General features: G+C 50.7%; 5 protein-coding genes across 8 annotated transcripts; all 5 read left to right on the forward strand.

The window, feature by feature from the left end:
- Nucleotides 1-11,140: 11,140 nt before the first annotated feature.
- On the forward strand, nt 11,141-18,062 carry LOC123331524 (mucin-3B-like). The gene is made up of 9 exons (XM_044935702.1): nt 11,141-12,497; nt 12,602-12,703; nt 13,640-13,755; nt 13,860-13,918; nt 14,528-14,676; nt 15,059-15,124; nt 15,482-15,644; nt 15,858-16,540; nt 16,708-18,062. The coding sequence occupies exons 1-8, from the start codon at nt 11,258-11,260 to the stop codon at nt 16,036-16,038; spliced, it is 2,076 nt and encodes a 691-aa protein (XP_044791637.1). The 5' UTR covers nt 11,141-11,257; the 3' UTR covers nt 16,039-16,540; nt 16,708-18,062.
- Nucleotides 18,063-28,100: 10,038 nt separating this feature from the next.
- On the forward strand, nt 28,101-34,066 carry LOC123331572 (mucin-3B). Its single transcript, XM_044935829.2, has 12 exons — nt 28,101-28,295; nt 28,352-28,527; nt 28,651-28,730; nt 29,662-29,777; nt 29,894-29,952; nt 30,561-30,709; nt 31,093-31,158; nt 31,516-31,678; nt 31,850-32,026; nt 32,113-32,201; nt 32,501-32,553; nt 32,721-34,066. Exons 1-12 carry the CDS (start codon nt 28,101-28,103, stop codon nt 32,760-32,762), a joined length of 1,365 nt encoding a protein of 454 aa, XP_044791764.1. The 3' UTR covers nt 32,763-34,066.
- A 9,558-nt stretch (nt 34,067-43,624) lies between these two features.
- LOC102408548 (mucin-3A-like) lies at nt 43,625-63,186 on the forward strand. The gene is made up of 12 exons (XM_025275396.2): nt 43,625-43,828; nt 46,676-57,652; nt 57,757-57,858; nt 58,799-58,914; nt 59,019-59,077; nt 59,687-59,835; nt 60,219-60,284; nt 60,642-60,804; nt 60,990-61,166; nt 61,253-61,335; nt 61,611-61,663; nt 61,831-63,186. The coding sequence occupies exons 1-12, from the start codon at nt 43,768-43,770 to the stop codon at nt 61,870-61,872; spliced, it is 12,048 nt and encodes a 4,015-aa protein (XP_025131181.2). The 5' UTR covers nt 43,625-43,767; the 3' UTR covers nt 61,873-63,186.
- A 1,114-nt stretch (nt 63,187-64,300) lies between these two features.
- LOC102393438 (mucin-12) lies at nt 64,301-93,661 on the forward strand. 3 transcript variants are annotated; one of them, XM_044935701.1, is made up of 12 exons: nt 64,301-64,474; nt 75,978-84,701; nt 85,108-85,209; nt 85,668-85,795; nt 86,125-86,189; nt 88,974-89,125; nt 89,486-89,557; nt 89,662-89,791; nt 90,554-90,715; nt 91,336-91,415; nt 93,039-93,127; nt 93,317-93,661. In XM_044935701.1, the coding sequence occupies exons 1-12, from the start codon at nt 64,372-64,374 to the stop codon at nt 93,356-93,358; spliced, it is 9,849 nt and encodes a 3,282-aa protein (XP_044791636.1). In that variant the 5' UTR covers nt 64,301-64,371; the 3' UTR covers nt 93,359-93,661. The 3 variants fall into 3 exon arrangements, with proteins under 3 accessions (XP_044791636.1, XP_044791635.1, XP_025131192.2); XM_044935700.1 differs by having other exon boundaries at nt 64,302-64,474; nt 89,662-89,824; XM_025275407.2 differs by having other exon boundaries at nt 64,303-64,474; nt 89,662-89,824; nt 91,339-91,415.
- Nucleotides 93,662-120,431: 26,770 nt separating this feature from the next.
- Nucleotides 120,432-129,418, forward strand: TRIM56 (tripartite motif containing 56). 2 transcript variants are annotated; one of them, XM_044936415.2, is made up of 4 exons: nt 120,432-120,565; nt 120,678-120,758; nt 121,638-121,749; nt 121,858-129,418. In XM_044936415.2, the coding sequence occupies exon 4, from the start codon at nt 121,859-121,861 to the stop codon at nt 124,124-124,126; it is 2,268 nt and encodes a 755-aa protein (XP_044792350.1). In that variant the 5' UTR covers nt 120,432-120,565; nt 120,678-120,758; nt 121,638-121,749; nt 121,858; the 3' UTR covers nt 124,127-129,418. The 2 variants fall into 2 exon arrangements, with proteins under 2 accessions (XP_044792350.1, XP_006047358.1); XM_006047296.4 differs by lacking the exon at nt 120,432-120,565 and having other exon boundaries at nt 120,599-120,758.
- The last annotated feature ends 12,429 nt before the right edge of the window (nt 129,419-141,847 follow it).

The following is a 141,847-nucleotide window of genomic DNA, read 5'->3' on the forward strand; positions in this document are numbered from 1 at the left end:
TTTTTAAATTTTACATAATTGTATTAGTTTTGCCAAATATCAAAATGAATGCTCCACAGGTATACATGTGTTCCCCATCCTGAACCCTCCTCCCTCCTCCCTCCCCATACCATCTGTCTGGGTCGTCCCAGTGCACCAGCCCCAAGCATCCAGTATCGTGCATCGAACCTGGACTGGCAACTCATTTCATACATGATATTTTACATGTTTCAATGCCATTCTCCCAAATCTTCCCACCCTCTCCCTCTCCCACAGAGTCCATAAGACTGTTCTATACATCAGTGTCTCTTTTGCTGTCTCGTACACAGGATTATTGTTACCATCTTTCTAAATTCCATATATATGCGTTAGTATACTGTATTGGTGTTTTTCTTTCTGGCTTACTTCACTCTGTATAATAGGCTCCAGTTTCATCCACCTCATTAGAACTGATTCAAATGTATTCTTTTTAATGGCTGAGTAATACTCCATTGTGTATATGTACCACAGCTTTCTTATCCATTCATCTGCTGATGGACATCTAGGTTGCTTCCATGTCCTGGCTATTATAAACAGTGCTGCGATGAACATTGGGGTACACGTGTCTCTTTCCCTTCTGGTTTCCTCAGTGTGTATGCCCAGCAGTGGGATTGCTGGATCATAAGGCAGGTCTATTTCCAGTTTTTTAAGGAATCTCCACACTGTTCTCCATAGTGGCTGTACTAGTTTGCATTCCCACCAACAGTGTAAGAGGGTTCCCTTTTCTCCACACCCTCTCCAGCATTTATTACTTGTAGACTTTTGGATCGCAGCCATTCTGACTGGTGTGAAATGGTACCTCATAGTGGTTTTGATGTGCATTTCTCTGATAATGAGTGATGTTGAGCATCTTTTCATGTGTTTGTTAGCCATCTGTATGTCTTCTTTGGAGAAATGTCTACTTAGTTCTTTGGCCCATTTTTTGATTGGGTCATTTATTTTTCTGGAGTTGAGCTGTAGGAGTTGCTTGTATATTCTCGAGATTAGTTGTTTGTCAGTTGCTTCATTTGCTATTATCTTCTCCCATTCTGAAGGCTGTCTTTTCACCTTGCTAATAGTTTCCTTTGATGTGCAGAAGCTTTTAAGGTTAATTAGGTCCCATTTGTTTATTTTTGCTTTTATTTCCAATATTCTGGGAGGTGGGTCATAGAGGATCCTGCTGTGATGTATGTCAGAGAGTGTTTTGCCTATGTTCTCCTCTAGGAGTTTTATAGTTTCTGGTCTTACATTGAGATCTTTAATCCATTTTGAGTTTATTTTTGTGTATGGTGTTAGAAAGTGTTCTAGTTTCATTCTTTTACAAGTGGTTGACCAGATTTCCCAGCACCACTTGTTATGCAAACAGATTCTTTACCATCTGAGCCACTGGGGAAGCCCTACCCAGGTTCAGTTCCTGGGCAGGGAATTGATCTTGCTTCAGGCCACCACTCACTGCTGCCCCACCAAGATCAATATGGCAGGAAATATTCCATTTCTCACAAGTAAATTAAATATGCACTAACCATATAACCCCCATCAATCCATCTCCTGGGTGTTTGCACTAGAGAAGTAAAATCTTCAGTTCTCAAAGAAATGCCACACACTGGAAACAATTCATATGTCCATCCAGCTGTGAATGAATGAACTGTGGTATATCCATATTGTAGACTACAACAGCGATAAAATGAGAGATCTAATATTGACACAGCTTTCCAGGTGCTCAGTGGTAAAAAATCTGCCCGCCAAGCAAGAGATGAGGGTTCAATCCCTGGGTCAGGAAGATCCCCTGGAGAAGGAAATGGCAATCCATTCCAGTATTCTTGCCTGGGAAATTCCATGGACAGAGGAGCCTGGCAGGGTACAGTCCATGGGATCACAGAGTCAGACTTGATTAGTGATTAAACAACGAAATTTTAATATAAGAATTATAACCAGGATACACTTCAGTCCTTGGATTTTTTTCCTCTTTTCCTTTGTACTGCAACTATATCTGTGATCAACATACTGGATCTTTGCTCCTTTCAAAATATTGTGCTCTAAGCATATTCAAGAGCAGAGACATTACTTTGCCTACAAAGGTCCATCTAGTCAAGGCTACGGTTTTTCCAGAGGTCATGTATGGACGTGAGAGTTGGACTGTGAAGAAGGCTGAGCGCCGAAGAATTGATGCTTTTGAACTGTGGTGTTGGAGAAGACTCTTGAGAGTCCTTGGACTGCAAGGAGATCCAACCAGTCCATTCTGAAGGAGATCAGCCCTGGGATTTCTTTGGAAGGAATGATGCTAAAGCTGAAACTCCAGTACTTTGGCCACCTCATGCGGAGAGTTAACTCATTGGAAAAGACTCTGATGCTGGGAGGGATTGGGGGCAGGAGGAGAAGGAGACAACAGAGGATGAGATGGTTGGATGGCATCACTGACTCGATGGACGTGAGTCTGGGTGAACTCTGGGAGTTGGTGATGGACAGGGAGGCCTGGCGTGCTGCGATTCATGGGGTCGCAAAGAGTCGGACACGACTGAGTGACTGAACTGAACTGAACTGCTCACACTCAGATTGCCAAAACTGTTAGCCTTGGATGCCCTGGCAGATGTTCCAGAGAAAAATAATAAAAATTTATAAAAAGAAATGAAAGAATAAAAGAAGAAGAAGAAATCAGTTAATATTATGACTGTTGCTTTCTTGTTTGCGTTTGTCTAGGATATGTTTGGCCATCAAAAGTTTCTGAATCTAAAAAAACAATGGTGTATGTATATGTGTAACTGAATCACTTTGCTGTACACCTGACACTACACAGCATTGTAAATTGACTATACTCCAATCAAATTAAAGTACTTTTTAAAAAGTTTCTGAATCACTTTGTCTGAGTTGTTTCTTTGGTATACAATAGAGTTGAATTTTCCTTTGTGTGCCAATATTAAAGTCTTTTAAAAAAGTGTGTGAACGTGTAGTCACTCAGTAATGTCTGACTGCGACCCCACAGACTGTAGCCTGCCAGGCAAGAATACAGGAGTGGGTAGCCATTTCCCTTCTTCCTGACCCAGGGATCGAACCTGGGTCTCCTACATTGCAGGTGGATTTTTTTTACCATCTGAGCCACCAGGGAAGCACCTAATCTAAATTCATTTTCTTTTATTTATGGGACAGCTGTTTTGTTTCCTCGCATTTTTCCCCCCTATGCTTTATAACTTAAAAACACGTTTATTGTTTGGATTCTGCTTTCTTTTCTGTATGTTTCTTCTGACAATTTGGAATATCAGGCAATGTTACTATGGTCACTATTATAGGATATGGAACTTATATGTAATTCTGTTTCTTTAGGATTTAATTCCCCACCATGAGCAATAATGACATCAATATATTGATCTCATTCTTCTGGCCTCCCATCCTTCACTTCCTTTGCTTGTATATATTATATTCTCACTTTCTAATTTTTTAGTTCTTTTAGTATAGTTGATTTACAATGTTGGTTTAGATTCTAGTGTACTGGAAAATGATTCAGTTATACATATATATATATATATATATATATATATATATATTCTTTCTCACATTCTCTTTCATTATAGGCTATTACAAGGTACTGAATATAGCTCCCTGTGCCATACACTAGGCCCGAACTGTTTATCTTATTACCTTTCTTAATATTTACCTTTGTATTGTTAGAGACTTTTGTAAGTTTATTACTCATTAGTTTTAAATGATGTGTATAAATCTCTGGCTGTAAAAGGTAAGGAAGTCATGCCTCCTCTTCCCCTCCCAATTAACAAAACATTATTTCTATGCCCTTTGGTTTTATAATAGAAGCACTGTCTTTTAACCATAGCCCTCACATTGATTTTAGTTTTACTTCATCAATTAGAGTGATTCAGTGATCAGAGTTAGTCGTTTATCCACTCATCTCTTGGCTGACTTTCAGTTGACTGATTTTTTTCTTTAAGTATTTTCAAAAAAGGCTCATGAAAACAGTATTTTCTAATATTTTCCTCACTCCCATCCCCATCCAATATTTACTAGTTTTTAAAAACATTTATTTATTGAGCTGGACTATATAATTCAGCTTTTTAATGTGTACAATTCAGTGGGTTTTAGTATATTCACATAGCTGTGCAACTGTTGAAAGCTTTAATTGCTCAGTCATGGCCAGCTCTTTGCAACCCCATGGAATGTAGCTCACCAGGGTCCTCTGTCCATGGGAATTTTCAAGGCAAGAATACTACAGTGGGTATCCATTTCCTTCTTCAGGGGATCGTCTCTACCCAGGGACAGAACCCAGGTCTCCTGTACTGCAGGCAGATTCTTTACTGTCTGAGCCACCAGGGAAGCCCCGTGCAACTATTACCCCAGTCAAATACAAAGAAATGCAAAAGCATAGCTACAGCACCACCAGACAGGGTTGCAGGGTGGGGGAGATGCCCCCAATTCAGGAAACTTTCATGCTGACAGAATACACACCTGCTGAGCTTATGGATATAGGTGCTAAATTCTAGCCAAAGACTAGGGAAAGCTAGCAGAGTTAGCAGGCATGGGATCTGAGGAGCAATGGTTTCACTGATCCAAAGGAGGCAGAGACAAAGTACAGAATCAATCAATATCATCTGACAAACACGCAAGCTGCTGACAGTGAGGTTCAAGGTCCTCACTTCCTATAGATCAGATTATTCTACCCCGAAGGGAGGCTTGCCCAATAACAGGGACTTTCCTGGGCATGTGGGACCCTGGAAATCTATAGAAGAGGTACAACAAATTCATAAAGAGTTGGGAATGGGACAGGCAGCCTATGCCCCTGTCTTCAAAGGCCCTGATTGGGCCACCTTCACTGCAGGAATGAGAGCTAAGATGCTCCCGTCCACCCTCTACCTGGTGTGGGAAGGGTTAGCCATGCTGAGCCCAGTTGTGACTCACGATATTTATGATGTTGGGCCACCCTTTGCTGATCTGGGGGAAACTGACAAATCCCAGGAATGGGTGCAGGCTGGGGGAAAGACCAGAGATGGAGAAGTGGCTCAGAAAGCCAAAGGGGCTATCCTAATGGGCTCTAAAGGGTCAGGGGAAAGTGACCTGGAAGCACATGTGGTTTGACCTCATAGATGCGGGGACCCCACCTGAACAGCTGGACCAACAACATATTGCTGGGTGGGTCAACCTGTGGAAAGTCTTAAAACCCAAACAGCAGCTGAGATCTGCCCCCTCTGCTCCAACCGTCCCTCCCCCATGGACTGAGAAGGGAAAGAGCGAGGGTGGAGGGAGTGAAGAACAAGTTTCCATATCGGTACCCCTCCCCGCTGCAGCTGGAAATGAAACTGAGGCCAGGCCCCAGACTCCAAAGTCCAAGGTCTTGGCCAAGTGAGTTCTCTGTCCAGTCTTGCAAGTTCTTGGTGGGGGGCTGGCAGAGGGAAGGGCAATGTCCTAGGAACTGCTCTGAGTGGCCCAGGCAGCCCAGGGTTGGAGCTTTTCCCTGCTGACTCCTCCTGGGCTTGTCTTATCTTCTAGGTAGTCCACCCTCCCTGCAGCAACATCAGATCCAGAGAGGGGGTGGGGGGAAAGGGGGAAGGTGGAGCCCTGCAAAGGTGAAGTTATGCTTAGCTACCATGCCCAGCAGGGCAGATAACTTCATCTGGTGCCGCCTCCCCGCTGCAGTCCCCCGTCCTGGTGCTGGCCCTGCTCCCAGCCTCCGCGGCGCCTCCAGACCCATGCAGCTGTTCAGGGTGCTGCATCTCCTCTGGATGCTCAGGGCCTTCCTGGGGTCCACAGGTGAGGAGGCACGGTGGGGGAGGGCTGCGGAGACTGTCCTGATGTCCCAGGGCAGTGTGTGTGTGTGTTTGCGGGGTGGAGTCGGGTGGGGGGGCACTCTGAAGTCTAAAGAGCCTGAGGAGGGGTCCCTCAGAGCTCTCTGTGCAGGCAGAACCGAGGCGGGGGAAGGGAGGGAAGCTGGGTCCCAGGGGTGCTGCTCTTTCCCCTGGGACCAAGCAGGTTTGCAGGAGTCCACGTGCATCAGTTGGAGGGGATAACCTCTTTCTGGAAGAGTGCTCTTCCCACCTGGACTCAGTTTTCGGAGCCCCCTAGTCCTGTTGCTCCTGCTCCCCCAGCTCTGATGCTTCCTCCAGCCTGGATTCTCTCTCTCTCTTTGTGCGTGCCTGCTCAGTCGCTTGTGTCGTCTGCCTCTTGGCGACCCCATGGACTGTAGCCCGTTAGGCTCCTCTGTCCATGGGATTTCGCAGGCAAGAATACTGGAGTGGGTTGCCATTTCCTTCTCCAGGGGATCTTCCCAGCAGGGATTGAACCCACACCTCCTGCGTCTCCTGCATTGCAGGCAGATTCTTTACCACTGAGTCCCTGGGGAAGCCCCATCCCTCCCTTTACTTCCGTCCATTCACCCCTCCTGAGGGACCTGAATGAGAACCTGAGGTTCCCTGTCTGCCTTGGGAACCCCTCTTTTCTCTGGGGCATCCCAACTTTTGGTCACAGTGGCCCCTCCTCGAGCTCTGCCCCTGATTCTCCCATCCCAACCCAGCCCATGTTTCTGGACACAGATGTCCTGGCAGGGTGGTGGGGAGAGATCCTGATGGCTCCCAAAGGGTGCTTCTGAGACCACCTGGTATGGGGTCTCTCCCTCTCCTTAGGAACCTTGGAATTCCTTTGCACTTCCCTTCCCTCTGCTCCTGCCCCAGGGTCTACTCCTGAGCCCCAATCCTAGACCTTCCCAACACAGAGGTCCTCCCAGTCCACCCTCTCACTCATCTCCAGAGTTGGCTCTTGGTGACAAGGGGTCTGGGCCAGGAATCTTCAGAATGCCCTGCCTTACCTCTGTGACACCCCAGCAAAGCTGAGAAGTGAAATCAGCTCTCAGAGCAAAGACGTGATGAGTCTAGTGGAGGACACTAACCCCGAGAGGGCAGGAGGTCTGGGTGTTTCCTGCTTGTAACTGCTGTGTCTTCTGGTCGTCCTCAGCATTATGAGATCTTTGACCCTCACTCTTAGCACCTACAGGGTGGGGTTCACAATATCTGTAGGGAGGGACTAATTAATCCCTTGGCTTACATGGAATAAATGATAGAAAGTGTATCTGTGTTTATTATCAACACTCAAGGCTGCACCTTAAAGTCTCGAGGACTCATGCCTGCCTGCTGAGGGGTCTCTTTCTGGAAGTTTCCTTTCTGTCCTGACCCTCAGCAGCATGTGGTCCAGTCTCCTTGCCCCTCAAACTCAATGAAGTCTGAGCTTCAGTCTGTTTTCCCCTTTGGTATTCTCTTTGAGATCGCTGCTCTCTGACCCCTCGTCTCTTGAATTCCATGATGTGTCCCCACCCCCGGTTTGGCTGGGTTCTCTGTCTCTCCCTCTCCAAAGAGGAGAGTCAGCGTAGACAGCAGTGGGTCACAGGGAGAGGGGCAGAGGTGGGCCAGAGGGTGGGGCACAGAACCAGAAGGGACGAAGACTTTGGGCAGCAGGAGAAGGTGGGAGGAGGGAGCAGAGTAAGGGGAACAAGGGTGTGTGAGGAGGAAGGGATGGGAGAGGCGATGGGACGAGGTAGCACGCTGAACCTGCGTGCTCATCACTGCCATCCTGATACTGACCAGGGTTCTTGGGTTTCTCCAATCCATAGAAATTGACAAGAGGCCAGACCAAAATTTCAGGCAAGACTTTGCTGGGGCCTCTGCTGCAGAAGGGGGAAGCGAGAATAAATAGCAGGTTCCCTTGCTTGCTATTAATAACTCCCTGAGGAGGGGGAGGCGAGCTTGCACCTTATGTGGGGTGATGGTACATGTGTGTCCAGGGGATGGGCCAGAGGGGTGGTTTAGGTGTTTTGCCCACCGTGTAAGTGGCGTTGTGTGAAGGTGGCACGCACAGTACCCTGCTCTTTGCTCCTGACTCCCTGCTTTGACTTCTTTGTTCTGGGCTCTTTAAAAATGGCGCTTGAGTTTTTGGTCTCTTTGTATCTTTTGCCCATAATATTGCCCCAACTGCCAATGCAAGCAGTTATTTTAGTTCCATATAATAGTCCCATGTGGGCTTCCCTGGTAGCTCAGACAGTAAAGAATCCACCTGCAAGGTGGGAGACCTGGATATGATCCCTGGGTCAGGAAGATCCCCTGGAGGAGGACATGGCAACCCACTCCAGTATTCCCGCCTGGAGAATCCCATGGACGGAGGAGCCTGGAAGGCTATAGTCCATGGGGTCCACAAAGAGTCAGACCCGACTGAGTGACTAAGCACAGCATAGCACGGTAGTCCCATATACTTTCTCCATATTTTGTTGCCCAGGGAGAGGTGTGTCTAGGTGAAGTCATTGCAGCACTGCACTGAAGGGTCCCCGGTCCCTGTCTGTCTCAATCCCAAGGCTGGAAGACAAGTGGGCAAAGGATTAAGGTTTCCTTCCCATCCCAATTCCCCTTGGTGAGGCTGCCCCGGGGAGCAGACAGATGTTGGCCTTTGAACCTGGAAGGACCCCGGCCTCAAAGTGCTCTGATGGGGGAATAACTGGTGGCACTTCCTACCTTCTGTGACACGTACCTGGAACATGGGGAAGTGAGTAAATATGTGGTGTTAAGGTGATGGGCCGACCTACCACTGAGTTCCTCTGTTCTACCGCCAATACAGGAACTTCAGCCATGGCCACATCCACCTCTAATGAGCTTTGGCACACTGCTCTGAGGAATTCCCCACACTCCAAAGGCACAGCAAAGTGGCCACTGAACACCCCCCAAACTTCTCCCAGTCCTGATGCTAGGGAAAACATACCCAAGACTATCAGCACCTCCCCCCACTCGAAATCCCTGTCTGAAACATTGCTCAAATCACCCATCAATTCCAACCCCCCACCAAGCCCCACGTCCAAGTTTGTCTTCAAGGTTGAAACCACCCCACCTACCATGATCGTCTATACGGGCTCGACAGAGTGCACCAATCCAACGAGCCTCATAGTCACCACCACTTACCCCACCACCACCTGCGTGAGCCAGACCCAGGTGTCCTTCCCCAGCTCTCACACCACCACACCTGGGACAGAGACACCACGGACAACCATCACCAGTACTTATCCCATGTCAACAACCAAGAGAGTCACCTCCGCCGTGACCAGTCCCCCCACAGTCACCACTGCAGGGAAAACTCCCACAACCACGGCCCCACCCTCCACCACTGTAGCCACTGAAGAAATAGGCGAGACAAGGGACCCAACATCTCATGCTTCTTCCACCAGGAAAACCACCTTTATTACTACGACTGTTGTTTCTAAAGAATCTGTAACGACAGAGATTACTTCTACTCCCCCAATTACATCATCAGACACACCTACAAATACAATTATCCGACAACCATTACTTCCACTTCAGTGACTACCAATACCTTGACATCACTCATCAGTAAGCCTCAGTCTTCACCTGCTCTGACCACAGAACCAGTCCTAACTACATCCTCAAACACTTCCCCTCTATCCACTTTGATAATAACGACTACCCAGGCTACGTCCACCCCTCCATTTCCCACTACTACTCTGACCACGACCCCAAAAGAAATCACCACTCCCACCTATATTTCAAACCCAGTCACCTCAATTACAGCAACATTGCCAACCACTTCAATTACAGAAATAGACAAGACTGGGACTACAAACATAGTAACACCCACATCAATAGCAACACAAAGAACACCAGGTATCACATCTTCAACCAGCTTCTCCACAGGAAGGAAAACCACGCTAGCCACAACCGAGTCCACATCCAGGAGTACCACTGTCTCACTGACCTCTACCACCAACCTCAGCTCCACACTGACTTTCTCTAGCACCTCACCTACAAGCGGAGACACAAATGTCATTTCATCTTTTGCCACTACCCCAAAAAATGACACAACCTTCAGTGTCGAAGCCACTTCAGCCACCAGGCCGAGTACAACATCCATGTTCATGAGTGTGCACAGCACAGCGACTCCCTTCCTCACGACCAGCATTCCAGCTACATCTCCAGGCACTTCTTCCACGTCTACCAGCACTACCAGGATGGATCAGGGAACAAGTACCACCTCACCTGCCACAGGCACCAGTGCACTGCACACAACCACAGCAACTCCTCCCAGTGACACCTCCAGCCAGCCTGTCACCACGGAGGTGTCCTCTCCTCCGTCAGTCACATCCTCTGCCACTCCCACCAGCACACTCCATTCTCCGGCATCCACCACCTCGACTCCCATTGACACCAGTACCCTGACATTGTCCACGAGTGTGCCTTCATCCACTCCTACCTCAAGCACAGAGCCAGCCTCCACTTCCACCAGAATCATGAGCCCTGCATCCAGTATCCCCACTCCCTACCCTATTTCCATCCCGTCACCTCCCACCACTACTTCCACTAGGCCCACGACAGAAATCACCACTCCCACGGACACTGCAGCCCCCACCTCGACCACAGCCCCTCTGCCCTGGCTCTCCACTACAGAAACCACCCAGGCTGCCAGCACACACGTGGTGACCACACTCACCCCCACAACAGTCCATACCACTGCGATCCTCTCCTCTTCAGTCACCGACTCCACCGGAAGCACGGCCACATCTGCATTCACTGCATCCCTCCCTGGCTCCACCATCGTGCAGACATCCACGACTGTACCTCCCTCCTCTGTCAGTACCGAAGCCCGTATTGTAACACCAGCCACCACCCCGTCCATATCCATGAATCCCGTTGGATCCTCAACCTTCAAGCCTGACCTCAGCTCCACACTTGCACCGTCTAGCCCCTCCCCCACTAGCACAAATATCATCCCTTCTTCCCCCACCACCCATAATACACACACAGTCTCTAATATTGTCACAACCTTGGCCACTAGGCCTAGTGACACATCCGTGTTCCCTTCCACCCAAAGTACAGCAAGTGCCTTCCTCTCTACCAGCATTCCAGCTACATCTTTAGGCCCTTCTCTCGTGCCTACCAGCAGTACCGGGACCTCTCAGGCAGACAGTACCACCTCATCTGCCTTGAGCACGTCTAATTCAATGCAGGAAACAGCTGAAACCACTTTGGCACCCACCACCACTGATACAGACACGTATCAGTCTAGTTCCATGGGACTGTCCTCCACTACAGCTTCTACACAAACAGCCAAGACGAGGGACACAACCCTGCTTGCTTCATCTGCTTTGAGAACCACAGTTACTCCTATTGGTACCGTTTCTGTAGAGTCTCTGACAACAGATATTACTTCTATTTCTCCCATCACATCCTTAGCCACTCAAACAAGTACAGTCCATTTTCAGACATCTCCAGTCTCTATGCCAGTGACCAGTATTCACTGGTCAACTGTATACTTGACAGCATCCAGTTCGCCTGTATCATTTCCATCTTTCCCAACCACAGAACCAGTACCCACTGAACCCACAGCCTCCACCCCTCCGTTTACCCTACCCACGATCCCTGCCACCCAGTCCACGTCCACCCCTTCATCTCCGACTGGGACATTTACCACAACCAGAACTGAGGTCACCACTCCCACACATACGTCTCCCCTTGCCACCTTGATCACAGCATCCTCGAGCACTCCCTCGACCACAGAAGTTGCCAAGACTGGGACCACAAACATGGCAACAACACCCACCTCCATAACAGCTCTCAGGACTTCAGGTGTTTCTCCCTCTTCAGCTTTCCCTATATTGAGTACTTCTACTAATGCGATAAGTACCCCTTTTGGTACCATCATCTCCTCTTCAATACCTGCAATAACAATATCATCCCTATCTTCTACTAGCCCAAGTTCAGGGGTCTCCATGACAAGTAGCTCTTTTTCTACCTCCTCTCATATGTCCAGTGCAGAGAACACAGGCCCTTCCTCTCTCACTGCTTTTCCCAACTTTTCATCAACTGAAATGACAAAAACTTCTTCCACCATGACTTCCCTAATGACATCTCCTACCCAGACAACCACCATGCTGACTCTGTCTTCCACCACCCCGTGTCCAGAATCCATATCAGTTACAATAGTGTCTGCTTCTCCCACTACACCATGTATTGAAGTGGGTTCAAATGCTGAAGTTACCTCTACACCCACCGTCCCATTGTCTGTTTTTACCTCTACTACTGAGATGGCCACCTCTCCCAGTTCCACAACCATGACAACTCTGTTCCCTGTAAAACCGGACAGTTCTACTTCCATTCTGGAAACTCACCCCACCAACCAGACTGCTGCTCCTAGTTCTATCAGCACTGGGATCACTCCCACTAGCACGGTTTTCCCAAGCACACAAAGATCCACCACTGGGACCTGGATCAGCACCAACTTTGTAACTACCCCACGTGTAACAGGCTTCACTAGCCTCCCACTGACCACGAAATCAAGTAGCAGCTCTTCATCTTCCATGGTGACTACAAGTGAGTTGACAACTCCCAGCCCACCCAGAAGAAGTTCCTCAGAGACACCAGCGGACACCACCAAGACTCTCTCCACCGTTACGTCATCCAGGACAACTTCAACCACAACCCAGATGACCACACAGTCCAGGGAGACCACCACCCCAGGTTTGGATCACCTGCTTCCTTGTTGCCTCTCCTCCTTCTCCTGCTAAATTCCCATGACTAAGGAGAGTTGTGGCCTGAACTTCCCCTTTTTGCTTGCTACCCAGGCACTTGTGATAATGGTGGCACCTGGACGCAGGACCGCTGCTCCTGCCTTAGCACTTTCAATGGCCCCCAATGCGAGTTCGCTGTGGAAGAGATAAGTATGGGTGAGTTGGTCTCTGCTCTTTCTCTCAGGAGGTGCCACCGCCTCAAACGGGCCCAATCATTTTGCCAAATCTCTTCTGCTTTCTCCCTCGTGCTCTCCTCAACTCCAGACCATGACTACTCTCCACTCTTACCTCCAGGAGGTCGCTGGGGTCACTCTCTTTTCTGACATCTCCTCCCAGTTTGTGTTGCTTGGAGTTGTATTAGGTTCTAATTTCTCCTGTACCAAATTACCACAAACTTAGCAGATGAACAATACAAGTTTATTATTTTGCAATTCTGTTGATTAGAAGCCCGACATGAGTCTTGAAGGGCTAAAATTAAGGTGTTGCTAGGACGGTTCTTTCTGGTGGCCTTGGGGAGAATCCATTCCTTTGCCCTTTCCCAGACTTGAGAGCTGCCCATCTTCTTTGTCACAAGGCCCCCTGGCTCCCTTTGATGCCAGAAGCATTGCATGTCTGTTCCTTATTTCCATACTTACATCATTCTTTGAGTGATTCTGACTTTTCTGCCTCCCTCCTCCTCTCTCTATGGACCTGATGATTATACTAGGTGCACCAGATAGTCCTTGTTAATTTTCCAATATTAAATCAGCAGAGTAGTACGTTTAGTTCTATCTGCCACTTTGATTGCTCCCTGTCATGTAGCGTAAACATATTCCCAGGCTTTGGGATTAGACATAGGCACCTTTGTTATTCTGCTTCACACTGGGAGAGCTGAGAGACTACAGAACTGACTGCTGGACACCCCCACTTCCAGTGTTTCTCACATCTTGGAACAACACCTTCCAGAATTCCTACCTCTCTCTCTCCTGCTATTCAGTCAGTCCTCAGGGAACATGGAGAGGGTCCATGGGAGCAGCTTCTGGGTTAGGGTGCTGGCAGTGATGTTAGACAGGAAGGGATCGTGAAATGACCAGAGCAAGGCATGTTGTGCAGACAAAGTGGACGCCGAAGTGGGCATGGAGGTGTCTGTCAACCAGGAGTTCTCCCCGGACCTCAATGACAACAGTTCTCAGGTCTACAAGGATTTCACGAAAGCCTTCCAGGATCAGGTGAGGAGGAAGGGGGCAAAATTCAGGGGTATGCCCTTGGAGTGTAGCTTGGGCCCCGGGGTGCCCTCTGGTTGGAGGTTAAGACGGGATCCTTGGCATTTCAGATAAAGAAGATTTACCAGAATGTGCAGGGGTTCAAGGAGGTGCAGATCCTTTCTCTGAGGTAGGACCCCTTTCCGGGGCTGTGGAGGCAAGTGTCAAGTGTGTGTGGTGGTGGGTGGGGAGCACAAAGAAGGGCCAAAGAAGCCATCCCTTGCTTTCAGAATCATTCGATGTCATAAAGAGAGGGATGGACGGAGGAGGCAAGAAAACTACTCCATGGAGGGTGTTTGGGGATCACTTTCAGGATTCATTCCTCTGTAGGAGGGATGGCTCCCCTCTCCTTGAAGCATGCTGGATGCAGAATGATTGGGATCTACAGGGAGGTGGTGCCTGAGGCTTGGTGCCTGGTGTCTGAACCATAGCTGGTCTCTCTGGTTGGCAACTGGTCTAGTGGATGGGTCAGCAAGAGGGAGGCAGAGAGCCCAGAAGGGCCTGGTTTGATTATGGCTTGAGGGAACACAAAGCGAATGTTAATCATTCCTTGTCCCGCCTACCCAGGCTAGCAGCCCCTTCTGGACATAATCAGTCTGGAATCCCATCTCATTGCCTCTGCCCCTTCCTGCCAACACCTGCATAGCTGTGGCTGGTCCGGAAATGCCCTTCTACAGTTGTATGGTGGCTTGGGCCTGGGCCCCTTTTAAGTCTTTCTGCACCCCACCCCTGCCCCTAGGAAAGGCAGCATCGTGGTGGAATATCTAGTCCTGCTGGAGTTACCCTTCAGCCTCCAGCTGGAGGAGGAGTATGAGAAGGTGAAGGTGGCCTTGAAGGAGGAGCTCCAGAATGTCAGCCAGGATGGGAACAGCTGCCAGAATGACCAAGGTGAACAGAGGCGGGGGCCTGGGGCTGGAAGGAGGGGTCAGGGTCACAGCCACCATCCCAGCCTGCTTCAACTCACACAGGGGCCTTCGGGGGGCAGGTGTCAGCCCTGTGGTACCTCAGGCAGGATAGGAGAAGAGAGACAGGTCCACAGAAAACCGGGTCAAGGGTGAGCCTAAGGAAGGGTTGTCAGAACCTAGGAGCTGCAGAAGAGAGAGTTGCTCAAGGTCTCCCGGGTGGCTGAGGACCCCTGGCTATTCAGGGGACATGAGGGAGGCCCAAGGAGCCTTCCTTCATGGCCCATCCAAACCTCCCCCATACTGACAGAGCGCTCTCTGTCCCTTCCTGTGCCTCCCCCGATTCCACCTGTGCCTGTGCCCCCCAGTCCTGTGTTTTAAGCCTGACTCCATCAAGGTGAACAACACCACCAGGACGGAGCTGTCACCTGAAGGTGAGAGGTGGGGCAAAGGGCTGAGTGGCCCCAGGTGGCCGGGACCCGTCCCACAAGGGACATCTGTCCATTGAAATTCCCAAGGAGGAGGGGGAGACCTTTTGGGGATGCAAGTGGTACCGACCTGGCAGGGCTGCCTCTCAGGTCCTTGTTGGTAGCTTCCGCGTGGGCAAGGATCAACAGGGAAGGTGAGGAGAGGGTGACGAGCCTACCCTGCACTCATAATCCCACGGTCTACCCGCTGACACGCCACCCGCGGAAATGCAGTCCTCTATCGATTTTCAGAATTACCATAGCCAGGCCCCAGAGTAGAATGGATGAGGTCTTTACGTCTGCAACCCCCTACCTACCCCCCAGCCATCTGTCGCCGCGCTGCTGCCGAAGGTTTTGAGGATTTCTACTTCCCTTTCCTGGAGGAGAACCAGCTCCGCTGTGTCACCAAATGCACGGCAGGCGTGAAAGGCGCCATTGACTGCCATCAGGGCCAATGCGTTCTGCAGAGGAGTGGTCCTTCTTGCCGGTGAGGCCCCGCCCACAGCCAGCTAGGCCAATCCTCGACCCCTAACCGCCGACCCCGCCAGAGGCCCCACCCACTTGCTCCAGGATGGAGTCCCACCCACTGGCTCCAGGATGGAGTCCCGCCCACCTGCCAGGACCAGGATGGTCCAGCAGCGCGATGGAATAGACCCAGGAGGTGGTGAGGTGGTGTTGACCTGGGACCCCTCTCCTCCAGCTGCTTCTCCACGGACACGCACTGGTTCTCGGGCCCGCGCTGCGAGGTGGCCATTTCCTGGAAGGCGCTGGTCGGGGGCCTGGCGGGAGCCGGGGCCCTGCTTCTGCTGCTGCTGGTGGTGACGCTGAGCGTGTTCGTTGTGCGCTCCCGGAGGAGGGATAGGCAAGGCCGAGGCCGGTGAGTGAGCTGGGGGTGGATGGGTGAGGGGAAAGGCGTCCCGGACCAGGTTACCCTACCCTGATGACGTGGCGGCCTTCTGGAAGGTCCAGGGATGACAGGAAGTGGTTCGAGACCTGGAATGAGAACTCTACGGGGACTTTTTCTAACTAAAGCTTCGTAGATGACAGTGAGTCTTGACTCCTGGCAAAGGTGGGGGGTGCTTCCCTGGGCATCATTTCCTCCCCGGGAGACTAGAGGACTTCTCTTGTCCAAGATAGGCATTTACCTCCTGCCCTTGCTGCTTCCATGCGCCCCCCTCTAAGGCCCAAGTCCTGCACAGGCCATCCCTGCAGGGCAGGCCCAGGGGCCCAGGAATGCCCTGAGGCCCTGCCTTCCTCACTTTCCTTCCCTCCCCCTTTTACTCCCCACCTCTTCCTCTTCCTCCCCCTGTTCTCTTTTCTCTCTCTCTAGTTAACGAAGAAAACTTCCCTGTGGCCTTGGACACCGTGGACACCAATGCCAGGGTGAGGGGTCGGGATGGGTTGATGGGAAGGAGCTGTCACAGGTCCAGCTCCTGATGACCCTCTCCCAGGGCAGGGGGCTGGCTGGGACAAGAGGCAGTGACCTCCTAGCCAGGCCCCTGCAGGATGGTTCCTTATTCTCACTGCCCGTCTTGTGAATTCTATGGCAGGTGCATATTCACAGACCTGAGGTGGTCTCGTCCTCACTGTGAGCCCACACAGCCCTCTCCACCTGCCCGGACAGCGGAGAGAACCATCTGCACTGCCTTTGGAGAGATGGCCACGGGCTCGTGCGGCTCAGTCTCCTGGTTTCCTAGGGCATAACAGACCTCCGCCTACCCTCATCCTTCCCCCAACTTGGGTGAAACCCACCTGGAGACCCAGTTCAAATCCACGCTCTTCCACTGTGGGACCTTGGGCAAGTCAGTAACTTCTCCGAACTTCGGTTTTGTCACCTGCAAAATGCAAGTGGCCACTCCTCCTGGTACTTCCTGTTGGTTATAGTGAAACCAGATGTCTTGGGTCCGACCTCTGTCCCGATGCACCTTCCTGTGTCGGCCTTCGTGCTCATATGGCTTCACTCACATCCCCAGTCCCCGTGTCCTTCCCCGAGGCTCAGGCCTCTGCCTCTCTTTTTCCTGTGTGCATCCCTACTGCCAGCCAGGTCCCCCCCAGTACCTGTAAGCAGCCTGCAGCCTGTCCCAGCCTCCTACCCTGTCCTTCTGTAACTCCCTGCTGCGCCCCTCCACCACTTCTTAACCCTCTCCCCTCTGAAGCTGCTGCCTCTGCTGCTAAGTCGCTTCAGTCATGCCCGACTCTGTGCGACCCCATAGAGAGCAGCCAACCAGGCTCCTCCGTCCCTGGGATTCTCCAGGCAAGAATCCTGGAGTGGGTTTCCATTTCCCTCTGAACCCACTTCTTCTTAAGTCCCTCCTCCCCCACACTCCCGCCCTGTGTCTCCCTGTTTCCATACTTTCCCCTTCCTCATCTTTTTACCCTCAACCCTAAATCCCCCCTGCTCCCCACATCTCCATGCCCCACTCCTAAATCCTCCCTTCTCCCCACTCCCTCTCCCTAGGTAGGTACAGATGCCCTCTGCATCTTAGGACCCCCAACTGGGGCTCCCTAGGCCAGGTCCCCCATTCTGAGTCCCCATCCTTCCTGTCACCCCTAAGGGCCCTGGATCCAGGTGGGTGGGGGGTGGCAGGTAGGTTCCCGGGCCCCTGAAGATGAGGGGAAGAGGGGACCTGAGGTGGGAAAGCTCCCTCAGCACTCCCTCCCCATTCCCCTAACTCTCCCTCCTCTCCCTTTGTGGCCCCCACTTCCTACCCCTCCCCCACCTCTCCTCACCCTTCCTCTCCCTGGCTCACCCCCATCTCTGCTGTAACCTGTGAAGCCAGGAGCCCAGCCTCCTTTGCAGGAAGACCTCACCTGGGGACAGGAAGTCTGCAAGTCTCCAGTTCAACCAGCTGTACATAATGTAATATTTGTTGTAAACAAAACAAAACAAAACAGAAAACCTGCTCTGTGCCTTTTTTTCCCTCGTGCTCCCATCGGTTGAGGAGCAAGTACATTGGAAGAGATGCTGTGGGGGGCGCCTGGGAGTGCTGGTTTTTCCCATGAGGAAGGAAGGGTTCTTTGGCCAGCTCTCAAGGGCCACGATTTCAAAGGGAATGTAAAGACTGGAGGACCCATGTTTTCAGGGAGTGGGTGGGAGCAGGGGGCGGGAGCCTGTGGAGTTTGTCATCTGTGCCCCTTAATGTTAAGAGCTCAGAGCTGGCTTTGGGTGGTGGGTGACTCCGGCGGGGTCACCCACTAGAGTGGTGACTGCCGCCACTGGCCATAATGGTCAGAGCCACCTTTGGCTCTGATGGGTAAAGCCAAGCATTTCGGAACATACAGGTTCCGAAAGAAGTGAAATGTGTAATTTAATTCACAGTAAATACATTTAGCCCCAGGTTATCATTTATCTGCTCTGTCAGAATCCTGAAGGAACTCAGGATCTAGGAGCGTGACTCAGCACTCATCTGATGGATCCTGGAGCACTGACCTGTTGCCTTCTCAGGTCCTGGTTTCAAACAGGCTCCAGCCAACCCTGATGATGGCTTTGGTTTAAATGTTAGCAGCGCATCTTAGCTGACTCCTTGGGAACAACTGGCGAGGTTGAACGAGGTACCATCTATGTCTGACACCCAGGGAGCTCCTGTAAGTGTTCCCAGCCGCCTCTGGCTGCCTGCAGGTATTAGCCAGCCAGTGAGAGTCAGCCCAAAGCAGAGGTTTCTTGAATGAACCTGGCTATGGCCCACCGACACTGAGCATTGGACCCAGGAGTGGTGCAAAGGACAGCAGGGCCTGCTGGGGCTGACTGCAGAGTTAGCCGCATGGCCAGTGGTCCTTCGGACAGCTGGAGTCCCAAGTTGAACGTCCACAACATCGGGGACACCAGAGTGGGGTTGGTGAGTAGCCCAAACTCAGCATTACTTCCACATCAGCATTTACTGGGGGCTTGTTTGCTAGCCACTGGCCTGACCGCTTGGCAAAACACCATCGTATTTAATTCTTGCTCACAACATCCCAAAGGGATACATCCTGTAATCCTTACAAGGTAACAGACAGGAAACTGAAATTGACAGACAGAGAGGTTAAGTGCCGGGAGCCGGCGAGAGACATTCCACTCGTGACAAAGGTCATGAGGAAGGGGGCTCGGCATACACAAAGGCGGGATCGAGCCTCGGGAGTGCCCCCGGATATTCTCGAGCATCTACCCCCCAAAAAACCAGAGTCTGCCTACTTTATTGCTTTGTGCTCTCACCTCTGACTTTACTGGGGGCTGTCCCCCACCACCATCTCACTCTCTCTGTCAAAGAGTTAACTTACAGCTCCAATTAATAAAGTTCCTGGGCAATTAGGAGTGTTTAAATCCAAACCCCTCAGATGGCTCTCTAACTCGCCTGACAAGTTTACCCGGACACCTACAGCTATGCATACGATTGTTTACAGTCTCCCAGCCTCCAGAGGCACGGGAAGCTTAAGATATTCAAATAGCTTAGAGCCTCTCAGAGAATTAGAAACTGTCAGAATAAAACTAGTAAAAGATTTCATTGATGAGCCAATGTTTGTTGCCAAGTTTTCACATCCCCTGAATTGTATCCTTGAATGTGCATTAATTAATATAGTTGGTATGTAGAAAAAATAAGTAGTGGCCTTGGTGTTAGTAACTTTAGACCCTTAAGGTAGTAAATTCTTTACTTTGTAAACCCATTACACATCCACCCTATAGGAACGTAATCTTATCTTCGGAAGATGGCGCCAAACCTTAAAATAATTACTCTTAGAGAAAATAAGTCTTTGTTGATAAGTCCTTGTCAAGAGTCATAAAATGTTAATAGGCCTCTGGCCAGAAGATGATGTAAATCACCTAAACCATTTGTATACGATAAATCTGCAGGAAAGAAACCCTGGTTTTTGATAAGCATCAAAGACTGCTGATTTTGCATCCCCTATTATCCTCTATGTGTAACTTAGGGTATAAAAGCCCCTGTTGAAAATAAAGCTATGGGCCTTGCTCACCAACGCTTGGTCTCCCCATGTCATTCTTCCCTTTAACTTCCAGCTGAGTGTCCATCTGGAGCGTGGATATCCTCTGAGACCATTTATTTGCCTGGGCTTCTAAGACCCACTCGAGAAGGTGTCTAAGGTGGGGCACCTTCCGCTATTCGAGAGGGCGCCTGCGGCCTCCGTGGTCAGAGCTAACCTGGTGTCACGGGTTATATTGATTTTCCGAGTAAACCAAGCCACTCAGCTTCTTTTCTCCACTGAATTTTCCTACTGAGCTATCCTCATTCTATTACTCTTTATTATCTCTAATTAACATTTGAATAGGTCGCCTAGCCGTCTCTCCTTCGAATACCCTGGATCAGCCGGGGCTGGACCCCGGCAGTTAAGCGTTTGCTTCCTTTCATCAGCTGGTAAGGGGAGGCCCTGGGTTTTGGGTGGGAACTCTGGCCTGTGATGGAGTTGGCATGCTTTGGAGCCGGTCTCCTCTTCTGTGACTTACCGTATGACACATCGATCCCTCTCCTGGGTGTTGGCATTAGAAAAGTGAAATTTTCTGTTCTCATAGAAATGCCACACATTGAAAATGATCCAAATGTTCATCCAGCAGTGAATGACTAAATAAACTGTGTAGCTACACCACAGAATAAGTCCGCAATAAAATGAAAGAACTATTGTGCCCAGTCAGTCATGTCTGACTCTTTGCGACCCCAGGGACTGTAGCCTGCCAGGCTCCTCTGTCCATGGGATCTCCCAGGCAAGAATACCCGAGTGAGTTGCCATTTCCTACTCCAGGGGATCTTCCCCACCCAGGGATCGAGCCCGTGTCTCTTGCATCTCCTGCACTGGCAGGCGGATTCTTTACCACTAGTGCCACCTGGAAAGCCCGAATTGATACACCAATAACTTGGGTGACTCCGAAAGGCATTATGCGGAATGAAAGAAGCCAAACTCAAACGCTTCATTTATATGACTTCTCACAAAGACAAAGCTGCGGGAATAGCGGGCAGATTAGTAGTTTTCAGAAGCTCCGGGTGGGAAGAGGTTGTGACACAAGGAGTGCTGGAGGGAGGTCTTTGTTTGAGTTTTTTCGCCATGTGCCATGTGGCATCCTAGTCCCCCATCAGGGATTGAACCTGCAACTCCTCTCACCATAATTTTAATGTAAGAGTTGTAACCAGGATACTCTTTGGTTCTTAGATTCTTCCTCTTTTCCTCTGTATTGCAACTGTGTCTGTGAATCCACACACTGGATCTTTGCTGTTTTCAAAACATTGTGCTCTAACTGCTGGCGCACAGATTGTCAAAACTCTTAGCCTTGGATACCCTGGCAGATATTCCAAAGGAAAAAAATATATAGAAAGGAAATAAGGAATAAGAGGATTATAATAAACGAGAATAATATTATGACCTTCACTTTCTCATTTGCATTTGCCTATGGATGGAGGAGCCTGGTAGGCTGCAGTCCATGGGGTCCCGAAGAGTCGGACACGACTGAGCAACTTCATTTTCACTTTTCACTTTCATGCATTGGAGAAGGAAATGGCAACCCACTCCAGTGCTCTTGCCTGGAAAATCCCAGGGACGGAGGAGCCTGGTGGGCTGCCGTCTATGGGGTCGCACAGAGTCGGACACGACTGAAGCGACTTAGCAGCAGCAGCAGCAGCAGGAAACTTTTGGCCATCAAAAGTTTCTGAATCGAGAAAAGAATTTCAAAATAGTGAGCATATGTATTTACGTAACTGAATCGCGTTGCTGTACACTTGAAACTAACACAACATTGCAAATCAACTGTACTCCAATAAAATTAAAATATTCAAAAAAGTTTCTGAATCACTTTGAGATGTATCTTTTATAAATAGCAGAGTTGGGTTTTTCTTTGTGTGCCAGTGTTAAACTCTTTGAAATATAGGTGAACTCAATTCATTTTCTTTTATTATTTGACAGCTTTTTTGTCTTACATTTTCTCCCCTATTTTTTATAACTTAAAAACACTTTTATTGTTTGGACTATGCTTTATTTTGTGTATGTTTCTTCTGATAATTTGGAATATTAAGTTATTTAACAATGGTTAGTGTTATAGAATATGTAACTTATAGCTGTAATTCTGTTTCTTTAGGAATTAATTCCCTACTGTGAGCAATAATCTTGATACTTTTCTTCTTCTGCCTTCCCGCCCTTCCTTTGTTTCTATTTATTATCTTTTTATCTTATAATTTTTTAGTTTTTCTTTAGTATAGTGGTTTTACAGTGTTGTGTTAGATTCTCGTGTACAGCAAAGTGATTCACACACACACACACATATATATATATACACACACACATATATTTTCATATTCTTTTTCATTATAGGCTATTACAAGATACTGAATATAGTTCCTTGTGCCTTATAGTAGGACCTTATTGTTTATCTTCTTACCTGTTTTAACATTTTCCTTTGAACTGTTATGTAGTTTTATAAGTTTAGTACTTGTTAATTAGTTTTAAATGACATGTATCCAGGAAATGTTCGTGGTGAAAGAATACACACCCACTGCGCTTTGGATATAGGTGCCAAATTTCAGCTAAAGGCCAGGGAAAGTTAGCAGGCATGGTTGGTGTGGCCATGGGATATGAGAGGTGATGGTTTCCCTGACCTGGTGGAGGCAGAAAAAAAGTACAGCACCAGACACTGTAGCCTCCGACAAGCCTGCAGGAGGTTCAGGGTCCTCACTCCCTTAGAGACTGGATTATTCTATCTGGCAGGGAGGCTTGCTCAATGACAGGGACCTTCCTGGGCCTGTGGGACCCCGGAAATCTATAGAGGAGGTGCAACAAATTCATAGGAAGTTGGGAACGAGGCAGGAAATCTATGTGCCCCCGCCCTTTTAAAATGTGTTTTTTATTTGCCTGTACCGGGTCTTAGTTGCAGCATGCATGATCTTCAGTTGCAGCACATGGGGGTCTAGTTCCCTGACCAGGGAGTGAGCCCAGGGCCCCTGCATTGGGAGTATGGAGTCTTAACCACTGGACCACCTGGGACATCCATTATTTATTTGGCTGCACTGGGTCTTAGTTGCACATTGCCCCTGTCTTCAAAGGCCCTGATTTGGCCACCTTCACTGCAGGAATGAGAGCTAGGATGCTCCCGTCCACCCTCTACCTGGTGTGGGAAGGGTTGGCCATGCTGAGCTCAGTTGTGACTCACGATATTTATGACTTGGGCCACCCTTTGCTGATCTGGGGGAAACTGACAAATCCCAGGAATGGGTGCAGGCTGGGGGAAAGACCAGAGATGGAGAAGCGGCTCAGAAAGCCAAAGGGGCTATCCTAATGGGCTCTAAAGGGTCAGGGGAAAATGACCTGGAAGCACATGTGGTTTGACCTCATGGCTGCGGGGACCCCACCTGAACAGCTGGACCAACAACACATTGTTGAGTGGGTCAACCTGTGGAAAGTCTTAAAACTCGAACAACAGGAACTTCCCTGAAGGTCCAGTGGATAAGACTCCATGTTCCCAGTGCAGAGGGTCTGGGTTCGATCACTGGTCAGGAAACTAGATCCCACATGCCACGACTAAAGATCTGTGTGCCCCAACTGAGACCTGGTGCAGCCAAATAAACAACAAAACCCGAACAACAGATCAGACCTGCCCTCTCCTCCCCCACCATCCCCCACCATCCCTGAGGCCCCGCCTACTCCAGCAGAGCCTTCAGGGGTACAGTCTTGTTCTTTTCTCCTAATGCACAGAACATGGTAGCTCAGCTGGTAAAGAATCCGCCTGCAGTGCAGGAGACCTGGGTTCGATCCCAGGGTTGGGAAGATCATCTGGAGGAGGGCGTAGCAACCCACTCCAGTATTCTTGCCTGGAGAATCACCATGGACAGAGGAGCCTGGCAGGCTGCAGCCCATGGGGTCTCAAATAGACACAACCGAGCAACACAACACACAATACAAAGAACATATCCTTTGGCATCCTTCAAGGTCAGACTCTGCCACCTCTATCAGTGAATTCTGCCTCTGGGTTTATCAAACCAGAGCTGAAGGAAAATAGCAACTGGGAGCTGGTAGGCTTGTCCCTCCTTGTGCTGCCAGGTAAAGAAAGGTACATATGGAACTGGGGATCAGAGCAGAGAACCACTTTTGAGAAGGCAAAATACTAGTGAAATAGCTCAGGGTATCTCTCTAGCAGGGCTGCCGTTTGCATTAGATGGGTCTGCGACTCCGGAAGGTATGGCTCAGACATTGTGGCACAGACAGCAGGAGGGGAGGAGTCCCCTAGGATTTTGGTCCCAGCTCTGGAAGGGGACAGAACCCCATCCACTCCCGCAGTCACACTCCTAGCAGTGCACACGTGCTTCTTCAGGTGGAGCTCTCAGAAGGGAGTAAACCAGCCACCAACAGGCTGACCTCAGAGTGGTCTGGCTGGTGATGGCTCATGAACCCTGGTTGTTAGCTCTTTGAGCTGGTCTGTTCTAAAGAGACTAACCCTATGGCTTGGACAATGGGAAGCCAAGAGGTGGATGATTCGTGAGTGGGCACTTGTTGGGGTCAGGGTGTGTGGTGGGAAAGTGAAACGGAGCAGGACTCTGTGGTCCTTGCCATGTCTTCTGCCTGCCTTTTGCTTGTGGAAAACTTTAGTCAAAAAATAAGTTTAATCAGAGAAGTGAAAAATGATGAAATAAAGGAAAACAGTCCAAGGAGACTCAGTTCAGTTCAGTTCAGTCACTCAGTCGTGTCTGACTCTTTGAGACCCCATGAACCACAGCACGCCAGGCCTCCCTGTCCATCACCAACTCCCGGAGTCTACCCAAACCCATGTCCGCTGAGTCGGTGATGCCATCTAACCATCTCATCCTCTGTTGTCCCCTTCTCCTCCTGCCCTCAATCCCTCCCAGCATCAGGGTCTTTTCAAATGAGTCAGCTCTTTGCATCAGGTGGCCAAAGTATTGGAGTTTCAGCTTCAACATCAGTGCTTCCAATGAATTTCCAGGACTGACCTCCTTCAGGATGGACTGGTTGGATCTCCTTGCAGTCCAAGGGACTCTCAAGAGTCTTCTGCAACACCACAGTTCAAAAGCATCACCCACACCACTGCCGGCGCCTTGACTCCCGCCAGCACGCCCACCGGCTCCACCACACAGGTCGCCACTCCCAGGGACACCGCAGCCCCGGCCACCTCCCTCACGGCCACTCTGCCCTCTGCCGCCGCCGCACACACCACCGGGGCTGCTAGCACCCTCCTGGTGACCACGCCCAGGCCCACCGCACGGCCCAGCGCTCCGGCCCTCACCTCTTCCACCATCTACTCCAGCGGGGGCACCCTCACTTCCGCATTCACCTCACCCCTCCCGGCCTCCGCCACGCTGCACACATCCACGACTCTCCCTCCCTCCTCCGTCAGGACGGGAGCCCCAAACTCCACGCCCGCCACCACCGAGGCCGCATCCACCGGCCCCGCGGCTCCATCCACCACCGCCCCCTCCGCCGTGGCCCTCGGCTCCACACTCGCTCTGGCCAGCACCTCAGCCACCCCCACCCCCACCCCCGCGGCCACGGCCATGGCCTAGGCCACGCCCACGGCCACCCCCACCACCGGGATCATCTCCTCCGGCCCCACCACCCACCGCACACACAGCACCTTCCCTGTCCAGGCAACCTCGGCCAGCACGCCGGCCGCCGCCTCCATCTTCACCACTCCCCGCAGCACGGCGACTCCCTTCCGCTCCAGCGCCATTCCCGCCACATCGCTAGGCGCCTCCTCCCCGGCCTCCGGCCGTACCAGGGCCGGTACCACTCTGGCCGAGGGTGCCAGCCCACCTGCCCCGAGCGCCAGTGTGCCGCCCCTGCACCCCACCACCACGGGGACTCCTCCCAGTGACACCTCTAGCCAGCCTGTCGCCACGGGGGTTCCCTCGCCGCCGCCAGTCACATCTTCCACCACGTCCAGCAGCACACTCTATGCTCCCGCGTCCACCACCTCCACTCCCGTGGCCACCAATAGCCCGACCGCGTCCACGGGGGTGCCTCGCTCCCCTCCACCTGCCCCCAGCACAGAGCCCGCCTCCGCCTCCACCCCGAACACCAGCCCTCTGCCCACTGACAGGACCAGACTCCCCACCACCCACACCACTGCCAGCCTTTCACTTCCCACCAGATATACCTTGTTATTGTCCACTAGGCTACCTTCCTTCACTCCTACCGCAACCACAGATCCAGTCTCCAGTTCCACCAGCAATAGAAATCACCTGTCCACGTTGACATCCAATATCCTCTCACCCTACACCACTTCTCTTTGTTCACCTCCTATCCGTTCTGTCCTCACTTCCTCGACAGCAATCACCAGTCTGACAGACTGCAAATTTAACCACCTCAATCACAGCCCCTCTGCCCTTGCTCTCCACTGCAGAAACCACCCAGTCTGATAGCACACACTTGGTGACCACACTCATCCCCACAAAACACCAAAGTGCTCTGCACATCACCTCTTCAACCACCTCGTCTCCTGGGAACATTTCCAGGTCGGCTTTCACTGCATCTGTGTGTAGCTCCACTATTGTGCAGACATCCACGACTGTACCTGCCTCCTCTGACAGTATAGAAGTGTCTACCCTGTCACCAGCCTCCACCCAGTCCACATTCATGAATTCTGCTGGTTCCTCCACCTCCAAGGCCGACCTCAGCTGGACACTTTCCCTGTCTGGCACCTCCCCCCTCCACCACAGATAATATCCCATCTTCTCCCACTACCCATAATACAGGAACCTCTAATATCGTGACAACCTTGGCCACCAGGCCCAGTGAGACATCTGTGTTCCCTAACATGCAAAGTACAGCAACTCCCTTCCTCTCTACCAGCATTCCAGGTCCATCTTTAGGTCGTTCTCTCATGCCTAGCAGCAGTACCTGGACCACTCAGGCAGACAATACCACCTCATATGCAATTAACATGTCTAATTCAATGCAGGAAACCGCTGAAAGCACTTTGGCACCCACCAGCACTGATCTATACCTGTATCAGTCCAGTTCCATGGGACTGTCCTCCACTGCAGCTTCTGTAGAAACAGCCACAATGAGGGACACAGCCCTGCTTGCTTCATCCACTTTGAGAACCACAGTTACTCCTATCAGTACCCTTTCTGTAGAGTCTCTGACAACAGACATTACTTCTGTTTCTCCCATCACATCCTCAGCCACTCAAACAAGTACAGTCCATTTTCAGACATCTCCAGTCTCTATGCCAGTGACCAGTAGTACCTTGACAGCATCCAGTTCGCCTGTATCATTTCCATCTTTCCCAACCACAGAACTAGTACCCACTGAACCCACAGCCTCCACCCCTCCGTTTACCCTATCCACAATCCCTGCCACCCAGTCCATGTCCACCTCTTCATCTCCGACTGGGACGTTTACCATAACCAGAACTGAGGTCACCATTCCCATGCATACGTCTCCCCCTGCCACCTTGATCACAGCATCCTCGAGCACTCCCTCGACCACAGAAGTTGCCAAGACTGGGACCACAAACATGGCAACAACACCCACCTCCATAACAGCTCTCAGGACTTCAGGTGTTTCTCCCTCTTCAGCTTTCCCTATATTGAGTACTTCTACTAATGCGATAAGTACCCCTTTTGGTACCATCATCTCCTCTTCAATACCTGCAATAACAATATCATCCCTATCTTCTACTAGCTCAAGTTCAGGGGTCTCCATGACAAGTAGCTCTTTTTCTACCTCCTCTCATATGTCCAGTGCAGAGAACACAGGCCCTTCCTCTCTCACTGCTTTTCCCACCTTTTCATCAACTGAAACGACAAAAACTTCTTCCACCATGACTTCCATAATGACATCTCCTACCCAGACGACCACCATGCTGACTCTGTCTTCCACCACCCTGTGTCCAGAATCCATATCAGTTACAATAGTGTCTGCTTCTCCCACTACACCATGTATCGAAGTGGGTCCAAATGCTGAAGTTACCTCTATGCCCACTGTCCCATTATCAGTTTTTACCTCTACTACTGAGATGGTCACCTCTCCCAATTCCACAAGTATGACAACTCTGTTCCCTGATAAACTGGGTACTTCTCCCAAGCTGGACACTAACCCCTCCAACAAGACTGCTGCTCCTAGTTCTATCAACACTGGAAGAATTCCCATCAACACGGTTTTCCCGAGCAAACTAAGGCCTAATAGTGGGACCTGGATCAACTCCAACTTTGTAAATACTCGGCCTGTGCCTGGCCTCATTACCTCCCCACGCATCGTGAAACGCAGAAGGAGATCTTCATCTTCCATGATGGCTACACGCAAGTTGACACCTCAAAGCCTACCAATCACCAGAGTTCCACGGATACTGGTGGACACCAGGACTCTCTCTACGCATACATCTCGCTGGACAACTTTGACCACTACTCAGATGACCACACAGTCCAGGTTTACCAGCAGCCCAGGTTGGAGCTCCTGCCTCCTTTTTACCCCTTCTCATTCCCTTGCTGAATCCCATGACCATGGTCAGTCCTGGCCTGAACTTCCCTTTTCACTCGCCACCCAGGCGCTTGTGACAATGGTGGCAGCTGGATGCAGGGCCAGTGCTTCTGTCCCCGAACTTTCTATGGCTCCCACTGCGAGTTGGCTGCCAGAGAGATATATCTGGGTGAGTTGCTTTTTGCACTTTCTCTTGGGAGGTGTCACTTTAATGAGACCAACCATTTTGCCAAATCTCTTTATCCCTGTTTTCTCCCTCATGCTCTCTTCTACCCCATACCATACCTATCCTCCACTCTTACCTCCAGGAGGTCACTGGGGCCACTCTCTTTCCTAGGACCTCCTCCCAGTCTGTGTTGCTAATTTCTGCTGTATCAAATTACCACAAACTCAGCAGATGAACCATGCAAATGTATTACTGTAGAATTTTGTAGAAGTCCAACCTGAGTCTTTCAGGGCTAAAATCAAGGTGTTGGCTAGGGCTGGGTTCTTTTTGGTAGCCCTAGGGGAGAATCCATTTCTTTGCCCTTTCCACATTCTCCAGCCTCCTACATTTCTTCCTCAAGGCCCCCTGGCTACATCTTTGATGCCAGCCACATTGCATGTCTGTTCCTTTTTTCCATACTTAACATCATCCCCTGAGTGGTTCTCATTTCTTCTGAGTCCCTCTTCCCCTGCTAAGGACTCTTGTGATTACACTGGGCTCAATCATATATTCCACGTTAATTTTCCCATATTAAAGTCAGCTGATTAGTACCCTTAATTCTTTCTGCCACTTTAGCTCCTCCTTGTCATGTAGCATAATATATTTCCAGGTTCTGGGGATTATACATAGACATCTTTGGGGCCACTATTCTTCTTCCCACTGGGGCAGACTAGAGAGGGACTACAGAACTGACTGTGGGACATCCCACTTCCAGTATTTCTCACATCTCAGGACAACACATCCCAGAAATCCTACCTCCTTCCTTCTGCTATTCATTCAGTCCTCAGGGAACATGGAGAGGGGCAGTGGGAGCAGCTTCTGGGTTAGGGTGGTGGTGGTGACGTCAGACAGGAATGGACGTTGAAGTGACCAGAGCAGGGCATGTTGTGTACAGATATGGTGGACAGTGAAGTGGGCATGGAGGTGTCTGTCAACCAGGAGTTTTCCCTGGACCTCAATGACAACAGTTCCAAGGTCTACAGGGATTTCACGAACACCTTCCGGGATCAGGTGAGGAGGAAGGGGTGGGGGAATTCAAAACTCAAATGACCTTGGAGTGGAGCTTGGGCCTGGGGGTGCCCTCTGATTGGAGGTTCAGATGTGAGCCAGGATCCTTCACATTTCAGATAAAGAAGATTTACCAAAATGTGCAGGGGTTCAAGGAGGTGCAGATCCTTTCTCTGAGGTAGGACCCCTTTCCAGGGCTGTGGAAGCAGTGTCAAGTGTGTGTGGTGGTGGGTGGAGAGCACAAAGAAAGGCCAAAGAAGCCATCCCTTGCTTTTGGAATCATTCAATGTCATAAAGAGAGGGATGGACGGAGGAGGCAAGGAAACTACTCCATGGAGGGTGTTTGGGGATCACTTTCAGGATTCATTCCTCTGTAGGAGGGATGGCTCCCCTCTCCTTGAAGCATGCTGGATGCAGAATGATTGGGATCTACAGGGAGGTGGTGCCTGAGGCTTGGTGCCTGGTGTCTGAACCATAGCTGGTCTCTCTGGTTGGCAACTGGTCTAGTGGATGGGTCAGCAAGAGGGAGGCAGAGAGCCCAGAAGGGCCTGGTTTGATTATGGCTTGAGGGAACACAAAGCGAATGTTAATCATTCCTTGTCCTGCCTACCCAGGCTAGCAGCCCCTTCTGGACATAATCAGTCTGGAATCCCATCTCATTGCCTCTGCCCCTTCCTGCCAACACCTGCATAGCTGTGGCTGGTCCGGATATGCCCTTCTACAGTTGTATGGTGGCTTGGGCCTGGGCCCCTTTTAAGGCTCTCTGCACCCCACCCCTGCCCTCAGGAATGGCAGCATCGTGGTGGAATATCTAGTCCTGCTGGAGTTACCCTTCAGCCTCCAGCTGGAGGAGGAGTATGAGAAGGTGAAGGTGGCCTTGAAGGAGGAGCTCCAGAATGTTAGCCAGGATGGGAACAGCTGCCAAAATGACCAAGGTGAACAGAGGCTGTGGGCCTGGGGCTGGAGGGAGGGGTCAGGGTCACAGCCACCATCCCAGCCTGCTCCAACTCACACAGGGGTCTTTGGGGGGCAGGTGTCCGCCCTGTGGTACCTCAGGCAGGATAGGAGAAGAGAGACAGGTCCACAGAAAACCGGGTCAAGGGTGAGCCTAAGGAAGGGTTGTCAGAACCCAGGAGCTGCAGAAGAGAGAGTTGCTCAAGGTCTCCCGGGTGGCTGAGGACCCCTGGCTATTCAGGGGACATGAGGGAGGCCCAAGGAGCCTTCCTTCATGGCCCATCCAAACCTCCCCCATACTGACAGAGCGCTCTCTGTCCCTTCCTGTGCCTCCCCCGATTCCACCTGTGCCTGTGCCCCCCAGTCCTGTGTTTTAAGCCTGACTCCATCAAGGTGAACACCACCACCAGGACGGAGCTGTCACCTGAAGGTGAGAGGTGGGGCAAAGGGCTGAGTGGCCCCAGGTGGCCGGGACCCGTCCCACAAGGGACATCTGTCCATTGAAATTCCCAAGGAGGAGGGGGAGACCTTTTGGGGACGCAAGTGGTACCGACCTGGCAGGGCTGCCTCTCAGGTCCTTGTTGGTAGCTTCCGCGTGGGCAAGGATCAACAGGGAAGGTGAGGAGAGGGTGACGAGCCTACCCTGCACTCATAATCCCACGGTCTACCCGCTGACACGCCACCCGCGGAAATGCAGTCCTCTATCGATTTTCAGAATTACCATAGCCAGGCCCCAGAGTAGAATGGATGAGGTCTTTACGTCTGCAACCCCCTACCTACCCCCCAGCCATCTGTCGCCGCGCTGCTGCCGAAGGTTTTAAGGATTTCTACTTCCCTTTCCTGGAGGAGAACCAGCTCCGCTGTGTCACCAAATGCACGGCAGGCGTGAAAGGCGCCATTGACTGCCATCAGGGCCAATGCGTTCTGCAGAGGAGTGGTCCTTCTTGCCGGTGAGGCCCCGCCCACAGCCAGCTGGGCCAATCATCTGGCCCCTCCGGCACCGCCCCCTCGTCTCCTGGTGGAGCCGCTCCCACTTGCCAGGACCTGGGTTGTCTAGGGGCACTTATTGTCCTGGCGCGGGAGGTGGTGAGGTGGTGTTGACCTGTGACCCCGTCCTCCAGCTGCTTCTCCACGGACACGCACTGGTTCTTGGGCCCGCGCTGCGAGGTGGCCATCTCCTGGAAGGCGCTGGTCGGGGGCCTGGCGGGAGCTGGGGCCCTGCTTCTGCTGCTGCTGGTGGTGGCGCTGAGCGTGTTCGTTGTGCGCTCCCAGAGGAGGGACAGGCAAGGCCGAGGCAGGTGAGTGAGCTGGGGGTGGATGGGTGAGGGGAAAGGCGTCCCAGACCAGGTTACCCTGCTCTGACAACGCGGCGCCCTTCTGGCAGGTCCAGGGACGACAGGAAGTGGTTCGAGACCTGGGATGAGAGTGCAAAACCGGCTTTTTCTAACTTTGCCTTCCAGGATGACAAAAGAGGTGAGTCTTGTCTCCTGGAGAAGGTGGGGGCTGGAGGGTGCTTCCCTGGGCACCATTTTGGTCTGGGCAGACCAGAGGACTTCTCTTGTCCAAGACAGGCGTCTACCTCCTGCCCTAGAGTTTACTTCGCTGCTTCCACGCACCCCTCTAAGGCCCAGGTCCTGCACAGGACCTCCCTGCAGGGCAGGCCCAGGGGCCCAGGAACGCCCTGAGGCCCTGCCTTCCTCACTTTCCTTCCCTCCCCCTTTTACTCCCCACCTCTTCCTCTTCCTCCCCCGTTCTCTTTTCTCTCTCTCTAGTTAACGAAGAAAACTTCCCTGTGGCCTTGGACACCGTGGACACCAATGCCAGGGTGAGGGGTCGGGATGGGTTGATGGGAAGGAGCTGTCACAGGTCCAGCTCCTGATGCCCCTCTCCCAGGGCAGAGGGCTGGCTGGGACAGGAGGCAGTAACCTCCTAGCCAGGCCCCTGCAGGATGGTTCCTTATTCTCACTGCCCGTCTTGTGAATTCTATGGCAGGTGCATATTCACAGACCTGAGGTGGTCTCGTCCTCACTGTGAGCCCACACAGCCCTCTCCACCTGCCCGGACAGCGGAGAGAACCATCTGCACTGCCTTTGGAGAGAGGGCCATGGGCTCGTGCGGCTCAGTCTCCTGGTTTCCTAGGGCATAACAGACCTCCGCCTACCCTCATCCTTCCCCCAACTTGGGTGAAACCCACCTGGAGACCCAGTTCAAATCCACGCTCTTCCACTGTGGGACCTTGGGCAAGTCAGTAACTTCTCTGAACTTTGGTTCTGTCACCTGCAAAATGCAAGTGGCCCACTCCTCCTGGTACTTCCTGTTGGTTATAGTGAAACCAGATGTCTTGGGTCTGACCTCTGTCCCGATGCACCTTCCTGTGTCGGCCTTCATGCTCATATGGCTTCACTCACATCCCCAGTCCCCGTGTCCTTCCCCGAGGCTCAGGCCTCTGCCTCTCCTTTTCCTGTGTGCATCCCTACTGCCAGCCAGGTCCTCCCCCCATACCTGCAAGCAGCCTGCAGCCTGTCCCAGCCTCCTACCCTGTCCTTCTGTAACTCCCTGCTGCGCTCCTCCACCACTTCTTAACCCTCTCCCCTCTGAAGCTGCTGCTGCTGCTAAGTCGCTTCAGTCATGCCCGACTCTGTGCGACCCCATAGAGAGCAGCCAACCAGGCTCCTCCGTCCCTGGGATTCTCCAGGCAAGAATCCTGGAGTGGGTTTCCATTTCCCTCTGAACCCACTTCTTCTTAAGTCCCTCCTCCCCCACACTCCCGCCCTGTGTCTCCCTGTTTCCATACTTTCTCCTTCCTCATCTTTCTACCCTCAATCCTAAATCCCCCCTGCCCCCCACATCTCCATGCCCCACTGCTAAATCCTCCCTCCTCCCCACCCCCTCTCCCTAGGTAGGTACAGATGCCCTCTCCATCTTAGGACCCCCAACTGGGGTTCCCTAGGCCAGGTCCCCCATTCTGAGTCCCCATCCTTCCTGTCACCCCTAAGGGCCCTGGATCCCGGTGGGTGGGGGGTGGCAGGTAGGTTCCCAGGTCCCTGAAGATGAGGAGAAGAGAGGCCCTGAGGTGGGGAAAGCTCCCTCAGCCCCTCCTCCTCATTCCCCTAACTCTCCCTCCTCTCCGTTAGTGCCCCCCACTTCCTACCCCTCCCCCACCCCCCCCCCCCACTCCTCTCCCTGGCTCACCCCCATCTCTGCTGTAACCTCTGAAGCCAGAAGCCCAGCCTCCTTTGCAGGAAGACCTCACCTGGGGACAGGAAGTCTGCAAGTCTCCAGTTCACCCAATTGATCATAATATAGCATTGTGGTTTAATATAGCATTTTCAAAGAAACTGCTGTATGTCTTTTTATTTCTAATGGTCTGGTCTCTTCACTCAGTTGAGGAACAAGGATATCAGAGGATATGTCTAGGGGCCTCAGAGTGCTGGTTTCTCCCAGGAAGGAAGGGGTCCATGGCTAGCTCTCTGGGTCCATGACCATCCTCAAAGGGAACATCAAGGTTGGAGGACTCATTTTTCTCAAGGAGCGGGTGGGAGCAGGGGGTGGGAGTCTATTGGGTTTGTTGTCTGTTCCCCCAGACGTTAAGAGTTCAGGGCTGGCTCAAGGAGGTGGGTGACTCTGGCTAGGTCAGCTTCCATTGGTTCTGATGGGTAAGCCTAGCTCCTCCAAAGACCTGGAGACTCCATAAGACCTTGGGGTCAGGGTGAGAGCTGCTAGGGTATTGCCCCAGCATTCTGAGGGGCGAGAGCCAGGGCAGGATGAACTCTGGGGGAGAAGGAAGGTGATGCTGTCTGCAGTTTCCAGGAACCTCACACCTCCACCCCACTCCTACACCCAGAGAACTCTCCAGACGGCAGGAGATGACAGCAGGATACTGCCCTCCTCTGCCAGGCCAGGGCCTGAGGGCATGGGATTCCCAGACCTCGGCTGTGGTCAGAGAAGGTTAGCGTTTTCTGAGCAGTTCACAGGACCAACAGTCCAGCACAGCCCCAGGCCCCAACTCTCGGATCACTAATGCAATACTGCCTAGTTCTTTTGGTTTAGAGAGATATGTGTTCTCTTTCTTTGGTCTAATGCATGGTAATGTTTGTGCTGTTGTATTGGCAGCTGCTAAGGAGATCTATTCTCTGTTTTCAGGACGCAGTATTCATTATATAGATCGATTGGACTTGGCCTATCGTGTTATTTAGGCTCTTGTGATTCTGTCAAACCCTTTCTACGTTTCTTTCTTTTTAGATCCATTTGATTTTTCCTGGGCTAAGAGGAATGAATTAGTTTTCTATTGTTCATATGCTTCTGTCTGTTCCTTCTTCTATTTTGTATAAGTATAGCTCTAAAAACATGAATGCTTTGCAAATTGGTACATAGATAACTTTCTTACCATCATTGTGAACTGTACACCCTGCATTAGAACGCAGACCCAAAATGCCATCTGTAGAAGGAAAAAATTGATAAATTGGGCTTTGTTAAAATTAAAAGCTTTGGTCTCTGACAGACACTGTTAAGAGAATGAAATAAACTACAAAATGGGAGAAAATATTCACAGATCATGTATCTGACAAGGGGCTTGTATTCAGAATACGTAAAGCACTCTCAAAATTCAACTGTAAGAAAATACTAAAAAATGAGTAAGACGTGAACATATACTTCACCAAAGAGGATATATAGGTAGTAAGTAAGAATATCACAAGATGTTCAACATCACTAGTCATTAAGGAAGTGCAAATTAAAACCACAATGAAGCACCACTACACGCCTATGCGAATGGTAAAATTAAAAAGCGCTGACAGTTGGTAAAGTGTTAATGGGGATGAGGAGCAAAACGCCTATACATCGCTGCCAAGGCGCAAAATGCTGCAGCCACACTCTGGAGAAGAGCTTGGCAGTTTCTCACCAAGTGTCATCTTAAAAAAAATTCACCATCTAAACGTCGAGAGTTATGTTTTATTCGGTGGGAATTTTTAGAGGACTACAAGCCTGGGAGACAGCATCTCAAGAAACCCTGAGAGAACTTCTCCCAGGAGGTTAAGGGAGGAGCCAGGTTATATAGAAGTTTTGCAACAAAGGGCAGGTAGTCTCAACAACAAAAGATTATTGTTAATTAAAGGAAGCCAGAGATCCCAAGTTAGGGAAGTTAGCGCTTTTCTAGGTATGGGAAGATGCAAGAGTCTGGGCTCCCTGGAATCATTCCTCTTATATCCATCTCAGCAATCCAGGGCCAGTAGCCTGTTTCTGTTTTGTTTTACAGCCTGAGCTCCCTTGGGGGTCGCTGGTAGGGATGGCTGCAGTCTGCGATGACTGCTAAGTCTCAGGTAGTTTTCTCCTTTCTGAGTGTCCTTAGGGCTCCAGGTTAGACATTTACAACTGGCCTTCTGTTTGCATTTCATGGGACATGAAGAAGTGAGCTTCAGCCTGGATACTTAAAACTGTTAGAATTTCCTGAGACAAGAGTTAAATGGGCTCCAGTTAAGGCATTTACAATCAGCCTCCTATTTGCCCTCTGAAAAGGAAGTAACAACAGAAATTGGGTAAATAGCTAGCCTTTTTTTCTTGTAAACATCCTAAGGTAATAGTCATGGCAGGGACAATGAGGGGCAAAACTCTGTTTGAGTAAAGGGTTAAGGAATCTCCACTTACCCCCTTTTGGGGACAAGGCTCCTTGGAGGTCAAAAGTCAGGGTATCTCCAGGCCATAATGAGTCTTGCTCCTCCCAGAAGCCGTCACTTTGAGACCCATCTTGGCTGAAGGGTAGGTGCCCACCCAGCAGGGTAAATCAGATGTGGAAAAATAAACCAGATAACTGGCCTGAAGGAAGACAAAGATCCAGAAGAACTGACCTACATAAATGACTTAACTGCTTCTTTAGGGCTTCCTTAATAGCTCAGTTGGTAAAGAATCCTCCTGCAATGCAGGAGACCTGGGTTCGATCCCTGGGTTGGGAAGATCCACTGGAGAAGGGATAGGCTACCCACTCGAGTATCCTGGCGTGGAGAATTCCATGGACTGTATAGAGCCCCCAAACTCACAAAGAGTTGCACACAACTGAGCCACTTTTACTTTTCAACCGCCTTTATACAGCGCTCCCCCTCGCTAGCGGGGACACCCGCACCCTTTCTCTCTAGGTGTGCCTCTCTGCCTTTTGTTCCTATTTTAACTGAACAAACTGTTTTTCTATGTGCTCTCCCACTTGTTGTGCTATGTCTCAGGTAATGAACTTGGTACCTGCATTTACAGTTTCTGCCTCTGTGATAAATGCATTTTTCATTAGGGGCAAAGGTTCAGGGAAAAACAGCTTCTAGCCTCTGGCCCTTGCTAGTCTGGTGGCTAGGATTCCTGGTTTTCATCCAGGCTGAGAGTGAAAGTGTTAGTAGCTCAGTCGTGTCCGACTCTTTGCGATTCCATGGACTGTAGCCCGCCAGGCTCCTCTGTCTATGGGATTTCCCAGGCAAGAATACTGAAGTGGGTTGCCATTTCCTTCTTCAGGGGATCCTTCCAACCCAGGGACTGAACCCTGGTCTCCTGCATTGCAAACAGATTCTTTTTTTTTCTTTTTTTAAAATTTTATTTTATTTTTAAATTTTACATAATTGTATTAGTTTTGCCAAATATCAAAATGAATCCGCCACAGGTATACATGTGTTCCCCATCCTGAACCCTCCTCCCTCCTCCCTCCCCACACCATCCCTCTGGGTCGTCCCAGTGCACCAGCCCCAAGCATCCAGTATCGTGCATCAAACCTGGACTGGCAACTCGTTTCATACATGATATTTTACATGTTTCAATGCCATTCTCCCAAATCTTCCCACCCTCTCCCTCTCCCACAGAGTCCATAAGACTGTTCTATACATCAGTGTCTCTTTTGCTGTCTCGTACACAGGGTTATTGTTACCATCTTTCTAAATTCCATATATATGCGTTAGTATACTGTATTGGTGTTTTTCTTTCTGGCTTACTTCACTCTGTATAATAGGCTCCAGTTTCCTCCACCTCATTAGAACTGATTCAAATGTATTCTTTTTAATGGCTGAGTAATACTCCATTGTGTATATGTACCACAGCTTTCTTATCCATTCATCTGCTGATGGACATCTAGGTTGCTTCCATGTCCTGGCTATTATAAACAGCGCTGCGATGAACACTGGGGTACACGTGTCTCTTTCCCTTCTGGTTTCCTCAGTGTGTATGCCCAGCAGTGGGATTGCTGGATCATAAGGCAGGTCTATTTCCAGTTTTTAAAGGAATCTCCACACTGTTCTCCATAGTGGCTGTACTAGTTTGCATTCCCACCAACAGTGTAAGAGGGTTTCCTTTTCTCCACACCCTCTCCAGCATTAATTACTTGTAGACTTTTGGATCGCAGCCATTCTGACTGGTGTGAAATGGTACCTCATAGTGGTTTTGATGTGCATTTCTCTGATAATGAGTGATGTTGAGCATCTTTTCATGTGTTTGTTAGCCATCTGTATGTCTTCTTTGGAGAAATGTCTACTTAGTTCTTTGGCCCATTTTTTGATTGGGTCATTTATTTTTCTGGAGTTGAGCTGTAGGAGTTGCTTGTATATTCTCGAGATTAGTTGTTTGTCAGTTGCTTCATTTGCTATTATCTTCTCCCATTCTGAAGGCTGTCTTTTCACCTTGCTAATAGTTTCCTTTGATGTGCAGAAGCTTTTAAGGTTAATTAGGTCCCATTTGTTTATTTTTGCTTTTATTTCCAATATTCTGGGAGGTGGGTCATAGAGGATCCTGCTGTGATGTATGTCAGAGAGTGTTTTGCCTATGTTCTCCTCTAGGTGTTTTATAGTTTCTGGTCTTACGTTGAGATCTTTAATCCATTTTGAGTTTATTTTTGTGTATGGTGTTAGAAAGTGTTCTAGTTTCATTCTTTTACAAGTGGTTGACCAGATTTCCCAGCACCACTTGTTATGCAAACAGATTCTTTACCATCTGAGCCCCTGGGGAAGCCCTACCCAGGTTCAGTTCCTGGGCAGGGAATTGATCTTGCTTCAGGCCACCACTCACTGCTGCCCCACCAAGATCAATATGGCAGGAAATATTCCATTTCTCACAAGTAAATTAAATATGCACTAACCATATAACCCCCATCAATCCATCTCCTGGGTGTTTGCACTAGAGAAGTGAAATCTTCAGTTCTCAAAGAAATGCCACACACTGGAAACAATTCAAATGTCCATCCAGCGGTGAATGAATGAACTGTGGTATATCCATATTGTAGACTACAACAGCGATAAAATGAGAGATCTAATATTGACACAGCTTTCCAGGTGCTCAGTGGTAAAAACTCTGCCCGCCAAGCAAGAGATGAGGGTTCAATCCCTGGGTCAGGAAGATCCCCTGGAGAAGGAAATGGCAATCCACTCCAGTATTCTTGCCTGGGAAATTCCATGGACAGAGGAGCCTGGCAGGCTACAGTCCATGGGATCACAAAGAGTCGGACTTGATTAGTGATTAAACAACGAAATTTTAATATAAGAATTATAACCAGGATACACTTCAGTCCTTGGATTTTTTTCCTCTTTTCCTTTGTACTGCAACTATATCTGTGATCAACACACTGGATCTTTGCTCCTTTCAAAATATTGTGCTCTAAGCATATTCAAGAGCAGAGACATTACTTTGCCAACAAAGGTCCATCTAGTCAAGGCTACGGTTTTTCCAGTGGTCATGTATGGATGTGAGAGTTGGACTGTGAAGAAGGCTGAGCACCGAAGAATTGATGCTTTTGAACTGTGGTGTTGGAGAAGACTCTTGAGAGTCCCTTGGACTGCAAGGAGATCCAACCAGTCCATTCTGAAGGAGATCAGCCCTGGGATTTCTTTGGAAGGAATGATGCTAAAGCTGAAACTCCAGTACTTTGGCCACCTCATGTGGAGAGTTGACTCATTGGAAAAGACTCTGATGCTGGGAGGGATTGGGGGCAGGAGGAGAAGGGGACAACAGAGGATGAGATGGTTGGATGGCATCACTGACTCGATGGACGTGAGTCTGGGTGAACTCCGGGAGTTGGTGATGGACAGGGAGGCCTGGCGTGCTGCGATTCATGGGGTCGCAAAGAGTCGGACACGACTGAGCGACTGAACTGAACTGAACTGCTCACACTCAGATTGCCAAAACTGTTAGCCTTGGATGCCCTGGCAGATATTCCAGAGAAAAATAATAAAAATTTATAAAAAGAAATGAAAGAATAAAAGAAGAAGAAGAAATCAATTAATATTATGACCGTTTGCGTTTGTCTAGGAAACGTTTGGCCATCAAAAGTTTCTGAATCTAAAAAACAATGGTGTATGTATATGTGTAACTGAATCCCTTTGCTGTACACCTGACACTACACAGCATTGTAAATTGACTATACTCCAATCAAATTAAAGTACTTTTTAAAAAGTTTCTGAATCACTTTGTCTGAGATGTTTCTTTGGTATACAATAGAGTTGAATCTTCCTTTGTGTGCCAATATTAAAGTCTTTTAAAAAAGTGTGTGGGGTGTGGAGAAAAGGGAACCCTCTTACACTGTTGGTGGGAATGCAAACTAGTACAGCCACTATGGAGAACAGTGTGGAGATTCCTTAAAAAATTGGAAACAGAACTGCCTTATGACCCAGCAATCCCACTGCTGGGCATACACACTGAGGAAACCAGAAGGGAAAGAGACACGTGTACCCCAGTGTTCATCGCAGCACTGTTTATAATAGCCAGGACATGGAAGCAACCTAGATGTCCATCAGCAGATGAATGGATAAGAAAGCAGTGGTACATATACACAATGGAGTATTACTCAGCCATTAAAAAGAATACATTTGAATCAGTTCTAATGAGGTGGATGAAACTGGAGCCTATTATACAGAGTGAAGTAAGCCAGAAAGAAAAACACCAATACAGTATACTAACGCATATATATGGAATTTAGAAAGATGGTAACAATAACCCTGTGTACGAGACAGCAAAAGAGACACTGATGTATAGAACAGTCTTATGGACTCTGAGAGAGAGGGAGAGGGTGGGAAGATTTGGGAGAATGGCATTGAAACATGTAAAATATCATGTATGAAACGAGTTGCCAGTCCAGGTTTGATGCACGATACTGGATGCTTGGGGCTGGTGCACTGGGACGACCCAGAGGGATGGTGTGGGGAGGGAGGAGGGAGGAGGGTTCAGGATGGGGCACACATGTATACCTGTGGCAGATTCATTTTGATATTTGGCAAAACTAATACAATTATGTAAAGTTTAAAAAATAAAATAAAATTAAAAAAAAAAAAAGTGTGTCAACGTGTAGTCACTCAGTAATGTCTGACTGCGACCCCACGGACTGTAGCCTGCCAGGCAAGAATACAGGAGTGGGTAGCCATTTCCCTTCTTCCTGACCCAGGGATCGAACCTGGGTCTCCTACATTGCAGGTGAATTTTTTACCATCTAAGCCACCAGGGAAGCACCTAATCTAAATTCATTTTCTTTTATTTATGGGACAGCTGTTTTGTTTCCTCGCATTTCCACCCCCCCATGCTTTATAACTTAAAAACACGTTTATTGTTTGGATTCTGCTTTCTTTTCTGTATGTTTCTTCTGACAATTTGGAATATCAGGCAATGTTACTATGGTCACTATTATAGGATATGGAACTTATATGTAATTCTGTTTCTTTAGGATTTAATTCCCCACTATGAGCAATAATGAGATCAATATATTGATCTCATTCTTCTGGCCTCCCATCCTTCACTTCCTTTGCTTGTATATATTATATTCTCACTTTCTAATTTTTTAGTTCTTTTAGTATAGTTGATTTACAATGTTGGTTTAGATTCTAGTGTACTGGAAAATGATTCAGTTATATATATATATATATATATATATATATATATATATATATTCTTTCTCACATTCTCTTTCATTATAGGCTATTACAAGGTACTGAATATAGCTCCCTGTGCCATACACTAGGCCCGAACTGTTTATCTTATTACCTTTCTTAATATTTACCTTTGTATTGTTAGAGACTTTTGTAAGTTTATTACTCATTAGTTTTAAATGATGTGTATAAATCTCTGGCTGTAAAAGGTAAGGAAGTCATGCCTCCTCTTCCCCTCCCAACCAACAAAACATTATTTCTATGCCGTTTGGTTTTATAATAGAAGCACTGTCTTTTAACCATAGCCCTCACATTGATTTTAGTTTTACTTCATCAATTAGAGAGATTCAGTGATCAGAGTTAGTCGTTTATCCACTCATCTCTTGGCTGACTTTCAGTTGACTGATTTTTTTCTTTAAGTATTTTCAAAAAAGGCTCATGAGAACAGTATTTTCTAATATTTTCCTCACTCCCATCCCCATCCAATATTTACTAGTTTTTAAAAACATTTATTTATAGAGCTGGACTATATAATTCAGCTTTTTAATGTGTACAATTCAGTGGTTTTTAGTATATTCACATAGCTGTGCAACTGTTGAAAGCTTTAATTGCTCAGTCGTGGCCAACTCTTTGCAACCCCATGGAATGTAGCTCACCAGGGTCCTCTGTCCATGGGAATTTTCAAGGCAAGAATACTAGAGTGGGTTTCCATTTCCTTCTTCAGGGGATCGTCTCTACCCAGGGACAGAACCCAGGTCTCCTGTACTGCAGGCAGATTCTTTACTGTCTGAGCCACCAGGGAAGCCCCGTGCAACTATTACCCCAGTCAAATACAAAGAAATGCAAAAGCATAGCTACAGCACCACCAGACAGGGTTGCAGGGTGGGGGAGATGCCCCCAATTCAGGAAACTTTCATGCTGACAGAATACACACCTGCTGAGCTTATGGATATAGGTGCTAAATTCTAGCCAAAGACTAGGGAAAGCTAGCAGAGTTAGCAGGCATGGGATCTGAGGAGCAATGGTTTCACTGATCCAAAGGAGGCAGAGACAAAGTACAGAATCAATCAATATCATCTGACAAACACGCAAGCTGCTGACAGTGAGGTTCAAGGTCCTCACTTCCTATAGATCAGATTATTCTACCCCGAAGGGAGGCTTGCCCAATAACAGGGACTTTCCTGGGCATGTGGGACCCTGGAAATCTATAGAAGAGGTACAACAAATACATAAAGAGTTGGGAATGGGACAGGCAGCCTATGCCCCTGTCTTCAAAGGCCCTGATTGGGCCACCTTCACTGCAGGAATGAGAGCTAGGATGCTCCCGTCCACCCTCTACCTGGTGTGGGAAGGGTTAGCCATGCTGAGCCCAGTTGTGACTCACGATATTTATGACTTGGGCCACCCTTTGCTGATCTGGGGGAAACTGACAAATCCCAGGAATGGGTGCAGGCTGGGGGAAAGACCAGAGATGGAGAAGCGGCTCAGAAAGCCAAAGGGGCTATCCTAATGGGCTCTAAAGGGTCAGGGGAAAATGACCTGGAAGCACATGTGGTTTGACCTCATGGCTGCGGGGACCCCACCTGAACAGCTGGACCAACAACACATTGTTGAGTGGGTCAACCTGTGGAAAGTCTTAAAACCCAAACAGCAGCTGAGATCTGCCCCCTCTGCTCCAACCATCCCTCCCCCATGGACTGAGAAGGGAAAGAGTGAGGGTGGAGGGAGTGAAGAACAAGTTTCCATATCGGTACACCTCCCTGCTGCAGCTGGAAATGAAACTGAGGCCAGGCCCCAGACTCCAAAGTCCAAGGTCTTGGCCAAGTGAGTTCTCTGTCCAGTCTTGCAAGTTCTTGGTGGGGGGCTGGCAGAGGGAAGGGCAATGTCCTAGGAACTGCTCTGAGTGGCCCAGGCAGCCCAGGGTTGGAGCTTTTCCCTGCTGACTCCTCCTGGGCTTGTCTTATCTTCTAGGTAGTCCACCCTCCCTGCAGCAACATCAGATCCAGAGAGGGGGTGGGGGGAAAGGGGGAAGGTGGAGCCCTGCAAAGGTGAAGTTATGCTTAGCTACCACACCCAGCAGGGCAGATAACTTCATCTGGTGCCGCCTCCCCGCTGCAGTCCCCCGTCCTGGTGCTGGCCCTGCTCCCAGCCTCCGCGGCGCCTCCAGACCCATGCAGCTATTCAGGGTGCTGCGTCTCCTCTGGATGCTCAAGGCCTTCCTGGGGTCCACAGGTGAGGAGGCATGGTGGGGGAGGGCTGCGGAGACTCTCCTGATGTCCCAGGGCAGTGTGTGTGTGTGTTTGCGGGGTGGAGTCGGGTGGGGGGGGGCACTCTGAGGTCTAAAGAGCCTGAGGAGGGGTCCCTCAGAGCTCTCTGTGCAGGCAGAACCGAGGCGGGGGAAGGGAGGGAAGCTGGGTCCCAGGGGTGCTGCTCTTTCCCCTGGGACCAAGCAGGTTTGCAGGAGTCCACGTGCATCAGTTGGAGGGGATAACCTCTTTCTGGAAGAGTGCTCTTCCCACCTGGACTCAGTTTTCGGAGCCCCCTAGTCCTGTTGCTCCTGCTCCCCCAGCTCTGATGCTTCCTCCAGCCTGGATTCTCTCTCTCTCTTTGTGCGTGCCTGCTCAGTCGCTTGTGTCGTCTGCCTCTTGGCGACCCCATGGACTGTAGCCCGTTAGGCTCCTCTGTCCATGGGATTTCGCAGGCAAGAATACTGGAGTGGGTTGCCATTTCCTTCTCCAGGGGATCTTCCCAGCAGGGATTGAACCCACACCTCCTGCGTCTCCTGCATTGCAGGCAGATTCTTTACCACTGAGTCCCTGGGGAAGCCCCATCCCTCCCTTTACTTCCGTCCATTCACCCCTCCTGAGGGACCTGAATGAGAACCTGAGGTTCCCTGTCTGCCTTGGGAACCCCTCTTTTCTCTGGGGCATCCCAACTTTTGGTCACAGTGGCCCCTCCTCGAGCTCTGCCCCTGATTCTCCCATCCCAACCCAGCCCATGTTTCTGGACACAGATGTCCTGGCAGGGTGGTGGGGAGAGATCCTGATGGCTCCCAAAGGGTGCTTCTGAGACCACCTGGTATGGGGTCTCTCCCTCTCCTTAGGAACCTTGGAATTCCTTTGCACTTCCCTTCCCTCTGCTCCTGCCCCAGGGTCTACTCCTGAGCCCCAATCCTAGACCTTCCCAACACAGAGGTCCTCCCAGTCCACCCTCTCACTCATCTCCAGAGTTGGCTCTTGGTGACAAGGGGTCTGGGCCAGGAATCTTCAGAATGCCCTGCCTTACCTCTGTGACACCCCAGCAAAGCTGAGAAGTGAAATCAGCTCTCAGAGCAAAGACGTGATGAGTCTAGTGGAGGACACTAACCCTGAGAGGGCAGGAGGTCTGGGTGTTTCCTGCTTGTAACTGCTGTGTCTTCTGGTCGTCCTCAGCATTATGAGATCTTTGACCCTCACTCTTAGCACCTACAGGGTGGGGTTCACAATATCTGTAGGGAGGGACTAATTAATCCCTTGGCTTACATGGAATAAATGATAGAAAGTGTATCTGTGTTTATTATCAACACTCAAGGCTGCACCTTAAAGTCTCGAGGACTCATGCCTGCCTGCTGAGGGGGTCTCTTTCTGGAAGTTTCCTTTCTGTCCTGACCCTCAGCAGCATGTGGTCCAGTCTCCTTGCCCCTCAAACTCAATGAAGTCTGAGCTTCAGTCTGTTTTCCCCTTTGGTATTCTCTTTGAGATCGCTGCTCTCTGACCCCTCGTCTCTTGAATTCCATGATGTGTCCCCACCCCCGGTTTGGCTGGGTTCTCTGTCTCTCCCTCTCCAAAGAGGAGAGTCAGCGTAGACAGCAGTGGGTCACAGCGAGAGGGGCAGAGGTGGGCCAGAGGGTGGGGCACAGAACCAGAAGGGACGAAGACTTTGGGCAGCAGGAGAAGGTGGGAGGAGGGAGCAGAGTAAGGGGAACAAGGGTGTGTGAGGAGGAAGGGATGGGAGAGGCGATGGGACGAGGTAGCACGCTGAACCTGCGTGCTCATCACTGCCATCCTGATACTGACCAGGGTTCTTGGGTTTCTCCAATCCATAGAAATTGACAAGAGGCCAGACCAAAATTTCAGGCAAGACTTTGCTGGGGCCTCTGCTGCAGAAGGGGGAAGCGAGAATAAATAGCAGGTTCCCTTGCTTGCTATTAATAACTCCCTGAGGAGGGGGAGGCGAGCTTGCACCTTATGTGGGGTGATGGTACATGTGTGTCCAGGGGATGGGCCAGAGGGGTGGTTTAGGTATTTTGCCCACCGCGTAAGTGGCATTGTGTGAAGGTGGCACGCACAGTGCCCTGCTCTTTGCTCCTGACTCCCTGCTTTGGCTTCTTTGTTCTGGGCTCTTTAAAAATGGCGCTTGAGTTTTTGGTCTCTTTGTGTCTTTTGTCCATAATATTGCCCCAACTGCCAATGCAAGCAGTTATTTTAGTTCCATATAATAGTCCCATATGGGCTTCCCTGGTAGCTCAGACAGTAAAGAATCCACCTGCAAGGTGGGAGACCTGGATATGATCCCTGGGTCAGGAAGATCCCCTGGAGGAGGACATGGCAACCCACTCCAGTATTCCCGCCTGGAGAATCCCATGGACGGAGGAGCCTGGAAGGCTATAGTCCATGGGGTCCACAAAGAGTCAGACCCGACTGAGTGACTAAGCACAGCATAGCACGGTAGTCCCATATACTTTCTCCATATTTTGTTGCCCAGGGAGAGGTGTGTCTAGGTGAAGTCATTGCAGCACTGCACTGAAGGGTCCCCGGTCCCTGTCTGTCTCAATCCCAAGGCTGGAAGACACGTGGGCAAAGGATTAAGGTTTCCTTCCCATCCCAATTCCCCTTGGTGAGGCTGCCCCGGGGAGCAGACAGATGTTGGCCTTTAGAACCTGGAAGGACCCGGCCCCAAAGTGCTCTGATGGGGGAATAACTGGTGGCACTTCCTACCTTCTGTGACACGTACCTGGAACATGGGGAAGTGAGAAAATATGTGGTGTTAAGGTGACGGGCCGACCTACCACTGAGTTCCTCTGTTCTACCGCCAATACAGGAACTTCAGCCACGGCCACATCCACCCCTAATGAGCTTTGGCACACTGCTCTGAGGAATTCCCCACACTCCAAAGGCACAGCAAAGTGGCCACTGAACACCCCCCAAACTTCTCCCAGTCCTGATGCTAGGGAAAACATACCCAAGACTATCAGCACCTCCCCCCACTCGAAATCCCTGTCTGAAACATTGCTCAAATCACCCATCAATTCCAACCCCCCACCAAGCCCCACGTCCAAGTTTGTCTTCAAGGTTGAAACCACCCCACCTACCATGATCATCTATACGGGCTCGACAGAGTGCACCAATCCAACGAGCCTCATAGTCACCACCACTTACCCCACCACCACCTGCGTGAGCCAGACCCAGGTGTCCTTCCCCAGCTCTCACACCACCACACGTGGGACAGAGACACCACGGACAACCATCACCAGTACTTATCCCATGTCAACAACCAAGAGAGTCACCTCCGCCGTGACCAGTCCCCCCACAGTCACCACTGCAGGGAAAACTCCCACAACCACGGCCCCACCCTCCACCACTGTAGCCACTGAAGAAATAGGCCAGATAAGGGACCCAACATCTCATGCTTCTTCCACCAGGAAAACCACCTTTATTACTACGACTGTTGTTTCTAAAGAATCTGTAACGACAGAGATTACTTCTACTCCCCCAATTACATCATCAGACACACCTACAAATACAGACAATTATCCGACAACCATTACTTCCACTTCAGTGACTACCAATACCTTGACATCACTCATCAGTAAGCCTCAGTCTTCACCTGCTCTGACCACAGAACCAGTCCTAACTACATCCTCAAACACTTCCCCTCTATCCACTTTGATAATAACGACTACCCAGGCTACGTCCACCCCTCCATTTCCCACTACTACTCTGACCACGACCCCAAAAGAAATCACCACTCCCACCTATATTTCAAACCCAGTCACCTCAATTACAGCAACATTGCCAACCACTTCAATTACAGAAATAGACAAGACTGGGACTACAAACATAGTAACACCCACATCAATAGCAACACAAAGAACACCAGGTATCACATCTTCAACCAGCTTCTCCACAGGAAGGAAAACCACGCTAGCCACAACCGAGTCCACATCCAGGAGTACCACTGTCTCACTGACCTCTACCACCAACCTCAGCTCCACACTGACTTTCTCTAGCACCTCACCTACAAGCGGAGACACAAATGTCATTTCATCTATTGCCACTACCCCAAAAATTGACACAACCTTCAGTGTTCAAGCCACTTCAGCCAACAGGCCGAGTACAACATCCATGTTCATGAGTGTGCACAGCACAGCGACTCCCTTCCTCACTACCAGCATTCCAGCTACATCTCCAGGCACTTCTTCCACGTCTACCAGCACTACCAGGATGGCTCAGGCAACAAGTACCACCTCACCTGCCACAGGCACCAGTGCACTGCACACAACCACAGCAACTCCTCCCAGTGACACCTCCAGCCAGCCTGTCACCACGGAGGTGTCCTCTCCGTCATCAGTCACATCGTCGCTCACTCCCACCAGCACACTCCATTCTCCGGCATCCACCACATCGACTCCCATTGACACCAGTACCTTGACATTGTCCACGACTGCACCTCCCTCCTCTGTCAGTACCGAAGCCCCTACCCTGACACCAGCCACCACTGAGTCCACAGCCACGAGTACCACTGGCTCATTGAGCTCCACAAGTGACCTCAGCTCCACACTTGTGCTGTCCAACACCTCACCCACCACCACAAATAACATCCCTTCTTCCCCCACCACCCATAATGCAGATACAACCTTCAGTGTGGTCACAAACTCAGTCATTGCGCCTACTGAGACATCCCCGTCTGCTACCACACACAGCACAGTGACTCCCTTCCTCACGACCAGCACTCCAGCTACATCTCTGGGCAGTTCTTCTTTGTCTACCAGCACTACCAGGATGCCTCAGGGAACAAGTACCACCTCACCTGCCACAGGCACCAGTGCACTGCACACAACCACAGCGACTCCTCCCAGTGACACCTCCAGCCAGCCTGTCACCACAGAGGTGTCCTCTCCTCCGTCAGTCACATCCTCTGCCACTCCCACCAGCACACTCTATACTCCCGCATCCACCACCTCAAATCCCATCACCACCAATACTCTGACCTTGTCTACACGGGCGCCTCACTCCTCTTCACCTGCTCCCAGCACTGAGCCCACCTCTCCCTCGAAACCGAACACCAGCCCTCTGCCCACCAAGACAACCACACGGCTTCCCACCCACACCACTGCTGGCACATCGCCTCCCACAAGCACTCCCACCGGGTCCACCACCCAGGTCGCCACTGCCACGGACACCTCATCCACCTCCATCACTACTGTGCCCACTACCTCTACCAAAGAAACCACCCAGGGCTCTAATACTCATTCGGTAACCTCATTCATCCCAAGAGCATCACAAACCACCACAGCCCTCACCTCTTCAACCACCTACTCCACCAGGAGCACAGCCACGTCTGCAGTCACTGCATCCCTCCCTGCCACCACCATCGTGCAGACATCCACGACTTCACCTCCCTCCTCTGTCAGTACCGAAACCCCCACCCCAACACCAGCCACCACTGAGTCCACAGCCACGAGTACCACTGGCTCACTGAGCTCCACAAGTGACCTCAGCTCCACACTTGTGCTGTCTAGCCTCTCACTCACCACCTCAAATAACATCCCTTCTTACCCCGCCATCCATAATACAGATACAACCTTCAGTGTGGTCACAAACTCAGTCACTGCGCCTACTGAGACATCCACATCCGCTACCAGTCACAGCACAGTGACTCCCCTCCTCACGACCACCATTCCAGCTACATCTCTAGGCAGTTCTTCCCTGTCTACAAGCACTACCAGGACCACTCAGGCAACGAGTACCACCTCACCTGCCACAGGCACCAGTGCACTGCACACAACCACAGCAACTCCTCCCAGTGACACCTCCAGCCAGCCTGTCACCACAGACGTGTCCTCTTCGTCATCAGTCACATCGTCGGTCACTCCCACCAGCACACTGCATTCTCCGGCATCCACCACATCGACTCCCATTGACACCAGTACCTTGACATTGTCCACGACTGCACCTCCCTCCTCTGTCAGTACTGAAGGGTCTACCCCGACACCAGCCATCACTGAGTCCACAGCCACGAGTACCACTGGCTCACTGAGCTCCACAAGTGACCTCAGCTCCACACTTGCACTCTCAAGCACCTCACTCACCACCATAAACTACATGCCATCTTCCCCCACCACCCATAATACAGATACAGCCTTCACTGTGGTCACAAACTCAGTCACTGCGCCTACTGAGACATCCACATCCGCTACCAGCCACAAAACAGTGACTCCCCTTCTCACGACCAGCACTCCAGCTACATCTCTAGGCAGTACTTCCCTGTCTACCAGCACTACCAGGATGGCTCAGGCAACGAGTACCACCTCACCTGCCACAGGCACCAGTGCACTGCACACAACCACAGCAACTCCTCCCAGTGACACCTCCAGCCAGCCTGTCACCACGGAGGTGTCCTCTCCATCATCAGTCACATCGTCGGTAACTCCCACCAGCACACTCCATTCTCCGGCATCCACCACATCGACTCCCATTGACACCAGTACCTTGACATTGTCCACGACTGCACCTCCCTCCTCTATCAGTACTGAAGTGTCTACCCTGACACCAGCCACCACTGAGTCCACAGCCACGAGTACCACTGGCTCACTGAGCTCCACAAGTGACCTCACCTCCACACTTGTGCTCACAAGCACCTCACTCACCACCACAAACAACATGCCATCTTCCCCCACCACCCATAATGCAGATACAACCTTCAGTGTGGTCACAAACTCAGTCACTGCGCCTACTGAGACATCCACGTCCGCTACCAGCCACAAAACAGTGACTCCCTTCCTCACGTCCACCATTCCAGATACATCTCTAGGCAGTTCTTCCATGTCTACAAGCACTACCAGGACCACTCAGGCAACGAGTACCACCTTACCTGCCACAGGCACCAGTGCACTGCACACAACCATAGCGACTCCTCCCAGTGACACCTCCAGCCAGCCTGTCACCACAGAGGTGTCCTCTCCGTCATCAGTCACATCGTCGGTCACTCCCACCAGCACACTCCATTCTCCAGCATCCACCACATTGACTCCCATTGACACCACTACCTTGACATTGTCCACGACTGCACCTCCCTCCTCTGTCAGTACTGAAGTGTCTACCCCGACACCAGCCACCACTGAGACCACAGCCACGAGTACCACTGGCTCACTGAGCTCCACAAGTGACCTCAGCTCCACACTTGCACTCTCAAGCACCTCACCTACCACCACAAACAACATGCCATCTTCCCCCACCACCCATAATACAGATACACCCTTCAGTGTGGTCACAAACTCAGTCACTGCGCCTACTGAGACATCCACGTCCGCTACCAGCCACAGCACAGTGAGTCCCCTCCTCACGACCACCATTCCAGCTACATCTCTAGGCAGTTCTTCTGTGTCTACAAGCACTACCAGGACCACTCAGGCAACGAGTACCACCTTACCTGCCACAGGCACCAGTGCACTGCACACAACCACAGCAACTCCTCCCAGTGACACCTCCAGCCAGCCTGTCACCACGGAGGACTCCTCTCCGTCATCAGTCACATCGTCGGTCACTCCCACCAGCACACTCCATTCTCCAGCATCCACCACATTGACTCCCATTGACACCACTACCTTGACATTGTCCACGACTGCACCTCCCTCCTCTGTCAGTACTGAAGGGTCTACCCCGACACCAGCCACCACTGAGACCACAGCCACGAGTACCACTGGCTCACTGAGCTCCACAAGTGACCTCAGCTCCACACTTGCACTCTCAAGCACCTCACCCACCACCACAAACAACATGCCATCTTCCCCCACAACCCATAATGCAGATACACCCTTCAGTGTGGTCACAAACTCAGTCACTGTGCCTACTGAGACATCCACGTCCGCTACCAGCCACAGCACAGTGAGTCCCCTCCTCACGACCACCATTCCAGCTACATCTCTAGGCAGTTCTTCTGTGTCTACAAGCACTACCAGGACCACTCAGGCAACGAGTACCACCTTACCTGCCACAGGCACCAGTGCACTGCACACAACCACAGCAACTCCTCCCAGTGACAACTCCAGCCAGCCTGTCACCACGGAGGACTCCTCTCCATCATCAGTCACATCGTCGGTCACTCCCACCAGCACACTCCATTCTCCAGCATCCACCACATTGACTCCCATTGACACCACTACCTTGACATTGTCCACGACTGCACCTCCCTCCTCTGTCAGTACTGAAGTGTCTACCCCGACACCAGCCACCACTGAGACCACAGCCACGAGTACCACTGGCTCACTGAGCTCCACAAGTGACCTCAGCTCCACACTTGCACTCTCAAGCACCTCACCCACCACCACAAACAACATGCCATCTTCCCCCACCACCCATAATACAGATACACCCTTCAGTGTGGTCACAAACTCAGTCACTGCGCCTACTGAGACATCCACGTCCGCTACCAGCCACAGCACAGTGAATCCCCTCCTCACGACCAGTACTCCAGATACATCTCTAGGCAGTTCTTCCCTGTCTACAAACACTACCAGGACCACTCAGGCAACGAGTACCACCTCACCTGCCACAAGCACCAGTGCACTGAACACAACCACAGCAACTCCTCCCAGTGACACCTCCAGCCAGCCTGTCACCACAGACGTGTCCTCTCCATCATCAGTTACATCGTCGGTCACTCCCACCAGCACACTACATTCTCCTGCATCCACCACATCGACTTCCATTGACACCAGTACCTTGACATTGTCCACGACTGCACCTCCCTCCTCTGTCAGTACTGAAGTGTCTACCCCGACACCAGCCACCACTGAGACCACAGCCACGAGTACCACTGGCTCACTGAGCTCCACAAGTGACCTCAGCTCCACACTTGCACTCTCAAGCACCTCACCCACCACCACAAACAACATGCCATCTTCCCCCACAACCCATAATGCAGATACAACCTTCAGTGTGGTCACAAACTCAGTCACTGTGCCTACTGAGACATCCACGTCCGCTACCAGCCACAGCACAGTGAGTCCCCTCCTCACGACCACCATTCCAGCTACATCTCTAGGCAGTTCTTCTGTGTCTACAAGCACTACCAGGACCACTCAGGCAACGAGTACCACCTTACCTGCCACAGGCACCAGTGCACTGCACACAACCACAGCAACTCCTCCCAGTGACACCTCCAGCCAGCCTGTCACCACGGAGGAGTCCTCTCCATCATCAGTCACATCGTCAGTCACTCCCACCAGCACACTCCATTCTCCGGCATCCACCACATTGACTCCCATTGACACCACTACCTTGACATTGTCCACGACTGCACCTCCCTCCTCTGTCAGTACCGAAACCCCCACCCCAACACCAGCCACCACTGAGACCACAGCCACGAGTACCACTGGCTCACTGAGCTCCACAAGTGACCTCACCTCCACACTTGCACTCACAAGCACCTCACTCACCACCACAAACAACATGCCATCTTCCCCCACCACCCATAATGCAGATACAACCTTCAGTGTGGTCACAAACTCAGTCACTGTGCCTACTGAGACATCCACGTCCGCTACCAGCCACAGCACAGTGAGTCCCCTCCTCACGACCACCATTCCAGATACATCTCTAGGCAGTTCTTCCCTGTCTACAAGCACTACCAGGACCACTCAGGCAACGAGTACCACCTCACCTGCCACAGGCACCAGTGCACTGCACACAACCACAGCGACTCCTCCCAGTGACACCTCCAGCCAGCCTGTCACCACAGACGTGTCCTCTCCGTCATCAGTCACATCGTCGGTCACTCCCACCAGCACACTCCATTCTCTGGCATCCACCACATCGACTCCCATTGACACCAGTACCTTGACATTGTCCGCGACTGCACCTCCCTCCTCTGTCAGTACTGAAGGGTCTACCCTGACACCAGCCACCACTGAGTCCACAGCCACGAGTACCACTGGCTCACTGAGCTCCACAAGTGACCTCAGCTCCACACTTGCGCTCACAAGCACCTCACTCACCACCATAAACTACATGCCATCTTCCCCCACCACCCATAATACAGATACAGCCTTCAGTGTGGTCACAAACTCAGTCACTGCGCCTACTGAGACATCCACATCCGCTACCAGCCACAAAACAGTGACTCCCCTCCTCACGACCAGCACTCCAGCTACATCTCTAGGCAGTTCTTCCATGTCTACAAGCACTACCAGGACCACTCAGGCAACGAGTACCACCTCACCTGCCACAAGCACCAGTGCACTGCACACAACCACAGCAACTCCTCCCAGTGACACCTCCAGCCAGCCTGTCACCACAGAGGTGTCCTCTCCATCATCAGTCACATCGTCGGTAACTCCCACCAGCACACTCCATTCTCCGGCATCCACCACATCGACTCCCATTGACACCAGTACCTTGACATTGTCCGCGACTGCACCTCCCTCCTCTGTCAGTACTGAAGTGTCTACCCTGACACCAGCCACCACTGAGTCCACAGCCACGAGTACCACTGGCTCACTGAGCTCCACAAGTGACCTCAGCTCCACACTTGCGCTCACAAGCACCTCACCTACCACCACAAACAACATGCCATCTTCCCCCACCACCCATAATGCAGATACAACCTTCAGTGTGGTCACAAACTCAGTCACTGTGCCTACTGAGACATCCACGTCCGCTACCAGCCACAGCACAGTGACTCCCCTCCTCATGACCACCATTCCAGCTACATCTCTAGGTAGTTCTTCTGTGTCTACAAGCACTACCAGGACCACTCAGGCGACGAGTACCACCTTACCTGCCACAGGCACCAGTGCACTGCACACAACCACAGCAACTCCTCCCAGTGACACCTCCAGCCAGCCTGTCACCACGGAGGAGTCCTCTCCATCATCAGTCACATCGTCAGTCACTCCCACCAGCACACTCCATTCTCCGGCATCCACCACATTGACTCCCATTGACATCACTACCTTGACATTGTCCACGACTGCACCTCCCTCATCTGTCAGTACCGAAACCCCCACCCCAACACCAGCCACCACTGAGACCACAGCCACGAGTACCACTGGCTCACTGACCTCCACAAGTGACCTCAGCTCCACACTTGCACTGTCTAGCCCCTCACTCACCACCACAAATAACATCCCTTCTTCCCCCACCATCCATAACACAGATACAACCTTCAGTGTGGTCACAAACTCAGTCATTGCGCCTACTGAGACATCCACGTCTGCTACCACCCACAGCACAGTGACTCCCTTCCTCACGACCACCATTCCAGCTACATCTCTAGGCAGTTCTTCCCTTTCTTCAAGCACTACCAGGACCACTCAGGCAACCAGTACCACCTCACCTGCCACAGGCACCAGTGCACAGCACTCAACCACTGTTACTCCTCCCAGTCACACCTCTAGCCAGCCTGTCACCACAGACGTGTCCTCTCCGTCATCAGTCACATCGTCTGCCACTCCCACCAGCACACTCTATACTCCCGCATGCACCACCTCGACTCCCATTGACACCAGTACCCTGACATTGTCCATGAGTGTGCCTTCATCCACTCCTACCACAAGCAGAGAGCCAGCCTCCACTTCCACTAGAATCACGAGCCCTGCATCCAGTATCCCCACTCCCTACCCTACTTCCTTCCCATATCCTCCCTCCAGTACTTCCAACAGGCCCACGACAGAAATCACCACTCCCACAGACACTGCAGCCCCCACCTCGACCACAACCCCTCTACCCTTGCCCTCCACTACAGAAACCACCCAGGCTGCCAGCACACACGTGGTGACCACACTCACCCCCACAACAGTCCATACCACTGCGATCCTCTCCTCTTCAGTCACCGACTCCACTGGAAGCACGGCCACATCTACATTCACTGCGTCCCTCCCTGGCTCCACCATCGTTCAAACATCCATGACTGTACCTCCCTCCTCTGTCAGTACCGAAGCCCGTACCCTGACACCAGCCACCACCCCATCCACATCCACGAATCCCATTGGTTCCTCAACCTTCAAGCCTGACCTCAGCTCCACACTTGCACCGTCTAGCCCCTCCCCCACTAGCACAAATATCATCCCTTCTTTCCCCACCACCCATAATACAGACACAGTCTCTAATATTGTCACAACCTTGGCCACTAGGCCTAGTGACACGTCCGTGTTCCCTTCCACCCAAAGTACAGCAAGTGCCTTCCTCTCTACCAGCATTCCAGCTACATCTTTAGGCCCTTCTCTCGTGCCTACCAGCAGTACCAGGACCTCTCAGGCAGACAGTACCACCTCATCTGCCTTGAGCACGTCTAATTCAATGCAGGAAACAGCTGAAACCACTTTGGCACCCACCACCACTGATACAGACACGTATCAGTCTAGTTCCATGGGACTGTCCTCCACTACAGCTTCTACACAAACAGCCAAGACGAGGGACACAACCCTGCTTGCTTCATCTGCTTTGAGAACCACAATTACTCCTATCAGTACCCTTTCTGTAGAGTCTCTGACAACAGATATTACTTCTATTTCTCCCATCACATCCTCAGCCACTCAAACAAGTACAGTCCATTTTCAGACATCTCCAGTCTCTATGCCAGTGACCAGTAGTACCTTGACAGCATCCAGTTCGCCTGTATCATTTCCATCTTTCCCAACCACAGAACCAGTACCTACTGACACCACAGCCCTCACCCCTCCGTTTACCCTATCCACGATCCCTGCCACCCAGTCCACGTCCACCCCTCCATCTCTGACTGGGATGTTTACCACAACCAGAACTGAGGTCACCACTCCCATGCATACGTCTCCCCCTGCCACCTTGATCACAGCATCCTCGAGCACTCCCTCAACTACAGAAGTTGCCAAGACTGGGACCACAAACATGGCAACAACACCCACCTCCATAACAGCTCTCAGTACTTCAGGTGTTTCTCCCTCTTCAGCTTTCCCTATATTGAGTACTTCTACTAATGCGATAAGTACCCCTTTTGGTACCATCATCTCCTCTTCAATACCTGCAATAACAATATCATCTCTATCTTCTACTAGCCCAAGTTCAGGGGTCTCCACGACAAGTAGCTCTTTTTCTACCTCCTCTCAAATGTCCAGCACAGAAAACACAGGCCCTTCTGTCACTACCTTTCCTACTTTTTTATCAACTGAGACGACAAGAACTTCCCCCACCACACCTTCCCTAATAACCTCTCCTACCCGAACGACCACCATGCTGACTCTGTCTTCCACCACCCCATGTCCAGAATCCATATCAGTTACAATAGTGTCTGCTTCTCCCACTACACCATGTATTGAAGTGGGTTCAAATGCTGAAGTTACCTCTACACCCACCGTCCCATTGTCTGTTTTTACCTCTACTACTGAGATGGCCACCTCTCCCAGTTCCACAACCATGACAACTCTGTTCCCTGTAAAACCGGACAGTTCTACTTCCATTCTGGAAACTCACCCCACCAACCAGACTGCTGCTCCTAGTTCTATCAGCACTGGGATCACTCCCACTAGCACGGTTTTCCCAAGCACACAAAGATCCACCACTGGGACCTGGATCAGCACCAACTTTGTAACTACCCAACGTGTAACGGGCTTCACTAGCCTCCCACTGACCATGAAACCAAGTAGCAGCTCTTCATCTTCCATGGTGACTACAAGCGAGTTGACAACTCCCAGCCCACCCAGAAGAAGTACTTCAGAGACACCAGAGGGCACCACCAAGACTCTCTCCACCATTACGTCATCCAGGACAACTTCAACCACAACCCAGATGACCACACAGTCCAGGGAGACCACCACCCCAGGTTTGGATCACCTGCTTCCTTGTTGCCTCTCCTCCTTCTCCTGCTAAATTCTCACGACCAAGGAGAGCCGTGGCCTGAACTTCCCCTTTTTGCTTGCTACCCAGGCACTTGTGATAATGGTGGCACCTGGACGCAGGGCCGCTGCTCCTGCCTTAGCACTTTCAGTGGCCCCCAATGCGAGTTCGCTGTGGAAGAGATAAGTATGGGTGAGTTGGTCTCTGCACTTTCTCTCAGGAGGTGCCACCGCCTCAAACGGGCCCAATCATTTTGCCAAATCTCTTCTGCTTTCTCCCTCGTGTTCTCCTCAACCCCAGACCATGACTACTCTCCACTCTTACCTCCAGGAGGTCGCTGGGGTCACTCTCTTTTCTGACATCTCCTCCCAGTTTGTGTTGCTTGGAGTTGTATTAGGTTCTAATTTGTCCTGTACCAAATTACCACAAACTTAGCAGATGAACAATACAAATTTATTATTTTGCAATTCTGTTGATTAGAAGCCCGACATGAGTCTTGAAGGGCTAAAATTAAGGTGTTGCCTAGGACGGTTCTTTCTGGTGGCCTTGGGGAGAATCCATTCCTTTGCCCTTTCCCAGACTTGAGAGCTGCCCATCTTCTTTGTTACAAGGCCCCCTGGCTCCCTTTGATGCCAGAAGCATTGCATGTCTGTTCCTTATTTCCATACTTACATCATTCTTTGAGTGATTCTGACTTTTCTGCCTCCCTCCTCCTCTCTCTATGGACCTTATGATTATACTAGGCCCACTGGATATTCCTTGTTAATTTTCCAATATTAAATCAGCAGATTAGCACCCTTAGTTCTATCTGCCACTTTGATTGCTCCCTGTCATGTAGTGTAAACATATTCCCAGGTTTGGGGAATTAGACATAGGCACCTTTGTTATTCTGCTTCACACTGGGAGAGCTGAGAGACTACAGAACTGACTGCTGGACACCCCCACTTCCAGTGTTTCTCACATCTTGGTACAACACCTTCCAGAATTCCTACCTCTCTCTCTCTCCTGCTATTCAGTGAGTCCTCAGGGAACATGGAGAGGGTCCATGGGAGCAGCTTCTGGGTTAGGGTGCTGGCAGTGATGTTAGACAGGAAGGGATCATGAAATGACCAGAGCAAGGCATGTTGTGCAGACAAAGTGGACGCCGAAGTGGGCATGGAGGTGTCTGTCAACCAGGAGTTTTCCCCGGACCTCAATGACAACAGTTCTCAGGTCTACAAGGATTTCACGAAAGCCTTCCAGGATCAGGTGAGGAGGAAGGGGGCAAAATTCAGGGGTATGCCCTTGGAGTGTAGCTTGGGCCCCGGGGTGCCCTCTGGTTGGAGGTTAAGACGGGATCCTTGGCATTTCAGATAAAGAAGATTTACCAAAATGTGCAGGGGTTCAAGGAGGTGCAGATCCTTTCTCTGAGGTAGGACCCCTTTCCAGGGCTGTGGAGGCAAGTGTCAAGTGTGTGTGGTGGTGGGTGGAGAGCACAAAGAAGGGCCAAAGAAGCCATCCCTTGCTTTCAGAATCATTCGATGTCATAAAGAGAGGGATGGACGGAGGAGGCAAGAAAACTACTCCATGGAGGGTGTTTGGGGATCACTTTCAGGATTCATTCCTCTGTAGAAGGGATGGCTCCCCTCTCCTTGAAGCATGCTGGATGCAGAATGATTGGGATCTACAGGGAGGTGGTGCCTGAGGCTTGATGCCTGGTGTCTGGACCACAGCTTGTCTCTCTGGTTGGCAACTGGTCTAGTAGATGGGTCAGCAAGAGGGAGGCAGAGAGCCCAGAAGGGCCTGGTTTGATTATGGCTTGAGGGAACACAAAGAGAATGTTAATCATTCCTTGTCCCGCCTACCCAGGCTAGCAGCCCCTTCTGGACATAATCAGTCTGGAATCCCATCTCATTGCCTCTGCCCCTTCCTGCCAACACCTGCATAGCTGTGGCTGGTCTGGAAATGCCCTTCTACAGTTGTATGGTGGCTTGGGCCTGGTCCCCTTTTAAGGCTCTCTGCACCCCACCCCTGCCCTCAGGAATGGCAGCATCGTGGTGGAATATCTAGTCCTGCTGGAGTTACCCTTCAGCCTCCAGCTGGAGGAGGAGTATGAGAAGGTGAAGGTGGCCTTGAAGGAGGAGCTCCAGAATGTTAGCCAGGATGGGAACAGCTGCCAGAATGACCAAGGTGAACAGAGGCTGGGGGCCTGGGACTGGAAGGAGGGGTCTGGGTCACAGCCACCATCCCAGCCTGCTCCAACTCACACAGGGGTCTTCGGGGGGCAGGTGTCAGCCCTGTGGCACCTCAGGCAGGATAGGAGAAGAGAGACAGGTCCACAGAAAACCGGGTCAAGGGTGAGCCTAAGGAAGGGTTGGCAGAACCTAGGAGCTGCGGAAGAGAGAGTTGCTCAAGGTCTCCCGGGTGGCTGAGGACCCCTGGCTATTCAGGGGACATGAGGGAGGCCCAAGGAGCCTTCCTTCATGGCCCATCCAAACCTCCCCCATACTGACAGAGCGTTCTCTGTCCCTTCCTGTGCCTCCCCCGATTCCACCTGTGTCTGTGCCCCCCAGTCCTGTGTTTTAAGCCTGACTCCATCAAGGTGAACACCACCACCAGGACGGAGCTGTCACCTGAAGGTGAGAGGTGGGGCAAAGGGCTGAGTGGCCCCAGGTGGCCGGGACCCGTCCCACAAGGGACATCTGTCATTGAAATTCCCAAGGAGGAGGGGAGACCTTTTGGGGACGCAAGTGGTACCGACCTGGCAGGGCTGCCTCTCAGGTCCTTGTTGGTAGCTTCCGCGTGGGCAAGGATCAACAGGGAAGGTGAGGAGAGGGTGACGAGTCTACCCTGCACTCATCTAATCCCATGGTCTACCCGCTGACACGCCACCCGCGGAAATGCAGTCCTCTATCGATTTTCAGAATTACCATAGCCAGGCCCCAGAGTAGAATGGATGAGGTCTTTACGTCTGCAACCCCCAACCTCCCCCCCAGCCATCTGTCGCCGCGCTGCTGCCGAAGGTTTTGAGGATTTCTACTTCCCTTTCCTGGAGGAGAACCAGCTCCGCTGTGTCACCAAATGCACGGCAGGCGTGAAAGGTGCAATTGACTGCCATCAGGGCCAATGCGTTGTGCAGAAGAGTGGTCCTTCTTGCCGGTGAGGCCCCGCCCACAGCCAGCTAGGCCAATCCCCGACCCCTAACCCCCGACCCCGCCAGAGACCCCGCCCACTTGCTCAGGATGGAGCCCCGCCCACCTGCCAGGACCAGAATGGTCCAGCGGCGCGATGGACCAGACCCGGGAGGTGGTGATGTAGTGTTGACCTGGGACCCCCTCCTCCAGCTGCTTCTCCACGGACACGCACTGGTTCTCGGGCCCGCGCTGCGAGGTGGCCATCTCCTGGAAGGCGCTGGTCGGGGGCCTGGCGGGAGCCGGGGCCCTGCTTCTGCTGCTGCTGGTGGTGGCGCTGAGCGTGTTCGTCGTGCGCTCCCGGAGGAGAGATAGGCAAGGCCGAGGCAGGTGAGTGAGCTGCGGATGGATGGGTAAGGGGAAAGGCATCCCGGACCAGGTTACCCTACGCTGACGACGCGGCGCCCTTCTGTCAGGTCCAGGGATGACAGGAAGTGGTTCGAGACCTGGGATGAGAACACTGCGGGGACTTTTTCTAACTCAGGCTTTGAAGATGACAGTGAGTCCTGGCGAAGGTGGGGGGTGCTTCCCTTGGCACCATTTCCTCCCCTGGAGACTAGAGGACTTCTCTTGTCCAAGATAGGCATTTACCTCCTGCTCTTGCTGCTTCCATGCGCCCCCCTCTAAGGCCCAGGTCCTGCACAGGCCCTCCCTGCAGGGCAGGCCCAGGGGCACGGAAGCCCCCTGAGGCCCTACCTTCCTCACTTTCCTTCCCTCCCCTTTACTCCCCACCTCTTCCTCTTCCTCCCCCTGTTCTCTTTTCTCTCTCTCTAGTTAACGAAGAAAACTTCCCTGTGGCCTTGGACACCGTGGACACCAATGCCAGGGTGAGGGGTCGGGATGGGTTGATGGGAAGGAGCTGTCACAGGTCCAGCTCCTGATGCCCCTCTCCCAGGGCAGGGGACTGGCTGGGACAGGAGGCAGTGACCTCCTAGCCGGGCCCCTGCAGGATGGTTCCTTGTTCTCACTTCCCGTCTTGTGAATTCTATGGCAGGTGCATATTCACAGACCTGAGGTGGTCTCGTCCTCACTGTGAGCCCACACAGCCCTCTCCACCTGCCCGGACAGCGGAGAGAACCATCTGCACTGCCTTTGGAGAGATGGCCACGGGCTCGTGCGGCTCAGTCTCCTGGTTTCCTAGGGCATAACAGACCTCCGCCTACCCTCATCCTTCCCCCAACTTGGGTGAAACCCACCTGGAGACCCAGTTCAAATCTACGCTCTTCCACTGTGGGACCTTGGGCAAGTCAGTAACTTCTCTGAACTTCGGTTTTGTCACCTGCAAAATGCAAGTGGCCACTCCTCCTGGTACTTCCTGTTGGTTATAGTGAAACCAGATGTCTTGGGTCCGACCTCTGTCCCGATGCACCTTCCTGTGTCGGCCTTCATGCTCATATGGCTTCACTCACATCCCCAGTCCCTGTGTCCTTCCCCGAGGCTCAGGCCTCTGCCGCTCCTTTTCCCGTGTGCATCCCTACTGCCAGCCAGGTCCTCCCCCCGTACCTGTAAGCAGCCCGTAGCCTGTCCCAGCCTCCTACCCTGTCCTTCTGTAACTCCCTGCTGTGCCCCTCCACCACTTCTTAACCCTCTCCCCTCTGAACCTGCTGCTGCTGCTGCTAAGTCGCTTCAGTCATGCCCGACTCTGTGCGACCCCATAGAGAGCAGCCAACCAGGCTCCTCCATCCCTGGGATTCTCCAGGCAAGAATCCTGGAGTGGGTTTCCATTTCCCTCTGAACCCACTTCTTCTTAAATCCCTCCTCCCCCACACTCCTGCCCTGTGTCTCCCTGTTTCCATACTTTCCCCTTCCTCATCTTTTTACCCTCAACCCTAAATTCCCCCTACCCCCCACATCTCCATGCCCCACTCCTAAATCCTCCCTTCTCCCCACTCCCCCTCCCTAGGTAGGTACAGATGCCCTCTGCATCTTAGGACCCCCAACTGGGGCTCCCTAGGCCAGGTCCCCCATTCTGAGTCCCCATCCTTCCTGTCACCCCTAAGGGCCCTGGATCCCGGTGGGTGGGGGGTGGCAGGTAGGTTCCCAGGCCCCTGAAGATGAGGGGAAGAGGGGACCTGAGGTGGGAAAGCTCCCTCAGCACCCCCTCCCCATTCGCCTAACTCTCCCTCCTCTCCCTTCGTGGCCCCCACTTCCTACGCCTCCCCCACCTCTCCTCACCCTTCCTCTCCCTGGCTCACCCCCATCTCTGCTGTAACCTGTGAAGCCAGGACCCCAGCCTCCTTTGCAGGAAGACCTCACCTGGGGACAGGAAGTCTGCAAGTCTCCAGTTCAACCAGCTGTACATAATGTAATATTTGTTGTAAACAAAACAAAACAAAACAGAAAACCTGCTCTGTGCCTTTTTTCCCCTCGTGCTCCCATCGGTTGAGGAGCAAGTACATTGGAAGAGATGCTGTGGGGGGCGCCTGGGAGTGCTGGTTTTTCCCATGAGGAAGGAAGTGTTCTTTGGCCAGCTCTCAAGGGCCATGACTTCAAAGGGAATGTAAAGACTGGAGGACCCATGTTTTCAGGGAGTGGGTGGGAGCAGGGGGCAGGAGCCTGTGGAGTTTGTCATCTGTGCCCCTTAATGTTAAGAGCTCAGAGCTGGCTTTGGGTAGTGGGTGACTCCGGCGGGGTAACCCACTAGAGTGGTGACTGCCGCCACTGGCCACAATGGTCAGAGCCACCTTTGGCTCTGATGGGTAAAGCCAAGCATCCCCAAAGACCTTGAGACTAGAAGCCTTGGTAGCAGACACACTCCTGCCAGAGCCTGCCATACCTGGGGCCCTCTCATTCCCACTATTGTGGGCAGCCAGGCCCGTCAGACCAGAGCTGAGGTGGGTCAGGGCTGGCACAACCTGCTTCCTTGGGTGGGGCTGTCAGAAAGCCCCTGGGACTTTTGTTCAGGACAGAAGAGGGTACTGGCAGTGGCCACTGTGAGGGTGGAGACCAGGACCATAAAGCCTCAGGTGTGAGAGGCAGCCCTACCCAGGAGAGGCACTAGTGGTCAGAGGTGGCCTGGGGGAAGAAGCCACTGCCCTTCTGCGGAAGGGGCCAGCATTGGGTGGATGACGGGGAAAGAAGACCAGAAGGGAAGCTTCTCGGGGGCAAAGGTGGAGGGTTCTTCCCTCTGCCTGGCCTGTCCCGCAGCTCCTGCCAGGGCTCTGGTACCCCTCCCTCCACAGTCACCATCTTCCTGGCATTAGTTGGCCCCTGCCTCTTGGCAACCGTCATGTACTCTGACACCTCTGACTGCCTGTCCCTCCCTCCTGCCCTGCCCAACCCGTGACTCTGGCTTTCGTTGTCTAGAGACCCTGCGGAGGCTGGTTCTGGTCTCTTAAAGAGGAGGAGGGTGGCCCAACTGCCCTTTGACCACCTCCCTGTGGTCACGATGTATCACACTCATCTCCACCCTGGGCCAGACACTGTCCTTCCCAAAGCAAAGGTCTCCAGGGTGCTTTATGTAGCTGAGTCCTCCCTGGGAAGCATTCATTTCTTAGTCTCTCCTGATGTGGGCAGACCCTACAGCCAGGGCCTCATGCTCAGGGAGATGCTGGTGACCTGGATCCTGCCGATGGTTTTCTGGCTCTGGGTACCCATCACTGCCTCATCCACGGCCACTGCCACATTCGTACCATCGGGTGAGTGAGACCCGTCCCTGGTTCCCAGTGGTCCTGATGTGTGCTGGCCTCAGGCAGGGCTTCAGGGGGCTAACCTCCCTTTTTTCTTCCCTCCCTTTCTTTTCAGGGGAGGGGCTGCTCAAGGGATGGACACCCCGGCCATGACCTCATCCTGTCTTTGGGAGCTAAAAGGGTCACCCTGGAGACCCACGGGTGCAAAGGGAGGGGCCTGGGCTGTGCTATGTTGTTGATGGTTTGCTGGAATCCACCCTCCCCAAGGGGGCTTTTTCTTCATCTGGACGGTGGTCTCTGCCTGCCTTCATCCTGGGGGTTGCATCGGCCCAAGTGTCGGGTCAGCTCTTTCTAAACTTCATGGAGACACTGCACAGGCTGCTGGCCCTGGCCGGGAGGGCAGGAGCCCACAGGGTGTCCAGTAGCTTCCCTCCTGGCCTGGGGAGAGCCTCAGAGGGCCAGGGATAGCCCCTCTAGTTAGAGATCGTGGAAGGGCTTGGAGGGGGAGGCAGGCTCTGAGGTCCTTGTTATACCTTGTCATGGAGGGACTGCCCTGGTAGTCCAGTGGTTAAGACTCTGGGCTTCCACTGCTGGGGGCACAAGTTCAGTCCCTAAGTAGAGAAGCAAGATCCAGAAAGCCACGCAAGGCAGCCAGAAAGCAAAGAGATAAACAAAAAAACCTTGTCACGGCCATTTGTCTGGGAAGAGACTGATTATAAGCTGATTCCCATGGGTTCAGACTTTCTGATTCCCTAGCAACAGGGAAGCACCCCTGGGGGAAGGGGTGGGAAAAGTGGGTGCTCCCGTGAGGGGTACTGGGGGAGTGAGCCAAAGGTGCCAGCCAGTTGAAAGTGGCATCACTTGAGCTGAAGGGTCTGCAGGGTATGTGGTGAGGGGTCACGGTGGGTTTAGGGTGGGGGCTGCAGGTGGGGGAGTCTCTGGAGGTCTTCAAGGGCAGCTGTGAGATAGCCCACATGGGAACTTAGGTCCTTAGGGGCGACCTCAGTCCACCATGCCTTGATGCACTTGCCTCTCCTCTACCAGGACATGTTGGAGGTAGTAGCTCTAGCTGGGAGAACCTGAGGAGAGAGGAGGCAGGACTAGGGGTGTAAACTTTGTGGATTTAGGGACATTATGAAAATATGTTAATTACAGACATATTAGCTCTAAAGAAGCTACGGCGGGGGTCAGCCTTAGGAGGGGTCCGCCCATCCCAGCTCCCCAGGCAGAAGCTGAGGACAATGATGATGAGGAAGGATCCAGAAGTCTGCAAGTGTGTTGCCTCTGTGACTCCTGCCATGCCTTAGAGATCCCACCCACACAAGCAAAGACCCCTGTTGGCAAGATGCTCATAACTGCAAGGAAAAACATCATGTTGGATCCATTAGCACACTAAGGAGTCAAAAAGTGTCTATCTCTGATAAGTGCAGACAGCTGTCAGGCGTGAAGAGGTCAGGCAAGTAGGGCCATTCCAGGGGACTCCAGGTCTGAGGACACCCCACGACCCACTGCCCCCGACTCAAAGAAGGATCTGCTATTTACAAAGACATTTCACAGCATGGAGTCTGTATGACTTTTATTAGGAAGATTGTGAAAGGAAAGGAAGGCAGATAGGAAAGCAAGGGTCAGAGAGGGTGAGTGACTTACCTGGGAACAGTGTGACCAGTAATCATATGATGATCACCATGACCTCACTCATCTGACTCTAGGTTTGTGCTGCCCTTGAGCCCACACTGGAGGCCCTCAGCCCTCTGCAATACCTCCACCCCCCGGAATGTATTCTGGGTTCTCAGAGAGGGGTTCAGGCATCAGAGCAGACACCAGGGGTGTCATCTGTGGTTTTCTTTGTTTTTCATCTGCTCCCTCCTCCGGGTTCCCCAGTTCCCACCATGAAGACTGATGAGGTCTTGGACAAGTGAACAGTAGGGACAAGGAATGGCAGCCGGAGAAAGTAGAAAAACACTGCAGGGCTGTGTAGGGGAGTCAAGGTGTAGGAATGCCCTGAAGGCGAGGGGCACGTGCCCAGTGGGGAAAGCGTGCTTGTGCGAGAGCATCTTCAGGCAACAGGAGCATTAAAACCAGGTGGAGACACCAGAGAATGTCCAAGGACAGAGCAGGGGTGGGTCACCCTGGTAAGACAGATACATTGAGAACCAACCTGGTTTTGCAGGAAGGGAGACCCCTTCCAGGGCCTGAGAGTGGGCTCCTGTTTATCACTCAGAATTGAATTGCTTGAGGAGACACACGATCTGACAAAGCAAAAGACTGCATTGGGAAGCGGCATCCGGGGGCAGAGCAGTAGGGTAAGGGAACCCAGGAGGACTGCTCTGCCACATGGCTCCCTGGCTCGGGTTTTTTGGTGATGGGATTAGTTTCCAGGCTGTCTTTGGCCAACCATTCTGACTCAGGGTCCTTCCTAGTGGCTCAGCCAAGATGGATGCCAGAGAGAAGGATTCTGAGAGATGATTGGACCTGTGGTGTCTCCTTTTGACCTTTCCCTAATTCTTCTGGTTGGTGGTGGCTTGTTAGTTCCATGTTCCTTACCAGGACCTCCTGTCATGAAATAACATGCAAATACTTACTATGGTGTATGGCCAGGGTGGGTGGTTTCTGTGAGTGTGCTTCCCCTAGCACTGGCAGGAGGCCTTGAGGGCCCTTCTGGGAACCCAACTCCCCTAGAAATGGAGAGGTGTTTCCTCTCGAGGATGGGCTGTGGAGGCACCAAAATAGATGGTTCTAGAGCCTGTGTGACTCAAGAAGCAAGAGACTCTTTTTGGTGGTTGACAATGGGGTCCAGGCAGGCCTGTTGAGCTTGGGTGAGCATGGAATTTCTGGATGGAGCTTTCCTAGAGGTCTGGGCTCAGGAAGGAGGACAAAGACAGGGACACGGTCTAGATTCTCCATTCTCCATTGCTTCAGGGGCCACAAAGTTCCTACGATGAGGACTGGAGTCTGTCCTGTCCCGCAGACGCGAAGTTCCAAAGTGTTCTTAGGAAGGGTGGGGGAGGGGAGCTGCTTGGAATGGCAGCGGGGAACAGGGACTGAGTGTCTCTCTTGGAAGGGCTGCTGCAGGGGCCCCAAGTGGTCCAGGGAGTTCTGGAACCTAGAAGGGCCAAAGTGGAAGTGGAAACATTCGATGTATAAAACTGTGGTGAAGATCAGAATGGATCTGTTCACAATAGCCAAAGGGGTAACCTTTGGAATGTAGGTGATGTAAATTTAGAGCAATTAAAAAGAAGTGATGTTTTATGCAGAGTAATAAACTTACTCATTCTGCAAACACAGGAGGCTTGGCTCTGCCCAGGCAGGTGCTCTGAACCAGACAGGATGAATAAGCCAGTTTATAGTCTTGTTTATTAGACGGAAACACGAGAATTGGGCAGAAAGAACCACAACCTAAGGCTGGTGGTGAGACTCGGCCTGGAGAGTGGCCGCAAAGAGTTGGACACAACTTAATGACTAAACGACAACAACAGTAATAGATATTCAAACACTTTAGACAATTTCAGGACTGACAAAGCCATACATAGCTACGGACGTAACTGGAATACTGACAACTGAATCTTCTGGGTCTAACAATTCGGAAAGCCACAACTCCTTGTAGCCTGTGCTCAGCTGCTTAGTCCTGTCTGACTCTTCGCGACCCCACAAACTGTAGCCTGCCAGGCTCCTCTGTCCATAGGATTTTCCAGGCAAGAATACTGGAATGGGATGCCATTTTCTTCTCCACCCCGTAGCCTGAGTATGACCCTAATGCTCAAAATTTCTGGTGTTCATTGAGGGCCTACAATGTGCTAAACAGTGTTCTAAATGATATCTGTTATTTAAATTTCCCAGCAACCCTGAAAAGAAGTACCATTACTGATTTCCATTTTATACATGGGGAAACTGAGGCATGTAGACATGAACTAAGTAATTTAAGGTTTCCATCCATCAGGTGGAGAAGTCAGGATGGGAACCCACAGAGTCAGGCTCCAGAGCCCACTTTCTTTACCACTTGCTCTAAGTGGGGGTGCCTGTGTGTGTGTGTTTCTTGGGGCTGCTGTAACAAATTACCATAAACTTGTGGTTTCAAACAACAGAAGTGTATTCTCTCATAGTGATGGAGGCCGGAAGTCTGAAACGAGATACCACCAGGGTCCGGTCCCTCCAAGGGTTCTCATTGCCTCCTCTGGATTCCGGTGCTTCGTGGCGTTCCTTGGCTGTGTGGCATCGCTCTAGTCTCTGCCTGTCTTCTCATGGCCTTCTCCCCTGAATTTGTGTCAAATGCCCCTTACCTTTCTCTTATAAGGATGCCAGTCATTGGATTTAAGGCCCAACCTAAATCTAGAAGGGTCTGATTTTGAGATTCTTAACTCAATTATATCTATAACGACTATATTTCCAAATAAGGTCACACTCAAGCATACAAGTGTTAGGACTTGGACATATCTTTTATTGTTGTTGTTTAGTGGCTAAGTTGTGTCCAACTCTTTGTGACCCAGTGGACTGCAGCCCACCAGGCTCCTCTGTCCATGGGATTTCCCAGGCAAGAATATTGGAGTGGATTGCCATTTCCTTCTCCAGGGGATCTTCCCAACCCAGGGATTGAACCCACATTTCCTGCATTGGCAAAACACAATTCAACCCTCTATACCATGCTTCTGCAGCAATCAGAACAATTGCTGTCTTTTCAGGGAGGCAGTGGGCAGGGGCAGGTGGCACTGGCTGCTGATGCTAGAAAATCAGGAAGCCCATTCATTCCCCACAGGTGTGTGCAGGGCGGGGGGGCAGGGACAGAGCCAAGGTGGCCCCTACCCAGTGTCACCTCTGTGGTGACTCTGCCAGGTGGGAATGACTTTACAGAAAAGGAGATGGCCCCAAATCACTGAGGTTGTGAGTGGCAGGGCTGAAAGTACACCCAGGGCTGAGTGACACAGCCTAGTGGTCACCGCACTGCTTCTCTTGGAGAATATTCTAGAATGAGCAGAGTGGTGAAGGCAGGCATCAGTCATCTCCGTTTTCTGGAGGAAATGGAAGCTTAGAGAGGTTAACTATATGAGATCCCGGACCTGGGTAGCACCTGCCCTGACAGGTGTGCCCCCCACTCCACACTCCACCCTTCAGGACTGTTCCCATGGGCCTCATTGAGTCATCATAAGCAGAAATGTGTTTTGAAGATATTATAGTAGGAGGGGACCATCTTATATCAAGGTGGTGGTCTTCAGACTTGTCCCAAGGTGCTTTTGAGGGCTCTTCCTCAAGAATGTCACAGAGTGAAAAACTTGCCTGGCAAACCAGCTGCCTAACTTAAATGATTATCTTTTAAAAAATAATTTAGTTTATTATAATTTTTTTGGCTGAACTGGATCTTCTTTGTGGCGTGTGGGCTTAGTTGCCCAGTGGCATGTGGGAGTCTTAGTTTGCAACCAGGCATTGAACCTGAGTCCCCTGCATTGGAAGATGAACTCCTAACCACTGGACCACCAGAGAAGTCCCTAAAATGATTATGTTTTAAATAAAGAGGCAATAAGAACTGTACACAGGGCAAGAAATTTTATCAAACAAATTTTACTTGTTTGATAGGAGACCTGATGTCTTACATGGCTAGTGTAACACAAAAATGACATCAAGATCACTTTTGTTAAGCATTTTGACCACAAGAGTGTGGGGAATCCCAGCTTGGGAATTATTAGTGATTTTGCCTGGGTTCTCCAAGGTTTGGGGTGCACCTAAGGTTTTATTTTTATATCATATACCTTTACTGTATTTAGGAGAAGGCAATGGCACCCCACTCCAGTACTCTTGCCTGGAAAATCCCATGGACGGAGGAGCCTGGTAGGCTGTGGTCCATGGGGTCGCTGAGTCAGACATGACTGAGCGACTTCCCTTTCACTTTTCACTTTCATGCATTGGAGGAGGAAATGGCAACCCACTCCAGTGTTCTTGCCTGGAGAATCCCAGGGGCAGGGGAGCCTGGTGGGCTGTCGTCTATGGGGTCACACAGAGTCGGACACGACTGAAGCTACTTAGCAGCAGTAGCAGTTACTGTGTTTAAATATTATATCAGGAATGCCTATTTATGGTACAACATTCAGAAAATATAGACAGACCAAAGGAGGAAACTCTCCCTTAAGCCTGCCACTCAGATAAACACTGTTAACATTTTAGTCTTTTTCCAAATAACTATTTAGATTTATTCTATGGACAGTTTCTATTTTAATGACTGATCAATATTCAATTGTATGGAATACCCTAGCCATCTAACCAGTCTCCTATTCTTCTATTCTTAGACAGGCTTTCCCCGAGTTTTCATTATAATAGATAATGATGTAATAAACATTGCTGTAAAGAAATTTTTTTAACAAAAATCTGCGTCAGGCTCCTTTTCTTCAGGGTTAGTAACTAGAAGAGGAATCATTGAAATGGTATGACTCAGCCCATGATCCCTAAGGTACATTTTCAAATTATCTTTTAGAAATAAGATACTCAGTAAACATCCATTAGCATCTTATTCCCCAACCAATACCAGCTACATCAGTTAACATCACAGAGAGGATGCCATGTGATAAGTAAAGATAAATAGTAACTTGCTTTGTTTTGAAAATCTTTGCTTTCTAGTGAAGTTGACCATTTTCTTCTTGTAGACTTATTGGCCATGTAAATTGTTTCTTTGGAGAACTTCTGTGTTTTTCCTTGGCTCAGCTTCCTAGTGGAACACCCCTGACCCTGGAGGTTGACTCTGGGAAGACTTTGCTCAAGTTCTCTGCCACATCCTTTGGAGATGTGGCCACCAGAATTTTGGGCTGGGAGGGTTCTGAACCACTTCACCAGGGCAGCGCTGTCTAGGGGGCCTACTTCCCTTTTAAAAAATATTTATATTTATATATTTATTTTATTTGGCTGGGCTGGGTCTCAGTTGCAGCACTTGGGATCTTTAGTTGTGGCATGTGGGATCTAGTTCCCTGACCAAGGATTGAACCTGGGACCCCTGCATTGGAAGCAGGGAATCTTAGCCATTGAACTACCAGAGAAGTTCCCTATGGTGCCTTTTCCTTGTCCCTCCCAGAAATGAGTTAAAGCCTTGGGCACAGAGGGGATTGCTGCTGGGAAGATGAGGGATACGGTGGAGCCTTTATCTTGAGGGTTTCACTTAGATGTTGTTGTTGTTCAGTCACATCCAACACTTTGCGACACCATGGACTGCAGCACCCAAGGCTCCTCTGTCCTTCACTATTTCCTGGAGTTTGCTCAAATTCATGTCCACTTAGTCAGTGATGCTATCTAACCATCTCATCCTCTGCTGCTCCCTTCTCCTTTTGACTTCAATCGTTCCCAGCATCAGAGTCTTTTCTACTCTGCTCACTTAGATACTGAACAGGAAAGAACAGCACAAGGGAGGAGAAAAAGGGTGATTAGGAGGCAGTGGTGTCTTAGAATCTGAAGGAGAGGAGAGATTCCAGGAGCAAGGGCAAACTGGTGAAATGGACAGGGATTGGGGTGCTCAAGCTGGTCACAGCTATAGTGGACACGTGAGTGGCAGAAAACTGGAGTAAATGGTGCGGATTCAGGAATGAAGATAAAAGAAAGCCTGTTCAGAGACTGTGCCAGCGTGTGTCCTGGCCTTCACCGGGACCCCCAGTGAAGGTGCTACCGTGGGCTCATCAATCGTCCCCTGCCCTCACCATCCCTTCTCTCCAGGTTCTGCTCCTAACGCACAGTTGTGACCATGGCCTTTTCTGGATACTCTTCACTATTGCTGAGTCAAGTCCAGAGCTGGCTTCACATTCACCTTGACAACCTTCTCTCTGCCTCCTCTGGTCTCTCAACATCCAGCTTCAATCCAAACATGTACTCTGAGCCTCCACACATGCTGTTCCCTAGACTTGAAACCTTTTCCTTGTTCTTCTCCTCTTTGCAAACCCCTTCCTTATGCTGAAAGTAAAAGCTACCTTCAGATTGTGCTTGAATTCTATCTTACCAGTTGGGTGAACTTGGAAGATATTTAACCCTTAGAACCTCAATTCAGTTGTGAAACAGGAATAGTCACGTCTTCCTCCCGAGATGACACTAAATAACTAACAAAAAGTATCAGACAGAATTTTCAGTGTTCATTCACTCCTTTATCCAAGACCTCCTTGTGGAGCATCTGCTCTGGGTCCAGCTGAATATGGCAGAAATGTTTCCTCTGTTATCAGTAAGGAGCAAAGGCAATTACATACACGGTCATTGAATTATAGTGTGATACGATTACTCAGGAATTTGATAGGCAGCCAATAAATGTCACCTCTCTCCACCTCTACTCATTCTTATGCTTCAGTTAGGGATCATAAATTGCCTTTATATGCTTTCTCATTCTTGACGTGTCACAACAAAAATAGTCTACTTTTATAACTTTAAAAGCCCATTAAAACGTATAATACCTAAGTCCACAAAACCCTTTCTTTTTAAAGAAGGAAGCAAAAAGATAGCTTGGCTTTTACTTTAATTTTGAAGCCTTCCGAGAAAGGCAGATGGACAGTTCCCTCCATCCTCTTCCTCCTCCCCACCCCCGTTGACTTCTGTGTCCCTTAAATGGGCCTTGATGCTCTAGAATTGCACTGGTCGGGGGAGGGCCAGGAGAGTCCTTGAGGGGTGGGGGCCCATTTGTCCACCAGCCTGGGTTTACTCTGAGCCGTGTTACAGTTTGTTTTGGGTTGACTCAAGCCCTCAATGTGTACTCCCTCTTTCTGATCCTTCCTATACCCAAGACTCAAGGATGCCCCCACCTCCACCCTTCACAGCCTCTCAGCTCAGCCCCTTCTCTTTCACTTGGTAAGCAAGTTGTTGTTCAACTGCTCAGTCGTGTCCAACTCTTTGTGACCCCATGGACTGAAGCACAGCAGGCTTCCCTGTCCTTCACTATCTCCCAGAGCTTACTCAAACTCATGTCTATTGAGTTGGTGATGCCATCCGACCATCTCATCCTCTGTCATCCCCTTCTCCTCCTGCCTTCACTCTTTCCCAGCATCAGGATCTTTTCTAATGAGTCAGCTCTGTGCAAGAGAACTGGACAAAACAAACATGTCTACTGACTTAAAAAGAACCAAGTAACCTTGTCAAGTTTTTTACATTAATTAATTTTTTTCTTTTTTTAAAAAAATATACATTTATTTATTTTAATTGGAGGTTAATTACTTTACAATATTGTATTGGTTTTGCCATACATCAACATGAATCCACCACAGGTATACACCTGTTCCCCATCCTGAACCCTCCTCCCTCCCTGTACCATTCCTCTGGGTCATCTCAGTGCACCAGCCCCAAGCATCCAGTATCATGCATTTAGAATCCTACAAATCATAGGCATTATGGCACCTTTGACTTGAACTACCTTAATCAACAATTTGATATCACTTTTCCCCTAAAGTTCTGATGGAAGCTCTGCAAAGCCAATGATCCAGAACCATTGGTGTGAATGACATGTCTTCACTAATAGTCCACTCCCATGGCCTCCAGTCCTGGTCCAGCTCCTGGTCTCACCCTGAGACTGTCTGCCTCTTTAAGGACCCTCTGAAAATGGGAGCATCTGTGATGGAAGAGGGTGCTGCTGCCCTAATGGCTTCCACTGTCCCTTCTGCCAGGGGCCAAAGACCACCTTCCTGGGAGATGAGAAACATGCAGCCCCAGGGTATCTGCAGAGGAGTGGGGGACTGATAGGAGGGATGAGAGGCCACATTTCCTGACCTCTCTAGGAAGTTTCCTGTACACTATCCTGTGGAATTCCTAATAATCCCTAGATTTATGGTGTAACTGTCTCAAAGATCCTTTCCATATTTGATCTTATTCGCCTTACAGGCACAGTGAAGAGGAGCCAGGGGTTATAGTTCCATCTTACATAGGAAAATAGAGTTCCACACATGCAGCCACATGTTCTAAGTGGCCCAGGGAACACAAAAGAAGCCCTCCAGCCCCAGGGTGCAAGCCCTGCTCCCATTATTAGAGAGTTGCAACTCGTTGAGTGGGCTGTGGGACCAGCTGGGGGGAGGAAGAGCTTACCTGGGCAGTTGTGATGAACACAGGACAGCCAGGTAGAGGTGGCAGCATTCCAGTAGAGTGGCTAGTCCCTGTGTAAGTGTATCTGGAGAGAGAGGACAGGCGATGAATTGTCCAGGGTAACAGCTCTCCTATTCCTTCGGGGTCAGTAGGAAGTATTGGGGTAGAGGAGGAACCTCAGATGTAAAGGATGGGAAGAGAGACTTCTCTGACTAAGTACTGGCCAGAGGATGGAAGGGGATCATGTGGCCTGAAGATCACAAAATGTGAGGGGCAAAAGGAATGTGCAGGGGGCATTTGTGTGAGTACAACTATCCGCTAGAATTTATGCCAGGTACCCAAGGAGACGCACATGTCCCAGGGTGCCCAGGGAGGAATGCACAGGCAATATTGGGCAAAAGTAGACATATATACTTGAAGTGGAGGCATTCTCAGTTCAAGTGTTTGCAGATGACACTATGGATTGAGAAAAATGATATATAGGTATATGTGTGTGTGTGTGTGTGTGTGTGTGTGTGTGTATGAATATAGGCTTCCCTAGTGGCTCAGCAGTAAAGAATCTGCTGCAGTGCAGGAGTTGCAGGAGATACAGTTTCCATCCCTGGATCAGGAGGAGGACATGGCAACCCACTTCAGTATTCTTGCTGGGAAAATCCCTAGGACAGAGGAGCCTGGCAGGCCATGGTACATAGGGTCACATAGGGTCAAACACGGCTGAAGTCATTGAGCATGCACACGTGTATATATATGTGTGTGTATATATATGTACAAACATGCGTATTTGTCAAAATCCACAGCCACAGCCATAACTAACAATTCAAGTCATAAATCACAATCAACTCTCAGAACATTAGCTAGTGATATTAATATCTTGCTCTATAAAATTTTCTATATTTAACAGAAGATACCAAATTTCAAGATTACCATTGGTAAATTGTCCAAATCTACAGATGCCCTAACACTTCCTAAACCCTTGGAAAGGAAAGCCATGCTTCAGTGTAACAGACAGAGCAGCTATGTCCCAGGCATCCTGGGACAGACTGCCACTAAATGCAATAACAAAATCATAGACCATAGTAGCGTCATCTCTGAGTTTTCCCAACTCATGCTTAAGATGTAGTTTTCTCTACAAGTATCTTAACCAAAAATGCCCCATCAAGTCCTGCTGACACCTACACGTCTAGGGTGATGGACCATCAGCCATATTTACTAGAAGGCAATTCGTTTTTCCTAAAACAATCTAAGAATTATCAAGTCTTTCAGTTCCATCTGCCTCCTTAAATACCACTGATAATATAAAAGCTTCAGTATATTCTGGTCCTGGTGAATCAAGCACCACTCAAGACTCTAGACAAACAGCAACAATATTTAATAAAGACACTCTCTAAACACATTTCATATTTGTTCAAAATAATAGTTCTTTGAAACCGCATACATCAAAGATGAAAGAACTGCATCCCTTTCAAGTCCTGACAAACTACAACTTCTTTTATTTCAGGGATGACAACAAAAGATTACACAAAAAATTCTGCTAACACCACAGTCTCTGAAAACTCCATCACCACTTCTGGTCCATTTGAATCTTCAGCCTCTTCTGCAAGTTCCATCACCGCCATACTGGGGAGTACCAGCACCACTTCTGGTTTGTCTGAATCCAAACTCTCCTCTGTGGGATCACACACCACAGTCCTTGGGACCTTTACCAGCACACCTGGTCAGTCTGAATCCACAGTGTCTTCTGAGGGTGCCAAAACAACAGCCCAACTGAGCTCCACCACATTTGATCAATCTGAAACCACCAACTCTTTTGCTAGTTCCCATATCACATCTGGTCAGTCTGAATCCACAATCTCATCTGATGGTTCACTCACCACAGTCTTTGAGAGTTCACCCATTACTTCTGGCCAGTCTGAACCCACAGTTTCTTCTGAGACTTCTCCCACCACAGTCCCTGGGAGCTCCACCACCACATCAGCTCCATCAGAATCCATTGTGTCATCTGAGGGTTTCCAAACCACAGTCCTACTGAGCTCCACCACCCCATTTAATCAGTCTGAAACCACAGTCTCTTTTGAGAGTTCCCACACCACATCTGGACAGTCTGAATCCACAGTCTCTTCTGAGGTTTTCCTCACCACAGTACTTGGTAGTTCCCCAACTACTTCTGGTTGGTCTGAATCCATAGTCTCTTCTGTGGGTATCCCCACCACATCTAGTGAGTCAGAATCCACAGTCTCTTCTGAGGATTCACATAGCACAGTTCCTGGGAGTATACTCACCACATCTGGTCAATCTGAATCCACAGTCTTTTCTGAGGGATCTTCCACCACAGTCCCTGGTAGCTACTCAGGTCCACCTAAATCCACAGTGTCTTCTGAGAGTTCCCACACCATATCTGCTCAGTCTGAATCCACAATCTCTTCTGCGTCTTCCCCCACTACAGTCCCTAGAAGTTTTATCACCACATCTGGTCAGTCTGAATTCACAGTCTCTTCTGAGGGTTCCCCCACCACAGTCCCTGGGAGCTCCAGCACCACATCAGGTCTGTCAGAATCCACAGTGTCTTCTGAGGGTTCCTCCACGACAGTCACTGGAAGTTCCACCACCACATCAGGTCTGTCAGAATCCACAGTGACTTCTGAGGGTACCCAAACAACAGTACTACTGAGCTCCACCACCACATTTGATCAATCTGAATCCACAGTCTCTTCTCAGAGTTCCCACACCACATCTGGTCAGTCTGAGTCCACAGTCTCTTCTGAGGGATCCCCCACCACAGTCCCTGGGAGCTTTACCACCACATATGTTCAGTATAAATCCACAATATCTTCTGGGAGTTCCCACACCACATATGGTGAGCCTGAATCCACAATCACTTCTGAGGGTTCCCCCACCACAGTCCCTGGAAGCTACACCACCACATCAGGTCTCTCAGAATCCACAGTGTCTTCTGAGGGTTCCCAAACCACAGTCCCACTGAGCTCCACCACAACATTTCATCAGTCTGAATCCACTGTCTCTTCTGAGAATTCCCAAAACACATCAGGTCAGTCTGTACACACAGTCTCTACTGAGGGTTCCCCCACCACAGTCCCTGGAAGCTACACCACCACATCAGTTCTGTCAGAATCCACAGTGTCTTCTGAGGGTTCCCAATCCACAATCCTACTGAGCTCAACCACTGCATTTGATCAGTCTGAATCCACTGTCTCTTCTGAGAATTCCCAAAACACATCAGGTCAGTCTGTACCCACAGTCTCTACTGAGGGTTCCCCCACCACAGTCCCTGAAAGCACCACATCAGATCTCTCAGAATCTACAGTGTCTTCTGATGGTTCCCAAACTACAGTCCTACTGAGCTCCACCACCACATTTGATCAGTCTGGATCCACAGTCTCTTCTGAGGCTTCCTCCACTACAGTCCCTGTGAGTTTTGTCTCCATACCTGGTCAGTCTGAATCCACAGTCTCTACTGAGGGATCCCCCACTGCAGGCCCTTGGAGCTCCACCACCACATCAGGTCTGTCAGAATCCACAGTGTCTTCTGAGGGTTCCCAAACCACAGTCCTACTGAGCTCCACCACCACATTTAATCAGTTTGAATCCACAGTGTCTACTGAGAGTTCCCATACCACATCAGGTCAGTCTGAATACACAGTCTCTTCTGAGGCATCACCCACTACAGTCCCTGGGAGTTTTGTCTCCACATCTGGTCAGTCTGAATCCACAGTCTCTACTGAGGGATCCCCCACTGCAGGCCCTGGGAGCTCTACCACCACATCAGTTCTGTCAGAATCCACAGTGTCTTCTAAGAGTTCCCACACCACATCTGGTCAGTCTGAATATACAGACCCTTCAGAGGCTTCTCCCACCACAGACCCTGGGAGTTTTATCACCACATCTGGCCAGTTTGAACCCACAGCCTCTTCTGTAAATTCTCCCACCACAGTCCGTGGAAGCTCCATGACCACATCAGTTCTTTCAGACTCCACAGTGTCTTCTGATGGTTCCCTAACCACAGTTCTACTGAGCTCCACCACCAAATTTGATCAGTCTGGACCCACAGTCTCTTCTGAGAGTTCCCACACCACATCAGGACAGTCTGATTCCACAGTATCTACTGAGGGTTCCCCCACTGAAGGGCCTTGGAGCTCCACCACCACATCAGTTCTGTCAGAATCCACAGTGTCTTCTGAGAGTTCCCACACCACATCTGGTCAGTCTGAATCCACAGTCTCTTTTGAGGCTTCTCCCACCACAGGCCCTGGAAGCTCCAACACCACATCAGGTCTCTCAGAATCCACAATGTCTTCTAAGGATTCCCAAACTACTGTCCCACTGAGCTCAACCACAACATTTGATCAGTCTGAATCCACTGTCTCTTTTGAGAATTCCCACACCACTTCTGGTCAGTCTGCATACACAGTTTCTACTGAGGTTTCCCCCACCACAGTCCCTGGGCACTCCACCACCACATCTGTTCAGTCAGAATCCACAGTGTCTTCTGAGGGTTCCCAAACCACAGTCCTATTGAGCTCCACCACCACATTTGATCAATCTGGATCCACAGTCTCTTCTGAGAGTTCCTCCATTACAGTCCCTGGGAGTTTTATCTCCACATCTAGTCAGTCTGAATCCACAGTCTCTTCTGAGGTTTCTCCCACCAGAGTCCCTGGAAGCTCCACCACCACATCAGCTCTCTCAGAATTTACAGTGTCATCTGATGGTTCCCAAACCACAGTCCTACTGAGGTCCACAACCACATTTGATCAGTCTGGATCCACAGTCTCTTCTGAGAGTTCCCACACCACATCTGGTCATTCTGAATCCACAGTCTCTTCAGAAGCTTCTCCCACCACAGTCCCTGGGAGTTTTATCACCACATCTGGTCAGTCTGAACCAACAGTCTCTTTCGAGGCTTCTCCCACCACAGTCCCTGGAAGTTCCATCACCACATCAGTTCTGTCAGAATCTACAGTGTCTTCTGAGGGTTCCCACACCACAGTCCTACTGAGCTCCACCACCACATTTGATCAGTCTGAATCCACAGTCTCTTCTGAGGGATCCTCCACTGCAGTCCTTGGGAGCTCCACCACCACATCAGTTCTGTCAGAATCCACAGTGTCTTCTGAGAGTTCCCACACCACATATGGTCAGTCTGAATCCACAGTCTCCTCTGAGGGTTCCCAAACAGCAGTACTACTGAGCTCCACCACCACATTTGATCAGTCTGAACCCACATTCTCTTCTGAGAGCTCCCACACCACATCTGGTCAGTCTGAATCCACAGTCTCTACTGAGGCTTCTCCCACCACAGTCCCTGGGAGTTTTATCACCACATCTGGTCAGTCTGAACCCACAGTTTCTTCTGAGACTTCTCCCACCACAATCCCTGGGAGCTCCACCACCACATTAGTCCTGTCAGAATCCACAGTGTCTTCTGAGAGTTTCCACACCACATCTGGTCAGTCTGAATCCACAGTCTCTACTGAGGCTTCTCCCACCACAGTCCCTGGGAGTTTTATCACCACATCTGGTCAGTCTGAACCCACAGTTTCTTCTGAGACTTCTCCCACCACAGTCCCTGGAAGCTCCATCACCACATCAGGTCTCTCAGAATCCACAGTGTCTTCTGAGGCTTCCCAAACCACAGTCCTTCTGAGCTCCACAACCACATTTGATCAGTCTGAATCCACAGTCTCTTCTGAGAGTTCCTACACCACATCTGGTCAGTCTGAATCCACAGTCTCTTCTGAGAGTTCCTACACCACATCTGGTCAGTCTGATTCCACAGTTTCTTCTGAGAGTTCTACCACCACAATCCCTGGGAGCTCCACCACAACATCAGTCCTGTCAGATTCCACAGTGTCTTCTGAGAGTTTCCACACCACATCTGGTCAGTCTGAATCCACAGCCTCTTCTGAGGTTTCTCCCACCACAGTCCCTGGAAGCTTCATCACCACATCTGGTCAGTCTGAACCCACAGTTTCTTCTGAGACTTCTCCCACCACAGTCCCTGGAAGCTCCATCACCACATCAGGTCTCTCAGAATCTACAGTGTCTTCTGAGGGTTCCCAAACCACAGTCCTTCTGAGCTCCACCACCACATTTGATCAGTCTGAACCCACATTCTCTTCTGAGAGCTCCCACACCACATCTGGTCAGTCTGAATCCACAGCCTCTTCTGAGGTTTCTCCCACCACAGTCCCTGGGAGTTTTATCACCACATCTGGTCAGTCTGAACCCACAGTCTCTTCTGAGACTTCTGCCACCACAGTCCCTGGAAGCTTCATCACCACATCAGGTCTCTCAGAATCCACAGTGTCTTCTGAGGGTTCCCAAACCACAGTCCTATTCAGCTCCACAACCACATCTGGTCAGTCTGATTCCACAGTCTCTTTTGAGGGATCTCCCACCACAGTCATTGGGAGCTTTATCACCACATCTGATCAGTCTGAATCCACAGTTTCTTCTGAGAGTTCTACCACCACAATCCCTGGGAGCTTCACCACCACATCAGTCCTTTCAGAATCCACAGTGTCTTCTGAGAGTTCCCAAACCACATCTGGTCAGTCTGAATCCACAGCCTCTTCTGAGGTTTCTCCCACCACAGTCCCTGGGAGTTTTATCACCACATCTGGTCAGTCTGAATCCACAGTCTCTTCTGAGACTTCTGCCACCACAGTCCCTGGAAGCTTCATCACCACATCAGGTCTCTCAGAATCCACAGTGTCTTCTGAGGCTTCCCAAACCACAGTCCTTCTGAGCTCCACAACCACATTTGATCAGTCTGAATCCACAGTCTCTTCTGAGAGTTCCTACACCACATCTGGCCAGTCTGATTCCACAGTTTCTTCTGAGAGTTCTACCACCACAATCCCTGGGAGCTCCACCACAACATCAGTCCTGTCAGATTCCACAGTGTCTTCTGAGAGTTTCCACACCACATCTGGTCAGTCTGAATCCACAGCCTCTTCTGAGGTTTCTCCTACCACAGTCCCTGGGAGTTTTATCACCACATCTGGTCAGTCTGAACCCACAGTTTCTTCTGAGACTTCTCCCACCACAGTCCCTGGAAGCTCCATCACCACATCAGGTCTCTCAGAATCTACAGTGTCTTCTGAGGGTTCCCAAACCACAGTCCTTCTGAGCTCCACCACCACATTTGATCAGTCTGAACCCACATTCTCTTCTGAGAGCTCCCACACCACATCTGGTCAGTCTGAATCCACAGCCTCTTCTGAGGTTTCTCCCACCACAGTCCCTGGGAGTTTTATCACCACATCTGGTCTGTCTGAATCCATGGTTTCTTCTGAGAGTTCCCCCACCACAGCCCCTGGTAGCTCCAGTACCACATCAATTCTGTCAGAATCCATAGTCTTTTCTGATAGTTCCCACACCATATCTGGTCAGTCTGGATCCACAGTCTCTCCTGAGGTTTCCCCCACTACATTCCCTGGAAGCTCTACCACCACATCAGGTCTGTCAGAATCCACAATGTCTTCTGAGGGTTCCCAAACCACAGTCCTACTGAGTTCCACCACCACATTTGATCAGTCTGGATCCACAGTCTCTTCTGAGAGTTTCCTCACCACAAACCTGGGGAGTTTCCCCACTATATCCAGTGTGTCTGAATCCACAGTGTCTTTTGAGGATTCCCATACCACAGTCCCTGCGAGTTTTCTCACCACATCTGGTCAGGCTGAACCCACAATCTCTTCTGAGGGTTCCCTCCCCACAGTCCTTTGGAGTTCCACTACCTTATCTGATCTCACTTTATCTACAGTGTCTTCTGATAATTTCCACACCACATCTGGACAGTCTGAATTCACTGTCTCTTCGGAGGGTTCCCTCATGACAGGGCTTGGGAGTTCCCCCACTCCTTCTGTTCAGTCAGAATCTACAATCTCTTCTGAGAGTTTCCATTCAACAATCTATGGGAGCTTAACCACCTCATCTGGTCAGTTTGAATCCACAATCTCTTCTCAGGGTGCCCATACCGTAGCCCCTGGGAGCTCCACCTTCACTTCTGCTCAGTCTGAATCTACAATCTCTTCTGAGGGTTCCCTCATCACTATTCCTTTGAGCTCTGTCAGCACATCTGGTCAGACTGAATATACAGTCTCTTCTGAGAACTCCCACACCACATCTGGTCTGTCTGAATCCACAGTCTCTTCAGAGGGTTACCTCACCACATATGGTCAGTCAGAATCCACAGTCTCTTCAGAGGGTTCCCACACCACATCTCATCAGTCTGAATTCACAGTCTCTGTGGAGGGTTTTCACACAACATCTGGTCAGTCTGAATCCACAATCTCTTCTGAAGGTTCCCACACTACAGTCCTTGGGACTTCCACCACTATTTCTGGTCAGTCTGAGTCTACTGTATCTGCTGAGGGTTCCCTCACCACAGTCTCTTGGAATTCTACCACATCTGGTTGGTCTGAATCCATAGTCTCTTCAGAGAGTTCCCACACCACGTCTGGTCATTCTGAATCCACAATTTCTTCTGAAGGTTCCCTCACCACAGTCCTTGGGAGTTCCCCCACTCCTTCTGTTCAGTCAGAATCCACAGTCTCTTCTGAGGGTTCCCACACTACAGTTCCTGGGAACTTAATCACCACATCTTCTCAGTCTGAATCCACAGTCTCTCTGGATGGTTCCCATACCACAGTTTCCATGCCCTACCCAACCACTTCTGGTCTGTCTAAATCCACAGTCTCCTCTGAGGATTCCCACACCACAGTCCCTGGGAGCTCCACCACTTTATCTGGTGGGTCTGACTTCACAGTGTCTTCTGAGGCTTCCCTCACCACAGTCCTTTGGAGTTCCCCCACTACTTCTGGTGGATCTGAATCCACAGTCTCTTCTGAGAGTTCCCAAACCACGTCTGTTCAGTCTGAATCCTCAGTCTCTTCTGAGAGTTCCTACACCACAGTCCCTGGGAGCACCATCACCACATCTGGTCAGTCTGAATCCACAGTCTCTTCTGAGGGTTCCTACACCACATCTGGTCAGTCTGAATCCTCAGTGTCTTCTGCAGGTTCCCATACCACAATTACCTTGTCCTCCCCAACCACTTCTGGTCTGTCTGAATTCACCATGTCTTCTGAGGGTTCCCTCACCACACGCCCTGGGAGTTTTGCCACTACTTCTGGGTGGTCTGCATCTAGTGTTTCTTCTGAGAGTTCCCACACAGGAGTTTCTGAGAACTCTACAGCCCCATCTAGCACTGGAGAGACATTTTCCAGCTCGTCTGGTTCAGTACAGTCTACCACTTTTGTCACTCAGAAATCCACAGATCACAACACCATATCTGATTTTTCTCAAGTCACGGACTTACCTACATCAACAATTTCTCAAGAGGATGGAAGTCCTGTGTCCACTTCAAGTCCAGCTGAATCCATTACCTCCTCCACTGGTGATGAAGAAAGGACCACGTATTCTACTCCTGAAGCCACTGTGTCCACAATAGTCTCAGCACCATCAACAGATACAGTCTCCTCTTACACCTCAACATTTTACATACCTTCAAACTCTGAGGGACTTTCTACCACTACCTCCAGGACTGGACTCAGTACAACAATAATTACTGAAATGTCCTCTGTCCTTTCAACCATTTCCAAATCTTCTATGACAACTTCCTATCCCAGCCATAGTAGTAGCCTGGCTTCCTCTTCAATTCCTACCCTGCTGTCTTCCACCCCCTCTGTCTCCACACAGACAATCACAGGCCTCACAGAGGAACTCATTCTTACTACTTCCACCCCTGATTCATCAAAACCTACAGGCACCTTGAACAGCACTGTTACTGTAGGGAATGAAGTTTCTGCTTCGACATCAAGGCCTGGAGAATCCTTAACCACTTCCGTTGGTGATGGACACATGACCACATCTTCTTCTCTGGGATCCACTCTATACACCAGCTCCTCAGATGGGTCCATGCCATCATTCTCTACCCATTCTTTGCACGGTACAAACAGTGCAAGTCCTTCCCTGTCAAGCCCCAGTGAGATCTCCACCCACACTGTGGTCTCACAACATACCACCACGACTGCCAAAGAGGAGTCGACTTCTGGCTTTTCTCCTCCTGTGTCCTCCACTTCACCTGGCTCCACTGGTACTCCAGTCCCTGGATTCAGTACCACTTCAACCCTGCGTCCCCCTCTCACTAGGACACAGACAACTGTGAGGACAACCCACTCTTCAACTACGACACCATGTAAGTCTACTTGTATGTCAATCTAAGGGCTCCTCCTGCTCATCTCCCTTATCAGCTAATCAGTTTTGTCCTCCTTGTGGTCTTGTTCCACACTTCCAGTACCATCTTGTCGCCAGTATACATCATCCAAGTGGATGGTGTGCCCGTCTTTTGAGTTGTAGGACTCTTGATTTCTTTGAGTGTCCTCTTTCGTCTGTTGCTTCCTTCCATTCTGTTGTTCCTTCTCCTTTCCCCACTATCTCCTGGGGATTGAAATGGTGGCAGAGGGCTCTCAGTTACAGCATGATTATCTAGTCCCATTTCTATCTTTCAGTGCAATGTCTGAATGATGGGACTTGGAACGAGAGTTGATGTTTTGTGTCTTGGGCTTCCATGGTAACCCCTGGAATGTTCTACCTCTTTGCAGGGCAGTGCCACAATGGGGGCACTTGGAACGGAAAAGAATGTATCTGTGCCCAAGGCTACTCTGGTTACCAGTGTAAATTCCTCAAGGAATACTTCTTCATAGGTAAAGACCTTTTTTGAGACTTGTAGGTCATTTCCACATCCCTTAACCATTCAAAATAGGAGGGCAACATTGGAAGGCTCATTTGCTACCATTGCCTAATTGTGCAGGTAGAGAAGAAAATGTGACTTTCACCCAGGCCAAAATGCAGGTGGAGCATGGATTTCCTGCATCCCACTTCTGAGCCCTTTTCACTAGTTAACTTGCCTCTCTCATCTGAATGATCATCTGGTGCCCTCCAGTCAGGTCTCACTGAATCAAGATTCTGACCAGTAGCTCCTCCTGGTATTCAGAGATAAGGGGCAGATGTTTCAGCTACTCCTACCTGCCTTTTGAGTTTCCGTCTGCCTCCCTACACACTTTCTCCTCTCCCACAAAGCCAACAAATGAAGAATTAGCCATTCCTGGAAGGCATTACTGTGAGGTTGCTGTCTCATGCATAATATGCCCTGTTTCCATAGAGACCCCCCAAAAAATCAATGCCACTGTAGACCTGAAAGTGAAAGTGACTAACAGGAATTTCACAGATGACCTAAACAACAAATCCTCTGCTGCATACAAGAACTTCGTTCAAGTATTCAAGAGGCAGGTAAGAGGAGAGGAAGCCTAGATTCCCTGATGTGAATCCTGGAAGAGGGGACATCCCTATGCACCCCCTTCCTTCTTTCCTATGGGCAGATGGCATCACCGACTCAATGGACATGGGTTTGGGTGGACTCTAGGAGTTAGTGATGGACAGGGAGGCCTGGCATGCTGCAGTTCATGGGGTCGCAGAGAGTCGGACGCGACTGAGTTGACTGAACTGAATACAGGGACTCCTTGGGGAAAGGAGGTTCTGAGGGACTGCCCACAGCACAGAGAACAGGGGCTGCTGCACACTCCAGGCTTCTATGAACTCAGCTGTCTTGTTTCTTTCAGATGGATAAAGTTTACAGGGGCAACAACTTTCCCCAATACAGAGGCGTGAATGTCAAAAGACTGCTGTGAGTATGGGGGTAGGAAGGTTTATAGACTGTGGGAAGCTCTTCTCTCTTGTCTGCTCTCCTGCCTCCTCCTATCATAAATGGTTAGAGTATCAGTACCTGGCTGAGTCAAAAAAAGCAACACCTGAGGGCTCTGAGACCATGCATTCATTCATTCAGCATTCATCCATTTATCAAGCTAATATTGGAAGTCTACCCTGTGCTAGGTGCTGGGAACATTGGGTTCTGCTCTTCATGGTGCTTAGAAAGGCAGAGCACAGGTAGCTAGAGTTATGGTAGTTATGATAACTCAGTTACTGAGGTTAGAGTTATAAGAGACACACGAGGCACAGAGGGAGAGGTCCTGAACGCAGGGTCAGTGAGACTGAGGGAAATCTTCCTGGAGGAAGATACAGCTAAGCTGAGGCTTGAAGGATGAGGAATGGGCCAACTGAGGCAAGGGAGTGGGAGAGTGTTACAAGAGGAAATCCACGATGTGCCTACAGGTAAGAGAAAGGAGCGCAGATTCTAAGAACATAAAGCACATTTGGCTTCTTAAAGACAAAGGGGCTGTGGTGGGAGAGGAGGTTGGAAAAGTGACACGTGCTCATTTACATGTGAAGCATTAGCAGTTGTGGCCCATGTGGCAGAGTAAATGCTTTGCACTGCAGATCGTGCAATCTGTTTGCAGGGTTGAGAATGGATGAACAGAGGAGGAAGACAATAGTAGCCTGGGCCTGAGAGGTGTTAATGAAGAAGGAAAGTAGTTCAGTGTGAAAGGTCTTTAAGAGGCAGGACCAGCAGATCATTGGGTTTTGATGGGTGTTTGGAGAAAAGGAGGAATGACACCAGATTTCTGGGCTCCTGAGAGTGTGGGTTGCCCTTGGCTGAGATGAGGAGCATAAGAAAGAGCAGGACGATAGAAGAAGATGATGAGTTTGACATGGGCCTTGTTAAGCCTCAAGTGTCTGGGGCCCAGCCATGTTGAGTGATGGAGCAGCTGGTGGTCAAATGTATGATAGTAAGGGTCTATAGCAGAGACATCAGCATTGACGTCCCCAGACAGGCATCACTGGAAGCTCGGGGAGTAGACCAGATGGCTGGGGCAATTGTCACAGCATGGAAGTGAAGCTGTCCCTGGACAGAAGCATGGGAAGCATCCATATTTAATGGATGGGCAGGAAAAGCAGAGCCCCCAGAGGAGGATGGGAAGAAGCAGACAGAAGGGTGAGGAGGGAGCCTGGGGCATGTCAGTTACCAACATATCAAGAACCCGTGGTGTTCCCTAACCCAGCATCCTCCACCCACACCCAGCCTCAGAGCCATGGTCTCTGTCTCCATTCTGACCCAGGATTTTATTGGGTTAGGTCCTCCTGGGTCCCGCTTCTGACTTCTTTGTCACAAGGACTGTGGGTAGTGATGGACCTTGTCTCGGGAGCTCTCTGCTCAGAGCATTGCTGACCATCTAACAAGAAGCTTCTGGGTTGGAATCCAACATTTCTAAAGTGCCCTCATGTTTCTTCTTATCTAAAAGTTTACTTATTTGGTTTTCAAAATACAATCCATTAGCTTCTGTCTTAAATTTTTAAATTTAAAATATTTTCATTGTGGTGAAATACCCATAACATAAAATCTGTCATTAGCCACTGAATTCACCATGTTAAGTATATGGTTTAGCAGCATTAAGTAAATTCACACTGTTGTACAACCACCACCACTGTCCATCTCTAGAACTTTTTAATTTTTTTTTTTTTTGGCTGCACCGGGTCTTCGTTGCTGTGGGGGACTCTCTAGTTGAGGCAAGCAGGGTCTGCTGTCTCATCATGACACATGTGCTTCTCATCGCATGACTTCTGTTGCTGAGCATGAACTCTAGCACAAGCGAACTTGAGTAGTCTCAGGCTTAGTTGCCCCACAGCATGTGGAATCTTCCCAGGCCAGGGATTGAACCTGTGTCCCTGGCACAGGCAGATGGACTCTTAACCATTGGACCACCAGGGAAGTCCTCCAGAACTTTTTCATCTTCCCAAACTGAAACTCTGTACCCATTAAACAGTAACTCCCAATTCCACCTCATCCCACCTTTGACAATCACCATGCTGCCTTCTGCCTCTATTCTGAATTTGATTACTTCAGGGATCTCATATTACTACTCATAAATACTCATCCAGTATTCATCCTTTTTGGACTGGCCTATTTCACTTAGCATAATGTCCTCAAGGTTCATGCATGTTGCAGCATGTCTCAGAATTTCCTTTCTTTTAGACACTGAATAATATTCCATTGTATGTAATATTTCATTGCATTTTGTTAATTCAGTCATCCGCTGATGGGCACTTAGATTGATTGGTTCCACTGTTTAGTTATGAATAAGATGGCTATGAACATGGGTGTACAAATATTTCCTCCTGCCCCTGCTCTCAATTCTTTGAGGTGGATACCCAGAGGTGGAATTGCTGGATCACATGATCATTCTATATTTCATTTTTTGAGGAACCATCATACTGTTTTCCACAGTAGCTATATCAGTTTGCTTTCCCACCGATGCACAAGGGTTCCATTCCTCCACATCTTTGCCCAACAGCCTCCATTTTTAGGAATGAATTTCACCCATTGGCATATATTGTAATCCCAGGCTTATATTGTAGCCTCCCTCTCGGTTGTTAACTGCTGGAGGGAAGAGTCTATATTCTGTCCCACCCCTGGGTCACATGACTATTTGTTTCTCATCACCCTTCTTGCTTCTTGGGCCCCACTTGCTGGGAGAGCGGGCAACAAGGGTTGACTGATGACTCCCGGTTCCAGTCCTGGCAGCATCATGGTGGAACACGAAGTCATCATGGAGGCCAACTATACTTCGGGGTACCTGGAGCTGTTTGAAAACCTCACTAAGATTGTAAGGGCCAAGATTATGAATGAGACCGGACAGCTACATGGGAATTCTGAAGACTGCAAAAGTAAGCCCCCCGAAAACCCCTTGATGTTGGTGGTGAAAGGATGGGTGGGGCCCCTTAGGGAGGTCTCAGGCCCACCCCCACGTCCTGCATCTCTCATCTCTTCTGGAACTCCAGAGACCTCCCTCGAGGAATCCAGATGTCAAGCCTGGGTACCTTCCCCATATTCTGCGCTGCTCCCAGCAGCCCCTCTCAGTCCTGGGCTGAGGTGGTCAGCAGCCCTAGTGACCCCCTCAGAGCCAGCCCACAGCCTCAGCTGCATCTACTAGTCTTGGCCACAGCAAGGAGGAAAGGGGAGGCTGACTGCTTCCAGCGGGCAGGGGGAGGCACATCTGTTTTTCTCTTTTTCACCACTCTGGGCAGACCTCTCACTCCTGTGCTACGATGAGACGGCCACCTCTGTGGACCCCGTGAAGGTCAACTTTGACCCGCAAGGTGAGCAGCTCCATGGAGAGTGGACGGTAAACCTGCAGGGTGGGGGGGCCTAGGGACGGGTTCATCTGGCTGACACTTCCTGCTGGCCCCCCACCTGCCCCCAGAGCAATGCACTAAGAAGGCTGCGAAGGAATTCGTCCAGTTCTACTACATGGATGAGCTGGATGGGAAGCTGGCCTGTGTGACCAAGTGCACCCCAGGGACGAAGTCGGAAATGGACTGTCACCACGGCAGGTGCGAGCTGCAGCAAAGCGGCCCCCGTTGTCTGTAAGTGCTCATTCCCTCTAGGCCAGCATCTGCCCTCTCTAGTAGTAGGGTCCCACTCTCCCCGAAGGTCATCCAAGGGTGCAGGGTGAGGGTGGACAGAGTTCACAAGGCACCTCCAGCCCAGCCTCTACATCCCTCTTTCCTCTACCCAGGTCTCCCACCTCCCACTCCCATATACCATGGGAGCAGGAGGTACAGATTACATACACAGGCCTCATAGAACCAAGCAGTCCCCTTTCTGAAAAAGTTCTAGTTATCAATTGCAAATCTGTATCTATGGACCTCTCTCTTCATCTATCATTCATGTCCCTAACAACATCCCAGCCACCATGCCACCATGCCATTATCACCTCCTTGCTGGCGTGCTACATCTTAAACTAAAGTACAAAATATAAAACATGGTGACAGGCCATCCAAGTGCCAGCTGCTTAACGATTACTGTGCTTAGTGATTACATGCTTAGCGATTACGTGGGTGAACATTATGTGCGTGGGATGAGGTGCCCGGCCCTCTCAGATTCTGCTCTGTGGATCTGCGGTCCCTGCACCCACTCACCAACCCTTAGACTTGGGGAGTCAGGGAGGGTGCCCAGCAACTACCCTCAGTGGGTGAGATGGTTTCTTGTGCTTTGACATTGATCTTTTTTTTCAGGGGCAGGGGGCAGGGGGGGCAGAAATTGGGTGGGTGAGGGAAGCTGGTGGACTGGCCTGAGCTTGTGTGTGTCCCCAGATGCCTGAACTCAGACACACATTGGTACTCGGGGGAGACCTGTGAATCCAGCACCAGCAAGAGCATGGTATATGGGATTGTGGGGGCCGTGGTGGCGCTCCTGGTGGTCTTGGTGGTGGTCCTGATCGTCTTACTCAGCCGATCCCAGAGAAAACTGCAGAGGTAAGCTTCCAAGGCTGGGCCTAGGGGAGAGGTGACCATAGTCAGAATATCCTGAGGCCCTGCTGAGGCCCAACAGGGGTGGGTGAGGCCCTGCCCCACACCCTCGAGTCCCTCCTAGTTCCTGCTGGTCCCTCCCAGCTCTGTGTCTAGCAGAGGGCAGCCTGCGATCTGATAAGACATATCCGCTTGGCAGAGAAATGGAAACAGAGACTTATGTACTGAAACTGGATTGTGTAATGAAATTACCTGGTGCTTATCACCTTGGCTGCCACAGAGCAACACTGTCACACTAGGACGCTGGGAATGATCGCTCTCTTCCCAGCTGTAAGAGACTGAGTAATGTTCTGTACAGAGCCTGGCCGGCAGGCAAAGGAAACTGCCCTGACTCTAGTCCGATGCCCCCAGCTCACAGATGAGGTCACTGAGGGGTGGGGTGGGGGGCAGGTGATGGGGACATCTCCAGGATGTCTATTCGGTTTCTACCCCTGCCACTGGGGGCAGGCCCCTCCCTCCCTGACTCAGGGCTTGGCCAGAGCAGACTCTTCTGGAGGCCAAGGTCAGAGGTCTCTGAGCCCTTTCCCCACCTCTCCGTCATCAGCTGCTCACGTCATTTCTGTCAGCAGGCAAGAGTACGACGTGTCTCGAGAGTGGCAAGATGCAGGCTACCCTGGCAGTTTTGAGAACACAAGCCTCTGGGAAGGTAGATCTTATCAGGGGCCAAGGCGGGGCAGGCTGGTGGGGGTGGGGGTGGCGTGGAGAAGTACCAGTCAGACTCCCAGTGGTTGTGGGTGACACGCACACACGTCCTGCCAGCCAGTCCTGCGTCTGCCGTAACAGCCAGACAGTCTGCAGCCTCCTGACCCCGAGTCCCCATGGGCAGCCCTGCTGACCCTCCAGCCTTTACTTGGCTTCTCCCCATCAAGTTCCCTGCACTCCAGTCTGTGGCCCACCGCTTTGCAGAGACTGTGCTGCTTCTGGTCGTCTGAATCTCTGCACATCCCCATCCCACTGTTTCCAAGATCCAGTTCACACGCGGTCCTTCCACGGAGCTTCCCGTGGGTTCAGCCCACTCTGGCTGCCAGAGCTGCTCACAACGACTGAAAGCCTGATCCTACCCCAGAGCCCAGCCCCAGCGTGTCTCACACACAGTGGGATGACGGGCCATGGCCAAGTGAGGCCTTGTCCCAGGACGGGAAGGGAGAGGGGCTTTCCAGGCAAGGGTCCCTGCTGAAGAAAGGGCGTGGAGGTGGAGAAGAAGTGGCCTGTAGGGAACCAAGGGCGGGTCAGTGGGGCGGGAGAGTGACAGAGCTAGGTCAGGACTGGTCAGTGGCCCATGGTGGGGGGACCCATTAGAGGAGCTTGAAGGGAGGGGGACCAGACGTGCATTTTGGGTGGCTCATTCAGGAAGATTTGAGGGGGACGCACGAAAGTGGGGAGTTCAGGGAGCGAATGGCTCACTAACCAGGCCAGAGATGATGAGGCTGAGTGGGGGGACGGTGGGGACCAGGAGGTGTGGACAGCACCTCCTGGTTCAGATGCCAGTGAGCTAGCTGGGCAGGGCCTGTCGTTTGCAGGCTCTGGGAGGGGATGACGGAGAAGGGTGGGCAGTGGGGAAAAGCCACAGGTGGGGCATACTGGAGGGGGGGCAGTTAAGTGTGGAGGGGAAGATACCCCAGATCAGGCCAGTCTGAAGTCTGCAGAGAGGCCTGTGGCCTACGGGCAGTGCTGGGGAGTCAGCTCAGCTCAGCCCACGTTGTTGGGGAGAGTGGGCAAGGAGGGCAGATGGTGGGGGAGGATCTTGAGGGAGGGAGCAAAGGAACGATCAGGAAGATGCCAGGTGGACCTGGAACCCGATTCTGAAGGTTGAGGAGCGAGTTTCTCTGCATGATGGAGACAGGGGGTGCTGGACTCATGCCAACTCACACAAGAAGATTCCAGGCACAGTTGCTTCTGTCTGTTGTTGCTACCGTTGCTATGAGGAAGTGTGCCCATTGACCCCAGGCAGTCTTGCCCTCCTACCCCACCTAAACCAAGTGACTCCTTGGGGACCCACTCACCAGGCCTCGACTTTTGCCCATGGCGCATGTCGGAAGGCAGCTCCCATCCCCTCCTGTCCCTGAGTCATCCCGGGCCACCTCCCAGCCCCTCTTCCGCATCCCTGATGAGCTGGGCTGGGGGGAGGATGGATGGGCAGTGGGAAAGGAGTTTAGTGCAGCTCTGGGGCCGACTCCCCAAGCCCATCCTTTTTACTGCAAACAATCCATCCTGTGTGTCTCTTCTGCTTCCCCCAGGCTCACTCTCACCCCAGTACCTCTCTTTACAGGTCAGGATCTGAAGGGGGACACATTTGGCCTTGAAAACATCTACAGAAACTTCCAGCCCTCCTTGAGGAGCGTGGACCCCACTACAGAGGTGACTCAGGAAGCCCCAAGTCCCCGCACCCTTCCCCCTCCCCAGCTAGGGGCTTCTCCCCTCTGTCCACTGCCTGGGGCTGCCTGGGGAGGGTGGGCCTCCCTCGGCCCAGAGGCTGCTCACTCCCCCTGGACACGGCCATTGCTGGGGCCCGCATTGGTCTCAGCTCCTCTCTCCCACCCTCCCCAGCTCCACATTCAGAGGCCCTCAGTGGTGGCAACTGCTCGGTGATGGGGACAGGGACTGCCACCCCACTCAGATCTGGGTGATGAGGCTGCGGCCGACAGAGCCCTCCACGGCCCAGGCTGCCAAGAGGAACCTAAAGTCTGAAGTCGGCAGGCCCGAGGATGACCCTGTCAGAGCGAGCGGACTTGCCCCGTCCTCATTGCCGGGACGAACGCCCTCTGCTCCCTTGCCCTCCAGCCAGGAGCCCGGAGACATCTTGTTTACTCCACTTGTGTTTACTCCACTTGTTTACGCCACTTGTGTCACCCACGCAGGAATTTCCTGCCAATAAAGGACAAGTCTTATACAGCTAAGCGTGGCCAGAGCAGTCTCTTCCCCTCCCCTGCAGGGAGGCCTGCGAGTCTGGGAAGGTCCTTCTTGGAAGAGCACTGCAGGGTTGGACACCACGTCTGGGCCCCTTCCTGTGCCCACGTGTGGAGCCCGGGGCCCCTCGTCTGCTCCAAGCCCGGGCTGGATCAGGCCCACCTCTGCCAAAGGGTTCTGCGGCAGCTGAGCTTGGAGTCACATCCGGGAGTGGACCTCGGGCCAAGGGAAGGAGGAGTGGGAGTCCCCAGAAGGCAGAAGAGTGAGCATGTTGCCCTGCTGACCTTGAGAGGGGCCAAGGTCACTTCAGATGACCCCAGGGGCTGTGCTTACCTGCGAACCCCTCAGACCTGAGAACTCTCAGCCCTCCTGGGGCTGGGCACTGGCTTGCACCCATGACCTGTTGGGGTACCCTGAGCAGAAGTAAAGCCAGCTTGAGAAGAGGGGAGGAGGTCTCCACTCCCGGGGTTGGAGTCAAAAGCACCCTCTCCTTGCAAGCTCAGGCCCACCCTCTCCCCCACCTTCCACTTCCCTCCAGGGCCCGCTAGTTCTTCCAGGCCACTTCAGGCCCTGTGCCCAACAGATCTGATGGCCTGTGTGCCTATGTGCTGTGTGGCCAGGGAGGACCTCCCCTTCCCTCTGCCCTTTGGCCTGAAACAGGGCTTCTCACACTCCCAGTCATTAGTGAAGCCTCCCAGACTGCCTTAGGTGGGCCCCAGCTCTCCAGTGTCTCCGGGATCAAAGGGCTTGGGGCCCGTTTATTTCTGGGGTTCCTTGACCAATGTTTGTTTCACCAATTCCCTGAAGGGTGAAGGGCAGGTGCACTGCCCTCCAGGCTCTGAAATTGAGCCTGGTGACAACACTCCGTCTGCTGCCTCTTTTCCTTCGGCTCCTGCCCGTCTCCATGGTGACTGATCCCCACCCCCCATTGCTCTCACAGCCTCAGCCCTGCGGGGTCCTGGACCTGCCCACGCCCAGGGAAGGCTGCATCCTGGGGGCCCAGGCTGGGGTACTCTCAACCTCCTATCCTTTGCCTACTCCTCTCTCCTCCCCAGCAAGGTCTGGAGGAAGAGCCAGGGCTTTAGGGTTAGTCTGAGTTGGCCTCTTGGAACCTCAGTTTCCATTCCAAAAAGGGAGAATAAGAAAGCTGACTTGTCAGGGCTGGAGAAGCAGACAGAAGGCCCCAGACAACACCCCAGGCACATGACAGATGCTCAGCCAGTGCTGGGATCTGTCCTTACGCTGTGAGTGTGCCCCTCTTCTCCCCTCTCCCCTCCACCCCTGCCCCAGATGCCCAGGTTCTCTCTTTCGTTGTTGTTGTTCAGTCGCTCAGTTGCGTCCGACTCTTGGCGACCCCATGGGCTGCAGCGCGCCAGGCTTCCCTGTCCTTCACCATCTCCCAAAGTTTGCTCAAACTCATGCCCCTCAGGCCAGTGATGTTATCTAAACATCTCATCCTCTATTGCCCCTTCTTTTGCCTTCAATCTTACCCAGCATCAGGGTCTTTTCCAAAGAGTCAGCTCTTCAAATGCCTCATGCCTCTGCTCTCCAACCCTTGCCCTGACCATGTCTGCATCACCCTATCCCTACCTTGTGCCCCAAGGATGTCACAGAGATGTCAGACAACCCTGAACCAGGCGAAAAGCTACTGCTGTAGCCAAATGGACACAAGATAGGGTTTGGGAACAAACCCTAACCTTACCTAACCTAACCCTGACTCTAATCCTGCCTGGAAGCAGCTGTGTGCCATGGGGCAACTCAGGTTGTCTCTGGCCTCAGTTTCTCCCCCTGAAGAACAAAGGTTGGGACCTCTAGGACTCCTTCCTATTCAGCCTTTCTGGGCTCCATGGCCATGGAACTGGGCTCAACTCAGCAGAAGATGATAGTGGGTCCTAGTTGGACCCTCCAAGATCCCCTCTGCCCCTCATCTGCTCCCAGAGAAAGAGGGAAGGGGACAAAGGCCAAAATCAAACTGTGGGCTTCAGGACTCCCACCCCCCTTGGGTTGTCATCCTGGGATTGCCTGGGTGGGAGGGAAGGGAGCTTGGGACAGACGTGGGGGCTCACGCTGGGCCCTGTCAATGTCATTCAAGCAGCCACGTCCTTGACTTTGTCCTGCCCTGAGCTCACGGCCCCAGAAGCAGGGGTTGGCAGTGGGGGGCTCCTATCCCCTTGCCCCAGACTGTGGACAGCTCTCCTTCAAGGTGGAAATGGAGTGGGGGAGGGGGAGGAAGTATCCCTGAGGCTAATCAGGGAAGACATGGCCTCCTCGGTCCAAACCTGCCCTCAGGAGGCAAGGCCTTCTTTGGGAGCCAACCTGAGAGCTGAGGGGGCCAATGAAGAGAATGGAGGTGGGAAGAGGGGGAGGGAGGCTGGGCAGAGTGGGACAGTGGCTTGGCTTGCTCTAAAGGGCAGATTCATCACTGATTTGAATTCTGCTGTCCCTTGGCACAGATTTTCCCAGGATAACATCACCAGAAGCTGATATCTTATCAGTAGGAAGAATGGCACCCCTCCCTCCCAGTCCTGGCATTTTCAATGCCTTCCAGACAATGGTGGCATCTGGGGCCCCATGATACGCCTTAGGGAAGGCCTTTCTGGGTCCCTCTCATCCCTCCGCCCCCTGCCTTTTTCCTTTCTTCCTGCTCCTCCATGCTCTCTTTCTGGCCCTCTCTTCCCTTCCCTCTCCCTTTCTTCTTCTTTTCTTCCCACCTTCCCCCATCACCCCTTAGGCTTTAACCACATTCTGGACTCTGAGACTCATTGCATCTCTGGCTTCAGTCTCCCCGTCTGGGAAGTGGAGCCTTTCCGACTCTCTGCTCCTGGATTCTGTGGTCCTCTCTCTGGGCCTGCCATCCACTAGTCTGGAGACCCCTGGCCAGCTTTGAGTGGCATCTGATTCTCCCATGTTTTTTCTCTGGGGATCCAGAGCCACATATACTTCCTCAGGCTACGTGGTCGAGGCAAGGGCCTTAAGAAGCATTCTAGAGGCTTCTGCCCGGCCTTGCCCTGTTCCGGCAGACACACCCGCTCCCGCTGCCCTCCCCTGCAGCACACCCCTGGTTATATTGGACATGAAAGAAACACAATGTCCTTTCAGCCCAGGGCAGGCATGTCCAGGCTTGCCAAGTGCCTTCTCCTTGCCCACACCCACCATGAATGGGACCCAGGACTGGTTGCTAAGCCCTTTGCCTACAGCAGGCCCCTCTGTCCTTCCCACCCACTCCCTTTCCTCTCACTGCCCACCCCCATCCTACCCAGACCCTTTCACTTGCCCATGGTCCCTGTTTCCACCACTGTCCTACTCTTGTCCTCCTGCTGAGAGAGTCTGGGGAAGTTAGACTCAAGCCTCTATCGCTCCCATACCCCTACCCCACCCAGAATAAGGCCCTCCTCCTCTGAGGAGCTCTCCTGGGGGTCTCCACTAACTTATCTCCTCTCAAACCCACGCTGGCAGCAACAGGTGATCAGAAGGTGTGTTCACTTCTCGTGACTGTCTTAACGAATTACCACAACCTGGGTGGCCTAGAACAACAGGGATTTATTGTCTCAGTCACAGAGGCCAGAAGTCCAAAACCAAGCTGTCAGCAGGGCTGTGCTCTCTCTGAGGCCGGCGGGGAAGGGTTTGTTTGAGGTCTCTCTCCTGGCTTCTGGTCGCTGGGTGTAGATGTTGGCTTGTGGCCACATCACCCTGTTGTCTCCCTTTACCTTCATGTGACCTTCTGTGTCTGCATTCAAACTTCCCCTTTTTACAAGGGCACCAGTCATTTTGGATTAGGGTCCCACCCTACTCCAGTGTGACCTCATCTGAGCTATCTGCAATGACCCTATTTCCCAATGTCAGCATCTGTGGTACTAGGGGTTAGGACTTCACTGTCTGAATTTGGGGAGGGGGGACACCATGCAACCCGTAGCAGAGGCCCCGAGGAGTTTGCAGCACAGAAGTCACTTGACAAATGTGTTTTGAAACAATCACTCTAGCTGTGATGTAGAGGACTGTTTGGGATGGAGGCCCAAACGGGAAGCAAGGAGGTGGGTGGGTGGGGATGATGCCAAAAACTCAGCCTCTTTCCCCTGGGGCCAAATTGAAACTCAGAGACAGACTTTTGGGTAAATTAAAAAAAAAACAGTTTTGTTGCTTTGCCAGGCAAATAGGAAAAGGTGCACTTCTGCCCTTGGAAACCATGTCCTAACCTGGGAGGGATTTAGTGAGAAGCTTTATAGAAATGAAAGTGCTAGTTGCTCAGTCGTGTCCGACTCTTTGTGACCCCATGGACTGTAGCCCGCCAGGCTCCTCTGTCCGTGGGATTCTCCAGGCAAGAATACTGGAGTGGGTTGCCATTCCCTTCTCCAGGGGATCTTCCCAATCCAAGGATTGAACCTGGGTCCCCTGAGCCTGAGCCTTGTGGTCTACAGTCCATGAGGTCGCAAAGAGTTGGACAAGACTTAGCAACTAATACTTAATAGCAATGATTCAAGGGTGGGGTTGCTGATAAGGTTTAGGGTGTGTGAAGGCCTGCACTCCTTTAACGTGGTTTTTATTTGTTTATTGACTGCATCGGTTCTTAGTTTCATCACTTGGAATCTATGTTGTGGTTTGTGGGCTCTGTAGTTGAGGTGTGCAGGTTCAGTAGTTGTGGCAAGCTGGCTTAGTTGCCCACCCACCACCCTCCCAGCATGTGGGATCTTAGTTCCCCTACCAGGGATCAAAGAGGCAAAAAAAAAAAAAGTCAAACTACACAGCAGTCCTCTCTTTAATCCATTTCCTGGCTCTACCAGTTTCCTAGGGCTGTAGCAATGAAGTATCACAAACAGATGACTTAAAACAACAGAAATTTATTGGCTCACAGTTACAGAGGCCAGAAGTCCAAAGCCAAGGTATCAGCAGGGCCGTGCTCCCTCCAAAGGCAGCAGAGAAGGATCTGTTCCAGGCCTCTACCTCTGGCTTCTGGTGATTTGTCAGCAATCATAGGACTTCCCTTGTGGCTCAGACAGTAAAGAATCTGCCTGCAATTCCAGGATCGGGAAGATATCCTGGAGGAAGAAATGGCAACCCACTCCAGTAGTCTTGCCTGGAGAATCCCATGGACAGAGAGGCCTGGGCCTGGCAAGCTACAGTCCTTGGGGTTGCAAAGAGTGAGACACAACTGAGCAACTAACACTTTCACTTCTGGTGTTCCTTGGCTTGCAGCCATATCACTTTGATCTCTGTCTCCATCTTCTTGTCCTTCTCCATGTGCATGTGTGTGTCCAAATTCTCCCTTTTGAGAAGGACACCAGTCATTTTGGGTTATGGTGGGAAATGTATGAAGCACAAGCTGGAATCAAGATCTCGGAGAAATATTAATAACCTCAGATATGCAGATGACACCACTCTTATGGCAGAAATCGAAGGGGAACTAAAGAACTTGATGCAAGTGAAAGAGGAGAGTAGAAAATCTGGCTTAAAACTTGACACTCAAAAAATGAAGATCTTGGCATCCACTCCCATCACTTCATGGCAAATAGATGGGGAAACAATGGAAACAATGACAGACTTTATTTTCTTGGGCTCCAAAATCACTGCAGATGGTGACTGCAGCCACGAAATTAAAAGATTCTTGCTCCTTGGAAGAAAAGTTATGATCAGCCTAGACAGCATACTAAAAAGCAGATCTAAAAAAGCATACTAAAAAGCTGATGAAGGTTCATCTAGTCAAAGCTATGTTTTTTCCAGTAGCCATGTATGGATGTGAGAATTGGACCATAAAGAAAGCTGAGCGCTGAAGAATTGATGCTTTTGAACTGTGGTGTTGGAGAAGACTCTTGAGAGTCCCTTGGACTGCGAGGAGATCATTTGTCAATCCTAAAGGAAATCAGTCCTGAATATTCATTGGAAGGACTGATGCTGAAGCTGAAGCTCCAATACTTTGGCCACCTGATGCCAAGAGTTGACTTATTAGAAAAGATCCTGATGCTGGGAAAGATTGAAGGCAGGAGGAGAACGGTGACACAGAGGATAAGATGGTTGGATGGCATCACCAACTCGATGGACATGAGTTTGCGCATGCTCCGGGAGTTGGTGATAGACAGGGAAGCCTGGTGTGCTACAGTCCATGGGGTTGGAAAGAATCCGACACGACTGAGTGACTGAACTGAACTGAGAAATGGAGTATTTCCTGCCGTATCAGTGCAGAAGGATGTCACAGTCATCAGAGATAGCAGCTCTCAGTTGTGAGCTCCTGAGTCCTCAGGAAAGAGAGGAATACCTGCTATCCGGCAACCATCAGGCTGCAGCCGTCCCCACCCCTACAGTAAACCCTGAGAAAGGAGACATAGGATGTGAAAAACACAGGATACCGGCCCCATTAGCTGAGATGCATATAAAAGGAATGACTTTAGTGAGCCCAGACTCTTGCATAGTCCCGTATATGCTCTGGGGCTGTCATGTCTGACTCTTTGTGAACCCATGGACTGTAGCCCGCCAGACCTCTCTCTCCATGGGATTCTCCAGGTGAGAATACTGGAGTAGGTTGCTGTTTCCTTCTCCAGGGGAGCTTCCTGACCCAGGGATCCAACCTGTGTCTCCTGCGTCTCCACCATTGACAGATGGATTCTTTACCACTGAGCTACCTGAGAAGCCCTTCCCATATATAGTGAAATTCGTTCAGTTGTATCTGACTCTTTGCGACCCCATGGACTATATAGTCCATGGAATTCTCCAGGCCAGAATACTGGAATGAGTAGCACTTCCCTTCTCTAGGGGATCTTCCCAATTCAGAAATTGAACCAGGGTCTTCTGCATTGCAGGGGGATTGTTTATCAACTGAGCTATCAGGGAAGCCATTCCTATACATAGAAAAGTGCTAAATTCATTAACTTGGGGTATCTGGTTTTCTTTAATTATCAATAATCTTTTGATGTTCAGACTAGCTGCCCTTTGTCACAAAACTTCTGTACAACCTGGCTCCTCCTCTCATCTCCTCAGAGCAGTTCTCTCAGGGTTGCTGGAGATGCTGCCTCCCAGACTTGAAGTCCTAAAAAATTCCCACCGAATAAAACATAACTCTCAACTTTTAGGTTGTGAATATTTTTTTAAGACGATGGGGTTTATCCTAAGGACCTCATTTTAACTTCATTACTTCGGTAAGACCTGTCTCCAAAGAAGGTCACATTCTGAGGTACTGAGGGCTAGAATTTCAATACATCCTTTTTTGAGGGGTGAAGGGACATTTCAATGTATAACGGTTGCCAAGAATCAAAAAGCTAGCTAGCACATTGGGTGTGAGAAACAGGCACAGCCACAGAGGGATGGAGGGAGTGCAACTGGTACTGTTCTACAGAAAGAAGTAACACAACATTACTTATGCTCTTTCACTGGGCAATTTCGATGTTTAGGAATTTACCCCACAGGTACATTCAAAAACCCATCCAAGGTCGCTTGTACAAGGAAATTCAGATTCCCTTCAACAAAGGACAAGACCTGACTGTATTGGTTTTCTATCGCTACCCTGACTAAGTAGCACACATTTAGTTCAAACAACACCCTTTGATTATCCAATAGTTTTGTGGATCAGAAGTCTGGGCACAGGGGTGGTTCTGCTGAGTTCTCAGCTTAGACACTCATCAGGCTGAAATTAAGGAGTCAGCCAGGCCATGTCCGTTGCTGGGGGCTCCGTGGAGGAATCCACTTCCAAACAGATTCAGGTTATAGGCAGGAGCGAGTTTGCCAAGAGGTTCTCTCCACCTGCAGAGCCAGCATCAGCGTGCCCTCATGCTTCAGATGTCTCTGATTTCTTTTCTGCTGTTTCCTCTGCTTTTAAGGACTCATCTGATAATACTGAGTCTGCCCTGATAATCCAGGATAATCTCCCTATTTTAACTGATTAGCCAGCTGACTAGTAACAGGAATCCTGTTACTCTATTTTGGCCAGAAGCAGAAGGACAATCACTTTGTTGAAAGCCTTTGATTAGTGTTTATTTTACATTCTTGGGCTTCCCAAGTGGCTTAGTGGGTAAAGAACCTGCCTGCAATGCAGGAGACAAAAGAGACACTGGTTGATCCCTGGGTCAGGAAGATCCCCTGGAGAAGGGCATGGCAACCCACTCCAGTATTCTTACCTGGAGAATCCTGTGTAGAGAGAGCCTGAAGGGCTGGAGTCCATAGGGTTGTGAAGAGTTGGACATGACTGAAAAGACTGATGCAACTGAGCACATTCTTGGCTAGTCAAATTCCATGAAATGTTTTCAGTTGCATTTACAAAATTAATACATTACATTTCCTATTTAAAGATTTCCATCTTTTTGATGAATAAACAAAAGCTTTCCAACTACCCAAGAAGCTCCATAAATCTAATACAATTAAATGTGTTTTTTAAAGCTTTCTCCACACTTAATTTTACAAACCCAATAAATTAAATGCACCTATATGATGACCCCTGGAGAAGGAAATGGCAACCATTCACATGTCCTTGCCTGGAAAACCTCATGGACAGAGGAGGCTGGCAGGCTACAGTCCATGGGGCGCCAAGAGTCAGACACGACAGAGCACCTACACAGCACAGAAAAGCATGATGAATCTCAAGTTTTCTTAAGTGTTCTAACCCTGTTTACAACCTCAGCAAGATTTAATATAAAATTACAAGTCTAAATCAATCACTCAGTTATATACTTTAAATCAAGGTGGACATTCCAATAGGCCAAATTGTCTTGAGTGTTACAAACATATTAAATCCAAAATGTAAGGAGATTATTTGATCCAAAAATATTAATACTAAAAATCTGAACTTCTTTAGGATGACTGATGGCTCAGCAGGTAAAGAAATCTGCCTACAATGCAGGAGACACAGGAGACACAAGTTCAATCCCTGGTTCAGGAAGATCTCCTGGAGGAGGAAATGGCAACCCACTTCAGTATTCTTGCTTGAAAAATCCCATGGACAGAGGAGCTTGAGCAGCTACAGTCCAAAGGGTCACAAAGAGTTGGACATGACTGAGGACAAGACAAGAGTCTTTCTATTAAATATCTGTTCCTGGGATTAAACAACACCCTTCCCTGCAGCAGTTAGGATATTTTAAAATCTGCTGTAACAAATATGCCCCAAATGTATAATGGCTCAACCACAATAGAAGATTTTATTTTCTTGCTTATATAACTGTGCTCCTGATTAGCAGGTAGCTTTCTTCCATGTGGCGATTCAGGGATCTAGGTTCCTTCTTCGAGGCTTTGCTAGTCCCTTGGGTCTCCTCACCCTGCATCTCTACCTGGAAGAGCAATCAGTACCACCAGGGAAATTGAATGGATCAGGTCTGGAAGTGCATCCATCATTTTGCTCACATTCCATTGGAAGGGACTTAGTCATGTGTATTTACTAACTTCCCTGAAATCCAGCTCCTGAACTGGGTGTGAGCTCCCTTTCTTACAGCTGCATAATTAGACATTATCCCCACCTCCCTGAACACTTTCAAGACCTTATCCCCTACCCCTAGCTTCTTGCTTCGCTTCTATGTGTATTAAGTCCTGATGCCAAATTTCTTGGAGAAGGCAATGGCAACCTCCAGTACTCTTGCCTGGAAAATCCATGGGTGGAGGAGCCTGGTAGGCTGCAGTCCATGGGGCCGTTAAGAGTTGGACACGACTGAGTGACTTCACTTTCACTTTTCACTTTCATGCATTGCAGAAGGAAATGGCAACCCACTCCAATGTTCTTGCGTGGAGAATCCCAGGGATGGGGGAGGCTGGTGGACTGCTGTCTATGGGGTCGCACAGGGCCAGACACGACTGAAGCGACTTAGCAGCAGCAGTCAAATTTCTAGGCTGTGAGACAAGCAATGTGGTTGAGGTACCAAGGCCCTTCCAGAGAAAAGTGGGTGAACTCATGGAAGTTGTGAGAGAATGAAGGACCCCCTAGAATGGGAAGGACAATTATAGTTTCAAGAGACTAACTTCCCTTTCTCTCCTTCAGATCTCAGGGAGGACAGGGTGTCTGGGATGGAGGAGGGTGTGTATCCCAAGAGGACCCCCAGTGCCAGTAGCTATGGAAGAGCTATAAAGTGAGGTGCTGAGTCTCTGGAGATACTGAGAAGGGGGCACATTCATGCAAAGGGATTGGAACAATCCCCAGTAGGCTAGCAAAGGAACCAGATTTTATAGTCCAGGACTACTTATATTCTGGGGCCTTACAAAGATTCTTCAAGGGTAGAAGGGAAACAACCTGGGTCTGTAGAAGGGGTTTCAGGCTCATCTCATTTCAAAACAGTTTAGAAGAAAAGGCAAGAGAGACCCAAATATGCCGGGAACAATTACTCTCACGGCAAAGGCCATGACTGCAGGGGCCACAACTGGTGTTGGTCATCTCTCTGAAGGTGATGGTTTGACCTGTCTTTCTGTTCTCCACTTGTACTTACCAAGGGGGAAGAGGAGATAGACCACAGTGCTGGGAAACTCTCAAACAGAAACACCATGGAAGCTCCAATAGGTGCAGTGCTCACACTCATTCCAGGAAGCCTGTGCCACCTGCCAGCTCAGTTTCAGCACCAAGGACAGCGCCCCCAATCACTTTCGCTTAGAGCCGAGATCCCTTAAAATACCGGCCTGAACTTGCCATTAAACAAAATGCTATTGTTAAGATTCACTGCATTCCATTGTTATGAAAAACGTATGTTTTTAAGCACAGAGAATTTTCTTTTAATATATAGTATTATGAGTATTTTTAAGTTCTTATTTTTATCTGCAGGTTCTGATTTTTTGTTAGTCCATATAAAGAGATGGGAATACCAGACCACCTGACCTGCCTCTTGAGAAACCTATATGCAGGTCATGAAGCAACAGTTAGAACTGGACATGGAACAACAGACTGGTTCCAAATAGGAAAAGGAGTAGCTGTATATTGTCACCTTGCTTATTTAACTTATATGCAGAGTACATCATGAGAAACACTGGGCTGGAAGCACAAGCTGGAATCAAGATTGCCAGGAGAAATATCAATAACCTCAGATATGCAGATGACACCACTCTTATGGCAGAAAGTGAAGAGGAACTAAAAAGTCTCTTGATGAAAGTGAAAGAGGAGAGTGAAAAAGTTGGCTTAAAGCTCAACATTCAGAAAACTAAGATCATGGCATCTGGTCCCATCACTTCATGGGAAATAGATGGGGAAGCAGTGGAAACAGTGTCAGACTTTATTTGGGGGGGGCCCCAAAATCACTGAAGATGGTGATTGCAGCCATGAAATTAAAAGAGGCTTACTCCTTGGAAGGAAAGTTATGACCAACATAGATAGTATATTGAAAAGCAGAGATATTACTTTGCCAACAAAGGTCTGTCTAGTCAAGGCTATGGTTTTTCCAGTGGTCATGTATGGATGTGAGAATTGGACTGTGAAGAAAGCTGAATGCCAAAGAATTGATGCTTTTGAACTGTGATGTTGGAGAAGACTCTTGAGAGTCCCTTGGACTGCAAGGAGATCCAACCAGTCCATCCTAAAGGAGATCAGTCCTGGTTGTTCATTGGAAGGACTGATGCTGAAGCTGAAACTCCAATACATTGGCCACCTCATGTGAAGAGTTGACTCATTGGAAAAGACCCTCATGCTGGGAGGGATTGGGGGGAGGAGGAAAAGGGGATGGCAGAGGATGAGATGGTTGGATGGCATCACCGACTTGATGGACATAAGTTTGAGTGAACTCTGGGAGTTGGTGATGGACAGGGAGGCCTGGCGTGCTGCAATTCATGGGGTCGCAAAGAGTTGGATACAACTGAGCGACTGAACTGAACTGAACTGATCGTCATCAGTACCTAATAAATAAAAGCAAGAAAAACAACTTAATTAAAATTTTCATGGTTCCCAGACCTTTCTCCAGTCAATGCCCTATGCAAGCTTCTGTTTCTCACCCGCAGTCTCTCTCTCCTTTCCTCTGGGATATAGATTCCGATAAGTTTGGCCTCCAGATGACAAGAGGGAAGTATGAAACCAGGAAGCATGCCAGTCCCTGACCTCCCTCATCATCATTTGCTGAGCCCAAGGAGGCCACAAGTGAGGCAGGACCACACATGCTCGCATGATTCAGATACGCACTTCCTCATGCAAGAAAGCTAAGTTCTCTTTCTGGAAATAGGCTCGTGTGTCTTTACATAGATCTGAAAAGATAGAGTCCTGGGTTCTCTTTCCAGCTTTCTCATCAACTCCCTGAGTTACATTTGGGAAAAATTATATTTGACCTTTTGGTCACAATTTTGCATTCTGTTGTATAAAAACTAGATTGCTTGTAAAGCATCCCTTATGGATGTCATTTTTAACATTTTTAGGATGTTTTATTACTGTTCCTGCCATGCAGCTCAAGATTCATTTTGTTCTGGAAGGTGTCTCCCACAGGCCATACCAGTTAGACCTTAACCTAAGAAAGAGGCTAAGCTCTGCTGCCCCCTCATGGACATTTGGAGCATCTGCAGGCATCCTTCAGTTTCTCCCCCATGAGAAATCTTAAGCCTTCACTTGCCTCTTTCTCCTATTTGCCATCAAACTACCCAGATCCTAAAACTGGGCTGTCTTAGTCCATTCTGACTTCTATAACAGAATGCCATGGAACTGGGTGACTTAAAAACAACAGATATTTATTCTTCACCATTTTGAAGGCTGGGAAATCCAAGATCAAGGAGCTCTGTGTCTTGTGAGGGCCCACTTCCTGGTTCAAAGACAGCTGTCTTTTTGCAAACCTTCCCACATCTTCCTCTCTAGGACCTGACTCATCCTGATACTCCAGTTCCACTTCCTCCAGGAAGTCTTCTTTGATACAACTCTTCACGATTAATAGCTCTCACCTATGTCTTTCTGTCTTAGCTGTGGCTGCTACAACAAAATACCATACTGGGTGGTTTAAACAACAAATTTTGATTCTCCCACAATTCTGGAGGCTAGAAGTCCAAGACCAAGGGGCCAACAAGATTGCTTTCTGGTGAAGGCTCTCTTCCTGGCTTGCAGAAGGCCCCTTGCTCGTCATATGCTCACATGACCGCTTTTTCTGTGCATGCCCACACCAGAGGTGGGGGAGGGGGCAAAAAGGCAAGCTGTCTGGTGTCTCTTCTTCTAAGAGCTCTAATCCCACAGGGCCAAGGCCCTGCCCTCATGACCTCATCTCACTCCACCTCCCAAAGGCCCCATCTCCAAAAACCATCATATTGGGGGTTGGGTCAGGGGGGCACAAGTTTTCAACCCACAGCACTCCCTAACAGCGCTATATATACTTCTTACATCACCTTCATGCTTTTCCCTTGAGTCTGTCCCCTCAGGGTGAGGTCGTGCCTTTGTTCCCCTCTCTGCTCCCACAATGCCTGACACAGGGCCGTGTGCACAGAGGATGCTACTGATGCTTGTTAAATTTAATTGAATCAAGACTCATCTCCACAAAGGCTTTAAAAGCATCCCCTGCTGCATTCATCCATCCTTCTTCAGCCTCCTTCTGGGCTTGTGTCAACGTGACAAACCAGAATTCTTATTTGTTCTCTAATCGCATCATACATGGGTATCTTCCATCCTACAGAAAGCACAGTGCTTGAAGCCCTAGAACCAATTCAGGCCATGCAAGAACAGGGCACTTGTACTTCCTTCCCTCTCACAGCCAAGACTGTGAGAAGCGCTGCAGAAGAGCTTCTTCTTTCATCACAGTGGGGGCTGGGGTTTTGGGATAAGAAATCCTCATCTTCCTCCCTCTCCTTCTCTGGATCTTTCCAGATCACTTTCAGATACGCAGAGACCCTGGGAATGGGTCAAGTATAAAATAAAGCTGGAAGTTCAAGGACTGTCTCCTGATGAGAAACTAAGACTAATGCCACTAGCCCACTCTCAAAATGCCTAGAGACGAGGGAGATTTTCCAAGGCATCCTCTAAAATGCAGCTCTAAAAGATTATAGTATAATCTTTAGACTAATAGCAAGGGTCTGGGCATTTAGAACCCCAGAGATTTTACTAGACCCGGGAAGACGTGACAGTTGTGTTTTGCTGCTGAGGGCGATGTGACTGTCGATGGCGTTTAGATTACAGCCCCAGGTTGGGCAAGCCTGATTCATCTGTGATGATACGGCAGCCGGCAGGCGGGGAGCTGGCGGCTTCCTAAGTCGGGCTGCCTGACAAGAGGCAGGGCTCGCAGGGGAGCCTGGCGGCTGAGGAAATTTACTGCGCGCGGTAGCCAAGAAAAGTGAAATTGGACCTGGGCGATAATCAGCCTGATTAGCTCAGTGCCTCCTGGAGAGAGCCAAGGGCGGGGAGGCTGTGTGGGGTGGGGGTGGGGAGGACAGGTCAGCCAGCACCAAGGTGGAGACTCAAGGGCTGGGGTTTGCTAAGGTCAGGAGCAACGGGGGCCCAGAGAAGTGTATGGAGCAGGAAATTCAGAGAAAACAAGCCCCATGCCCAGTCGTGGGAGTGAGGGTGACTCGAGCAGTGATCAGGCTGAAGGCAAGGAGTGGGGATGTGTGGGCGTGGTGGGGGGGAAGCCAGGATGGAGGAGGAGGACCGTGGGCAGAGCCGAAGTGCCCATAGTGCCCTCTCCCTGGGCCCTGGTGGAGGGGTCCCTCCTGGCCAAGTTAAAGGCTGACAATCCACCATCAGCAACCCCCCAGCCTCAGGCCCCACCCTCGGAGACCCCTGTGTGTGTTCAGAGCAGAGATCACCAGCACTGATCTTGGGGGTGGTCTCAAGCTTCTTGTGCTGTGGCTGCAGGAACCCCAGCAGCTCTGGTTTGCAAGATGAAACAGCAGGCTGCTGCTCTGCCCTCTCCCTCCCAGCCTGTTTCTTGCTGTTGTTATTCAGTCCTCCAGTTGTGTCTGACTCCAAAATCCCACAGACTGCAGCACGCCAGGCTTCCCTGTCCTTCACCATCTCCCGGAGTTTGCTCAAACTCAGGTCCATTGAGTCGGTATTGCCATCCAACCATCTCATCCTCTGTCACCCCCTTCTCCTGCCCTCAATCTTTCCCAGCAGCAGGGTCTTTTCCAATGAGTCAGTTGGCTTTTCACATCAGGTGGCCAAAGTATTGGAGCTTCAGCTTCAGCACCAGTCCTTCCAATGTACATTCAGAGTTGATTTCCTTTAGGATTGACTGGTTTGATCTCCTTGCTGTCCAAGGAACTCTCAAGAGTCTTCTTCAGCTGCTGGCTCTCTCATGCCCAGGGCTGAGCTTCCGAGGTGGGGAAGAGGGGGAGGAAGGTACAGATACTCAGCTGTTTTCTCCTCATCTTCCTCCCTTACTGGAATGGGGCTGTCTGCACTGCAGAGACTGAGGCTGAGAATATCCAGGCCTGGGATTTGTCCAATAAGTCAGGGACGCCTGATTAGATGCCAGAGCAACCAAGCATTTCCTGTGCCTTCCTCCCCTCTTAATCTTGGAGAGCAGGCTAAGCCCAGGAAGCCTGATGCTCTTCTTAGGAACAGCCCCTCCCTCAGCCTGGTTAATCCCCCCAAGACTCATCCACCAGGCATCAGATCAAGATGCCCCCCACACACACACTCCAAGGAGAGGCTAACTCCCCTGTATTTGTTTCCCGGGCTGCCATAACAAAACACCACAAAGTGAGCAGCTAACACACAGAAATGCATTCTGTAGCAATTCTGGAGTTCAGAAGTGGTGTCAAGATCGAGGTGTTGGCAGAGTTGGTTTCTTCTGCGGGCCTTGGGGAAGAATCTGTTCCCTGCCTCTCTCCTGGTTTCTGATGGTTGGCTGGCAATCTTGGCATTTCTAGGCTTGTAGAAGCATCACCCCTTCTGCCTTCGTCTTCAGATGGCATTCTCCTCGTGTGCATCCAAATTCCCCCTTTGTATAAGGGCACCGGTCCTCTTGGATGAGGGCTCAGTGGATTCCACTGTAACTTCATCTCAGTTTAACTAACTATATCTGCAAGACCCTATTTCCAAATAAGGTCATGTGCTGGGGTAGAGGAACTTAAGTCAGAGTCCAGATAGGAATGGGGTAAGGGGCACAAATCAATCCACAGCATGGCTCTTCTCTTGCAACTGTTCTCACACTTGGGTGAGGATCAGAATCACCATCGGGACCCTCCTAGTCTCATAATCTTTGCCTATTTTTCTTCAGGTTGCTTGTCATTTTGAAATTGATTTGCAGGAGTTTATTGATTATGAATCCTCCATCAATCTGAGATATTGCAGGTGTCTTTATCCAGCTGGACACCTGTATCTTAATTGTCTCTATAGTGCCCTTTGTTGAACAGAAAAAAATTTTTTTCCTATACGTGGTTTGTGTTTTGAAGCTCCAGTTCAAAAAGTCTTCTCCTAAACAAAAATCTCAAAGATACTTTCCTGCACAATCTTCTGTTAGTTTTGTAATTTTATTTTTCACATTTAGGTTTGGACCTATTGGGAGTTCACTTCTGTGTATGGTGAGTCAGAGTTCTGCATTAGCTTCCCATTGCTGTTGTAACAAATTACCATAAATTTAGTGACTTAAAAACCATGCACATTTATTATTTTACAGTTCTGGCAGTCAGAAGTCCAAAATGAGTGTTTTGGGTGGCTATAACCTAGGTATTAGCAGGGCTGTTCTCTTTAAAATCTAAAAAGATTTTAAAGAGAATCTATTTTCTTGCATTTTCCAATTTCTAGAGGCCAACTGCATTCCTTGGCCTGTGGCCCTTTCCTTGATTCCAAAGAAAAAAGAAAAACTGATGCTAGGCTTCTCTCTCTCTGACCACAGGTAAGGTTTTCCACTTTGAAGGAATCATGTGATTAGACTGGACCCAAGATAAGACATGAAGTGAAAGTTGCTCAGTCGTGTCTGACTCTTTGCGACCCCATGGACTATCCAGTCCATGGAATTCTCCAGGCCAGAATACTGGAGAGGGTAGCCTTTCCCTTCTCCAAGATAATCTCCCCCTTTTACAACTTAATCACTTCTACAAAATCCCATCTGCCATGGAAAGTAACATTGTCACAGGTCCTGGGAGTTAGGATGTTGACATCTTTGACACGAAAGTGAAGGTGTTAGTCATTCTGTGGTGTCTGACTCTTTACAACCCCATGGACTGTAGGCCACCAGGCTCTCTGTCTATGGAGTTCTCCAGGCAAGAATACTGGAGTGGGTTGCCATTCCCTTCTCCAGGGGATCTTCCTGACCCAGGGATCAAACCCAGGTCTCCTGCATTGCAGGCAGCTTCTTTACCATCTGAGCCAGCAGGGAAGCCCATGGACATTTTTGGCAGACCATTATTCAGTGAGCACGGGATCCAGCTTGATTTTTGCTCCATTTGGTGAAATGGTGTTCCCAGTGGCATCTGCCAACAGCCAACTCCCCTATTGATTTGTGGTGTCATATCTTCCACACGCCGTAGCTGCATTCACACAGATCTAATTCTGACTTCTCACTTCTGTTCCATTGCCAGCACAAGTATCGGTGTGGTGTTGGTTGTTGTTGTTGTTTTTAACTTCGGTTTTATAAGATATTTTTTTTAAACTAGCAGAGTGAGTCCTCCTTTTCAACATTTTCTTAACCGTATAAGGACTTTATTCTGCCATATAAATTTAAGATTACATTTAATAGATTAACTTGGGGGAGAATTGTCATCTATGCAGTGCTAAGTCATCATATCCATGAGGGTAGTATATTTTGCCTTTTATTCAAATCTTCTTTAAAGTCCCTCAAGGGAGTTAAAGCCTTTTCTTCTAAGGAGTAAAGGTTTTGATCATCAACCTCCTGTGTGTGTGTGTTGAGTTTTCCTTATAGCAACAAGCAATTCTTTGACACCAACTGGGTGTGTCTTACTATTCAATTCAGTTCTGACACTGTCTACCTGGAGACAGTGTCTGATTCTGCAGGTAAAGTGTTCACTCCCACAAGGCTGCCCTCCACTTTGGATGCTAATCCCAAGTCCAGGTTGTCATCTATACTTCTCATCAACTAGGTATAAATCAGAGGGTCCCATGACTTCCTCCTTGCCGCTGCTGCTGCTAAGTCGCTTCAGTCGTGTCTGACTCTGTGCGACCCCAGAGACAGCAGCCCACCAGGCTCCCCCGTCCCTGGGATTTTCCAGGTAAGAACACTGGAGTGGGTTGCCATTTCCTTCTCCAATGCATGAAAGTGAAAAGTGAAAGTGAAGTCACTCAGTGGTGTCCGACTCTTAACGACCCCATGGACTGCAGCCTACCAGGCTCCTCCATCCATGGGATTTGCTAGGCAAGAGTACTAGAGTGGGTTGCCATTGCCTTCTCCTCCTTAGGTTCAATTAACTTGCTACAGTAGCTCAAGGAACTCAGGAAACGTTTATTCAATAGATTACTGGTTTATTACAAAGGACAATAAAAGATATGGATCAATAGCCAAATGAAGAGATACGCAGGACAAGTTCCTGAATAAAGGAGCTTCTGTCCCCATGAAGTCTGGGGCTGACACAGCAGCATGTGGAAGAGTTCTGGTTCACCAACTTGGAAGCTCTCCAAACCATGTCCTTTGGGGGTTTTATGAAAGTTCCATTACGTAGGCGTCATTGATTGAATCACTGCCATTGACAATTGATTCAACCTCCAGCCCCTTTCCCCTCCCTGGAGGTCAGGGAGGTGGGACTGAAAGTTTCAACCCTTTAACCACCTGCTTGGTTCATCAGGCAACCAGCCCCCAACCTTAGGTGGGGTCCAAAAGTCATCTCTGGAACCTAACATAAGACACTTTCAAGGCTCTGATCACTTAGGGAATTCCAAAGATTTTAGGAGCTCTGTCCCCGGAACTGTGGACAGAGATCCAATATATATTTCTCGGTCAAAATCACATTGCAAGAGGTCACGTAGATCTCATTGAGGGCAACATTGGGCGGGCATTGCCCACTTGTTTTTCCACTAGGTACTTTTCCTGGAGCTTACCACCTTCTCACACTTGGAATGGTGAGTGACAGCTATTTGTCTGAATCTCTTGAATGATTGGGCTAACCATTAAAAGGCTTTGAATACTGAGATTTATGACTCTTCTCCCTTTGTCCTGGGCAGTGTGAGGGAATGGTTGCAAGTGCCTCTGACGTTTAGGATCAGGAAGACAGGATAATCCAGAGAAGCCGTGGGGAAGGGAGTAGGAAGACATCCAGGGATCCAGGAGGCCGACACGTCAAGAGGAAAGAGTTTCAAGGAGCGTGGATCTCCTCTGCCAGACGCGGAATAAGTGGAGCACAGGCGAGGTGAAGGTCGTTGGTGACCTTGACCAGAGCCGCTTCCCAGGGAGCGTTAGAACAAAAGCCCAATTGTAGTCAGTTCCAGAGGAAAAGGAAAACAAGACAGAGAATGGTAGGGCAGGCGAGGTCAGGCGGGGGACTGGTTTTCTTTTGTTTTAAGACAGGAAATATGCTAAAGAAGCAACCAGGGGCGAGAAGAAAGTGATTCTGCAGGGGAGAGGCAAAACCAGAAGCCATGTCCTTGACTAAGTGATGGGGGGTGAAACCCAGCCGTGCCTGGCTGAGCCAGATTGAAGCCTGAGACCAAAGGAAAAATATCAGTAATACTGATTCCGTCTTGACTTAAATTTTTGATAATTTGTTCATGATGTATTTTTGCATTCATTGTAATTATTAAAATATCATAAATATTTATTAATGACATTTGAGGGGTTCTTTTAGATTCTGCACCTGAGAAAGGAATCTTTGAGAGAGACAGTCTCGTATAAGAGGGAGTATGCAGGAAGGAGGTGTATAAGAATAAGGGGGCAAGGGACTCTGATGATTGGCAAGGGCAGCCCACAGGTTGACAGGCACTAGCAAAGCCCAGAAAGAAACAAGGAGAGGTGGTTTGTACTCTCCGCAAGGCGATGGACCGTGTTCCAGAATGCAGCTTCAGCAGGGATAGAGCTCCCCCTGGTGGGCCTAGGCGGGAACGACAGCTCAGAATGGATGGGGCGGGGAGCCGAAAGCTTGCCCTGGCTCGCAGAGACCAGAATGGACCAACCCGCTCCCTTCCCGAGAAGGGGCGTGGTCCCAGAGCGAGAAGGAGGAGAGGTCGAGAGCAGAGCAAATTTTGAGAAAGGAGTGATCAACAGTTTGAATAGTCAGAATAGTCTTAGGTGCCTCCTTGAATTTTGGCCTGTTTGCACAGGTGCAGCAAGAGGTGAACATTTAAGCCAGTCAACCTCTTCAGGTATGCGGTATTGCACAAGATGAAAAGCTTACCTTTTATGTGCAAATATTCTAAAGGAATCTTGGCGTGGACCTTTAAAAGTCTTGATTATTTGCCCTTTTCTCCTAAGTCTAGGATCAAGGCCAAGAAAGTCCCTTCACACATGTCACCTGCAGCGCCTATGAGTGGAAGTGAAGTTCTATCTCAGAGATGCTGCTGACATTTTACAAGGTCCTGACTATCAAGGAGCAGTCTTCTTTACCACTGTGAGGCTGGGACATTAAAAAAAAATAGATTAAAAAAAGTATTACTGAAGTCAAGGAGTGTGAAAGGTAAAAGGAACCGACTAACCACCTGGGTTGCCAGGCAGGTTTTGCGGTCACTGGGCATCTGATCCCGGGGTCTTTGGTGCTGGGCTATGACGGCTGGCTGATCAGAGATCAGATGGAGTTTGAATGACTCAGAGCAACTTTGGTTGCTATAAGACTGAGTGACTCCAAGACTCACATCAACAAGAAAATTGGGACTGCGTTGGCAGCTTGACATACAGAAGGTAAACAGGCATTTGGAGACTGCGACCTGACTTGCTTGTACAGTGGGAGGTTGGATTCCTTTGGAGCAAGAGATAAGCATCAGTCATGCTTCTCAGAGAAAGTGGACACCTCCAGCCTGATGGGTTTAGGATACAGGCAAACCTAAAGCAGCCAGCCAGCCCATGTTGTCGCAGGGCCCCAGGTGAGGTCTGCCTCTGTAATTTTACTTTTAAGTGACTATTATCCAATAATTTCATTTGAAACTATTTTGGAAGCATAACTACTTCCAGAATGTAATGGTTCTTTTTAATGATACTCGTCTGGGATGTAATATTGCTAAGTATTCCGTGAGATGAGATGGTTAGATAGCATCACTGACTCAATGAATCATGAATCTGAGGAAACTCGGAGAGATTGTGAAGGAGAGGGAAGCTTGGGGTCACAAAGAGTTGGACCCAACTTAGCGACTGAACAACAATGTCCTGTGAGACCTGCATGTCCGTTTCCTCTGCAAAACTGAGGGGAGCTGGCAGAAAGTAAAAACCAGGGGAGACGTCTTCATATTTCAAAAGGTTATTAGCTTTTGCTATTCAACAAAATATAATAATAATAAAACCCTCATAACTTGTTTGGAGAATTTCAATGTTTTTCGTTTGTCATTATAAAAATCAAGGGCCATTTTGTAACTTTTTAAAGTGTGTAGTTGTTACATGTATGGTAATGTGTCTTTAGTAATAAACTCCTTTTATGGAAAGGTTTTCTCTTTGAGTTAAACATGTTGTTTAAATAAATTTCTCATTTAAAATTTAATAAAAAAACAAAGACATTCTCAGATAAATACAAACAGAAGTCGTTGCTAGCCAACCTGTTTTACAGAAGGAAGTCCTTCAGATTGATAAGGAAGGACCCTAGATGGTAGGTTTAAGTCGCAGGAAAGAAGAATACAGGAAATGGTAAACTCATGGTAAATCAAAACACTGATCTATATCTTTCCTTCCCTTACTGTCTTTTAAAAATAAAGTTGTTTAAATAATTATTATAGGGCTGTATTGCTGCGTTTTTAACACACGTAGATGTAATCGATTTGACAAAAATAGAATAAAGAAGGGGAAGAAATAGAACTACATTGCTATATTTTATTGGATTTAAGTCATTATAAATCTGAAATAGTTTCTCATAAGTTGAAGATGCATATTGTAGTTCCTAGAGCAATCACTAAGAAGTGAGCCTAGAAACATAGAAACAGTGGAATTAAAATAATACAATAGAAATGTTTCAAAGAATTTATCAGTCACACCTTATACATATATTTTTTGGCTGCTTTGGGCTTTTGTTGCAGCATTCAGGGGCTTCTCTAGTTGGGTTCTCTAGTTGTAGCCCCTGGGCTTAGTTACCCCACTAAATGTGGGCTCTTAGTTCGCTGACCAGGGATAGAACTTGTGCCCTCTGCATTGGAAGGCGGATTCTTAACCACTGGACCATCAGGGAAGTCCCAATAAAAATATTTTTAACACAAGAGAGGGCAGTACAGAAGGAGCAGTTTTTTGTGTGTTAATGTGACAGTTCTGTGTCTTGATTATTGCTGTGGTTGCATGGTGGTTATACCTGTGATAAAATTGCATAGAACTAATACCCAGTAACAGGGGGCTACCCAAGTGGTGCAGTGGTAGAGAATTCGCCTGCTAGTGCAGGAGATGCAAGAGATGGGGGCTCTATCTCTGGGTTGGGAAGATCCCCTGGAATAAGAAATGGCAACCCAATCCAGTATTCTTGCCTGGAAAATTCCATGGACAGAGGAGCCTGGCAGGCTACAGGCCTTGAGGTCATAAAGAGTCGGACATGACTGAGCAACCGAGCACACGCATATACCACATATGCACACACACTTGAGTACACGTAAAAACTGGTGAACTCTGAGTAAGGTCTGCAGTCAAGTTCACAGCATTGTGCCAATGTCAATTTCCTTATTTTTATATTGTACTGTTGCCTAGTGTGATTTTGTTGGTAATTATTTAATTGTATACATTGGCAAGACTCATTGAGCTCTACATATAAATTGATGATTTTCATTGCACATAAAGAAAGCTAATTTTAAAATATAAAACAATTTAAAAAATAAACGAAAGAAACTATAAAACAATAAACACTAGTCACCTAAAGGAGGAGGAAGGAAGGGAAAGAGAGGGGAAGGAAACCACAACTTGGAAGTAACAGATACTGTGCAAGACGAAGAAAATTCTCTCACACACACACATCACACACACCACCACCACCACCAACCACAGCAACGAGAATAACAATACTGTCACTCACATCCTCAGAGAAGTAAACGATAAAGGGAACTCGTGAGTTAGCATCGTGGCAGCAGATTTGAAAAAAACACAAGGACTGAATGTTTAAGTTAGAGGAAACCTCCCAGAAAGTAGTACCAAAAAAAAAAAAAAGATTAGATATAAAATTAGAAGACCATCTGGGAGATGCAACCACTGAATGATGGAAGTTCCAGATGGGAAAACGGAGAAAGCAGAGGGGAGAGAATCAACAAAATACTCCAGGAGAATTTCCCAACCCTGAGACGCACGTGTGTTAGATTGACAAGTAGACAAAAAGTATATGTACACTATAAACACAACTACGTCAGATATGTATAAATATATATATACAGTTGTGTAAAATATACTTACATGGACAGAGACCAGAGGAAATACACATAGGAAAAAAGTTATTTTGTTATAATGATGATATGAGTCTTTTAAATTTTATTTTAAATTATGCATATTTGTATAAATTAAGATCAAAAACCTTTACTTTTAATCTCACCCCCAAGTGCCTGCAGAAAAAGTCCAAACTTGCCTAATAAAAAGTCTATAATGGCTCCCCGATACCTTAAGGTCTTTCAGGATTCTCAACAAGAAATTGTGAAGTTTGTTCTGCCTGCATGCTCCCATCTCCTGCCACGTCCCTCCACCCACCCGCACTCCCGTCTTATCAGAACACCCAGCAGCAGAGGCTTCTTGAGGAACCCCCAGCATCTGGCAGGAACTCCTCCTTCTCCCCAGGTCTCCATGGTAACACTTAACCACTCGGTTGTAAGCTGAGTTATCCCTTGATTTGGATGCCTGATTTCAAGCAGAAGAAACCAATTTCCTGGGGTCTGCTGCACACTGTAGGCACTTTAAACAATTGTTCGATGTTTGGGGTGAGGGAAGGGCAATCATTATAATGCTGCTTCTTTCACGAAGCCTTCCTGATTCCCACACAACCACCACCACCACCTCCGCCATTCCAGGAGAAAGCAAACTTCCCTCTGCGCTGCCACAGCACTTGTGTGACCTTGGGTGACGTATTCTGTTCCTCAGTTTCCTCATCTGTAAAATGGGGGCAAGAGTGCTACCTACCTTATGAGATTGCTGTGAGGATTAAATCAGGTTATGTTTGGTGCCTTAGGGGTAAAGAACTCACCTGCCAATGAAGGAGATGTGGGTTTGATCCCTGTGTCAGGAAGATTCCCCCGGAGAAGGAAATGGCAACTCACTCCAGGGGTATCTTAGTTCCCCAACCAAAGATCGGACCCGTGCCCCCTGCAGTGGAAGCACAGAATCCTAACCACTGGACCACCAGGGATTATGAACTGCCCACGGGTGGGGAAACTATCTTGTTGATCTTTGTGTATTGCACATATATATGGCATGCTGTCTAGCAGCTGTTGCTGTTGTTTAGCTGCTCAGTCATGTCTGCCTCTTCTGCAACCCCATGGACTGTAGCCCACCAGGCTCCTCTATCCATGGGATTTCCCAGGCAAAAATACTGGAGTGGGTTGCCATGCTCTCCTCCGGGGGATCTTCCAGACCCAGGGATCAAACCCGCCCCGTCTCCTACATTGGCAGGTGGATTCTTTACCACTGAGCCACTAGGCAGCCATCCAGAAAATCTTCCTTGACTGTGCACAGACAAGCACACACAGGGTCTGTATGCATGTGCAGGTGTGTACACACACTTGGGGACACACGTGGTCAGTACGTTTCTCTGTGCTCATCATGGCTGACCATCCAGTCTGCAGCATCCAGCCACGATGACCGCCTCCCCCTTCTGGAGGTGCAGCGTCCTGCAGCCAAGGCTTGTGGGACCTTCCCTCTCTTGGATTTCCACCTACGTCTCTGGAAGTACCCCTCAGCCTCTTCTCGCCCCAGGCCCTTCGCCCACTTGCCCATGAACGTGTTTTCTTAGTGCCATCTCAGCCCTGCTCTTCTCACTTTGGACTCTGCTGGGCGAACTTCATTAAAACCACAGATTCATTGGAAAAGTCCGGAAGAGTCACAAGCCCGGGTTATCACCCGCTGAGCCCTCTGTGCTGACCTCCAGGTCTGCAAAACCCGAAGGACTTCCTACTCTCCTTCTCTCATCACCTGCACCGCTTGCTCACACCTGAGGCTCCCCTCCTCCACCCCCCACCCTGCCCCTAGTGGAGCTGTGTCAGCTCAGACCCCTCTGCTTTCCACCTGGAAAACAAGCTCCCCTCTGTTCTCTTGGCTGATGCCAGAGTGAGTTCTCACCAGTTGTGTTTCTTCCTGAAATCCTGTCCCTGTGAATAAACGGATGCCCACCTGGGTAGCTGTGTGATGAATCAACTATGGCAAGGTGTTAACTGCAGAAACTAGAGGATAGACATGTGGGTGTTTGTTGCAATTCTTTCAACTCCTTTGTGCTTCATAATTTCCAGAAGGTGTTGGGGGAAATATGGCTTCTTTTGGCTTTGGGGATAAATCTCAGACTCTGTCATGTAGACCATAAGACTCTCTGTGATCCAGCCGCTGCTTCCTTGGTGACATCATCTGCTACTACTGACACGTCCCTTCCCCACACATCGTTCCTTTTTTATTTTTTAACTTTTTAAATTTTGTATTGGGGTATAAGCCGATTAGCAATGTTGTGATAACTTCAGGTGGACTGCAAAGGGCCTCAGCCATAAATATATACGTATCTGTGCGTGTGTGCTCAGTCATGTCCGATTCTTTGTGACCCCACGGACTGTGGCCTGCCAGGCTCCTCCGTCCGTGGAATTCTCCAAGCAAGAGTACTGGAGAGGGTTGCTATTTCCCACTCCAGGTGATCGTCCCTGGAAGATAGAACCTGCATCTCCAGCATTGGCAGGTGGATTCTTTACCACTGCTCCACCTGGGAAGCCATATGCATGTATCTGCTGCTGCTGCTGCTAAGTCGCTTCAGTCATGTCTGACTCTGTGTGACCCCATAGACGGCAGCCCACCAGGCTCCCCCATCCCTGGGATTCTCCAGGCAAGAACACTGGAGCGGGTATGCTGCTGCTGCTGCTAAGTCACTTCAGTCGTGTCCGACTCTGTGCGACCCCATAGACGGCAGCCCACCAGACTTCCCCATCCCTGGGATTCTCCAGGCAAGAACACTGGAGTGGGTTGCCATTTCCTTCTCCAATGCATGAAAGTGAAAAGTGAAAATGAAGTTGCCCAGTCGTGTCCGACTCTGTGCGACCCCATAGACGGCAGCCCACCAGGCTCCCCCGTCCCTGAGATTCTCCAGGCAAGAACACTGGAGCGGGTATACATGTATCTAATCTCTCCTAAACTTCCCTCCAATCCAGGCTGCCACATACCATTGAGTTCCCTATGCTATACAGTAGGACCTTGTTGGCTGTCCATTTTAAACATGGCAGTGTATACACGCTGGTGCTCAATCTCCCTATCTCTTCCCCCATCCTTTCCCCTGGCAACCGTAATTTCTAGCACAAACCATCCTGAATTACTTGGGACCCCCAGCAGTGTAGGTGGTATCTCATTCGTCTGGGCCCACCTCGCTGTTCCCAATTCCTGGAATCCCCTTCCCTGCGTTCTTCTCTGGCGATCCCCGACCCCTTTGCACTCTTGTGACTCATCTCAAGGGACACCTCCTCCAGGACCCCCTCCCGAATCTCAGCAGAGAATTGTGGTAGAAGGGCCTCACCTAGGGCTGGATTTGCAAATATGCGGCAGCCCTGGAAGCCTGGCCCGAGGCCGGGGCTCTGGTTACCCTGCGTCTCCGAAAATCACCTAAGATCTCTCATTTCTTCCCTCAGAGGATACATCCTTAGGCAGCTGCCCTGCCCTTGCGACAGACACACTTAGCAGGCTGAGCAAATCCCCAGGCTCAAACGGACAGGCCGACCTCGCAGACTCCAGTCGCGAAAGCTGACCCAGCCCGCACGAAGCCCGGGAGCCTGCGGGCGGGGACTGTGCCCCGCCGATGGGGGAAGGCCCCCCCTGCGAGGAAGAGGTCCAGGCTGGGGAGGGAAGAGGGCGGGGCCTGCGGCCGTTCTAGTCCGTGTCCCGGGCCTGGGACGGAAGTTGCAGAAGTACAATTAGTTTCAGTTTTGTTTCTCTTTCAGGAGCCCGGCAACAGCCGCATCAGGGCCTCCGAGGGGTTGGTCGGGGAATCCCCCAGCTCTGGGTCTTGGAGCCCAAGCTAGGTAAGGAGGGGGCTTGGGGGGCGGCTGGAGGGAGAGGTGGACTGGAGGGGGTGGGGGAAGGGAGACGGCCGGAGGAAGAGGAAGGGAGGGGAGGGGAACAGAGACCCAGAGGGCGGGAGCAGAGGGGAGGCTCCTCTCTCCGGGGCCAGAGAGCTGAGGTCTCCCTGGGAAGACCCCCTTCCCACTCTCTTAGCCCTGCCCGCCACCCCTTCTCCCGACCCAGCCCCTACTTTCTGGAAGTTTGGGGGAAACGCCCCAAGTTTCTTTATCAAGTATTTCACTGGCCACTGTGCCGGATGCTGGGGGCATTCACAGACGGAGCCTCACGTGACTCCGACCCTCCAGAGGCTCCTCGGAAAGGAGGAGGCCTCCAGCAGCAACACGGGCGGAAAGAAAAGGGCTGGGGGAGCCGGGGCTCGGACCCGGAGTCCGAGAAGCTGGACGGAAAGAGCCTGGCAGCCCCTTCCCCTCAGCAGCTCCTCTGACTTTTCCAGAGCCCATTGCGGGCCGTCGGGGCAGGAAGTTGGGGGGCCCCCAGTTCCTGTGATGCTGCTGCGGCGGGGTGGGGGGGGGGGGCGGTCCGGGAGGCAGGTGTACCCGGCCCTGGGACTTGGGGCCCTGGCAATTGAAGCCCGTTGTTCCGCCCCACCTGCCAGGAGTCAAGGGGACTCTGCCCCACTGGACCCTCCGCTGTGTCCTCCCTGCCCCACCCCCGCCCGGGCAGCTCACACCCAGCAGGGTCCCCAGGGTCTGTTCACACCAGACTCTCACCCCATGTGCCACAAGGCTTGTCAACGGCGGGGCAGGTGGGCAGGGACACCCATCATTACCCCATGGGCTCTCTAAGGCCCGGCTTCTTGGTTTCTTCGGATCTCGCAGGGCCTGACTTGCGCGAAGGCAGCCTTTACTTTTCACATTTCTGAATGTCTGTACGGAGAAGGGAGGTGGTTCTTTAGCTCCAGAGACGACAAGAAAATTCCCAGCCATTCAGGTGAGATCCCAGACCTGGTGGGACTTGAGTGTGGGGCAGAGGTGGGAGGGCAGAGGACGGCCACTTCAGGAGTGCCCTCAACCTCTGCCCTCGACCTCTTGCTTGCAGAATGGTTTCCCAGGGCTCCTCACCATCCCTCCTGGAGGCCTTGAGCAGCGACTTCCTGGCCTGTAAAATCTGCCTGGAGCAACTGCGGGTGCCCAAAACGCTGCCCTGCCTGCACACCTACTGCCAGGACTGCCTAGCACAGCTGGCTGAGGGCAGCCGCCTCCGATGCCCTGAGTGCCGCGAGTCTGTGCCCGTGCCGCCTGCAGGCGTGGCCGCCTTCAAGACCAACTTCTTTGTCAACGGACTCCTGGATTTGGTGAAGGCCCGGGCCGGTGGCGACCTGCGGGCAGGGAAGCCGGCCTGTGCCCTGTGCCCCCTGATGGGGGGCGCCAGTGCCGGGGGGCCAGCCACCGCCCGCTGCCTGGACTGCGCCGACGACCTGTGCCAGGCCTGTGCCGATGGACACCGGTGCACCCGACAGACCCACAGCCATAGGGTGGTGGACCTGGTGGGCTACAGGGCGGGGTGGTACGACGAGGAGGCCCGGGAGCGCCAGGCGGCCCAGTGTCCCCAGCACCCAGGGGAGGCCCTGCGCTTCCTGTGCCAGCCGTGCTCCCAGCTGCTGTGCCGAGAGTGTCGCCTGGACCCCCACCTGGACCACCCCTGCCTGCCCCTGGCTGAGGCTGTGCGTGCCCGGAGGCCCGGCCTCGAGGAGCTGCTGGCCGGCGTGGACAACAACCTGGCCAAGCTGGAGGCCACCCGGCTGGCCGAAAAGGAAGCCTTGGCCCGGCTGCGGGAGCAGGCGGCCAAGGTGGTCACGCAGGTGGAGGAGGCGTCCGAGCGGGTCCTCAGGGCCCTCCTGGCCCAGAAGCAGGAGGTGCTCGGTCAGCTGCGGGCCCACGTGGAGGCTGCCGAGGAGGGTGCTCGGGAGCGCCTGGGGGAGCTGGAGGGCCAGGAGCAAGTGGCCAGGGAGGCGGCCGCCTTTGCCCGTCGGGTGCTTAGCCTGGGGCGTGAGGCTGAGATCCTCTCGCTGGAGGGGGCAATCGCCCAGCGGCTCCGGCAGCTGCAGAGCTGTCCCTGGGTGCCTGGGCCCGCTCCCTGCCAGCTGCCCCAGCTGGAACTGTATCCCGGGCTCCTGGACAAGAACTGCCACCTGCTGAGGCTTTCCTTTGAGGAGCAGCAGCCGCAGAAGGACAGCGGGAAGGATGGAACCCGAAGCCAGGGAGGTGATGCAACCCAGCCCCAGAGCAGTGATGGAGTTCAGACCCCAAATCAGGACAGAGCGCAGACACCCCAAGAGGACGAAGCCCAGCCCCTCAAGGCGGAGAGAGCTGAGACTCCCCAGGAAGATGGAGCCAAGACCCCGAAAGAGGGCAGAGCCCAGACACCCCAGGAAGATGGAGGAACCCAGGCCCGGGTGGGCAGCAGATCCAACAAGAAGAGGAAGTTCAAAGGCAGGCTCAAGTCCGTCTCCCGGGAGCCCAGCCCCGCCCCCGGGCCAAACCTAGAGGGCTCTGGCCTCCTCCCCAGGCCCATCTTTTTCTGCAGCTTCCCCACCCGGATGCCCGGGGACAAGCGCGCCCCCCGGATCACTGGGCTCTGTCCCTTTGGCTCCCGGGAGATCCTGGTGGCGGATGAGCAGAACAGGGCCCTAAAGCGCTTCTCTCTCAATGGCGACTACAGGGGCGCCGTGCCCGTGCCCGAGGGCTGCTCCCCATGCAGCGTGGCTGCCCTGCAGGACACTGTGGCCTTCTCAGCAGCCGCGCGGCTCTATCTCATCAACCACAACGGCGAGGTGCAGTGGCGCCGGGCGCTGAGCCTCTGCCAGGCCAGCCACGCTGTGGCCGCCATGCCGAGCGGGGACCGGGTGGCGGTCAGCGTGTCCGGCCACGTGGAGGTGTACAACATGGAAGGTAGCTTGGCCACACGGTTCATCCCCGGGGGCAAGGCCAACCGGGGCCTGCGGGCACTTGTGTTCCTGACCACCAGCCCCCAGGGCCACTTTGTAGGGTCCGATTGGCAGCAGAATAGCTTGGTGGTCTGTGATGGGCTGGGTCAGGTGGTTGGGGAGTACCGAGGACCTGGCCTTCATGGCTGCCAGCCGGGCTCCGTGTCCGTGGATAAGAAAGGCTACATCTTTCTGACCCTTCGAGAGGTCAACAAGGTGGTGATCCTCGATCCGAAGGGCTCGCTGCTTGGCGACTTCCTGACGGCCTATCACGGCCTGGAAAAGCCCCGGGTGACCACCATGGTGGACGGCAGGTACCTGGTCGTGTCCCTCAGTAACGGCACCATCCACGTCTTTCGGGTCCGCCCTCTTGACAGTTAAAGGGCTTGGACTGGGGATGGGACTGGGTGGTGGGGGGGAGGAAATGAGGGGGGGAGAAGGCAGGCAGGGCCGCCCAGGAGATGTGGCAGCCAAGGGCATTTTCTCAGAGGGCAGGGGTTGACAGCTTTTCACAATTTGAAGTGCCAAACCCCTCTGCAGGTGCAGGGATAGGGACCAAGCAGGGTTGGCATGACCATAATTCTCAGAAGCAGAGGAGGAGGGGTTGGAGAGGTGCTGGGCATTAACGCCTCTTGCTTTTGAATTGGGGGAGGGGGGGCGTGGTGACTGCCACTGCCGCTACCATAGAGTCTAGGTTTCCAACATATGTAAACTAGTTCTGATTTGCGTTCTTCTTCGAAACCATTCCTGATGGGGTGCCCCAGGGAGAGGCTTGGGGAGGTGGGTAGAGATTGTCCTTGGAGCCAAGAAGGGCTCAGGTTATGTCGAGTATGTACTTTGCGGAAGAGAGCTGAGAACCCGTTCTTCTCCAGCTGGAAGGGGACAGGCTAGGTTAGCAGGGGCCTGAGATTTTGAACCCGGCAGTCAATGGCACCTTTCACCGCAGAGATGGAAGGGCTGAGGTCATTCATTGCCTTCAGCCACAGCTGGCAAATTGAGGCTCCTCCAATAGTGGCATTCCCCAGTGAAGAACGGGGTGGGCTTTGCGGGGGACCAAGTACAGACACTACCCCAGGGCAATGGATGTTTACCTTAAAGCCCGTGAAGAGAATGTGCTGTTAGAAAACGGAGCTGGTAGGGCTGGAGTCTAAAACGCAGGGCTTACCTGGGGCTTTCCTTCCAACTTCCCTCACCTCTCACCTCCAAGCCAGCCTGAGGTCAGACCTCTGTAGAATATAAAGTCTCTTCTGTTTTGATGTCTTAATACTTCCTGGAGTTTATTTTTAGCCCCTTCTTAGTTTCCCAGCACAACTCCTTTTGAGAAAGTCTGGCTGAACTAAGGTGTTAAAGGCATTTGTCTGTATTGCTATTATGGGTGGGGAACACACCTAATCCTAGAGGCCAGGTGTGGAACTCAGGGGCCAAACCAGTTGGAAGACCTGAGAAGTCAGTAGTGGGGCTGACATGGGCGGAGGAGTGGAAATTGCATGGAGGGTTCGTGTCAGAAGTGAGCTGTAACCACAGGCCCTTTGCATGGGCCGTGGCAGTGGTGGAACTGAGGCGGCCATGGCTAGCCAGGGGCTGTTGAGAGATGACCAAAGGGAATCGTAATGTAAGGATCATGGACTGTGAGTGGTCATGGGTACCAGAGAGATTTTGGATAAGTCCAGATGGAAAGTACAGGACGTTAGGTGGCGAAAAAGAAAATCTTTTTCCAGGGAGGTCGTTGATTTGTTTCATGAAGTGAAGGGGGAAATAATCAATGTCGAGTGGATGGATTCAATTATATAAAATTTTAAGATGTGTGCACAGCAAATAATAATGAAGATTAAAGGAGAAATCGATGAGGGGAGGAAATTACAAAGCGTTGATCTGAGAGCTGAGTCTCGAGCGTATACAGTGACTTAAAGAGATCTACTTGGTCAAAGGACCAAATAAGTTGGGTCCCCAGAAGGGAATCTACACAGGCCAAAACACATAAAATGAAAAATAAAATCAATCATTTGCATTCATCAAAAAAATATTTTTGAAGCTATATCATGGGGAAATAGGCTCCTGGCATGCATGATAAATGCTGCTTCCTGGAGATCGGTTTGGCAGGACTTGACAGGAGTCAAAGAAATGGTTGTAAGATGAAGTTACTTCACATTGGGGAATACATTCTGGGAAAAGAACTGAAAAAGAAAAAGGAATTGCAGATAGGTATTTGTGACCACGCTGTATATTATAGTCATTGACAGGAAACAGCTCAGCTCTGGAAGGAATAGCCAAGTGGATTGTGGTCTAGCAGGACAGTGAGTTACTGCCTTCACGTATGACAACTATGAGAACTATTTGGACGATCGTGACTGTGATGCAATCATAAGCAAAAAAAAAACTTTTGGATTTCTGATCACATCATTATAGCAACAAGGTAAAAGCATGTCTGAATAGTTTACTGAGTGTAAACAGGTTCAAAATGTGTAAATAGTGACAGGGGAGGTTGGGTTCTTTTTGAGTTATTTCCTGCTGTTATTTATATATGCACATTTTTACTTCAGTTACTATTGTCCATTAAATAACATATATGCTTAACTGTTTACTGCAGAAAAATACACCTCTATAAATGATATTCAAGAATAACTCCTGGATTTGCAAATGAATGTCAGAATAAATGAGACTGTTCTGGCGGGGGTAGGGGTAGAGCAGGAGCAAAGGGGAAAATCCCAGTGGGTCTGGACCCAGCAGGGAGGAAAGAGCAGATCAGGGGCCTGTTTGGTGGCTGACCATGGAATGTGCCCTGGGAAGGATTGCAGTGGTCAGGCAGTCCCCATGGATGATCTGTCATTGCAGAGCATCCAGAGGCAAGAGACAGTCTTATTGAGTTCACCAACTTATTCAGACCAACTGGAAACGGAGTTGTGGTTCTACGGAACCAGGTGGTATAGGATGAGTTGCACGAGTGGGGAGACTGTGTCTGTCTTCTTTGGAGCCCTCTCTACAGAGTCAGCACAGTGACGGCTCCTAGTAGGTGCTCAGTAAACATCTGTGGAGGGAATTGGTGTCTAGTAAACAATGGGACCCACCAAGGTGTCCAAAACCTTGGCTTGTGGGAAATCTCCAGTAGGGGGCACTGTGGACTCAGTCTATCGTAAGCCTCCAGGAGCGTGACTCAGCTCTGAGTCACAAAAGAGATGAAATCGGGGTGTCCTGCTTATGTATCCTGGGGCGTTCTGGCCTCTAAGGGATAAATACCTTCAGGTTAGAACAACAGTTTTGCAGAGCTGCATGGGAACCGTGTGCAGAGAGCCGGGATGGCTCCAGCCAGGAGGTGGGAATAGAGAACTTCAGAGGGGAAATACCACCTGGATACAGGAAGAGACTCCCACAGATGTTTTAAAGATGAAGCAGTTGCAGGGGACACTACGAGAGTCCTGGGAAGTCGGGCGTGGGACAATTGGCAGAAGTACTGCGCTTTACCGCTGCAGGGCTCGGTCGAGCTGGGAAAGCACACAACCCTGGGGAAATGTGAGATGGATGGGAAGTATAGCACTGAGCATCATTTTGAAAGGAAAATCCCCAGCTTCCCAACTGTGACCTGGGAATCCTAACAAATCCTGGTGCCGAAAGCACCACCCAGCACCGGGACAAAGAGTTCTTGCTTCAACTACAGATGTTGAGAAATCAGGAACTCATGAAAGATATGACACACCCCCCCATCACACCCCCCGCATTGGACAGTGACAGTGAACTTGATCCATCATTCCTTTTCCTGTTTGGGACTTCCCAGATTGTGTACAAAAGGAGGATGCCATTTAGGTAGAGAAAAGGGGAGTAGAGAACGTCGTTCGTACTTTTGTGCCTAAAAGAGGAAATGAGTGAGGCAGCGGAGATCTGGGTTGAGTGCTGGCTTCCCTGGTGGCTCAGCTGGTAAAGAATCCACCTGCAATGTGGGAGACCTGGGTTCAATCCCTGGGTTGGGAAGATCCCCTGGAGAAGGAAAGGCTACCCACTCCAGGATTCTAGCCTGGAGAATTCCATGGCCTGTATAGTTCATGGAGTTGCAGAGTCGGACACGACTGAGTGACTTTCAGTTTCACCTTCCAACTAAACAGCTGTGTGATACTGGTTGAGCTCCCTAACCTCTGTGGACCTGTTTCTACATCAGTAAAATATCCATCATAATATCCACTATGCCCACCTCACAGGGTTAGCGTGAGGACTGGCTGAGAGGCATGGAGAATTTTGTACACCCTCAAAGCTCAAACTGGAGGTCTTAGGAAAAATTTTAACCAACTTGTGTTCATAGTACTAAGTTAATGCTTTTCTGTCAGGGTAAGCCTGAAAGGGGATGTGGTATGCATGTATTGTGAGGGAGGCTCGAGAATGTCTGGGAAGAGCTGTTACCTGCTTCTCTGTGGGAGGAGACTCTTCAGTTCTGCTTTCCAGCGTTTATTTGAAGAAGCCATTTGCTAAGACTCAACAGTGACCGTAGGTGCAGAAGGGACCGATGACCATCTTGCTAAGGCTCAGTTCTGCTCCTAAAAGCCAGCTGAGAATCAGGCTATACTAACCTGTATACTAACACGTAGAAGAAATGGCAAGAGTAGCCCAGTTGTTTTTTTTTTTTTTTGTAAGAGAAGATAACAATTTGGGAGGGACTCGCTCTCCTTTTGCCTTAGTCTTATTGTTACTGTATCTGTAAAGCCATTCATAGAATAATCTACAGAGATAATATTCCAGTGGGGCCGATGTCCAAAAGAGAAGTCAGAAAACTTCCAAGGAGGTTGATGAGGTTGGTGACCTGAGCTGGGCAGGATGTGGTAAGTGCATACCAATATCAAGGTATTTTGATCATCTCTCCCAAGCTTCCCTGGTGGCTCAGCGGTGAAGAGTTCACTTCCTGGGTCAGGAAGATTCCCCTGGAGAAGGCAACGGCAACCCACTCCAGTATTCTTGCCCAGGGAATCCCATGGACAGAGGGGCCTGGTGGGCTACAGTCCATGAGGCCTCAAGTCGCTAAGACACAACTTAGCAACTACACCACCACCCAGGAGGGTTAGCTGAGAACTAAAGCCACCTGGAAGTTAAGTGGGAGGTTGGACTCAGGTGCAGAGTTCTGTCTGGGGGAGAAAGTAGCCTTGGACTAACTGGGGCAGGGAGCTGTGAGAGACACTGCTCAAGAAGTTGTTCCCCACAGAAGGATCAGGTTCAGATGTAGGCTTAGAAAAATAGGTAACTTGACCAAAGGCAGCAGATCAAGCCAGCCCAACTGCTTCATGAATATAGTTCAATTACATGAATCCAGATGGGAACAGAAATAGATTTAGAGTGACTGGAAGAGTGGAGAAGGCTCAGCAGGGTCTGGCTGACCTCATCCAAAGCCTAGGTGAGGAATCTGGGACCAGGCAGAGAAGGGCTGTAAAGGCAATTGGGAAGTAGTTTGGGGAGGTTTGGGAAGGCAATCTGACTTCTCTTCGGAGGAAGTTTCGAGCTGATTGGGTTAGCAGCCAAGAGAGATGGGATTGAAAATGGAATTGGGGCCTCTGTACCCTTGGTGTCGGCTCAGTAAATATTTCTTAGTTGCCACTGGCCTGAAGAAGCTATGTTGTAAACTCTTTGATTCCTTTGATTGTGTACTTTATATTCCCCCCCCCTCCCCGTTTCTTAATAAATTCCTTTGAAAAATGTGAACCTTTTCTCAGATGGTTCATGCGTGTGGGGAATGATCAACACCCAGGTAGGGAAGGGAATCAGATAGTATGACCCTCCTGCTATAACTGCGAAGATGCTACCCGGAGTCCTTGGAGACAATCCAGGCTCAGGGTGATCGGCCCTGTCATCATCTGGGTTTCCCCCATCCTCGTCCCAGGCCACTCCTGCCTCTGTAGGACAGAGGGGCCCTCTGGGCAGAGGTCTGCATCTTCCAAGCTCACGTTTCATGGGAGGGAGCCAGCAGGTGATCTGGCCCAGCAGGACCCCCGAAGTTGTGTGTAAAGGAGGTGAGTAGAGGGCACAGGTCAGGGTGGCTGTGCCCATCACTGGTCTCTGCTTGTTTTCTGGTTTGCGGGCTCCACCTGACCTGCTGTGTCTGTGATACCGCGTTGGCCCCTGCCGGGCTGGGAGGTATCCAGGCTCTAGGAATATCCACCTACTGGCCAAACCTACCCCCTCTGACCTGCTCTCCAAAGTCCCTCCAGGAGTCCCTGACCCTCCTCTCTGAGTCCTGAGCAGGAAGAAGGAAAATCTCCGGTCCTTACTTGTAATTCACTCAACCTCTGTCCTCCCCATCAAATGCAGGGATCAAACAGCAGTTGGCGAGTGTTGCCTCCCTGCGCTTCACATCCATCGACTGCCAAAATGGAAGTGGTCACTACCAGCACTGTGTTAGAGACGCGGAACCCTAGACCTGGGAGGTTTGCTCATTAGAAGCAGATTTTGTTTCTGACCCCAAAGCTTCCCTTTCGAGCAGCTCTGAATCCTAAGCCCATGTCGTTTCCTCGTTCATTGATGAGAGAGCTAAACGAAACGAGATCCCAGGTTCTTCCCTGAGCTAACAGGCCAGGACCCATCCAGGTCCAGAATCTAGACACAGAAAGGGAAGCTTGGCAGTGCCCGGTCTTGTGCTCGTTGCCAGAGCACCCCTTCCCCCACTTGTCTCTTACGACAAGTGCTAAGAGAATGCTCTAAGTGGCCCAGTTGGGAAGCAAGAGGTGGGGATGAGGGCCCACCACTGCTGCGGTGACAGCCTGAATAAGAATTCTGCAATTCATCATCTAATGACTCAGCCTGGCTCTGGACCGGCGCCTCTGTGAACCCTGGGGAGGGTGACTCAGCAGCTGAGGGGGCCGGGCGCGGGAGAGCCTGCGGGTCCATGTGAGCGCTGAGTGTTGGGAAAATGGCTTGTTCTAGCTCCAAAGCCCCAAGGCGGATTGTCTGCCTGTGGTCAGAAACATGTGGCCTCAGTCTCCAGCCATGCAGCCAAGCCTCCTCCCTCAAACCTGGATCTCTCCTCTGCACTGGAGAAGTCACCGCCCCAGAGGCAGCAGGCCCGTGGCCTCTGCTCATGGCTGTGGGCCTGTCTGCGAGTGGTCAGGCCACAGACTCTGCAGGGTGGGGAAGTGGGGCCGTGTCACAGGCCAGGCACACAGCTGGACAGATGGTCACAGCATCACTCTTCATTACTGAGGTCGGGGGAGCAGGGCTCTGGGGTCTTGCTTTTGCTTCCGGGTCAACTCAGAAAATGTCTCTTCCCCTTCAAAAAGAGCAGCATCTATTTTCTCTGCCTTGAACCCTACGTTAGGGACAGGCTCATTGGAAGAAAAGAGCCAAAGCAAGGAGCCAGCGATCAGGCCCCGAAACCCAGCGTGGAGGCCGGAGGTCCACGCGCAGGGTGGCTGCATTCAGACCGCTCGCTTCTCCCCTCCAGTGCCTGCTTCCCCCCCATCTCTGGCTGCCCTGACCACTTTCTCACCTCGATTATTCACACACATCCTCACCTGCAAAACCCTTCAGGTCAAGAACTTCTGATTCACACGGAACATTCCATAATCAGGTGTTCTGTAAATACCGGTGAGTGAAAAGACCAAATGAGTGAATTTATGCTAAAACCTCATCCCTATCACTCACATGGTTGGATCGAACAAGGGGAGGAGCTGGAAATGTTGCTGGGGCAGGCCCGGAGGCAAAAAGAATTTATCCCTTTTCCTTAGGAGGAAGCGTGAGTAACAGTGAAATGATCCAAACTCTGGGGAAAAAAGATGGTAATCTCACTCCTCTGTACTTTTTCTTTGTTTCAGAGCACTTTGACCTCCCAACACACTGTTTCATAGGATTATTTATCCTGCTTATGGTTTATTGTTTTGTCTCCTTCCCCAGTTTCTACCCCAGGTACAACGCAAGCCCCATGACGGAGCATTTTGCCTGTTTTGTGCTCTAATACATCCTATGCCTGTAGAATAGTGTGTGAGAGGCAGTAGACTCGGAATGAATGAATGAATGCAGAAATGAATGAAGGTTATGTGTGGACATTTACTCTGAGAGGCAGTTCTCTCTCCATCCGCTCTGCATTTACCTGTATTAATAAAGCCCAGCAGGTACATTTTATTATCACCCTTGATTTAAAGATGGGGATGGTGAGGTTACATTATGTAAATGGGGTCACGAGGAGCTGGGCAGAGGTCAATGCCAGCCACGGCTGGCTTGGGGCCAACTCTCTACCACTCCCTGGCGAGGCGAGGCACACGGCGCCTTCCTGGGAGACACATCTATTTCTGGCCAAAATCTTGGCTTTCTCTGCCCACTGAAGCCAAATGAAAAATATGGAGACGGGCTTTGGAGGAAATAGAAAGGTGGTTTTAACTCTCAGCCAGCAGAGAGGGGAACCCAGAAGGCTCATGTGCCTCAAGAACTGTGCCCACATTCCATGAGGAGTCTCTCTGTGTGTGTTAGTCGCTCAGTCCTGGCCCGACTCTTTCCAACTCCACAGACTGTAGCCTGACAGGCTCCTCTGTCCACGTGATTCTCCAGGCAAGAACACTGGAGTGGCTTGTCATTCCCTTCTCCAGGGGATCTTCCCGAACCAGCGATTGAACCCTGGTCTCCTGAATTGCAGGCAGATTCTTTACACGTTTGAGCTACAGGAACGTCCTTTAGGGGAGGAGTCTAGGGGCTTATATAAGATGAGGGCTTGCAGTTGCGGATCAGTGAAGAGGACCAAAGGTGTTTGGATCTTGTCAAAAAACAGTCACAGGCCGATGTCAGTAACCCAGTAATTGAGTCCAGCAGTTCCATGGCTCTGTGGCCTTCTTTCTGTTACGTAACTACAAGAGGAAGGGTGTTGTAAGGGTAAACACCAGATGCAGGATGCATTAGGCATAGAGTCAAAGGAAAATAGGTGCAAAGTGTAGCTCCTGCAGAGTTAGGGGGCAGAAAAGCAAACTTAGTTATAGATATGCTGAGTTAGGAGCAGCATGGACTGTAGCCTGCCAGGTTGCTCTGTTCATGGGATTCTCCCAGCAAGAGTACTGGAGTGGGTTGCCATTTCCTTCTCCAGGGCCCCTTCCTGACTCAGGAATTGAACCTGGGTCTCCTGCATTGCAGGCAGATTCTTTCCCGTCTGAGCCACTAAGTACAAAGTAAAAAAAAAAAAAAAAAGGAACTAGGAATATTCAGGCCTGCTCATTGTTCTCTTTATCATCTTTGTTCTCAGGAAAGGGAAAGAAAAAAACAACTCATTTCTCTTTTTTTCCGTGTAACTGCAAAACATCCCAGTCCATCTTTCCTGGGTGAGGCTTTTTTTCTTTCTCTCCATTTCCACCAACTTCCTGCACGACTCCATTCCCACCCAAAGTACAGCTTCTTGTCAGCAGATAGACTTTTCCTGGCAGGAGAACCATGGAAACATGGGAGCAGAGGGCGGACCATGGGGGAGCCTGGTTCTGGCTCTCCCTGCCTGGGACCTGCAGACCTGGCCCAGGGCTGTACTGTTCCTGCAGCTGGCCCCCACCACCGACACCCCACAGACCACGTGGGAGGCTCCTAGGCCCAAGCCCAGGGCAGCTGGAACTCCCCGGGTCACTTATCTGTGGGAGCTGATCTAGAACCCAGGGAAGGGCCTATGCAACCCTAGGCATGAGGGCTCCAGGCACTGTCTCCTTTCCAGGCCGGCCCTGCAGGGCTCAGGCAGGGGGAACCATGCTCCCCAGTTTCCTTCTCAGCTCCTGTGTCTCCGTGGTTCTCTTCCAGAAAAAGCCTTTTACAGCTGAGAAGACGCTGTACTCTGGGGCAAAGGTATCTCTTGGAGGGTTGCGATGGTGTCATGTGGGAAGTTAGTGGAAAGGGAGACAGAAAGTAAAACATCTCCCCGGAGAGGTGGACTGGCGGGTGGTTCCCGGGAAAGCATTCTGAGCATCATCGCCCCCAGGGAAAGTGCTGGGAGCTGGCCCCAGGCCAGCCGCTGGCTCCTGTGTGATCCCAGGAGAAGAGAATAGAGACCAGAGAACACCAGACAGCAGGAGCAAGGCTGCATAGACTTGAGAACACGCACGTTCACGCTTAGGGAGACCCTGCGCTATTGGTCTCCTCCATCAGAGGCCTGGGGGAGGCAGCGGGAGAGGAAGGGAAGGAGGCTGGGATGTCTGAGCATCAGCTGGAAGTGGTCCACTGGGGGAGACGGAAGCTGGATTGGGGTTTGTTAGGAGAATCTGTGCCCAGATGTTGAGAAGCAGTGAGTGTCACGCCCCACGTGTGGGTTTGTGCCTGTGGCCGGGCCCACCGGGCATCTGTGCCAGTTTGTTTAGGTGAGGTGTATGCCTGCTCTCTAGCAAAGCACACGGGTGTGGGGAACTTGCTGTCAGGGTGTTCCTGGGAAGGGCATCATGCCAACTTTTGCCTCATTAGAGAATCAAGCCTGGAATTTCCCTGAAGCTCATTTCCTACCACTTAATCCTTAGCACAGGATCACAGTGGCCAAGTCTGTCCCCCGACCCAAAGGCAGATGCTGGGCGTGGGCGAGCAGCAGAGCCCTCCAGGAGTGCCCTGATGTGCCGTCCACCTCTCCTCCCAACAGGCCCCTCTCCTAACACACAGTCACATGTGCCTTCCCCCCTGGCTTCTTCCTCCCTCTCCTAAAAGAACAGGAGTCCAGGTGAGGAGATCCCCATTGAACCCCAGCTGCACCACTGGCTAAGCAGGTGACCTCTGCAGAGGCTCCTTCACCTCTCTGAACCGCCGTCCCTCATCTGTAAAATGGGTGTGGTACAACAGCACGAGGGCTCTCGGATGAGCAAGCAAGATGAAGAACGTATAAAAATAAATAAATAAAATAGATGACCAACAAGGACCTACTGTATAGCACAGGGAATGCTGCTGAATAGTCTGTAATAACCTAAATGGGAAACAAATTTGAAAAAGAAGAGATACATGTATAACTGAATCACTTTCCTGTACGCTTGAGACTGACACAACATTGTTAAATAGCTATGCTCCAATATAATATATTAATAAACAATTTTTAAAAATAAAAAAAGATGAAGGATGTAAACGCACTCAGACAGTGCCTGGCATGTAGACATGTTGGATCCAAGGCCACCCATTCCCTCCTTCTGTCACCCACCCCTTGGGATCATGGGTCTTCTCTCGATCCTTTTAGAGACAAAACACCCCTTGCACCCATAACTCAGGCCACTATGCAGCGGGAGGCAATGGCACCCCACTCCAGTACTCTTGCCTGGAAAATCTCATGGTCGGAGGAGCCTGGTAGGCTGCAGTCCATGGGGTCGCTAAGAGTCGGACTCGACTGAGTGACTTCACTTTCACTTTCCACTTTCATGCATTGGAGAAGGAACTGGCAACCCACTCCAATGTTCTTGCCTTGAGAATCCCAGGGACGGGGAGCCTGGTGGGCTGCCGTCTCTGGGGTCGCACAGAGTTGGACACGACTGAAGCGACCTAGCAGCAGCAGCCTGTAAGTAACCAGTGCAAACAGCAAGTGCAAAAATGTCTGGGAATGGGATATCTCTCCTGGGAACCTCAGCATGTGGCTTTAGCGTGGAAGCAAAAGAAAGCCGGGGTGCCAGATGAGCTTAATAGCTAGATGACAGTCTGGGGCACCCTTGCCACCTCTGGACACACCCGTCCTGGGTCCTGGCCACTGCAGTTGTGGGAAAGTGAAAAGTGAAAGTGTTAGTTCCTCAGTCGTGTCCGACTCTTTCCCACCCCATGGACTGTAGCCCACCAGGCTTCTCTGTCTATGGGATTCTCCAGGCAGCAACTTTGGAGTGGGTTGCCATTCCCTTCTCCAGGGGATCTTCCTGACCCAGGGATCAAACCCGCGCTGCAGGCAGATTCTTTACTGTCTGAGCCACCAGGGAAGCAGTTTGTGCAATGTGACACCAATTCTCCTGCACGGCCTGGAGACCTGGCACCAAGCTGGGTCTCCTTGGACCTGCCTTTATATGAGAAGGAACTTCCCCCTTGTCTTGGCATCTTCCTTCGGGCAGAAGACAATGCAGTTACCTCGCTTAAATGCAATCACAACTTTATCTGCTCCTCTGAGGTTTCACCCAGGTCTCCTTAATTGGATTTGGGATATTCACAGACAGACAGTCTCCTAGGTAATTTCTACAGAGGGCTAATATCCTCTCCTAAACTGAGTTTCTTCCTAATTGAATTCTCGGAAGGCGATGTTAACTTTAAGGTACTTGGCTGTCCGGCCCGAGTCCCACCCACGTGCGGCAGTATCACAGGACACAGGCGGAAAGTTTACACCCAAACAGTCCCTGCCTCTAAACGATGTACAAGCCTGTAGGGGAAAACAATGCAAACGCATGTGAATAATCCGGTGCTGAGTGTGTGGTTATGTGGGTCCTACAAGGGAGCCACTTCAAAGGAGAGATAGCCCAGGGTGGCCTGGAGGAGGCTGGGAAGGCTTCGGGGAAGAAGCAGAAGCTAAGGCATCTTGGGAGTCTCTGTGGACAGCTGGCTTTCGTAAGAAAAGCAGGGGAGGTGGAACATTCCAGAGGCAAGAAATGGGTGGGAAGAATGGAAATCAGATGGTCTAGATGGAAAGGGGACAGATGTGGCCGGTTCAGATCCCGGCCCCCGAGACGAATGCTTTCCCGGCTCCCTCTCTCACTCCCATTGCTCTGGGTCCTCTTCCCCATCCTTGAGCTGGGCTTGCTGAGAGTGTCAGGGAGGCTGGGGGCGGGGGAGGGCCCTGGCTGAGGCCTATCTCCTCCCCCCCACCAACATACACAAATGCACGCGTGTCCAGACGCAGCAGAATTAACGGTTTGCCAGACAGGAAAGCCCTGTCAGAGGGCAGGGAACCTCCACCCCAGGCCCCGAGGGACAGCACTGGGCCGTCCACCTGCTGCACAGCTCACCACCTGATTCAGCCCGGAAACCAGTCCCCACCCCCTCCCCTACCCCCTGGTGCTAGACACAACACGACCTCTTCGCCTCACCTACCAGCCTCTTGGGATTCTCAGAAGTGGTAACAGGGAGTTCCCGAGTCAGGGGCTTTCCATCTAGCTCCCACCTCCACCCCCATTTCCCTGAGTAAGCTACCAGCACAGGGAAGATGGAGTCTGGCATGCCATTTCTGGAAAGAGGGAAGACTGGAGGAGAAAACCCCTTGGAGCCCCGCTCTGTTGGTTCAGCTTTATGTCCAGACATTGACACACCCAGAACAGAATGGTTTCTAAAGCAGGAACTCAGAGGAACTTCCCTAGTGGTCCAGTGGTTAAGAATCCCCTTCCAATGCAGGAAATGCAGGTTTGATCCCTGGTTGAGGAACTAAGATCCCACATGCCTCGGGAGCAACTAAGCTCATGCTCCGGAAGAGAAGCCAGTGTGCCACAATGAAGAAGTCAGAAAAAAAAAAAAATTAAAAAAAATGGGAGCTCAGGATGAGAAGGGATGCCACCTAATTTCCTGGTGTCCCCTCTGAAGGAGCTAGACCCTGAAACAAGACAACGGCTCCTCTGCTTCCCCAGACTGCCTGGTCCTTAGACAGAGCTGGCCCGTGTGGAGCTGAGGACTCAGGAGGAGGGCGAGGTCTCTGCCTGCAGGGCCCCCAAGGCTCCTGCCAACCCTGGCATGCCTGAGGCTGTCTGGGTCTGGGGCCAGCCTCGCAGAGTGGTGAGCTGGCAGGCCGGGCTGCATCCTGGGGAAGAAGGAATGGGCCCCAGGGAGCCGGTTGTCAGTCTGGGCTGTGAATAACGGAGGTCTCATCAGCACCCTGGAGCCTAGGGGCAGAAGCTCCCAGCATAGGGACTGACTAAGAGAGCAGGTCTGGGCGGGTGGGTGGGCAGGGATCAATCGATGAGGCTGTCAGGCTACACACACACACACACATACACACACACATTCGTGCACACTTGAGCAAATCTCCTGGCCTTCTGTTTGGGGTCCTTCTGCCCAAATGACTCTCTGCTTCTCAAGGCTGTCACGCTCCCCTACACCCCTCAGCTGGACTTCTCCTCGCCTGCCCCAGGCCTTGGCTGTCTGCCTGGTTTCATGCGTCACTCAAGAGGCATTTGGCCCAAACTTCTTTGGAACCCCTTATCTTTAATGCCCGTCTTTCTCTAGAACAGGGCTCTGAGTCCCTCCAGGGCTAAGCCATATCTCCAGCTCCAGCACTTTTATATTCTCCCCACGAGTAGAAAACATGAAGAAAGCATCTCTCCAAGAATGCCAGCAGAGGACAATTATGATAGTGGCCTTCATTCTTTACATTCGAAGCACCTTCTGGCTCCTCCAGCCCTGAACTAGCTTCCCATCTCCTCTCTCACTTCTCCACCCAGCTCAGAGTCGAACCGGAAGTGCAAGGTAGCAGAAAACCAGCCCAAACTGCTCATGGAGCAACTGGGTCAAAGTTCAGCACACCTGGCCTCCTCCCCAGCCCACCGCCAGAGGCTGCAGCTCCCTGTCACCAGGTGACCCAGCCTCCAGGCCTTGGGGAACACTGACCAGCTGTCAGGCAGACTCAACCGAGTGCAATAAAAGGAGTCTCTGCCTCCAACAACCACCCCAGGGCATCAGGTGCCTAACATTTCAGGTCCCTGGCTCATCGGGTTTAAAGGTCACAGTCTCAATTTCAAAGCATCCAAAGAGCTGGGAAAACCAAACAAAGTCCATTATTCCAGGATTCCAGTCCAAGATTCCAATAGTCAGGGTTGAGTCTGGATCTCAGGACTTTTCAGAAGCTTCTGGCTGGCCCTAAGGTGAAATAGGGAGTGAGGACTGCTGGATCAAGGCACAGAATGTCATAATTCAAAAGTGAGTGTGACTCAGAAGGGTTTAAAATGGTGAATCTTTAAGACCTGAGTGGGAATCAGTTCCTTGCTTGGTGGCAGATCTGAGGGGAAAAAGGGGATGAGACCAGGATCGGAAGAGTTCTAAAGGAAAGAGTCAAGGGTGATGAATTGGGATTGACATATATACACTGTTGATACTGTGTAAAAAAGAGATACACTGTGTATAAAAGAGATAATGAGACCCTACTGTATAGCACAGGGAATTCTACTCAGTGCTTTTCGGTGACCTAAATGGGAAGGAAATCCAAAAAAAGAAGGGATATATGTATATGTATGGCTGATTCACTTTGCTCTACAGCAGAAACTAGCATAACTGTAAAGCAACTGGACTCCAATAAAATTTTGAATATAAATAACCACCCCCCCACCTTCCCTGGTGGCTCAGACGGTAAAGTGTCTGCCTACAACGCGGGAGACCCGGGTTCAATCCCTGAGTTGGGAAGATCCCCTGGAGAAGGAAATGGCAATCCACTTCAGTATTCTTGCTTGGAAAATCCCATGGACAGAGGAGCCTGGTAGGCTACAGCTCATGGGGTCGCAGAGTCAGACACGACTGAGCGACTTCACTTTCACCTCACTAACCAACCCCCCTCAAAAAAAAAGTGTTAAGGGCAATGCGAAGGTGGCTGTGTGATGCACAGTGAGGGAAGGGCCTGGTCCCATTCTGGGTTAGGAGGTTTGGGGGACAGGCATGCAGGAGGACAGCTAGGGGGACATATGAGGCACTGAAAAATATGATGGAGGTTAGTTAAGAGTTGAAGGCTCTGGAGCCATCTCCTCTCTTTAGCTGAGTAACTTCAAGCAAGAAATTCAACTCATCTTTGTGTCAGTTTCTTCATCTGTAGGATGCAGACAGCGTCATTGCCCGACTCTGAGCTGTAGGAGAATGAACTAAGATGATGAGAGTCAGACAGAGCCTGGTGTGGGACTTTCCTGGTGGTCCGGGGGTTAAGACTGTGAGCTTCAAATGCAGAAGGCATAGGCTTGATCCCTGGTGGGGGAACTAAGAACCCACTTGCTGCATAGTATGACGAAAACAAAAACCAGAGCCTGGCAGACAGCAACCACTCAGCATAACTTAGCCTGTAGTTTGGGGAAGAGAGCATCTCCTAAAACCCTAACAAAGAGGCACACAGACCCCAATGCTTTAGAAAGGAATTAATTTGCAGATCAGAAGCTGCCTCAACACACTAACAAGGCAATCACAAACCCAGGCTGCTGGGCACAAGTCTTCAAATGCTCCGTATCCATCCTTCATCCAGGCTTGCCCACATGGGACTCTGGGACGCTAGGGGCCCTGCAGTCCTGTTGGGTTGCTCCTTTCTGTCCTTTCCAGATGTAGGCTTCTTCTCCAGCTCTGGGATTTGCCACATTCTTGCTGTTTCTAAATGCCAGACAGGTCCGGGTCCTGAAATAGGAAGGAACTTGCCCCTCTGGTATCATATACAGTTGAGGTTTCAGGAAGGGGGACCACTTCCAGGGCCCAAGGAGGGCTCTTGTCTAACACTCGGAAATGAATTGTCCAAGGAGACACACGTGTTGACAAAGCAAGAAACTTCACTGGGAAGGGGTACGCGCGTGGAGAGCAGGATGGTCAGGGAACCCAGGAGAACTGATCTGCCATGTGGCTCAGTCTTGGGTTTTATGGTGATGGGATTAGTTTCCAGGCTGTCTCTGGCCAACCATTCTGACTCAGGGTTCTTCCTGGTGGCGCATGTATCACTCAACCAAGATGGATTCCACTGAAGAGGATTCTGGGAGGTGAAGGACACATGGCATCTCCTTTTGACTTTTCCCGATCTCTTCCGGTTGGTAGTGGCTGGTTAATTCCATGTTCCTCACCAGGACCTCCTGTCATAAAATAACTCACACAGATGGTTACTATGGTGTCTGGCCAGGGTGGGTGGTTTCAATCAGCGTACTTCCCCTAACAGTGGGGGACTCAGGGCTGGCCTCCACCCCGACCTGGCTATGACCTCGTCCATCCCCAGTGAAGCTCCTGCAGATTCCAGCTTCTGCAGATCCTGCCTTAGAATCTAGAATTGTCTTACTTGATTTCCAGCAGCCTCCTGGCCATTCGGGGGCTGTGGCTGTCCCCATATAGGTGGGCTTCTCTACCAGACGCTCCTTTGGTTCTCCTGGGATCCTCCTGACCTTGGCAGGAGACCCTGTATCCCCTCCCTGGGAGCTCATCTGCCTAAAGCCAGAAAAAGAAACAGGGACCATTTCTCCCAGTTGCTCCAAAGCAGGACCCAGACCTCTGGCCTTCTACTCCAGTGCCCACACCTGGAAGACAATTCACACTGGGTTTTCCCCAGAGTTATTTACCTGATTTGGGCAGGAAAGCCCAGTCCCTTTCCTTGCCCCCTTGCCCCTGGAAGGTGACTCCGTCCCCTGTGCATTGTTTTCTTTCCGGTGGAATTTCTGCTCTTGAGGACTCAGTGTTTTGCGTCCCTCCTGCCACCGCCATTCCTCACATCCTGGTTTCCTCCTGTCGAGACAGCTCTGGCTACCGGCCAGGACCTTGGCCATTCATGGAGAGGACAGCGGCCGAGGATGCAAAGGGTGGAGGCAGGAAGTGGGAAGCTCTTTGGTCAGAGCCTCAGGCCTCTTCTGTGGGGCCTGCGGTGTGTATCCCATGGGTGGTGTGTCCACTGTGGGTGGCGTCTCCCCCATGGGTGGTACGTCCACTGTGGGTGGCCTCTCCCCCATGGGCAGTGTGTCTACGGTGGGTGGCCAGTCCATGGGAGGACAAGCCCTCCCCACTATAGTGGGCAGTGAAGCCCAAGGAGCAAACCTGGAGTGTCCACACAGATGGGGACAGACCCTACAACCTTGGACTTCTCACTCCCAATTTAGTTCCTCCCTGGATTGAGTACAAGACTCCCCTGGCTCCAAGAAAGGCAGGGAGCCCAGACAGTCAGGCTAAGCTGAGGCTCATCTCCAGGGTGGTCTCAGGATAGGCCTGAGGGGTGAGGGTGCGGGGGATGGGGGGAAGGCAGTTGCCCAACTCCTCTGCCCATGGCACTTCCTGTGGGGTTGTGCAAGGTGGGGAGGTGGGGAAGGTGTGTGTAGCGGGGATGCCTCACACCTCCCCTCTCCTGCCCTAGGCCCACAGGCCAGTTCTAGGAAAGAGCCCAGGTCTGATTCCTGAATGTTAAATGCAGCCCAGGTCAACCTGGCCTTCCAGCCATGAAGCAGAAGGGGCCCCAGAGCCTTTGTCAGGTCTGGGCCACCTCATATCTGCCACCTCAGCCCCCCTCACTCCAGCAGCCCAGCCCCTCCCCCCAAGCAGAGCTGC

This window comes from Bubalus bubalis, chromosome 24 (genome assembly GCF_019923935.1).
Source record: "Bubalus bubalis isolate 160015118507 breed Murrah chromosome 24, NDDB_SH_1, whole genome shotgun sequence".
In the NCBI taxonomy this organism is placed as follows: Eukaryota; Metazoa; Chordata; class Mammalia; order Artiodactyla; family Bovidae; genus Bubalus; species Bubalus bubalis.

Coding starts and splice junctions, on each gene's coding strand:
- LOC123331524 (XM_044935702.1), top strand. CDS start 11,258: ATGCCAGTGACCAGTATTCACTGGTCAACTGTATACTTGACAGCATCC. Junction 12,704..13,639: donor TGTGGAAGAGATAAGTATGG/GTGAGTTGGTCT, acceptor CATGTTGTGCAG/ACAAAGTGGACGCCGAAGTG. Junction 14,677..15,058: donor CAGCTGCCAGAATGACCAAG/GTGAACAGAGGC, acceptor TGTGCCCCCCAG/TCCTGTGTTTTAAGCCTGAC.
- LOC102393438 (XM_044935700.1), top strand. CDS start 64,372: ATGCTCAGGGAGATGCTGGTGACCTGGATCCTGCCGATGGTTTTCTGG. Junction 85,796..86,124: donor TTCAAGTATTCAAGAGGCAG/GTAAGAGGAGAG, acceptor TGTTTCTTTCAG/ATGGATAAAGTTTACAGGGG. Junction 90,716..91,335: donor TCCCAGAGAAAACTGCAGAG/GTAAGCTTCCAA, acceptor CATTTCTGTCAG/CAGGCAAGAGTACGACGTGT.
- LOC102408548 (XM_025275396.2), top strand. CDS start 43,768: ATGCAGCTATTCAGGGTGCTGCGTCTCCTCTGGATGCTCAAGGCCTTC. Junction 58,915..59,018: donor CGAAAGCCTTCCAGGATCAG/GTGAGGAGGAAG, acceptor TTGGCATTTCAG/ATAAAGAAGATTTACCAAAA. Junction 59,078..59,686: donor GTGCAGATCCTTTCTCTGAG/GTAGGACCCCTT, acceptor CCCTGCCCTCAG/GAATGGCAGCATCGTGGTGG.
- TRIM56 (XM_044936415.2), top strand. CDS start 121,859: ATGGTTTCCCAGGGCTCCTCACCATCCCTCCTGGAGGCCTTGAGCAGC.
- LOC123331572 (XM_044935829.2), top strand. CDS start 28,101: ATGGTCACCTCTCCCAATTCCACAAGTATGACAACTCTGTTCCCTGAT. Junction 29,778..29,893: donor CGAACACCTTCCGGGATCAG/GTGAGGAGGAAG, acceptor TTCACATTTCAG/ATAAAGAAGATTTACCAAAA. Junction 32,202..32,500: donor CTTCCAGGATGACAAAAGAG/GTGAGTCTTGTC, acceptor CTCTCTCTCTAG/TTAACGAAGAAAACTTCCCT.